The sequence below is a fragment of the Periplaneta americana genome, chromosome 6, assembly GCF_040183065.1.
Source record: "Periplaneta americana isolate PAMFEO1 chromosome 6, P.americana_PAMFEO1_priV1, whole genome shotgun sequence".
NCBI lineage: Eukaryota > Metazoa > Arthropoda > Insecta > Blattodea > Blattidae > Periplaneta > Periplaneta americana.
The window spans coordinates 35,201,002-35,345,180 of NC_091122.1; the positions used below are offsets into that span (position 1 = coordinate 35,201,002).

Consider the following 144,179-nt stretch of genomic DNA (forward strand, 5'->3'; position numbering starts at 1 on the left):
CAGCCATATAAAGCAATCCATCTTCAAAACAGAGATCTATAATTGCGTCACAATTAGCAATGTGTGTTTCGAGTTGTTGCTAGGCTACTGACGCCTAATGCAACAAGAGACCATGTCCTAGCGATGTCTATGTTACACCAGGAAGTGAGGAAAGCTCTTCTGAAATCGTGTACAGATCCAGAAACAAAATTCAGGTAGCCCAAATTTTGTTTCTGGTTCTGTACATCGTCTGTAATAAAGTAAATTCTCTTTTCGCACAAAGATAATTTCTGAAGTAAATCTGTTATCTAGCATTAAAATAGATAAATTGTATGTACTATTAGACGTCGTGAATACAGATAGCCACTGTGGGCTTGAAACGAGACGATAATTACATAGACTATTTCGTTTGACGTCATTCCATTTTCGGCCAATGAAGTGTAATACAATTTTGAATTCCAACCAATCGTAGTCATACATCGCGATAATTTCTGCAGATCGACTTATCACTATCAATTTATCGCATGGTCTTTCTTTCGTTTAGTCAGTGTCGCCAACTGTTTCCACATAAATTGTACTAAATAAAGTGCGAAATACATCTCGAATTCCATGTCCATTGTATCTAAAGAAAATGACACTCCTTCATAACAATTGTTCATTTAATAAATGCATTAATCAGGTTATTTTACTATAAAATATTTAAATTTAATTATGATTTCAGCAGATAATGAAAACGTATTTCTGTTATAATAACAAGAGAAAAGCGCAGTACATGTAATTAACATTTTAAACCTGTATTTTGCTTTTCTCAATTGGCATTACTGAATAACATTCGATTTCTCTATTGTAGTAATCGTTATTCATCTATTTCGACTTCACAATATCTGAATAGGTTAAGTATTCATAAATATATGATTATTAACATTTTGTGAACTAATTTTAGGGATATAACTTATTATTTACATTTTTATTTTATTCACGAAATAGTCCTAATAAATGTCACTCGAGGTCTGAGATTTCACAAATCAATCCACTCGCTTCGTTCGTGGATTTATCGGCAAATCTCAGATCTCTTGTGACATTACCATAGATACATTGTACAGGGACATCATTTTATTTTTACTAACATTTTTAATATTAACCTGGCTATATCTTTGGAAGCCACCGGCGTGGCTCAGTCGGTTAAGGCGCTTGCCTGCCGGTCTGAAGTTGCACTCGGGAGCGGGTTCGATCCCCGTTTGGGCTGATTACCTGGACGGGTTTTTTTCCGAGGTTTTCCCCAACCGTAAGGTAAATGCCAGGTAATCTATGGCGAATCCTCGGCCTCATGTCGCCAAATATCATTTCACTATCACCAATCTCATCGACGCTAAATAACCTAGTAGTTGATACAGCGTCGTTAAATAACCAACTAAAAAAAATATATCTTTGGATTAAAGATCTAGAACCGGAAACACCGCTTGCTCCCCCTTCAAAGACTGGAGTTCGATGATACTGGCGTAAAATAAAAATCACTTTACTAGGTATAGGAGGGAAGAAAAGTAGTTCATTTATGCAGACTAGGAAATATCGCAATTTTGAGTTTGATCATTTTCATTAGGTTTTTGTTTAATCAAAATACTGTATTAACAATACAGTAAGTGTTTCTACTCACGAACTGAGCTATCCATTCGGACGTACTCATTATGCGGTGTATATTGTACTGTTACAGCACATTAGCGTACAATATAGAGAATGAAGTTAAATTGAAAAATAATTATAATATGGATATATAAACACATTTTTTAAAATGGTGGCCGTTCATTTCGATACAGGCTTCAGTTCTTTTGTGCACACTATCGCACTATAGACTATTGCACCTAATTCCAATTACCAGTTTCGTTATTCGTACGAGTAACTCATGTTGAAATAATTCTATACCTACTCTATAAAAGAGTATCTTACGTACTGTAAATTTAACCTTCACTTCTGCCCGATCCGAAAAGATAAAATTACTCAGAATTGCTATCTACTGTCCGTCCAAGTGGTTTTGTTGTAGGGTCGTAGAAAGGGCGGGGGGAAATCACGTGACAGTTAATTACTTAACGAGGCTCTTTTATTTAAGTTATTTTAAACATTTGTATAATATTACGTAGACGTCCAATTCCTAACAGAAATTAATGTTTTCAGAAAAGAGGTAAGACAGCCCAGCTACTAGACTTTACAGAGGGGCGAACAGAAGCAGGTGGGGGAAACCGGGATGCGACGTAGGCAAATGGACGACAGTACCTGTGCGAAAATATTATTCAATATTGAAAGCTCTTTCGTCACTGGAAAACGCGAACATATTTCTGGAACGTACTATACTCACTAAGTCAGTACTGCATACGCGGTCTTGGTTTTGTGTGTAGAACTGTTGGAAGTTTACTAGTAGAGGGGTGAAGTACATTCAAAAACTCAGGTACAATAAAAATTGAAGTAAAAATAAAATGATGTCCCTGTATGTATAATACAATGTAAAGGCATACCTTTGACGAATGACTAGTGTTATCATCATGCCGGAGACAATAGCGTCCAAGTGGAATACAGGCACTGTAGTAATCTCGTCTCCCTTCCGTCCATTTTTCAACATTAATGACACCTAAATAACAACACACTCCCGGCGCATGGAAGTAGCATCATGTATTCTAAGTTAATGTAGCTGAAAACAGATTAAGAAAGGAATAGGAACTATTTAACTATTTTTTCATGAAGAATTTTCTAATTATTGTTGCAAAAATGACTATTCTATCATTCCGTAAAATTGCAGTTCCTCCATCAGTTTTCCGAAATATCCCAGTCTTATTATTCTCTTCCAACTGGCTTGAAATTAGAGTACAGTTCCGTGTAGTACACAGCTATGGTTGCCAGGTTTTCAGAATGTAAATAAAGGGCAACATTTAACTCGACAAAATATGAGGCACGTACAAGAGAGAGAGAGAGAGAGAGAGAGAAATCTATGAGCTCCATTTCAGAGCATAATACAGGTTGTAAGGGGTATAAGTGCCGTCCTTTTCACAGTCATCGGGGACGGCCTACAGAATCAAAAAAATGTCCGTACAACATAGGGTCAAAACTTGATAGTTTTCCCAGAAAAAAATATTTCTTCTCTTATTTTATTTGCGTTATACTGCTTATATCGTTAGTAAAATTACGAAAACAATTACATCAGTAGGTATATCTAGCAAAGAGTTGATATTAGTTTAAATAAATATTTGTGTGTTTTATTACGTTTTCGTGAAATTAAATAAAACTGCATGCTTAAATTTGTGAATATTCTGACGTGAGAGACGTGGCAACATTCAGCAGGCAATACTCTGCAGAGACATAAGTACAGTACGAGTCAGCTGAGTTCAAGTTCCTTGTTCATAGATCTACTGCCGAGCGGATGGCAGTTCAGTACAGGGTATTCGATAAACAACTTACAATGTCATTCAATGTTATTAATTTATGGAGAAAGTCGTCGTAGTTCAAGTGAGGCAAGAAGAATGTACCGTCAACGTTTTCCTATTAAAAAAAAAAGTTACTTAATCGGCGAACTTTTATAGTAGTTTTTCAACGATTATTAGAAGCTAGGAGTCTCTTACCCCGTTTCGATGATCACACAACCAGAAATTTGTTTAAAAATGATACTTTTTACGGAAGCGGGAGAGATTGAAATGTTGCATTAGAAAAAAAGTTCGTGTGATTTTGTGCAGAAAACCGTTATTGTTTATTCTTTAGACGTACAATTAAAAATGGAGCAATATTGTTACATAAAATGTAAATTTACCATAATGTTCTATTAATGAGATTTAAAGTTTGTATTTTCTGCTCGTTTTATGTAAACAACAGTATTGTCATGGTCGCTCCTGCATTAGAACAGAGCATCTGTTTTGTACCGGTATGTCTGCAACTATTAAAGAAAGAAAGCGATAAAACGATAGAAATAAGAAAAGAGGAAAGAACATTATCATAATATTCTTATTATGAAACAATTTTTTCATACTAATCTTTCCATTTTTAAAATATCTATAGGATGTAATAAGCAGTCTTAGGAAGTTCGTACCAAAACATTGTTTTCAGGTTCAGTGCAGCAGGCATATAGAACTATTGCACTACCATACTACAGTCTGTTCATACAAACAACTCACATTATGTCTGCAATTCTGAGTGGATGACTTCAGTCACATTTACAATATGCACAGTAGAGAAGCAGTTTAATTACGTGCTAACGTTCGCAGTGGAGTTGTGCAGTTTAATGAGCGATTTTTAACATAATAGTTGAATCATAAATCACAAGAAATTGAATTTTTAAAAAAAAAAATCATAGTAATAAATGGAGAAACATATTATTAGAAGTTATGTAATTTGGAAATATAATATTTCTACTACTACTTAATTAACTTATTATTCCCAGAACATGAATTTTACCAGCAATCGAAAAATATTGGGAATAAATTTGAATAAGGAACAAAAAAAAGTTTCCTTCCCAGGCAGGATTCGAACCACGAAAGTCTTAGTTGCCAGTCTATCGTGCTCTGGAGTGAACAAGGCTCTGAAATAAGCTACAAGGGTCGGTCCGGTTTTTTATTGCCACTGCTGCACATTATTAAGTTTTGTAACAAGTCTAGAGACGTATCACTATGTACTTGATTAGTTACTTTTATACGTATACGTAAATTTCTTTACACTGAAAATTACGAAGATTCTAATTGAGAATTAATGTATTTCTATATTACTTGCTTATAATGTTTCTTGTTAATTTTAAAATGTTTTATTTAACGACGTTCGTAACTGCCGACGTCATATCAGCGTCGCCGGTGTGCCGGAATTTTGTCCAGCAGGAGTTCTTTTACATGCCAGTAAATCTACTGACATTAGCCTGTCGCATTTAAGCACACTGGGCGGGATTGAACCCGCAACCTCGGGCACAGAAGGCCAGAACTCTACCGACGTGTTTCTTGTTCTATGTAGGTGTGGTTGGCAGAACACATCACAAATGCCAATCACACCTACAGCGACATAAACACGGGCATGGAAATTCTACATATTCAACCGAAAAGCCAGAAACTAAACACACTAGAATAATACGAAATATACAGACACACAAAAAAACATCCAAATGAAATTTTCAACATACAACTCAATTTCAGGACATACACTCTTTGACTCCACATTACACTACACAAACACAACCCCACACAAAACGCAAACAAAAGGCGCGAAGACCAGCACCATCAGTTCTGAAGACGGCCAATACCAGGCTGAAACTAGTCAACCAGGTACTGTACCTAATATTTAAAACACGAAAGCGATATAATGCATATTTCGAAGTGATATAGTGTTAAAAGTTCTGTAATCAAGATGTATATTGTGTTTTTGCAACTATCGTAGATAACAAAAGACATAATTTTATAGGGTTATTTTGTAAAGTTTCTTACAAATATTTTAACTGAACTATTGGAGTCCAATTGGCACGGTTTAATACTGTCAGCCAAACTTATGGAGGAGGAGAAAGAGGAAGAACTTTGTTCTTTTGTTCTGTCTTGCATAACATCTACATAATATATTCCTAACATTATGACATTTTTCAAAGTGTTAAACCCCGTTTAAGTAATGTATATATAGTGAACAGTATATCTGTTAACCCCGTACGAAAGATGAACTAAACAAAGAACAAGCTACCTAAAGAAAAAAGTGAACAATTTATTGTGCATACAGATTCACGACGTACAGCTGTACGCACTGTATACGTTCCTGCCTTCTAACACGTCAGGAAACAAAAGTTTTATAACCGCTTTCTAACTTACTTGAGTTCTCGAGCAATTATTTTGGAATAAAAGATCACGTGGACAAAACAATTACCATTACATGTTGGTAAGTGGCCTGTAAAACAATGCCCAACTTTTGTCTATACAGAGCTCTATGAGACTGCTAGGGTACATTGTTTAATGTTCGAGAGATAGATATTTTTCAGTTCCTAGAATGGTTGCGAAAAATCTGATTTCTGTAAGTTTGTTAAAACTTGCTAAAATGGAAGAAAATGGTGCTAGTAGCGTTACAAATTCGATGTTAATGGTGTAAACTGCAAACAGTTTAGGAGTGTACAGTACTGAGGTTGGAGGAGAACGGTATACTCCTGCCCTTAACCAAAAATTCGACGTTTTCTCTAACTGGAATACAAGATATGCGAAATGACTTTCCTCGTAAGAAGGAAGAGGTACACAGTAGTATCGGTGGTGGTGGTAGTGGTGGTGGTGATGGTGGTGGTGGTGGTGGTGGTGATGGTACACTGTTACGTAGATACGGTATAGAAGAAAGCCAATGACTTTGATGTAACACTCGGAGCAAGTCCCTGCAATCGGCAAGCATTATGTTTAGGTAGAGCCAAGACCAACATTTTCGTAAATTGCCAAGAGAATACAAGCAGAGCAAGGGGAATACAAAGAGAATAAGGGGAATGCAAAGCGAATAAGGGGAATACACGGATATCAAGGAGAATACACGGAGATTAAGAGGAATACAAGAAGAGCAAGGGGAATGCATGGAGAACAAGGGGAATGCAGGGAGAACAAGGGGAATGCAGGGAGAACAAGGGGAATGCAGGGAGAAGAAGGGGAATACAAAGCGAATAAGGAGAATACACGGAGATCAAGAAGAATATAAGGAGAACAAGGGACATACAAGGAGAACAAGGGAAATACAAAGAGAATAAGGGGAATACACGGAGATGAAGAAGAATATAAGGAGAACAAGGGACATACAAGGAGAACAAGGGACATACAAGGAGAACAAGGGAAATACAAAGAGAATAAGGGGAATACACGGAGATCAAGAAGAATATAAGGAGAACAAGGGACATACAAGGAGAACAAGGGAAATACAAAGAGAATAAGGGGAATACACGGAGAGCAAGAAGAATATAAGGAGAACAAGGGGCATACAAGGAGAACAAGGGAAATACAAAGAGAATAAGGGGAATACACGGAGAGCAAGAAGAATATAAGGAGAACAAGGGACATACAAGGAGAACAGTGGGAATACAAAGAGAATAAGGGGAATACACGGAGATCAAGAAGAATATAAGGAGAACAAGGGACATACAAGGAGAACAAGGGAAATACAAAGAGAATAAGGGGAATACACGGAGAGCAAGAAGAATATAAGGAGAACAAGGGACATACAAGGAGAACAAGGGAAATACAAAGAGAATAAGGGGAATACACGGAGAGCAAGAAGAATATAAGGAGAACAAGGGGCATACAAGGAGAACAAGGGAAATACAAAGAGAATAAGGGGAATACACGGAGAGCAAGAAGAATATAAGGAGAACAAGGGACATACAAGGAGAACAGTGGGAATACAAAGAGAATAAGGGGAATACACGGAGATCAAGAAGAATATAAGGAGAACAAGGGACATACAAGGAGAACAAGGGAAATACAAAGAGAATAAGGGGAATACACGGAGAGCAAGAAGAATATAAGGAGAACAAGGGACATACAAGGAGAACAAGGGAAATACAAAGAGAATAAGGGGAATACACGGAGAGCAAGAAGAATATAAGGAGAACAAGGGACATACAAGGAGAGCAGTGGAAATACAAAGAGAACAAGGGGAATACAAAAAGAATAAGGGAAATATACGGATATCAAGGAGAATACACGGAGAACAAGGGGAATACGAGAACAAGGGGCATACCAGGAGAAGAAGGGAAATACAAAGAGAATAAGGGGAATACAAGGAGAACAAGAGAAATACAAAAATAATGAGAAAACACGGATATCAAGGACAATACACGGAGATCAAGAGGAATGCAAGGAGAACAAGGGGAATAAGGGGAATATACGGATATCAAGGAAATACACGGAGATGAAGAGGAATACAAGCAGAACAAGGGTAATACAAAGAGAACTAGGGGAACACAAGGCGAACAAGGGGAATACAAGGAGAGCACATAGTCCTGCTTAAAGATGAGAAAGTTGTGTACCTGTCGATTTTCAAAATTTCCAAGGAACGTAACTGCATTAGCAGCGATATAGGCACAATGGGGACTTGTGGCTGAAGCGCGTATGGTTAATTTAACTCTTATATAGACCTGTCCTATCAATCTGCTCAAGAAGAAAATAAAACGATTGAATTGGAAGGAACTGTGTATGCAAAATATCATAAATTTTATTCCAATCACTACGACGCGCACAACCGTGATTGCCTTCAAGTTTTTTGTTTGTCAGGTTTTGAGGTGTCACTTGTTGATGTCATGAACCAACCCCTCGCGTGAGATCGTCTGCTGGATCGTAGCCAGTGCGGCACTGACACGTGTGTTACGACGTGAGGAATGATTTGCACGCCAGGCGGCGCCGGGGATCATATTATCACTGTGGTGCATACTTGGCGCCTAAACATATGCTTCGGCTCACTGCAACAGTGCGCTAAGGCACCTGCTGAATTCCTTCAGGTAACCGCCATACATTATGGCCCAATATTACAGTTATGAGGACCGGCCAATTGTAGGTTACTACAGAAACGTAGGACAAGCTAAGAAATGAATGACCCCACCCATCTTTTGACATGACAGCGGTGAACTGACGCTCCGTTTTAAAATGAGACAATGTAGGATCCCCGGTGGTCTAATGCAGTGATGTCAAGCTTAAATGACGCCAAAAACGTAAAACTAATCTGGAATTAGCCTACAGAATGTTCATTAAGTATGGAATATTACGTATAACTTCTTAATTGTTAATTTTACAAAAAACAGAAGCTGTTGGAGATAAACCATACAATATGATACCAGTGTTCGAAGAAAGTTATTCAGGTATACAGGGTGTGTATGCTCGACCATGCCGAAATGTAGTAATTATACACCTGGTAGCAGCCATTTAATGGACCTTATTAAAGTACACAAAATTATCAAGAGTTATATATTTATTAAAGAAATTAGTGACTTGTGTTTCTTAAAATTATTTAAGATGTGCCTACTTTTCGTTCTTTCAGTCGATAATTAGGTATGCCTTAATTTTCTGGGGAAATGGTAGCAAAATTGGGAGCGTCTTGATTTTGCAAAAGAAAGCCATTAGAATTCTATGTCAATCAAACTATCTTGAACAATGTCGACCTCTTTTCAAACAATCACAGATATTAACTGTCATAAATTTATATATATACGACCTAGTTCTTTACACTCGACAAAATATAGACAATTACTCATTAATAGCCAATATACATGGTCATGAAATTAGAAATAGTGAACAAATTAATATTCCATACTCTAGATTACATAAAACTAGTACAAACTTTTATGTCATGGGGATGAAATTATATAATAAGCTTCCCAGTCAATATTATAAGTTACCGACCAATAGTTTCAAAGCTAGATTTTATAATTGCCTTTTAATTAATCCTTTCTACTCTGTAGATGAGTTTCTTAACATAAATTCACACGAAATTGTTTTTTAATAAATAAAGTTATTTAGATTAGTTACAATCATTTTTCTGTTGCTGAGTTTTTCAACACAAATGTGTATGAAATTGTATTTTAATAAATAAGTTTAATTGCAATTTAGTTAGTTTTTTTCAATTTAAAAGTTTAAAATAATTTCATGTTTTCATTGTATTACTTAAATTTTACTGTTTCTATTATTAGTGTTTTTTTAAATGTATTTATATGTTTTTTTCAATGTATTCTGACGAAGCCTAAAACTGTATGTCCCAAGGCCAAATGAATTGAATTGAATTGAATTTAATTTAATTTAATTTAATTAAAGTTCAGGTGTTCCACCAATCAGAAAACACCATTGTAGCAATATGAAAGCGCAAGTATCGATTATTCTCGGATATGCAATCGAAAGACAACTAGCGAAACGTCACGGAGGCTGGAAATCCAATACTGTCGCAGAAGGTTATGTTCTGTTACTATAATAATTAGCGTTAATTGTAAATAATATTCAAATAAATTCAATTTGTCATCTCGTTTTTCAATGTCTCAATCAATTTCAAGGTTATATCAAGATTAATGTTTATTTTACTCTCTAGATTATATCAAGGTCAATGACATTTGTTCCTCGGAAAAAATCAATACTTTCGCGTCTGCGCACATCTCACAATTTACGAGATATTGCACAAGGTAAATTCCGCTCCCCAGTCAGATAAGAATAACATGAATACTTATGAATAATTTCAAGTTAGAAATATGGTCGAGCATAAAAAGTCGTATGAAACTTGCCTATAATGGTAATTAAGACGCTCGTATGAAAATTATGAAACTCGCTTGCGCTCGTTTCATAAATGTTAATGTCATGTTTTATTTAACGACGCTCGCAACTACAGAGGTTATATCAGCGTCGCCGGATGTGCCGGAATTTTGTCCCTCAGGAGTTCTTTTACATGCCAGTAAATCTACTGACATGAACCTGTCGCATTTAAGCACACTTAAATACCATCGACCTGGCCCGGGATCGAACCCGCAACCTTGGGCATAGAAGGCCAGCGCTATACCAACTCGCCAACCAGGTCGACTCGTTTCATAAACATACTCGCGTCTTAATTACTACCATTATAGCCTCGTTGCATAATGTACTATTATGGCATCCTATTGCAAGATTTACATATTCCGAATCTCCATTAAATTTTACATAATATGAATACGTAGAAATTTTACTCATTCACTCGTTTCATGTCTTTTGGCTATTTGTTAAACTTGTGTCATAAACTCAAAACTTGAGACAAATAAGTGTAGCTGCAAGCTATTACTCCATTCAATTCCATCAGGGTTATAACATGACTTCTTTTTCATCGCAGAATGGTAGCATACAGAAATTGATACGAGTAATTGTCTTGAAAGTTCATTAGGCTGATTAATATGTTATACAGGGACATCATTTTATTTTTACTTCAATTTTTATTGTACCTGAGTTTTTTAATGTACGTCACTCCCATCCCTTCTACTAATGAAGTTCAACCGTCCTCCACACAGATCCAAGACCGCATATACAGTCATAGTAGCCTTACGGTCATAGTATGTTCGCGTTTTCCAGTGACGAAAGAGCTTTCAATATTGAATCATTTTCGCACAGGCACTGTCGTCCATTTGCCTACGTCACATTCCGGTTTCCCTCACCTGCTTCTATTCGCCTCTCTGTAAAGTCTAGCTCTTTCTGAGAACATTAATTTCTGTTAGGAACTGGGCGTCTATGTAATATTATACCCATACAATTGTTTAAAATAACTTAAATAAAAGGGCCTCGTTAAGTAATTAACTGTCACGTGATTTCCTCCCTTTCTACGATCCTGCGACATAACCAGTTGGACGGACAGTAGATAGCATGTCTGAGTAATTTTATCTTTTCGGATCGGGCAGAAGTGAAGATTGAATTTACAGTACGTAAGGTCTCTTTTATAGAGTAGGTACAGAATTATTTCATCATAAATTACTGATAAGAAGTAGGAATCTAGTAATTGGAATTATGTACAACAGTCTATAGTGCATTAATATACATATTAGAACTGAAGCCTGTATCAAAATGAACGGCCATCATTTTCAAAAATGTGTTTATATATCCATATTATGATTATTTTTCAATTTAACTTCATTTTCTATAGTGTACGCTAATATGCTGTAGACAGTATAATATACACTGCATAATGAATACATCCGCATGTACAGCTCAGTTCGTGAGTAAAAACACTCATTGTTAATACTGTACTGTATTTTGATTAAACAAAAACCTAATGAAAATTATCAAATTCAAAAGCGTGATATTTCCTAGTGTACGTAAATGGATGAACTACTTTTCTTCCCTCCTATACTTAGTAAAGTGATTTGTTTGTATATTACGCCAGTATCATCGAACTCCATTCGTGAAAGGGGATAGCAAACGGTGTTTCCGGTTCTAAATCGTCGATCCAAAGGTATAACCAGGTTAATATTAGAAATGTTAGTAAAAATAAAATGATGTCCCTGTATAAGTCATTAACTCTCTTGCTCTCCCGTATAGGAGATATGATGTAGCAAAAGGTACGAGGGGGATCCAGGAAATAACGACCGTTCGCGCATACCCGCCGCGCACCTGACTCCCCTTCCTTGTTTGAAGGTCAACTGGCTTCCTTAACATGTCTTCTCATAATGTTGTGAGTACTGGTTGCAACAAGTCGCCATTGTGCATTTTGTGTTACTTCAAAATGAACGACGTGATTGATAATCCCGCCGACTGTGAGGTGAGGAGTGTGATTCGATTTTTGAATGCCCGACATTTGAAACCTGCAGAAATTTACCGGCAATTGAAAGAAGTGTATGGTGATACTGTAATGAATGAAAGAAATGTGAGAAAATGGTGCGAAATGTTCAACAATGGGCGAACAAATGTCCACGATGAAACTCGACCCGGACGCCCATCACTCATCACAGAAGACCTGAAGACTAAAGTGAACGACAGAATCTTGCAAGACAGGCGCACATCACTCGACGAATTGCATATTGCCTTTCTTGACATTTCTCGTTCTTTGCTTGGTGAAATTGTGTCGCAACATCTTGGCTACCACAAAATCTGTGCCCGCCCGCACACTGCTGCTTCAACTCGAGAATTGCTGGATCAATTCGGTTGGGAAATCTTTGATCATCCGCCCTATAGTCCAGACCTTGCTCCTAGCGATTTTCACCTTTTCACTAAGCTGAAAGACTTTCTGGGTGGTACGCGTTTTGGAAGTGATGAAGAGTTGAAGACAGTGAACACCTGGCTTAATGAACTGGCGGCAGAGGAGTATAACACGGGAATTCTAAAGCTAGTGAACAGATACGACAAATGTTTAAATGTAGGTGGTGATTATGTAGAGAAGTAAAGGAAGCTTCAGTTATGTAACAGACTTTGTTTTTTCAAATAAATATATATTTTTTAATTATTACAACAAAACGGTCGTTATTTCCTGGATCCCCCTCGTATAACGGCTTTAATATAAGCACCATGTTTTTATGTCATTGCCATTATATCACCTACACACAACCCCCCAACTATTTCGAGCAGCATACATGCAGTTGGTTAGCAGGTCCGTATGACCTAGCCGGGAGGATTGTCAGACAACACAACCGACCATACCCCCTCTTCACCACTTAGGGGACCCTTTTGTATGCCATGGCAACTCAGCATGCAGAAATGGTCATTTCCTCCATTTTTGATGGAACAGTTATATCACAGTCTAGTATATACAGTCGCGAAGCTCAATACGTAGTAAATATGCAGACATTAGGTAGTTGCTCACCACTAGGATTGCTAATATCGCCTCATTACAGGCAATGCAAAAATAGTACCGTCACAGTCTATTGTTTCTAGCACCCTCAAAACTCAAGCAACCGCTGTGAGTCGGTCCCCAGAGCCTCGTTTGTTAAAAACAGGTTGCACCACGGGAAGGTGAGGATGGGATTTGAGTAGGAGAGGTTATGGAATGCACTTCACTACTCCTTGCAACCCATAATAGTTAGTCATTATTCCGAATATTCTTCTCTTCTTCTAATAAAATTGAAATTGCACATAAAACTTCAGTAGACAGATATATCATTTTTTTACAAGTCGGTATACTGCCGCAATGTTTCTAAATGCGTAAGAAAGCCACTGGAATTAGGCCTACTATACAAGAGAATAATCAAAATTTGTCTAAAAAGTCTGTTACTTATCTTTCTAAATTTTATTTGGAATTTAACGTTTTCAAAATGAAACAGAGATATAAATGGGCTATTCCATCTCAAATCGACCGAAATATGGAGAAAATTGACCTTGCAATTTTTAAATACAATGAAACTTTTTCTGTCCGTTGACAACTGTGATACAATGCTTTGTGCAAATTTTGAGGCATCAGAACTTCATAGTGTTTAAATTAAAAATATTTAAATTTATCATATTTTCATAATTTTAGCAACTTTAAACTCTAGATTTTTCTTCATTAAGACGCCTTTGCCAAGGAAAAAATTATTTTAAAAATATATAGTTAGATTCCGCATTGAAAGTACAAATAAACATATTTTTTTACGGATGGCACGTTGATAAGAAAGTATTGAAAATATCAAATAAAGAAAATAAATAGTACAGCTGACTGTGAGGCGGGAGCTAGCCGAGACAAGCAAGGCCAGGAGACATAAAAACGTGATGTTTCGTCTAGTAGCGCACAGCTGGCTAGCTTTATCACAAGTTTTCATAAACACAGGAGTAAAATGACACCCAACGCTCACTCATCTTCAGCTCTCGGCCAGTGCGTACGGTACTGCGCCGTTCAAGTCCAGGCGTGTGAAAATAATTTATTTAATACCCTCGAAACTTATTGCCGAGCCACTAAGCAAACAATGCCAAATCCCTCTTAATAATGCAAGGTTTTTTTCTCAATATTTTTTACAATTTTTACAAATGGGCAAAAAGCCTAAAAGTAAGTAAAATCAGACTATCTGTCTCTCTCTGTATACAATAAAAATAAGGATTACTTCTTAACATAACCTACCAAATGTCAGCTTCAAAATGAGCTCCCGTTCAATGTTCTACAGTAAATGGTTCCAGAGTTCTGAGCGCTGAAAGAGGCTTGTTTTTATAAAATACGCTAAATTTGTCGCTCAATAGTACGAAAACGTTTGACTTTCGATAGTATATTTTTTAAAATGCACTGTCCTCAGCACCTTGTACAAATAGGGAAAAAATTAGAGTATTAAAAAAATGCGAGGTTTTTTACTGATCGATTTCATATGGCATAGCCCAAATGTAGTCTTCAATAAATTTCTTTCACAAGAACAAAAAAAAAAATTCAACACATATTGCCATAATTATAATAAGAGAAGGAACATATTATTTCATTTCACAGAGTCTAAAACTTTAATAGCTGCTGGTATGAAACATGGCTTCAACTATTGTTTAAAATTATGTAGCAACTTTATTTCTCAGTACCCTGATTTAAAAAATACAAGTACGGTGACATTTAAACTTAAAATTAAAGAAATTAAGAAAAATTAACATAGGGTAGATAATTAATTGCTAAATATTAATTTTATTTACTTTTCAATATTAGTTCAAACCTCTTTCAATTTGCAGTTACTTATTTTATGATATATTGCTTGTAATCTATACTATTTTCTTTTTATTACTTAAATTTCGATGGTGTTCGGTTAAAGAAGGTTGTCATTTTTTTTTTGTGCAAATGGAATTTTGTTCCCTAGGTGAACACACAAGTTAAATTCTATAAGTGGATGTGCAAAAATCAAAATAATGTCATCATATGGTGTGTTTTATTTGTGTAGAAAATTATTTGCAATAAAGGTTCGAAATTTAATTTTAATTTTTCTCAAAATCCATCTTTATGACTTAGCCTATATCCCTTTACCTAAACACCATCGATTTACTGTTTTCTTCTTCTTCCCGTCTATCTAGAATGCAATATTGAATCCTCAAAAATGAACGTTCTTCATACTGAGTTAAATTCATTTAAAGTAATTTTGTGTTTTAATATTTACTATGTTCAGTATTGTTTAATATATTTAATAGTGTTTGCATTACACTATATTGTTTTAATTCATTTCATACTGTTCTGCCCAAGGGCAGGTCTTTCACTGCAAACCCAGCATTCTCCAGTCTTTCCTATTTTCTGCCTTCCTCTTTGTCGCTTCATATGACCCATATATCTCAATTTTTAGTAGGTTATTTTACGACGCTTTATCAACATCTTAGGTTATTTAGCGTCTGAATGAGATGAAGGTGATAATGCCCGTGAAATGAGTGTGGGGTCCAGCACCGAAAGTTACCCAGCATTTGCTCATATTGGGTTGAGAGAAAACCCCGGAAAAAACTTCAACCAGGTAACTTGCCCCGACCGGGAATCGAACCCGGGCCACCTGGTTTCGCGGCCAGATGCGCTAGCCGTTACTCCACAGGTGTGGACATATTATAAATCTTAATGTCGTCTTTCATCTGATATCTTGTTTCGCCCCGAACTCTTCTTCCGTTCACCATTCCTTCCAGTGCATCCTTCAGAAGGCGGTTTCTTCTCAACCAGTGATCCAGCCAATTCCTTTTCCTCTTTCTGATCAGTTTCAACATAGTTCTTTCTTCATCCACCCTTTCCAACACTTCTTCGTTTCTTATTCTGTCTGTACATTTCACAAGCTCCATCCTTCTCCATATCCACATTTCAAATGCTTCTCTTCACTTCGTTATAATGTCCACGTTTCTGTCCCATACAATGCCACACTCCACACAAAGTACTTCACTAGTCTCTTCCTTAGTTCTTTCTCCAGAGGTCTGCAGAAGATGCTCCTGTTTCTATCGAAAGCTTCCTTTGCCATTGCTAATTTCCTTTTAACCTATTGGCAGCAGCTCATGTTACTGCTCATAGTACACCCCAAGTATTTGAAGCTGTCCACTTGCTCTACTGCCTCATTTAGAATTCGGAAGTTTACTGTCTTTACTTTTCTTCCTTCGTCTTATTTGAATTTATCTTCGTCCATACTGCTCACAGCTGTCATTTAGCTGCAGTAGCATGTCCCTTAGTATAATCTTCTCTTCTGCTAATAAATCATCAACAAAACTTAAACACTTTATTCTCCTTCCTCCTACTATCACTCCTCCCATGGTTTGAAAGCAGTTCTTCACTAAATCCCCCAAGTAGATATTGAACAGAGTAGGTGAAAAAGGGCATCCTTGTCGTACTCTTCCTATTTCACTCCCTTCAATTGCTTTTATATCATTTCAATATTTCTTGTTAAATACTGTACAAATTAAATAAATAAAGTAAGAAAAACTAATCCCAGGAAAAAAAAAATAGTCTTCAATATGCAGTCCATGATGTAGACGATAATCACTTTATTTCCGGTGTTTAGAAAAGATCTATTTTTCATATGAAGAACTGTTTAGGAGACTACTATTTTTGTTAATAATAATAATAATAATAATAATAATAATAATAATAATCCGTGGCGCTACAGCCCGTGAAGAGCCTCACGCCCACATGCCGAAGCAGAGGTGGACGATCATCCAACCAGAATGGAGGTATCGTGTGGTTAGCACGATGATCCTCCCAGCCGTTATAGCTGGCTTTCGCAACCGGATTTCGCTACGTATCGTAGCTCCCCAAGTGCATCACGATGCTGGGTGGGCACCAGTCCCATACACTGGTCGAAATTTCGTGAGAAAATTTCTTCCCCCATGAGGACTCGAACCAGCGCGCATTCCGTAACGCGAGTCCTAGGCAGGATGCCTTAGACCACGACGCCACGGCATTATTTTTGTTATTATAATAAATAATAACCATTTTTGCAAATTTGTGTTGAAATGAATTTATGAAAAGAAATACATATTGCAGATTCTGCATAATTCATTTGACAAAATGTTACGTAAAACAGCTCTTTTCATATTACTATTTAAAATGTAATAAAAAAAGTCCTATGCAATTTACAAAGCACCAATTTGTTATTATCAGGAAAGTAATTGCATGATTTAAGTGAGTTTCCTATTTACCTTAACAGGATATGTATACCAAATTTATTTTTGTAAAACAGCCGTGGCGAGAATGCGACTCGCGAGTACATTGTGGCTCGCAGTGAGAGCTATGCATTTCTCTTGCTTCTAACCTTCCCCAATCCCCACCCTCTCACTCACTGCAGTCAAACTCCGTTCCATTTGTATTTGTCTCTGTCCTGCGAGTGGCTTATGTCTCTCTCGAAACCATGTACCTCTACAAAAACGAAAGTTTCAAATAGGATGGGAGGACGCATTTTTTTTGCTGCCAATATGATAAGAATATTAAATGTATGATTTGTTCACGAGTATTACGAGGAAAACGGTTGTATAACACAAAACGGCATTATACTGCATGTTACTCATGAAACATTAAAAGTTAGGTGTTAATAATAATAATAATAATAATATCATCATATCTGTACGTCGAACCTTTTTCAGCAGATGTACGAATAATGCGGTTAGCTCTTCAATTTGAACTCACTGATTTACTATGCGATGTCAAATGAAAGCTAGATGTAAGGACTTGACAAATGTTGAACTTTCAAATCTTTGCCAAAAAATAAATATCCGAAGCTTCGTTCTTTCGCTTGCTCTGTTGAAGCCATGTTCGCTACAACTTACGTTTGTGAAAAATTATTTTCAACAATGAAATTAGTAAAAACCAAATTTAGATCACGACTGACAGACAAATACCTTCGTGATCAACTACGACTGGCAGTAAGTGACATAATTCCTGATCTTGAAACTTTGTCGCAGAGACATTCTGAAGACAGTTAATTTTAGGTTGTGATATTATTCGTTTATTGTTCATTCCTTTCTTCGTTACACGTACTAAACATTAGTTTCTAACCTTGTACTGTATAAAATTATATTTAAGCGCTTGACGTAAGGAAAATGAAAATCCGTTAATAACTCAGACAGTTGCTTCACAGTTTCTAGCCTTGTAGGTACTGTATAAAATTATATTTAAGCGCTTGACGTAAGGAAAATGAAAATCTGTTAATAAGTCAGACAGTTGCTTCACTTCCCCTTCGGGTGTCCGCCTCCCTCCATAGGTGCTATGCCCGTTGCAGGTTACACAGTGACTCGGCGCACAACTACATTTTCGCCACGGCTGGTGTAAAACATAGAAAACTGACACCATGCAATCACCCGTACCAAATTCCCAATTCAGCAACTCTATGGAATTCCCCCCTCCTGCAACAAACCGTAAAAAACCCCATGCAGTTAGTTTCGTGGGAAAATGAAACAGTGTAGTAGTTTCCAGTTGACGCCGACGCCAGAATCTTCAGGTATGACGTAATTACGAAAACTTCGTCTGTGACACTTTACACAAACTGTAGCTAAAGAATGAAATAGTAAATCTCCTAGTACATATTTTTATGGCCGGTTTTTCCCCTTTTCTTTAAAAAATTTCCAGGAGATGGGACGAGCGGCTTCATGTTTATTGATACGGTACGAAGCTTCGACAGTAATTTCCAAGCATATGGAAGCGTTTGAGTGTCACAAGTGCTTCCCAGAAGTTTTAGGTGTGATAGTCTGTTCAGTGTTATTTTATCTGGAGCCACACACACTTGGGTGTATGTACATCCGTTTGCATCAGGATATATGAAATTTCACTTCCATTAACACTTTTTTCCGTTTCGCTGTTGATTCAGTTATGACCCCTTTACCTCAGAAATGACGTCTCCAGCTTCGTCAAATATATACCACGCAGAGTCACACACACACATATATCCAAGGTGTTCAGTGTCGGCTTGTCACTATTTCTATACTGTGTACTAGCAGTATATTAAGCAATCGGACAGTTTCAAAAGAACCAATAAGATTCAAACAAAAGTAGAAGGAAAGCTTATCGAACGGGTATCGTAATTTAATTATTTGGGAGTTCACGTAAGTAGCAATAATTTATATAAAGACTTATTTTGTCTCATTTTCTGACCTGCACTACCTGAAAAGTTGTTTGTCTGTCTGTCTGTCTGTCTGTCTGTCTGTCTGTCTATCTATCTATCTATCTATCTATTTATTTATTTATTTATTTATTTGAGTAGTTTAATATCAAAGACGGACATCTGTCGTCTCCATAGTTTTGATCTAGAGGCAATTTTTTTGTTTCACAGTGTTCTTTGTAATATTTAACACAATTCATTTTATAAATTGTAGTGTTAGAGTTTGCATATGGTTTCACTATAACTGGAAAGAGCATGAAAAATTGTATAAAAATCCACAGCTATCTAAATTTCGATCTGAGGTCAGATGTCCGCCTTTGATATTAAGCTACTCATGTATTTATTTATTTATTTATTTATTTATTTATTTATTTATTTATTTATTTATTTAATCTGGTAGAGATAAGGCCATCAGGCCTTCTCTTCCTCTCTACCAGGAGATTACAACTACAATATTAAGACTGCATTTACAATTATAATTACAGTTAATATTAAATTTACAAATACAATAAAAATCAAAGTACTAAAAGGTTAACTGATTAATAAAGGCTAGATAGTTTATTGTTGTAGTTAAGAAGAAAGATTTTTTTTTATTAACTAAGTACCAGGCGCGTCCATAAAGTAACTTTCCCGCTCGTCCCACAGCTATAGTCCCGTCGCTCCAATTTCCGGCAGCCAATCACGTTGCAGGTCGGCTACATTTAAACGTGTGCATCTTGTGATTCGCTGATGAAGACATTCTGCATTTCCTAAGGCTCGATAAATACTTAATATAATCGCCCGCCATTTTGGCTCTTTCGTTGGCGTTCGCAGAAAGCACACAAGGACGTTATTAGCCGTTCAATTATTTGCTGAATTACAGTGGGTTTGATTTATTATCATAGGAGCTACGACATAATGTTTAACGGTGTGGCAAATAGATCCCTCTTCTGGTAGCTCGGCAACGAAAGAACAAAAATGGCGAACGATACTACCTACCTAGACTTTATAGAGCCTTGACTTCCTAAGACGTAAACAAAGAGGAGGAGTCACGCCGGGAGTAACAGCGTCTCGACTATAGCAAACCATATGTTGCGCGAAGCGACTGCGTGTACGTGATAGAGTAATGTCCTGGCATGGCGCATGCGCTAGCGGAACTTCCCGAGTGCTCTCAGTTGCTTCGTTGCATTTGGTTGAAGATGGACGTTCCTATTCTGTGAAGTGCGGTCAGTGATAAATTTTTGAATGCACAGGGCATAGCGTCGATTGAAATTGATCGTCAGCTATGCCGGTATGGAAAAGGCATTAAATGAAGGCTACAAGTGAAAATTGTTCGATGCATTGCAAAAAATGTAACAGAGAGAAGGAAATTTAAAATATAGTAGGCCTGTGTACCAGAATATTGAAATCAAATCTTGAGTCACAAGCGTAGCTCAGGTGGTAGTGTGTTTGTCTGCTGATCCAGAGCTGCAAGTGGGCCGATTATCTGGTTGGGTATTTTCCGAGGTTTTTCCAAACTGTTAGGCGAATATCAAATACGTCATGACGAATCTTCGGCCTTGCCCTGCTACCATCAATTTCATCAACGCTTAATAATGTAGTAGTCGTTAAATAAATATCTAAAAATAACAATCTTTAAAAAAATGCAAATACATGAACTTCCTAATCTTACTCAAAATCTCCATATCTACTGCTTCAAATCTATGTGTTAGGCGCAAACAGATTCTTATCAACAGTAATATCACTAGAGGTTTTGATTTATCTAGAGAAAATCAAAACTCGAGTGGGATTTAATTGACTATTACACGATTAGAAGAAATTAAGTACATACTCTAATTCAATAAAATATTAACTGACTTACTAAAATCCTATTTCACTAATGTCAGCTTCACCAAAACGTTTGAACGGAGTCGCCATTTTCATTTGACTATCTATGCGGTAAACAAATGACGATAGCAAAGCATGTTTTATAGTACCGTAAAGAATTTGCAGTTTGAAATGTTGGCAAACAAAGAAACAAATGGTAGGGAGGTGATAAAAACAGAAGACAGTATATAAAGATTAGAAGAAATAAAGTACTCTAATACAATAATATAGATATTAATTATTATTGACCTACTAAAATTTTATTTCACTAATGTTAGCTTCACAAAAACGTTTGAACGGAGCCGCCATTTTCATTTGACTATCTATGCGGTAAACAAATGACGATTGCAAAGCATGTTTTATAGTACCGGTACCGTAAAGAATCTGCAGTTTGAAATGTTGGCAAACAAAGAAACAAATGGTAGGGAGGTGATAAAAACAGAAGACAGTATATAAAGATTAGAAGAAATATAGTACTCTAATACAACAATATAGATATTAATTGACCTAGTAAAATTCTATTTCACTAATGTTAGCTTCACCAAAACGTTTAAACGGAGCCGCCATTTTCAGTCGACTATCTATGCGGGAAACACATAACGATCGCAAAGCATGTTTTATAGTACCGTAAAGAATTTGCAGTTTGAAATGTTGGCAAACAAACAGCATATTCCGAATCTCACCGGACCGGTGGACAACAATGACGTCACGCTGCAGCGAAATAGAAACAAAACTGCTGGAAGGATCGATGGCTGTCATGGCGACTGTATAAGTTGTTGTCTGTGCTACGCTAGCAAGATTTTGCGAAATTTCCGTACTGCCATCTCGTTCAAAGAGAGCATAAACAATTTATTTCTTGAACCAGTAGTAATAACTAGTCCGTTGACATGTTCGCTCATAAGCCATTAACATATTGTTTTTACGTTGTGCTCATTACAAACAATACAGCAGAACACACCGCCATGACACAACAGTGCACGATGTCATTCGTCTGCTAATTCCCGCCCTATACAAGAACCAATCAGATTCACTGATGGCGGCTGATGGAGACTGCCACCACCTCTGCGAGCTGATGGCACCGGTGCGACACTGGTGGAGCATCAGTGACGGCATCGGTGAAATTCGGAACACCGTGATGCCATCAGATTGCTCAGCGCTGAGATTCGGAATACGCTCAAAGAAACAAATGCTAGGGAAGTGATAAAAACAGTGATAAAGATAAACAAATGCTAGGGAAGTGATAAAATTGTAGCGATAAGCAGCAATAATTGGTTGAAACACGTCCTTGCGTATCCTTTTATTGGTCAAAAGTAGTATGATGTAGTAAAAGTATAACAGTCACCATAAATCCTACAGAAACTGCCGGAGCTAGAACATAAGACTTCTGGTGAGACGCCATTATCGAATTTTCGATAGCAGCAGCTTCAGTGTGATATAAGTACCTAGCCCAGAGTATTCTGACAGAATACAAACGCAAATGAGAAACAGACATTGCCATAGTCAGACAGTAACAAAGGAAGGCTGGTTACTTCCCAATAACTGTTCATTGCATTTAGCCTACACGCGTGCGAGCTAGCTCCAGCCAGGCATATTTACATTAATTAAATTCCATGTAGGATGGAAATTTCATAAGGGGCATAGGAAATGTCTGTCATAAAGAAATAGAACTTCTTGGAACTAGTTCATCCTTCAACACCTAAAACTGTCGTTAACTCAGTGCAAAAACGACAAATGTTCAAAAGCAGTCTCCAACAAATTGAAAATGAGGGCATATCGCACCAAAAATATGCAGTGTCCAACAATTTTAGAGGCGGCGTTTATTAGACTGGATTCTAAAAAATTATATTTTATTAATGTATAAATACAGGGACATCATTTTATTTTTACTAACATTTTTAATATTAACCTGGCTGTACCTTTAGAGAACCGGAAACACAGTTTGCTACCCCCTTCCACGACTGGAGTTCGATGATACTGGCGTAAAACACAAACAAATCACTTTACTAGGTATAGAAGGGAAGAAAAGTAGTTCATCCATTTACGTAAACTAGGAAAATCGCAATTTTGAGTTCGATAATTTTCATTAGGTTTTGTTTATTCAAAGTACAGTACTGTACTAAGAATAAGTGTTTTTACTCACGAACTAAGTTATCCATGCGAAAGAATTCATTATCCAGTGTATATTATACTGTTTACAGCACATTAGCGTACAAAATAGAGAATGAAGTTAAATTGAAAAATAATCATAATATGGATATTTAAACACATTTTTTAAAATGGTGGCCGTTCATTTCGATACAGGCTTCAGTTCTTTTTTGCATATTATCGCACTGCAGACTATTATACGTAATTCCAATTACCAGTTTCGTCCTTCGTACGAGTAAAGGCTGGTTCACAATAAACCGGGAACGAGAACCAGAATGAAAACGAGAAGCAGAGAACGTGAATATGAAAATTTTTGATTCACAATAAACCGAGAACGTAGACGACTATGCATATCGATATGTAAAGTCGATATTACGCATTCTGATGTTATTTGTGTATAATTGACCAATGGCGTTCTCTCATGAGTACAAGGCAGCCTACATAAACACAGGTTAACCAACTTCGAAATTTCAACTGAAACATTTCATTAGGTATGGTGCTATAAATATGCCCATGCATCTTTATTATCACAACCTATTTTAAGTCTACCATAACGTAAAATAATTAGAGAAGAAACATTTGTAATAGAACAAAAATGAACATAACAGTAGTTATTGAATTAAAGCGTGAATATGTAGTGTGTAATACAACCAATACAGTAATAAAATATGATTCGCTTCGCTTCAAAGATGCAGCTATTGAAAGCCACGTATTCTCCTTCATTTTCTCATCTTTATACGAGGCGCGCCGCTTATCGTAAATGTGAGGATTTCAATATTAGAATCTCATCAAATAAAACTTGCTCCATGATGCACAGCACAGAACAAAATAATGCATAGGTTATGTCACGGTCTTCTTGCTACAAAATATACGATGACAAAATAGCTTTTAGATGGCAATAGAATGAATCTAGTGGGCTGTGATCGGCCAAAGTTGAAACTTGACCAACTCTCCGTTCCCGATCTCGGGCTCCGGCAAGGTTTTCGTTAATTGTGAATGCTCACATTTAAATGTATACATTTGAACAATTTTACCGTTTTCGTTCCGATTCTCGTTTCCGTTTTATTGTGAACCAGCCTTAAGTCATGTTGAAATAATTCTGTACCTACTCTATAAAAGAGTACCTTACGTACTGTAAATTTAATCTTCACTTCTGCCCGATCCGAAAAGATAAAATTACTCAGAAATGCTATCTACTGTCCGTTCAAGTGGTTTTGTCGCAGGGTCGTAAAAAGGGAGGGGGATCATGTTACAGTTAATTACTTAACGAGGCCGTTTTAAGTTATTTTAAAAAGTTGTATAATATTACGTAGACGTCCAATTCCTAACAGAAATTAATGTTTTCAGAAAAGAGCTAAGACAGCCCAGCTACTAGACTTTACAGAGGGGCGAACAGAGGCAGGTGGGGCAAACCGGGATGCGACGTAGGCAAATGGACGACAGTACCTGTGCGAAAATATGATTCAATGTTGAAAGCTCTTTCGTCACTGGAAAACGCGAACATATTTCTGGAACGTACTATACTCAATAACTCAGTACTGCATACGTGGCCTTGGTTCTGTGTGGAGGGCGGTTGGAAGTTTACTAGTAGAGGGGGTGGGAGTGAAGTAGGCTACATTCAAAAACTCAGGTACAATAAAAATTGAAGTAAAAATAAAATGATGTCCCTGTATTTGTACGTACTGTACAATTGCTAGTTAACTTACGTTGCAATGTTACATAATGAATGTCATATTTGTGTATATAGGCCTATATGTAGGTTGTAATGGAAAATTAGGTTTACTTATTAATTCGGTTTTTGCAATTATTACATGCCCTGCCCATCTCAAACGCCTGGATTTAATGTTTCTAATTATGTATTCTTCACCTAACAGAATTAGGAACACTAAAGCCAGACGTTTACGGAGCCAGTGTTGCTTTCAATAACGAAGAAAAATAATGCCAAGAAATGTAACGAGTTCAGGACTATCAGCCTGATATCATACTCGGCGAAGATTCTTCTGCGAATACTGAATCGACGTTTATATTCTAAGATGGAAGAACAGTTGGAAGAAAAGCAGTTTGGCTTCAGGAAGGGAAAATGTACGAGAGATGCAATTGGACTGCTACGAACAATCGATGAAAGATACCTAGAAAAAATTAAGAAGTGTATATATAATATTTGTGGAATTAAAAAAGGCGTTTGACAGAGTGGATTGGAATGAACTGATGGTGACCCTAAAGAAAATTGGTGTGGATTGGAAAGAGAGGAGGCTGTTCAGTAACCTTATATGAAACAACGAGTCAAAGTCAGGATATGATAAAAAAAATGTCAGAAGGAAGTGAAATAGGGAGAGGAGTACGTCAAGGATGCCCTTTATCACCTACCCTGTTCAACATCTACGTAGAGGATTTAGTGAAGAACTGTTTTCAGAACATGGGAGGAATGATAGTAGGAGGGAGAATAAACTGCACAAGATTTGCTGATGATATGGCGTTGTTAGCAAAAGAGATGATACTAAAGGATATGCTACTGGAGCTGAGTGACAGTTGTGAGCAGTATGGGATGAAGATAAATGCCAACAAGACAAAGACCATAGTCATAGGAAGAAAAGTAAAGAAGGTAAACTTGCGAATTCTAATGAGGCAGTAGAGCAAGTGGACAGCTTCAAATACTTGAGGTGTACTATTAGCAGTAATGTGAGCTGCTGCCAAGAAGTCAAAAGGAGAATAGCAATGGCAAATGAAGCATTTAATAGAAACAGGAGCATCTTCTGCGGACCTCTGTAGAAAGAATTAAGGAAGAGACTAGCGAAGTTCTTTGTGTGGAGTGTGGCATTGTATGAGGCAGAAACATTGACATTACGACGAAGTGAAGAGAAACGACTAGAAGGATTTGAAATGTGGATATGGAGAACAATGGAGCGTGTGAAGTGGACAGACAGAATAAGAAACGAAGCTGTGTTGGAAAGAGTGGATGAAGAAAGAATGATGTTGAAACTTATCAGAAAGATGAAAAGGAATTTGCTGGATCACTAGCTGAGAAGAAACTGCCTTCTGAAGGACGCACTGGAAGGAATGGTGAACGGGAGAAGAGTTCAGGGCAGAAGAAGATATCAGATGATAGACATTAAGATATACGAATCATATGAGACAATGAGGAAGGCAGAAAATAGAAAAGACTATAGAATGCTGGGTTTGCAGTGAAAGACCTGCCCTTGGGCAGAACACTATGAATGAATGAATGAATGAATGAATGAAATCCAGACGTTTGAAATGGTCAGGGCATGTAGTATGATGAGTGAATCCAGAAATGCGTATAGAGTATTAGCTGGGAGGCCGGAGGAAAAAGACCTTTGGGGAGGCCGAGACGTAGCTGGAAGGACAATATTAAAATGGATTTGAGGGAGGTGGGATATGATTATAGAGACTGGATTAATCTTGCTCAGGATAGAGACCGATGACGGACTTACGTGAAAAATGAACCTCTGGGTACCTTAAAAGCCATAAGTAAGTAGTTTATTTCATTGGGTTATTTTACGACGCTGTATCAACATCTAGGTTATTTAGCGTCTGAATGAAATGAAGGTGATAATGCCGGTGAAATGAGTCCGGGGTCCAGCACCGAAAGTTACCCGGCATTTGCTCGTATTGGGTTGAGGGAAAACCCCGGAAAAAACCTCAACCAGGTAACTTGCCCCGACCGGGATTCGAACCCGGGCCACCTGGTTTCGGGCCAGACGCGCTGACCGTTATTCCACATGTATGGACAAGTAAGTAGTAGTAGCAGTAGTAGTAGTAATAATAATAATAATAATAATAATAATAATAATAATAATAATATGCAAAAATCCGTTTGTACTGCCAGGTGCCGCTCTCTGTGGAAATAATTCCAACAAAGTTTTCCGTTTTCGTTTGCCTTATGAGTTTAACTTCATTACTTGAATTGCTTTATACTATATTCAAAACACTTCCACGTGTCTCTATCACATGCCTGCTCAAGTTCGTTAGGCATCACCCAACACTAAGATGGATTTGGCCGAGAATGGGCGCTCTTAGCATTTCCCCTTTGCCAATACTACAGACGCAAGCTCGGGGTGGAATTTCCAAGTGTTCACTCACGACGGATATGAATGGAATGCCAATTCAAATGTTGATTGGGTTAAACTTCGGTATCCCCCCAGATTACTTACGGGAGAGAAAACGTACTTAAATAATTTTCACATTCCTCTGCCTCATATTACTTAAACAATCCCTTCAACTAACTCACTAAACTTGCCGCATACCTCGGCTTAATGTCACTTAGTTATCCTCTCTTTTACCCATTTAATCCATAAAGAAACTTATAAAACAGACGTCAGTCCCGTGTGTGGTATAGGACGATATCGAAGTTTGGCCGTTGTTAATAGTAGTAATTAGTATTAGTACTTACTACTGGTTATCTGGCGATCGTAATATAATTAACAGTAAAAGTTCACAATCAAGAGTCGTAAGACTTACTAACCTGTATGACTGAGGTTATGTTCATTACATCTAAAGCGGCTTTGATGTTCTTCAGCTGTTTCAATTTCTCGGAACAAGTAGATAAATCCGACGGTACGATTACGCTCGCCAAGTCAAACAAAACAGAATCGAAATGTTGCTAGTAAAATTCGTGACTATATTCTTTAAGAATTCACTGCTTAATCAAGTGTGGGGGCTGGGGACTGAGCGGTTCGGTTCGGAGCAGGTACTGTGACGTCATTACTCGGTAGTACCACAGTCTATCTGTAGTATATACAGTCACGAAGCTCAATACGTAGTAAATATGCATCCATAGATAGTTGCTAACCACTAGCATCGCTAAACTCGCCTCATTACAGACAATGCGAAATAGTACGGCGCAGTCTACTGTTCCTAGCAACTTCACAACTCAAGTTTCGTGACTGTACCACAGTCTAGTATATACAGTAGTCACGAAGCTTGAGTTTGAGGGTGCTAGAAACAATAGATTGTGCCGGTACTATTTCGCTTGTCTGTAATGAGGCGATAGTAGTAATCCTAGTGGGCAGCAACTATCTATGGATGCATATTTACTACTCGTACGTATTGAGTTTCGTGACTGTATACACTAGACTGTGGTAGTATCGAATGCAAATTTGTGGCGGCAGATTTAAAATTTGGATAGATTGAGTCTATTTTAGAGTGTACTTTGAAAGTGAAACCAAGCATGTTTTAAAAGCGTTGTTGTAAAGTGCTTTCGCTTTGCCAATTATTGACGAGCAAGAATGCTTCTCTTCATTGCAAAATGGCGGTTGCAAATTTTATTTGCGAGATTACAACTATTTGCGGAGTTATTTTATATGAAAGACCTATTTAACCTTCAGTGTTGTTATAGGCCTATATGAGACAAAATAAAATTGATAAAATAATTTATAATACTAACGGCTAATAAATTAGCATGTGAGGTAAACGTTAAATGTTGCAGCTAAGTAGAAAAAAAGAAAATAGAAAGAAACGGGCTCCATGAACCACTGCAATAGCACTTAAAAATAACACACAGAATTATTTACTATTATGGAAAGTGGATAAAATAATAAAAAAACCGTGGAACCTTGAACTGAAGAACATAATGTTTATTTATTTTATAAAATGACTAGCCTTCCATTGAACCAACCATGTTCTCTTTGGTGAAGAGTAATATTATTGATAAATTAAAGTAATTAGATAACATAATTCGTAGAAATAAATACAAATAAAATGACTGATGAGGTAACACAAATCCAGTAAACACAAATAGAAAAAAAATAATGCAGTTCCTTTTTTTAACATATTTTAATATTAACCAAACACACTAATATTATAGTAGTAATAATAATACTTACTTATGGCTCTTAAGGAACTCGGAGGTTCATTGCCGTCCTCACATAAGCCCGCCACTGGTCCCTATCCTGAGCAAGATTAATCCAGTCTCTATCATCATATCACACCTCCCTCAAATACATTTTAATATTATCCTCCCATCTATGTCTCGGTATCCCCAGAAGTCTTATTTTCTCTGGCCTCCCAACTAACATACTATATGCATTTCTGGATTCGCCCATACATGCTACATGCTCTGCCATCTCAAACGTCTAGATTTAATGTTCCTAATTGTCAGGTGAAAAATAAAATGCATGCAGTTATGCAACTTTCTCCATTCTCCTGTAACTTCATCCCTCTTAGCACCAAATATTTTCCTAAGCATCTTATTCTCAAACACCCTTAACCTCTGCTTCTCTCTCAAATTAAGAATACAAGTTTCACAACCATATATAATTGTTTTATAAATTCTAACTTTCAGCTTTTTTGAGAGCAGACTGGATGATAAAAGCTTCTCAACCGAATAATAACAGGCATTTCCCATATTTATTCTGTGTTTAATTTCCTCCCAAGTGTCATTTATATTTGTTACTGTTGCTCCAAGCTATTTTAAATTTTCCACCTCTTCAAAGGATAAATTTCCAACTTTTATATTTCCATTTCGTAAAATATTATGGTCACGAGACATAATCATATACTTTGTCTTTTCGGGATTTACTTTCAAATCTATCTCTTTACTTGCTTCAAGTAAAATACCCGTGTTTTCCCTAATAGTTTGTGAATTTTCTCCTAACAGTCACGTCATCCGCATAAACAAAGACTGATGTAAACCGTTCAATTCCAAACCTTCTCCATTATCCTGGACTTTAATAATAGTAATAATATTATTATTATTATTATATATAGTAATTTGTACAGACTATCAGTGTTCAATAGGCCCACTTGACAGGTCATATAATAAGATGAATTCCTCTTCAATACTATAGTCCCGATGCTGTTATTTCCGGCGTGACTCCGCCTCTTTGCTTACGTCTTAGAAAGTGAAGGCTCTATAAAGTCTAGGTAGGTAGTACTGTTCGCCATTTTTGTTCTTACGTTGCCGAGCTACCACACGAGGAATCTATTTGCCACACGGTTAAACATTATCATGTCGTAGCTCCTATGATAATAAATCAAACACAATGTAATTCAGCAAATAACGTCTTCGTGTGCTTTCTGCGAACGCCAACGAAAGAGCTAAAATGGCGGGCGGTTATATTAAATATTTATCGAGCCTTAAGAAATGAATCAGCGAATCACAAGACGCACACATTTAAATGTAGCCGACCTGCAACGCGATTGGCTGCCGGAAATTAGAGCGACGGGACTATAGGGCTTCAGCTCACCTTGGGAATAAGGAAATAATTTGTCCTGCAGCAAAAAATATTTAAATACAATAGTACCTACGTTGTTGTCTGCTAGAGCTAAGTGAAACACGTGAACTCTGTTTGAACTGGCCGGTAATGGCTACGGTTAACCAAATAACTTTGGTGCTCCACTGCAAAGGACATAAACTGCTATAACTGAGTTGCTCAACAGTTCTACTCGCTCCATCCCCAGCTCTAATTAAGTGTAAGATTCACGGAGTATAACGGCGGATTTTTAATGCAGTAAAAGAAAATGGGTAATCTGAAAAGGTATGATGTCATATCACTTAAATAACCCCTTCAACTAACCTTATATATTTATCCATGCTTTTATGTACAAACAGGCATAATATGAAATGCCATCACAGGTCGGATACATACCAAAACTTGATACTACATTATATTGGAATTCATTATGCAAGTTGACTCAATATTCCACCTGTTTATGTTCATTTCCGTGAAGGCTACATATAAAATGAAACATTTTGAGTCCGCTCTAGTATCTCTCTTTCAAATTTAAGGATTGAAGCAGAAATTCCTCTGGCAGCAATTTTCAATCCACTCCTTTGTACAGTAAGTTAGTTTATATCAGAAAACACAATATTACATTTGCTTTTCAACCATTTCAAAATGCACTTAAGGATGGCCAGGTGTTGAAATGCCTTTGAAAGACAAAAGAGTGAAAAAAGGAAGATATTTTACTAAAATTGGGCAATGGGGAAATTCCACAATGTCCTCAAGTAATGGCACTGCTACTACTACTACTACTAATCAGCTGGAAAAAAAAAAAACTTTTTTTTTTCTTTTAGGAATACGGCACCAGCACTAATTAAAATCAATTCTAGTACGAGATAAACTTGGTGTTCAGGTAGAAGAGGTTGTCTTTTTTTTTTTTTTGGTGCAAACAAAATAATACTAGTATTTGATGTTTTGTGTAGAAAATTATTTGCAATAAGAGTCAAGAGTTCATTTTTCATTTAACTCAAAACTCATTTTTACGACTTATCTCCCTTTATCCAAACACCATGGAAATTATAAGTTACATATAAATAGATGAAGTGGCACTTCACCTACTTCATCTGAATGGCCACCCTGTGGCAGGTCCTGAATTAAAAATTTGTATCCTGAGAAGATTTTCATCTGTCTTCTTTTATCTTGCAGGACCAAGGTTTTCATATTTTCATGTGACTCATATTGGGCGAACACATGAGGGGCCCAGACATAAGGCAACATGGGGGTATCACAATGATAAAGGATAAACACGTCACTGAGTTCAAAGATTTGTAAGGTCAAAGACATTCTTCAAAATGTCACTAAACATTTATTGTGAAAATAATGTTAGTCATAAGTGGGTTAAAATTCCCAGAATGATACTAACAAAAAATGTAAATTGAAAAATGAGTCTATTCAGTCAATACTTAACATAAACACAATAAAACATGTTATAATAACATTTACAATAATGATAGCCCGCTCCTTAACGAACAATACCCAAATTCAAATAACCCGCTGTTTAAAATCACACGCAAGTAACGGTCATTCATCCACTAGTCGTGCAACGTATACAGTTTTCGTCATACGCTACCACTTAATGTAAAGATCAGTCGTGTCACCGTCCTCATGGATTTCAAGACGTTCTTCCATTCTTTGTAAGTATTGTTTTAGAAGATTTAAATAATACTTATATGCTTCTAAATATTCTTTCATTCTATCCTTACAATTTACAGGATTTTTCCTGCTCTCCATAACGGCCACACGACCGACCTGTTCGTAGCATCTTCAAATCCATCTTGAAAACTGTATCTGCAATGACAGAAGAGTTTTGCTGTTTCCTTGGTTCACACACGCCTCATTCAACACAGTGATTCTACACACATCGTGGAGGCTTTTTGCTATATTGTATTCTCTGTTTTTAAGTGATATTACAGTTGTAACTTTGGTTTTTAACGTCATATACCAAGTGTTCACTTTTTATAACATGTTCCATTCGACCTACACGACCTGAAGATGCCAATCAAAATTGGCGAAAACGTTTGTTTTTTAAATCTGTGTAAATATTATAACATGTTTTATTGTGTTTATGTTAAGTATTGACTGAATAGAACTCATTTTTCAATTAACATTGAACTTAATGGAACCAATATGCCTTTGAAATTAAAAAATGTAAAGCTTCCAAATTTATTAAAAACAACAGAAGTTATGCTTAGTTATCATCAGTCACATTATTTAGACCTATTGGCATGTTCTGATATAAACTTAAAGCAAATGTATCAATTTCAGAATCATTAATGCAATTAAAATGTCCAGCAATCTATCTGCGGTTAGATCTGTGCCTGGTAGAAGTTTCAACACAACCCGTTGTTGCCATCCCGGCTGCAACGAGACTGAAACTCTTGGTCACGTGTTGGGATTCTGTCGAAAAACAGAGCTGCTGCGCAACAATCGACACCATAAGGCCAGGACCGGTATTGCTGATGTCCTCAAGTGTCGTGGATGGGAAGAATACGAGGAGATCCACTGCGTTTCATCCTTAGTTTTTTGTTATAAAATCGAAAAAAATAAATAAAAAAGGACGTCTATTACGCGGGTAAATACGGTATTAATAGTAAATAATAAAATACGTACATATGCTCATGCAAGAATCCTTCAAATTTATGGGAATACTTACTCCAGAATGGAAGTCACAATTGCAGTGCTTGTATGCATGTTTGGACCAACGCAGTTGAGAAACCTCTTCCAATTCTGCTTTTGCATATCAGAGAGGGGAGTTCATTAAAAGGCATATAATTAATGTTGTTGTTGTTATCTAATGCCGGGCTTTGGCAACGAAGCCATTAGTGTTCTTGCTCTCCAATATTTCTCTGTGGTGGATCCATCAGGTAGAACTTCACAGATATAATTAATGTTAAATGACTGATTTCTTTACAACAGTGCAAATTTAAAAAAAATTTATTACAAGTATTTTTCAAATCAAGTTCACAGTACCCAAAAAGATTTGCATATCATTTTTCTCTACCAAAACCAATGTTGAAAATAAAATGAAACCAACAGACTATTACAACAGAGGAGAACAGTGGATAATAAAAGGAATAACACTGCCAATTCCAGCATTATTTCAACATTTTACTTGAAATTACTCTGAAATGGGCAATTGGTCTTCTTTTGAACATAAAATAATATTCCATATTCACAAAACCAAACATTTTGCCACAAGGTTCTAAAATAAATGACACTGTGTTCATATCATGTAATAAGAAATTATAATTTAAACTTTCTCCAAACAGGATCTACAGATGAGGTTAATTAAGTAACCTGTTGAGGAAACTCAAAATACTTGAACCAGCCCTATTACTATTTCTTGCTCCAGTTAATGAAAGTATTGATATGTTTCTGTAAAGTCTCCAGTTCCCTTTTAGTGTCATCATCAAGGCAAGGTACTTCATATGGACGTAAACCTGGTTCTGGTAAAATTGATAAGACCTGAAAACAAACACACAGCTATCATTTTTATGAATAGCAATGGACTGAGTAAGAGAAGAAGATTCAGTGATATTATGTTATTTTACTTCATCCCCCAGCTCTATGAGCATTTGTGAAATACTCAACTGAACACAAATTAATAATATAATTGACATTATGCATAATTATGAAGCATTAATGTGTGTGTATCCAATGCCCACCCATTTCACTTGCGTCATTGGGGTTCCGCATACTGCGGATAGATGGCAGAACTGTGACCTATTTTCTAGTTGTACACCACTTCAGCAGATCACGCTGTATATGTTGTGTATCTGTGAAGAGTTATGTCGTGTACTAGGGTGAGTGTATGTGTAAGTGTAGTGTCGGGAATGAGTGATGATGATGAAGATGAGGGAGGGAGAAGGGGAAACCCGGTGCCAAGTAGCCTACTCCTGTCAAATAGCACCAAGGGGGCCGCCAGGCTTAATGTCCCCATCCAACAGACGAATCACTATCAACAGTGACATATGCCTTCTCTTCATATGCACTGTGGAGAGATTTGGGATTTAACCCAGGCATATTGGTGCACAATCTAGTGATTAGAAGTTGTGCAACACCATCTCTCCTAGTCCCGAGGTAGAAATTATATATTTAAATTTCTGACCCTGCCGGGAATCGAACCCAGGCCGGCTAGTCTGGAGGCAGACACGTTACCACAGAGCTAACTCGGCGGACATGAAGCATTAATCTATCTATCTATCTATCTTCGTAGCTTATCCAGCTATTTGCTGACAACATGTGTTCCACTATGAATTTCCTCTTCTTACAAATGATGGGTAAAAAGCACAATGCTGGTTGTATATTTCAGCAGCCACATTCCAAAGATGAGGTGTATTCAATATGTATTGGAGAGAATTGTCCAAGGTTACAGGGATTGCAGATTTTAAATTAGTTCTATGGATGTTTGTGACAGGGCAGTTTAAGAGCTTCAATGAAGCATTAATAAACAATATAAAATGTCACTTAAACGAAGTTACCTACTAATTATTGATTATATTATATCATATCCATAGATTAATAAAAACAGCCCACTTCTTCCCCCATTTATAGGAGGATAAGTCCAAAAGCTAGCATCACATCAGAGGCTTATTGTACATTATAGCTAGGGTTACCATATATCAGCATTTATGCGGACAAATCTGCTTTTTTATCATGAAAAAGATCCTCTGCATACATTTTTGGAAATCCTCTAATTTGTCCGCATTTTCTCATATTTAAGTATTATTTATTCATTTTTGTTTCGTTTGGTCTCATGTTGCTGTGAGAAATGTACTGCTGTGTGTGTGATTGTTAAACATGTAATGCTGTTCATCCAGATACATCCTTCATGTAAATAACAATGGACTTATTAAGTAATTTATTTCTGTGAAAGGACTTGCTTTTAGTGAAATTTAATTTAAAACATTTTACATCAAATGTATGTTTTGACTATATGGTAATGGATGGGTGGAGCGCAAAAAAATTCTCTCTGGCACCGGGACCTGAACCCAGGTTTTCAGCTCTACATGCTGACACTTTATCCACTAAGCCACACCGGATTCCAGTTCCGATGTTGGATTGAATCCTCTCAGTTTATGTTCCATCTCTTAGTTTCTCTTTAGTGCCCAACCCTCATGCACTGTGTCACAGATGTATGACAGTGGCACAATGTTCAACACATTATGTGCAGAGGTGCACTCATTACAAGTGACTAAGTGGCCGAGATCCGACAGAATGAGCGGTCTTAAATCATTAAGTGATTATTTACGTACGGTATATCATATTATGTACCGAAGTATGTATGATATTGCCATGCAGGAATTGCTGATACACGTCGTATTTTTACGCTGTTTTACGTGATTTAAATGAGTATTTATATCGCACTGCTATTGTAGTATGTTTTTTTTTACAGTAGTGAGTGAGTGTTGATGGCGAAGAAGGAAAGAAAAATTTTCTCAATCGAAGAGAAGATTAATATACCTAAGAAAGTCGACACTTTTTTGGGACCATGTGTTGCTTTGGCAAAGGAGTTGGGGATATCGGTCTTGACGATCAGTACAGACCGATTATTTAGTTCTGACAGCTTGGCGACGCGAAAAAGGAGAAGTAATAAGAGTAGTGGGGACAGTTCCGGATTAGAGATAAGGGTGAGCGGTCGGTAAAGGAATGCAGTACAGCTTAAATGTATTAGAAACATACCGCTCTACTACATGCATGACTTCCGATCACTCTGAAGGCAAGTGAGTGATTAACCCAGACACCCTTGGCGTAACTAAATGGACTCGCCTGACCCAGGTGCACATTGCCGGTGACTGTCAGCACTATATAATCGTACTGTAGCATTAAGTCTCGAGAAACAATTGAAAGAAGTATAACTGAGTGTGGACCCAATTCGAAGAAGAGGAAATATGTTAGATATTCAAAATATGATGAAATGGAGTAGATTTTGAAAAACTGGTTCCAGACAGCAAAGGCATCGAACATACCAATTGAATCGGTTGTTGCAGAAAGGGGATGTCATAAAATCTTACTTATGAGATAATCAATAAAAACTGTTTTCTTCTTCCAATACTGGAGTAATCATTATAAATATTTTTTCTTACTTTGTTTATGAATAGTGAAGTAAAATACATCATGTTAGACATCCGACATCTTAAACACTTTTGTTTAAAATTGTTTAATCGAACCATGACTTATCCCCTTTCTGCAAGGAATTGTTAAATATAAAAGGAAAAAATATATAATTTACAATTTTGGGCTAATGTAATATTTGAAAACAAACTAAATGTTAATAATTACAATGATAACGATATTTTTGTGTGTAATTACTACATTACTGTCACCATTTACATAATTATTTTTTACATTTTAATCATTCCTACTACAGAAATGTACCAATATGTGATTTCATGTCACAGTTTTAAATCAAAACCCTACTTTTAAACTAATACTTAAAAACTGCATATAGGAGAACACAATGAAAATGCACTAAAGTACTACACAAAATCATTTGTTTCAATTGTTATAGAGTGTACTGTTACACATTGGAAGCCACGTCCTTTGTAGATTCCTTGTCACAAGGTGGCAGTTCAGGATCTATTCGTAAAAGAAAGTGTGTTCCAATGGAATGTATTGCCTCACTTTCGATACGTCTCCAAATTTTTTTTTTTTTCGTATTAATGGGAATTTTCCCATTGTATGCTTTTGCGTAGGCATTACTATGCATCCAGAACTAGTTTTTTCATACAGAATCTGTGTTTCCTCATTTCACTACCAATGAACAAACTGGCAGTCACACATCCAGGGTCATCTTTAGAGTAAACAAATTCACTGAATTGTGCTGAAGAAAACATATTCTTATCTTTCCCTTTCTTCCTCAGTGTGTCTAATGAGCAGGTGGTTTCTTGTAATACTCTGGCCACCAGTATTTAAAATTCAAAATATCATCAGTAGTAACTGATTCTACAGAAAATCTGTTGTCTGTTTGCCTGGTAGATCAAGGTATTGTATCATCAGTAGTAACTGATTCTACAGAAAATCTGTTGTCCGTGTTTGCCTGGTAGATCAAGGTATTGTATCATCAGTAGTAACTGATTCTACAGAAAATCTGTTGTCCGTGTTTGCCTGGTAGATCAAGGTATTGTATCATCAGTAGTAACTGATTCTACAGAAAATCTGTTGCCCATGTTTGCCTGGTAGATCAAGGTATTGTATCATCAGTAGTAACTGATTCTACAGAAAATCTGTTGTCCGTGTTTGCCTGGTAGATCAAGGTATTGTATCATCAGTAGTAACTGATTCTACAGAAAATCTGTTGCCCGTGTTTGCCTGGTAGATCAAGGTATTGTATCATCAGTAGTAACTGATTCTACAGAAAATCTGTTGTCCGTGTTTGCCTGGTAGATCAAGGTATTGTATCATCAGTAGTAACTGATTCTACAGAAAATCTGTTGTCCGTGTTTGCCTGGTAGATCAAGGTATTGCATCATCAGTAGTAACTGATTCTACAGAAAATCTGTTGTCTGTGTTTGCCTGGTAGATCAAGGTATTGTATCATCAGTAGTAACTGATTCTACAGAAAATCTGTTGTCCGTGTTTGCCTGGTAGATCAAGGTATTGTATCATCAGTAGTAACTGATTCTGCAGAAAATCTGTTGTCCGTGTTTGCCTGGTAGATCAAGGTATTGTATCATCAGTAGTAACTGATTCTGCAGAAAATCTGTTGTCCGTGTTTGCCTGGTAGATCAAGGTATTGTATCATCAGTAGTAACTGATTCTACAGGAAATCTGTTGTCCGTGTTTGCCTGGTAGATCAAGGTATTGTATCATCAGTAGTAACTGATTCTACAGAAAATCTGTTGTCCGTGTTTGCCTGGTAGATCAAGGTATTGTATTGGTCTGGCACATATACCCTGTCTGTCTTCCTTAGTTTGCGCTTCACTACACCAAAGTTGCGGTCACAGGGAAGAAATGAATGGCCTCGTTGTGGAAAATAATGAATGATTTTGTTAAATCTCCCCATTTGGGTCAGTGCAAGCAACAATCGAATTAAGGTATGATTTTTATTTTGCCCTCCACAGTTATCAGAGAAAAGATACAATTCCTTGACTGAAGAAAGGACATTATTTTCAATGTAGTTCAGAAGGAACATACTTCATTTGAAGATTTGTGGACTATACCTTCATGATAGGAATAGAAGTGCGCCGTATGGTCTTTGAAATTGTGAATGTTGAAAACTGATGACCCAAAGTTGCGTCTAAACAAACAATGAGTAGTTTCTTACCCACATTGTTCTCCTGTTGTACAGGCTGCTACAGACTTCCCAATGGAATTGACGTTCCAATGCCTTCAGTTTATTTTTATTTACATTTCTGCAGTAGTTAATTTCATTGCGTTTACGTTTACTACTAATAACAGTTTTCTTCCCCTGGGTCACCCAATACTTCTAGCTTATCTGTCATTTTCCTTATCAGCTGATGGGCGCACAACTTATTAGATCTGCGGCACTCAGTTGCGTCACGTCGTCAGTCAGTGTAGAAAGAAGGTAAGTCGCTGACTTGTCCCCTTCTGCAATGACTGCGCTGCTTATGATACTCTGCTTTGCGTTGAGAATGAGCAAATTTGTCCCCTTTCTGTATGGAAATGTGTGTTTAGGTCTGGAGAAAGCAATGGCACTCTTAACTCATTTTCGCGTTTTTCATTACTTATCCCTTTCTGCAATGACCGATTCAATTAGTGGTGTTGTTTTGCGTAAGAAAGCTTTAAAAGTGGCAGACATGCTAGGCATTGAGAACTTTGTTGCTTCTAATAGCTGGATAGATTGCTTAAGAAATGGTGCAATGTTGTGGCAATATGTGGGGAATCCAACAGTATGGATGAAGATAATTCTCAGTGGAAGGGCACCAAAATTCGCAAGGTAATGAGTGGGTACGACCTGAAAGACATTTTCAATAACGACGAAACAGGTCTGTTTTTCCAGCAGAACTCTGTCAGTGAAAAGTGAACCATGCCATGGAGGCAAGTATAGCAAAGTTCGTCTAACAGTGATATTTGGGGGTAAATGCTGATGGAAGTGAGAAGGTACATCCATATGTAATTGGGAAAGCAAAGAAGCCACGCTACTTTATAAATGTTAAAACCCTACCAACTGCGTATAAGAACAATGGTAAGGCATGGATGACCTCTGAATTATTTTCTAAGCAATTACAGAATAGGAAGATTCTGCTTATTATTGAGCAGTGCCCTGCCCATCTCAAACCTTGCACCTAAGGAATATTCAGTTGGAATTTTTGCCAGCCAACTGTACAAGCAAATTACAGCCTTTGGATTTAGGCATCATTCATGCTATCAAGGCAAATTACAGGAAGAGTCTAGTGCAAAGGGCTTTATCCTACATGGAGTGTGGCAAGGATACAAAAGACATTAAGTTCTCAGTGTTAGATGCCTCCATTTTCTAGCAAAGGCATGGAGGGACGTGAAGGAGTCTTGCATTATCAACTGCTTACAAAAACCTGACATCTTTTCAAGAATGACTGAAGAAGAAGTGGTTCTGGAAGAAGAGGAAGCAGGCCTACTTGAAAATGCAGACTGGAGAATTCTTCAGACAGATGCAACATTTTCAGATTTCGTATCTGTAGATGATGAGAATTTACAGTCTGTACTAAAGAAACGAAATGACCTGGAAATGTACAAAAACTTGCCCAGACATGTTCAAACATTTTTAACAAGAGCCAGAACAGGTCACATTGTCACACAATTGTACCTACACCAATTTCACATTTCTGATAATCCTACTCGTCTGTAGTGTAATAAGCATGATGAAGATCTGGAACACATTCTTCTATACTGTCCATCCATAAACCACAAAAGAAGTAAATTAAAATCATCAGTACCAGTTGCAGAAGACACAACCCTGCAGTATATATTGACTACACCCCAACTCTGGCTACTAGCAACAGGCATCTATAATGAACACCGATCAAACCACCCCTCATTTCTCGCGAAAAACAACAACTGAATAGACTATAGTGGACTTTATGTTGTCAGCAAACAGCTGGATACATTAAGAAGATTGATTGATTGATCTGTAGATGATGATGTCTTGACTACAGAAGAATAGTCACTGAAAGAAATAGTTGACCATTTTCAAACTGACAGTGTAGATGGTGGTGGTGGTGGTGGTGATGCTGACGATGATGATAATTTGTGATGTTATTCCCACAAGTGCAGCTTAAGGCACACTGCGGAAATATCTTTCTGCTGCCGATGGTGATGACACTATTTTTGAGCATCAGTATAAACTCGAAACTCCGCCATTGCTGGTCCCAAGCCTGGATGAGAAAGCAGGAGGGGAAGGAGTAACACCTTGTAAAACAAAAACTTTGTTCAGCTGGCTCTGGCTGATAGTACCGTGTAAGAGCTCCTTGCCAGGATTACGGCGAAGACCTCAACGGCAGAATCGGCAGGGAAGTAGACCTTTAGCATGGCGAAACTGGGCGGAAGAGGCAACCCTCCTGATGGGGCTAGTACACAGGGAGTAATGATCATATGCTCTGAGATGGCAACCCCATCATGATCTTACCCTACAAGAGGTTTAGGGGACATTATCTTACTCAAAGTCTCCAATCAAACATTAGCCGGACTGATACCCAGGAAGACCCACAAAAAGATGGTGGGACCAGTTTTGATTTGATTGGAGTGGAACGGATCTTATGGTCCACACCGTAATGCAGATGATGATGAGTATAAACTCGAAAAACAAATACTCATATTGTAAAACATAGATAAAAAACAAACCAAAATTTATCAGACTTCACAGGAAAAAACTAGTGGAAAAATGTAAATTCATTCTGAGGGTGAGTTTGTATCAAATAAATAAATTATTGTAGTTTTGTAATACCACTAAACCGTTTCTCTTAAATTACACAATCTTTGCTAGTCCCTTGAAAAGCGTAAAAGAGGGGTTCTACTAGTGCCAGCCTGAATTCGTTCTTTTTTTTTTTTTTTTTTGTGCTTTCCAGTATTGTATGTACACCCAAAACAAGTACAGAATATGCATGTCACAAAAGAGGAGAACTAATTTTAAAATACATACCCTGCCATCGGGAAGAGGCACATTTACATTTGCCCTTTGTTCAGCCAGCATAGAAGTCACTATCAACGGACTTCCAGATAAAGAAACAGCAAGTTCCCCTTGGCGAGGATGCCTCAATATAGACAGAGGTGCATTAGGTGCCACTTTTGGTGTTATAAGGCTTAGTGTAGAATTCGTAACGGAAGTAGCAGGAGCCTGTAAACAAAATAGCATATTATTAGAGATGTGAAATTATAGCATTAATTTTTTGTATTTATAGCAAAAGTATATACTTTTAATACTGTTTCAGAGCATTAATTATTTGAAGATATAGTGTTTAAATTAGCTAAACCCCATTTTGCTATTGTATGTATTTGAGAGTGATAAATGAAAAGATATATAGGCTTAATAGATAACAGACATATCTGATCAATGTTACAATAGTTAAATATCTATAGTTTCAATTAGCCTATGTTGCCAAAAAAACAAAAACAAACAAAAACTATGTTTTTAATGTGGGATACAGTTTTAATATGTTTTTCTAAGGTATCTTTCTTTCTCTACTGAAGTCCAGGATTATGCCACACATAAAATGTTGTTGTTGTTTTCTAATGCCAGACGTTTGACAATAAAGTCATTTGACCTCTTGCACTCCAATGTTTTTCGAAGATATTATCATGGTCAGCCGCTGAAGCACAGATTTTAAGGTGTTCCGAATCCATTTCTTGGTTTGAGTAGCACAATGGGCAGTTAGGGGACTGATATATTCAAATTCTATGCAGGTGTTTGGCCAAACAACCATGGTCTTCTGCCAATCTAAATGCAGCTACACACGATTTTCGTGGTAAATCGGGAATTAACTGTGGATTATGATGCAGAGAGTTCCATTTTTTTCCCTTGAGATTGTGTTATCAAATTTTGTTTGTCGAAGTCTAAGTATGTAGATTTAATAAATCTTTTCACAGAGTAATACATAGATTTAGTAACAGATTTCTCCATCAACAACGCTGTATCAACTGCTAGGTTATTTAGCGTAGATGAGATTGGTGATAACGAGATGGTATTTGGCGAACTGAGGCTGAGGATTCGCCATAGATTATTTGGCATTCACCTCACGGTTGGAGAAAACCTCGGAAAAAAAAAAAAAAACCAAACCAGGTAATCAGCCCAAGCGGAGATCGAACCCGCGCCCGAGCACAACTTCAGACCGGCAGGCAAATGCCTTAACTGATTGAGCCATGCCAGTGGCTATTAAATAGATAGTTTTATAATATTTAATATATAAATAATTATTAATCTCTTTTCATGCCTCAAAAGTCAGGATCAAACACATAATCCAGTCCTTTTCTAAACAGGAATTCGTAAGAAAAGTGAAGGCAAACCTTGGAACATTCTGCTACACAGTAATAACAACCCACATTTACCACGAAAAAAGGCTGTTGCTATATTTCGCTTAATAACCGGACATGATTGTCTCGCCCCTCATCTACATCGAATTAATATCTACCAGCATCCACAGTGCACCCTCAGACCTCTATCATGGATAAATAACATTTGCTACAATGCACAGCAATAAAGAAAATAGATGCTGATTTCCAAATACTATTGGGATGCTCACAGGAGAATGGAAGATCCTTAGTATTGGTCAACAACATACTTTTATTTAATATAAATCATGTCATCAACCAATCCTGACTTCACACCCCAAAAAACTGCACTATAATTTGTCATGACAAAGTCTTCAGTATTTTTGTGATCAGAAGTTGGTCACCCTATGTCTCAGTATCAGAATTATACTCTCTGGTCCACGTGCTCTGTTAAGAGATGGAAGCAAAACTCAGTATTATTGAGCATGAGCAATTCACAGTATGCCAGATCACAAAAAATTCCTGTGTCCTGAAAAATGAAAAAGTTTGAAAAAATGTATTCAATAAAACTATAAAAAAAATATTACATGTTAATCATAATAAAATTGCAATATTTTTATACTCTACAAATATTAGTATTTTTAGGCTTTCACAGAGAAAGTAATCAGAATTAATCCCCATTTCAGTTTGGTTGATAGGTTTTCTCCTCCACTCATACTCTTTACCATCTATATTTCGAAAATCTATACTAAGCGTTTGTATTTCATTTTATTGTTTATGTCAACTGGCACATTAAAAAGCTACTGACAGCAGAAGATAAATGTTTTCTCCACCGCTAGTTGCTACTCTAAGCATACACAACGGAACAATCTGCACTGTGTCACTCCCCCCTGACTTCATAATACAAACTAGCATCCCTTCATTTAATTAATTATTAGTTGAACATTTTGTAAAAACGACACTAAAATATACTGAAACATGTAATTGTCAGACATTTGTGTCACTGTATTTTATATCCACTGATGTACTTTATTTAATATTTCATTTTCTTGTGTGTACAACTTTCGGGGGGGGGGGGGGTGCAGGTATAAGAGGTAACAGCTACCGGTCTGTTACTGACGGACTCTGGGCAAGTAGAAGGGGAAAGAAATGCCTTCGCATCCTCTCAACTTGTATGAAATGTCATTTAGATTTTTGGTTATTCCACCATGTCCCTCAACTTTAAAATTTCCAATGTTTTGGAACTACATACAGGTCCCATCATCAGGGCAGATAGATACAGTAGAGGAGGCAAGACCTGTCCTGTGACCTTATCATGTGCCATGGCTGTATCACCAATGGATGTAGAGGGGGCAGACAGATTTTAGTCTGAGATGAACTTCCATGTATATATAATATTAACCATTATGAAACAAACTCTCTATCTGACAGCTTATTCTATATCTTCTCGCACACCTCATATGCCAGGTCTCGCCTTCCCATCTATAAGACGAGAGGAATCACCTACTCTATTGCACTCGTCAAATCTGGCTCAGTTGTCTGAGACAGCAGCAGCAGCAGCAGCAGCAGTAATATTGTTCAATTTTCTTGTTACTAACTTACTTTTCTATTGTTAAAATTTCCGACACTATTAAGGTACGATCACACGTCGCTACTTTTGCAGCGCTGCAGTACAAAAAACTGCGCAACTCTTGTACTGCGACGTGTGAACAACGGTGCAACCCAAAAAGTAGCGGCTGCCGAACCTGCTGCCCGCTACTTTTCCATGCTGCGCGCAACTTAAAAGTAGTGACGTGTGAACAGGGTTCTCACGGTTGCAGCCGCAGCATTTTTTATATTGGTTTTGTTGAAACTTTTGCTGCGGTTGCAACCAGTGTTACCACCCAAATGTGCCAATGATACTTTTATTGCTTGGATATATTTTAATGTTAAATGTGATGAAAATAAATTATTTGTAACAGTTATTAAATACACAACCCAGTCTGAGCATAATTGGTGATGATATAATTCACTTTTTAAATTTTCTGTAGCGTAGTTTCAAACAGGAGGGTTGCCAACATTGATTACGTGAATATGCTGTTGGTTATCATTTAAGTATATAGGCGTTTTTAAAAGCTTTATAGTAAAAATAATGTCAATTTCTGAATACTGGATACGACAGAAAAGCAAATAATAGATAAGGAAGCTTTTGCATGAGTTTCTTAATAATGCGAACATAACCACAAAATGTATATTGAGAAGTCAACACGGAGATGGAAACCTGCAGCATGACTGCGGCTGCAAAAGTAGCGCCTTGCGTGTGAACAGACTCGCAACCTCCAGTTGCAACTTTTGCAGCACTCGGGCTGCGCAGCACGAAAAGTAGCATGCAGCGCGCTACTTTTGGCTTACGTGTGAACACGACACGCAACTTTTGCAGCTGCAGTATAAAAGTAGCGCTGCAGAAGTAGCGACGTGTGACCATATCTTTAGATGCACATACAAATACTACTAATATAACATTTTCTCTTACCTTGAACTTTCCAACAACACCCTTAGTTTTAGCTGTGCTTAATGAATTGCTACATGCCAGTGGACTGGTTTCTGTAAATAGGAAATTGTGACCCAATCAAAAGAATAAACTTATGAAGTTCAAGATTACAGTACACTTCTTTAAGTATTACAGGGAGAGTCAACATTATGTTACCACTCAATGGTATAATTATTTATTACATTTATTCACCAAACGTGTATTACATCGAACTTTTGTCATTAATTAGCTATTGTTTATCTCTTCAATTTGACTCACCAGGTTTTTATTGTTTTATAGGTTACACAATGGCTGACCAATTAACATTGGAGCAAAGAAGAGTTGTTACAACTTTGATGGAAGTGTATTGTACATCGACTGTAGTCCGTTGACTGTTTCGGCAGAAATTTGGATGTGATCCACCAAGTTGTTTAACAGTTTGCCACATTTACCGAAATGTTTGTGGATACTGGATCAGTAGCGAACTATCAAGGAACTGCAGGACGCCCAAGATCAAGATGATGTGAAATGAACATTGCTGTTGTGCAACAAGCCCTATTGCAGTCTTTCGAAGTCAAGCAAACGGTGCAGTTTTGAAACAGGGATTCCTCAGAAAACAGTGTTGCGTATCTTGAAACAGGAATTTGGAATGCGACCATACCACATCCAAGTCGCCCAAGCTTTGACAATGGTGCAAAAACATGTTAGAGTGGAATGCTGTCAGATTTTATCTGAAATAAAGAATATCCAGGAAGACATTTCGAATTTATTGACAATCAGCGATGCCACTTTTCTTCACAAAAGTGGACTTGTCAACCGATGTTACACAATTTTCTGGGGCACTAAAAAGGTTCGAGTCATTCGGAAGCATGAACATGACTCTCCAAAGGTGAATGTTTGGTGCCCTGCGACCGCTGCTGGAGTAATTGGGCCCTACTTTCTTGATATCCCAACAGAGACTTCAAATGTGTACCTAACGATGTTGCAGCAGTACACCACTGAACTACCACTACAAATCCGACATGCAGGGTGTTTCCAACAAGATGGTGCACCACCACATTATGTCCTTACTGTCCGTGCCTATCTCGACCACACATTTCCTGGTCGATGGACTGGTCGTGCTGGACCACTGTGCTGGCCTCCACAATCCCCAGACTTGACACCCTGTGATTTCTGGTTATGGGGTATGGTAAAGGAGAGTATGTATGGCAGGGGAGTTAACAACATCGATGAACTAAAGGACCGGATATGGGATGTGATATCCATTCCCTGTGAAATGTGTCTACGGGCTTTAAATCTGTTAATCGTTGGCTTTTATGTGTTGAACATGATGGCGAACAGGTTGAGACCATCATGTAAATTATTTATCAAATTTTATGAATAGCAAATTCCTACCATTTGAGTGGTAACATAATATTGACTCTCTCTGTATTTCTGTGATTCCAAGACAAAAGGTGGTATATCAATTTTTGGCGAAAATGAGATTTTGCAATATGCTGTGCATCCTGATGGTAACTTTATTGTGGCAAAAGATAACATGCAGAATTTCATTATTTTTCTCTCTAATCTGTTGTTATGAAACATGATTACTATGACTTTTACACTTGTTCAAATTTTAAATACTCGCTCCTGAAAAACTGCAAGAAACGACATATCACAGTTTGCCTTGAAGCCAGATTTAATACAGTATCAATATTCACGATTATTCATTAATTCTACTCAAGGGCAGGTATTTCACTGCAAACCCAGCATTCTCCAATCTTTTATATTTTCCGCCTTCATCTTAGTCTCCATTCATGATTTTTAAGGCAGCCAATTTGCCAACTAATTACTATATTGATCCGAATCTAGTATAACTTCGAATATAATACGACTCTACATTTTCAGAAGTTTTATAAGAAAATATTCAGTATCTCAGTATAATACAATCTAAATTTTGAAAATGCTATATAATGAAAATTCGAATTTAAAGGTAATTTGAAGGTTTCAGTTCCAGTCTTTAGCATCATCATAAACCATGGAAAGAGGTGGTAGCAGTATTTAGACTGAAAACAGACCATGATTGTTTAGCAGCCCACCTTTATAAAATAAACATCTTCACAGCAGAAGAACGCACACTGTGTAGACAGCCTGGATAAAAAATGAGCATCAACCACCTTCTCACTTGCAAGAAACTCAGCACGTAAAACAGGCAGCTGATTTAGCTAAACTGCACTGGGATGCTAGATTCCGAATGAACTATAGTTCGCTTTCAACAGGAAGGCTGAAGAAAAAGAAGATTATTGTATCCAATTCTCCACCTTCCTTATGAATAAGTAGGGCCAAAAATCTTTTGGCTCGTAGTAATCAATTTTATTTTTGGCTTGTTCTTAAGGGTCCACGATTCACAACCATATATCACAATGTTACGACTCTCATATCATGTTACATTGCGAGCCTGTATTCCTAGTAATGCTTCACTTGTATCTTTGTATCTAGGTACGTAAAGTTGCTGGCCACCTCAATGCTACAATCTCTAATTTTATTACAACATTCTGTTCACCATATCTTCATTTTAGTTACTGAATTAACATTTTTGTTTTTTCGTTCATTTTAAATTCAACCTTCTTTCCTTCTTTACTCAAATCTTCAAGAACTTCTTTCACACTCTTCAACGATCTACCATACGAGGCATAAATCCCAGTATGAAGCTAAAATACCACTTTTCAGCAAACAAAAAATTACAATGAAAAGTAAGTAAAAAAATAAATAAATAAGTACAAAATAAAGTAACAATTTCATTCTAGTATTTGGGATAGACATGTCTGGATTTGTGAATACGGGGACACTTAGCACCTTCAAGTACACAGGTGGTTCCTGGGAAACTTCACAGCAAAATACCAATATTACAAAAAAATATTTAAATGTTAGTGTAATTTCTTCCATGAAAATTATATAATAATAATAATAATAATAATAATAATAATAATAATAATAATAATAATAATAATAATAATAATCTTTAACAACTTTAGCAACAACTAATACACATGCATTTCTTATGCTCCAGACAAACTGATTTCTTAAATGTACAGCAAACGGACTTAGCTTTTTCCTCTTTTGATTGTGGACAAAAGATGCACTGTCCCTGTTTTATTTCTGTTAAGTTGTTCTGTTTTTCTGAAGAGATGTTTTCGGTGCTCAAAGTTTTTTTCAGTCCAATACTCAATTCCATTGACAGTAGTACTTGTCTGGTATTAATTCTCTCGATCTCTGAACCACTTGACTCTCTAGAGCTTTGAACTACTTAACTATTAGGTCGTCTCAGATGTGACGTCGATTTGGTGTGTTGCAAGATTTTAATGATTTTCTTTAGTTGGTTGATGCAATTTACAGGGCACTATGGTTATTAATGCTTATTGTGAGCATATGACAGTCGTCAATTGTTAATACAAGGAATATAAAATGGAAGTGATAAATTTCGAGATTACGTCCTTCTAAAGCACTACTGGAAAAAAGAATATAAAGCTGGTGCTGCAGCTCAAAGAATATGTGAAGTTGAGGATGAAGGTGTCGTTAGTGAGCGTGTAGTGCAAGAATGGTTGCTGCATTTCAATAATGGAGAAGGAAACCTTAAATGATTTACAACGTCCTGGAAACTCAAGTATGGAATACTGAAAATACATGCATAGTTTCGGAAGACAATCCACAAAAAAGTACTCCTAGGTAGTCAGAAAAACATGGTGCTTCCAAAGATACAATATATAACCGCATTAAGATGTTTAGAAAATCATAGAGAAGTTGTAGACCTGTATCTCATGAATTGTCATCTAAATAGACTCAACACAGAGTGGATATGTTGTCAGCTCATTAATAATTCTTTGCAGCCTGCCAAAGTCGTATTTAAGCAAACTCAGTTTCGACTCAAAGTAATGTTATGTGACCAATGGAATTCTGAAGGTGTGATTCACTGGGAGTTTGTTCCAAACAGATGTGCAGTCGATGCAGATATTTATTCTCAACAGCTAGAACAAGTTCATGAAGTTTTGAGAGAAAGGTATGTGCATTACTAAATCGAAACAAAATTCTCTTGTATCAGGACAATATGACAACTCATACCACCCGAACAAACAGGAAAAAATGCAGGAGTTGAAAGGAATCTAATTGCTACCACACCTGGCATATATCCCTGATCCTGCACTTTAACTCCAAAACTTGGAAGCCATTGCAATGGGCATGACTGAATTCTTTGCAACAAAAATCAAGAACTGGTAGTATCATGGGATAACAAATTTTGCTGAAAAGTGGCTCAAGACCATAGAAACGTAATGGCCCTTACTTTTAAGATTAGATTAAGTTGTCACAATACACCAACTAAAATTTTGCTTCAAACCCACATCACTTATGAGCAGAGTGTGGATGTTGATGACCTAAAAATCTATTTAAAATTATCAATAAAATGCCCTTAAAATAATGGAAAAATGAGATAAAATGAAAAGAAAATTACATTTAAATATTATTCACCGTACTCGAACCACAAATTCTTAAAAATTAGTCTCCTTATTTCAGTGACTGCCCTGCAAATCTCGGAGAGAGGAGGCAACTTCCTGGAATTTCACTAAGATAAAGGAAAAAAGAGCATGCAACAAAATTAAAGTTTCAAGGGAAAACTATAGAATTTTAATGAGGGTTTATAATGTGTTTCAATCAGGGGTGGTCCATGTCAGTGCCTTCATTTTCCGTCTTCTCCTTCCGCTGTTCACTTTTGTTACCAGACCTTCCAGACAGGGAGTGTAAATGACAAAACAAATTGTGGACGCAGCATGCATTCTTGCAATTTTTGTGTTAAAAATACTGTCTACTGTAGTACATCCCTTCCGAACCATACTGGGGACACAATGTCCTATTGTCCATGAAACTATGAAAGTTTGCTCCCTTCCAAACATAAGTTCTAAACTATAAAACTCAAACTTCACTGTTATTCACTTATTCAGTAATTAATTATTAGTAGGGCCTACTACGCATCTGTTTACTTAGAAAAAGATTTGACAGGCCTATATGTAAAAAAAGGAAATCAAATGCATTCAAGATGATCTAAAAGTCATTCAAGATATTAAAAATGGCCAAAAAAAAGTCGGAAAAATGTAAAAATGACCCATTAGTTCTAAAAAGTCAAAAAATGCAATATAAGAAATTAATTTTTACGTTGATATTAACATAGAAAGGATTTCTATATCAATAGGTATCTACCTAATGTGAAAAATAAGAAGATGACTTTTCATCAACATCCATCCCCTACTTATGACAATTTACAGTATCTGTATATTACCTCAATAATCATTTCCCTTGATTTTGGATTACAACATATGTCTGTAAAGGACAACACAGCTTTCACTGGACGGAATTCGAGTATATTACGTACTAAAATAATAATAATGTAAATATAATAATAATGATAATAATAATAATAATAATAATAATAATAATAATAATAATTGAAATTAACTATTAAATCAACTAAAGTTATTGAAAATTTGAGTAGAAATAATTAAGGAGCGGATTTCTATGTAATTAAATATTATTTTTGCGTGTGATAAAACACAATTAACAAAGTTAAAAATTCCGAACATGATGTTTCAAGTTTAAAACCCGAATTTTATTTCACATAAAAACACATATTTTCACAAAAAAATTATGTAAATACATATTTTCAGGAAATCTATTATAAACACATAAATCTTGAAGTTTTTTTACTTAAATCATTTTTTTACAAGAACTTTTAAACATTTTAAAACTAAATCACTAATGTCACTCAGAAGCACGTTATCTTTTTAAGAATTCTTGGTTGCTTCGAGTTTCTAAGTGCTGTGTGGTGTATCCGTGATCCATTTTTGTAATAGTATTGCCGCAAGTTCTGAGAACTGCTAGGCAGCATATCAGTGTTATTATTAGAGAATAAATTAACGTGGACAAGGAGGAGAGATCTTGCAACACATAATTAGGAATGTTTACTGTTGCTGAAGATGATTTCACTCCACGCTTTGTTTGTGAAACACAACAGATAAGAGCTCGGGTATGAACATTATTTAATTTAAACAAATCTTTCGCCTCTTGCTCATTTCTATCACGTAAGGCAATATATCTTGTTGTGATTCCCTGTTATCGGGCTTCGTCAATCGATATCCTTCAAGATATACTGAAAGATGGTTATTTAAAAAACGATTTGGCTTTCCTATTAGCAAATTTAAGCTTTTTGTGTGACACCATAAAAAAAAAAAACTCGAAGCATCCAAAAACCAGTTGTCTGAAACAGGGAGGTGCGTGCCGTGGAAATTAAACTAGACTCGCTACCAGGTTCAGAAGCACAATTACTAAGGGACAAATTCCAGAATGTGTTTGGGAAAAACAGTGGATATAAAAAAATGTGTAAAGTTGCTCAAGTATTGGAGGGTGTGCCTGTAGGTGAAATTGACAGTGTATGTGTTTGCGACATTCCTCTCTTTAAATATGCACGTCTGAAGTCCTGTGATGCGGAAAGATCGTTTTCACAATATAAGTCGTTGTTCAGAGATAATCGGCATGCATTTGTGATGGAGAATTTGGAGATGACCTTTGTTGTTCACTGCAATTCTCGGCCAACTACTAGCACTCAAGTGTGGTTGGCGAGTACCTAGTAACATTTTTTTTTCCAAGCTAAGTAAGGTATTTCTGTCATATTTAAAACAAATATTTTTTTGTTTTTAGCAAATATTTTTTTGTTTTTAGCAAATATTTTCGTACTTTTTAGCACATAAAAAAATAAATATATTTAAATTTTTTAGCACATAAAAATCTGCTCCCTAGCAATATACTGTGTCATAAATGAGATTTAAATTTACATTCGAATAGTTGAAGATGTGCGCACACGCACGCACACATGCATCCACGCACGCGCGCACACAGATATATATATATATATATATATATATATATATATATATATATATATATATATATATATTACCTTTGGGATGTATAACTGGAACAGAACTGGAACGCTTCCTGAGATGTGAATGGAACTTCACCCTTGCAGCATTACTTGAATCACTTTTTGTTTCTGCAGTCTTCTGGTTGGTTCGTGCCTTCGAAATAAAATAAATATTGTGAAGATTTTTCTCGTGCACCATATATGATTCAACCATAATGACTGTAACATTGAACAGTTCGAAGAAAATATATTTTACTTTTACTTCTGTTTCGTCCACATGCACCTAACTTCGTCCATTAGCTGTTCATGAAACTGCCACAGGTCAGCGTATGGTAGCTCAAGAATATCAGTTCATTTCAAAAGACTAGGCGTGATGCTGGTTATTCATAAGTCAATGTATTCAGGTATATAGCCTATATGGCTTATGAACCATTGAATGAAAACTTAATGGAAGTTTTGGATTTAAATTAAACAGTTGTGGAAATGTGACAGACAGAAAAAAATAGTGTTTTGTAAGAAATTCAGAAAATTGTTCAGTTACAATGGAAGCACAAGTAATCTCCAATATCATCTTAAACATGATCATCTCTTTCAAGGTGGATCTACATCTACTAACATTGTTACTTCCAGTTCATCTTCTCAATAAACACTGGAGCACCTAATAGCAAAGCCTGTATCATGTGTTACAGAAACTGAAATAACGAATAAACTTTTGAAACAGTGACGTGTTTAGCTGGAGCAAACAGATGTGATTGTAAATAAATAAAAACTGGAAACTTTTGTTTTTTTTAACTTTTTGTGTAGGTATATATCATCATTGTCAATAATTGCTTCTTAATAATTATTTACAATATAGTACATCAATAAAATTAAAAATATCAATTTGTAAAAATGTATTATTGTGATGTACCACAGTACATATCATATTTCCGTGCAGGAATTCTGCATTATCATATGATGAAAGATGAGGGGAGCAGAGAAAAATTCCCTCCAACACTGGGACTCGAACCCGGGTTTTCAGCTCTACATCCTGACGCTTTATCCACTAAGCCACACTGGATTTCAGTTCCAATGCCTGAATGAATCCTCTCACTTTAACTTTCACCTCTTAGTTTCCCTTTTGTGGCCAACCCTCACGCACTATATCACAGATGTGTGACAATGGCACAATGTCAAACACACTACTCTCTTTCCAGCTAAAGATTGAAGTAAATGTAAATAAATGCACGTGGCTTAATAGTTCCTGATTGGCTATTGGACGCACAACGCCTCCAAACTCATGCTTGTCATCTTCTTCCTCATATTAAAATAGTTCCTTCTAAAATAATAAAATGTATAATATACATGGAATACGAGTGAATTAAACATGCTTATAAGAACACTTTCTCACGATTTAAACAACATGTTTATATTATTAGTTTCAGACATTGCATGTTAAATCATTGTAACGTGTATTATGGCAACGCGCATGTGTAATAGGCATTAAATCCCTCCCAAAGTGACTTGCAGCTTCACAGAGCACATCAGCACGGCTGGTATAACACAGTGCGAGATTCGGTGTTGTCAACCTCAAATAAATTTCTGTAGAATTAAAGAAATTCTCCGCTCTTCAAAGAATAACATTTAATCACGAATCTACAGAAAATTAAAATCCACTATTCCCATTTTGTAAATATTAACCCTCTGTGAGCATTTTACGGGTTAGTTCAATGAATGTGTTGAAATGTCTGCAATATATCAGATGGTGGCTGCCCTGCGTGCTCACTTGCTGAAAATAATGCGCCCTAGTGGCTGCTTTGGTAGCTAGCTTGCGATTGCAGAGTAATACATTTCGATTTTGTTTACGTCTACTTCAATCTTTAGTTGGAAATAGTTTATGTAAAGAGGTGCACTCATTACGAGTGACTAAGTGGCCGGGGTCCGATGGAATGAGCGCCGTCTTAAATCACTAAGTGCCGGAGAGAATTTTTCTCCACTCCACCATCATACGGTAATGCAGAATTCCTACACGGAAATATCCTACGTACTTCGGTACATCACAATAATACGATATGTGTAAATAATCACTCAGTGATTTAAGACGGCACTCATTCCGTCGGATCCCGGCCACTTAGTCACTCATAATGAGTGCACCTCTGCACATTGTGTGTTGCACATTGTACCACTGTCACACATCTGTGACACAGTGCATGAGGGTTCGCCACTGAAGGGAAACTAAGAGGTGGAACTTAAACTGAGAGGATTCAATCCGGCATCAAAACTGGAATCTGGTGTGGCTTAGTGGATAAAGCATCAGCACATAGAGCTGAAAACCTGGGTTCGAGTCCCGGTGCTGGAGAGAATTTTTCTCTGCTCCACCCATCCTTCATCATATTGTAAAAATGTATTCTTTTTTATAGCATGTATGGAATTATTATAAAATATTAGTTGTTTCTGTTCGAACTTACAAATACTATTTAAAATCGATTGAAATTAAATTAACTGGTTGATTAATCGACTAAAGACACCCAGTTAACCGAACAAAATGTTTAGTTGAATGACAGCTTTAGATACTAATTCTTTTACATCAACTTTCTATGTAACAGAACTTGCAGTTTTGTAGGCAAAAATATTTATTGCCATATTTCGCTATTGATTACAACATTGTCTCAATTTGAAGCAACATTTTACACCTTGTGTCACACTAACTCTCAGGGACACATTTACCCCACATGACATGATATACAAAATTACAAGAAAAATTGTCAAACATTTAAAAAACATACAAATGACAAAACCAATCTACGCATAAGTATATACTCACCCGAAGTTCTTTCAAAGTCATATTTCCAGTTGTTCTAGATATTGTTCCTTTCGCAATAGCATACTGCTTTTCCAGACTTTGTAGCTTCTTCTGAAGTAACTCATCCCATATGGCCAGTTTATTCTTAACTAAAATTGAACAATAATATGTGTAAAACACAATCAAAGTTGCAACATTCATGTATGTTTACCTTAATGATAGTAATGATGAATTTCCATACAATCAGTGTCAATAAGTCACAATATCATTATGACTGAATATCCAGTATAGTAGAGAACTCTACTTGAGAAAGTACAGATCTTTTATTTCATCTCTGCCTCTATGTAACATCACAGTTTGCGATGAATGGAAAAGAGATAGCAAAAGATTCCAATGCTTTTTAATATGCTGTTGCCCATGACTAATATAAGTCACTAGGAATTTAAGTCACTCACCAGCAGAGGTATAATGAAACATCTGTATATTAAGGTTACAGTTACTTACAGTTCTGTTATAAATACTTAATTAACAATTATGTACTATAAATTAGTTAGGATGAAAATTTGCAATAAATGTGTTGAATAAAATTTAGAAACTGCTTGTGTTTACGAAGAAACTAGTGTAAGCCTAATGACTTCAGAAATTTCCTGCTATAGTCAGGGGTCAGCTTACTTCATATCCTAAGGGTGAAACCTAGCTATTTTTCCCCCATTTCTACATATGCTAGTGGATTGTGTGATTTTCTAGTTTGCAAGATTGAATTTTCTTCTGCCAACTTCAACTTCGTTTCGAATTTCGATACTGACAAATACTACAAATGGTAGTGATTTTGTAACTGTTATGTTGGCAGCTGAGACAAAAGTTGTCGGTACCGGAGTTCCATGGAATTAAAATTGTACTAGATTTCTCAGCCGGTTACTGGAAGCTAGTGAAATCTGAACATAGTAATAATTAATTAATATCAGTACAGTGAAACCTCTCATTTACGGACATCGAAGGGACGTAACAATCTGTCCGCATCTCGGAGGAGTCCTTTATTGGGAGGGAGGCTTCCCAATCTAACAGTAAATTTATAATATGCATTATGTATCCCTTCATGCTTTAAATGAAATGTATTACTGTAGTTTAATTCTAAATGCAGTGTACTACAGTAAATTCTTTGCAACTTTGATCTACAGTAGATAAGACCGAAAAAGGAAAATAGAGCACTATGCCATGTAATTTTATTTTAAGTCTACAGTTATGCAGTACTGTAATTTACAGTTTTCAACTCAGCCTTTACGTTCAGGTGCCATGTCTCTCGAAACAGAATTGATTGCAGTGAAGAGAATAATCTTACTAATCCTATCATGTGTCGAATAATGTTTCACGCTTGCGGAAACCTTTGACCCATCAGATAGGTTAAATTTAATGACTTTGTTTATCCACCTGCTTACAGCTAACAAGGGGTAGCCGGCTGGGCTAGTGGTACCCTACGAGACCCTTATTGTCTTCTTTCATGTTAAGGAATTTCTGAACTAAATTTTCCATTTTTCTAACACATTAGGTCTTGAAATCCAAGTTCTGTCCGCAGTCAGGAGGTAAAGCAAGCTTTAGGACTGTGAAATAGCTGTCCCTGTCCGTGTCTGAGAGTGTCCGTAAACGAGAGTTAAATTTATCATTATTTCTATATTATTTCAGTTGGGACATAAAAATCGGTCCGTATATGAGGAGTGTCCGTATCTTGGGGGTGTCCGTAAGGAGAGGTTTCACTGTATTAATATTAACACATAGTGTTGCGTTGTGGTTACAATTGAGGACAGTTTTTGCAAAACTTGCTAACTGCAAAACTGAGATTTTGATGGACTCGTTAACATAAGGCAGACCTCTACATGATGTTCAAAGCGTCTTAGTAAAATTGGGTTATTTCCCTTCATTGTAGTGTGTCAAAGTGTGATCTTTTTTCAAAACTTGCTTTCTCCTATAAGTGAGAGATATAGCAAAACTTGCTTACTATAGTGGTTTGTCTCTCCTGTAAAATTTAGTTTTTTCAATTAAGCAAGTTTTGCAAAAATGGTCCTCAATTCAAGACTACAGTCAGGTAGGCCTAAGTGTAAATAAATGTAACACACTTGGGTGTGACAATGAAGGTGGGTGATCGAAAGAATACCTTTCACATTTTACTGAATTTCTTTGGCGTTTAGATTTTTATTACAATAATATCAGCATCAGCGTAAAGCGTGCTATGAGAGTGGGGATAACTTCCCCTACTGAAGTTCTGTTTTTTAAGATTTAACCGAAAGAAGATAATGAACAAGGAATTATGCTCACGGAGACAGCAACTTCATTATAACTATTTGCGCATCTCTCCCCCCCTTGCATCACCTGGCATGCTTCCCCTATTCACCAATAGCGCCAACTCCATATTCTTATTCCCTCCCCAGTTTTTTTTTTTTTTTAAAACTTTGAACACGTATTTATATTACAGCCATAACGGAACAAGAAATATGGGCGCTAGAAAAAAGGCGAGTGGGGATAAAAAGAGAAACCAAGAGTCAGGAAGTGATGGGGAAGAAAGTAGTAAAAAGATTAAGGGTGCGAGTGTAAGTGGAAATCTAGGATGTGAAAGTAAAAGCGTGAGGGGGAAAAATAAAAGAGGAATAGAAGAAGAAGAAAGAAATAGAAAGAAAGACAGAGATAGAAATAAAGCAGAGACGAACAGTGAAAAAAGGTCAGAACCTGCGACAGCTGAGGATATAGCAATGGTATTAGATATGATTAAAAAATGTGGGGATGTGATCAAAAAGTGCTAGTAAAGGGAAATTGTAAATGATAGAGAAGTATAGGGGAGAGAGAAAGTGTATAAGCTGATGTGGAGAGATAAATATAAGTATTTATAGGAAGTGAGAGTAGTGTGAAAGGATTAGGTGTAAGTGGAATAGTGAGAAAGTGAAAGTGAGCGCAAATAGGAATGAGTGAAAATAGTGAAAAAGGATTAAGAGAAATGAACAAGTGACAGCATAAAATTAGTACTAACATTTGAACGTTGGAACAGTAAATGAATATAAGAGAAAGATATGAGAAAAGGTTAAAGAACAAAGAGGGCAAATAATTCAATATGATAATTTATAGAGAAAAAGTGAAATTGAAATTTTAGTGAATAGTAGTTAGAGGAAAAAGGGGGTTTGAAAGGCGTATATAATTTTAGATATATTACGATTAATGATCAAATAGAGAATAGCAAATGAAATGTAGGAGAAATACTGAAGGGGAGATTGACCAAGTATAAAAAAGGTACATAGTGTAATTGGGAGTATTTGTGTAGACACGTACTGCAAATAATGTGTTACTGTAATATGTTAATGGTGGCACCGGATACAGAAATGTGAGGTACACCATACATGGAAAGAAGTGCTGACCAAATATATCATATCATATCATATATTACAGCCATTCCAGACAAACTGGGAATTCCAATGGTTTTTTTTTTCAGAAATATTTCTTTATTATTCGTGTAAGACACAGATAAGGCTCTAAATTTAAATATTCTAATGTTTTATTTTCAAAAGGAAAATATTTTACAAGTTTATGGGCATTGAATCTAAGTGATTTTGGCTAGGTAATAGGTACTTTTTGTTTCCCTAAAGTTTGCAGCACTTACTCATAAAGAGATCAGCTGTTAATGTATGTTCTTCAAGAAACTATGGTTAAAGAAATATTTTTTGAGGGCTTGCACTGTCAATTCCAGAGCTCCAGGATCGAAGAACATTTTACTCTCTACCATATTCTTTCTGTCATTTATTTTAAGAAGTTTGGGTTAATAAAAATTAGCAGTCTTACAGTTCAAGTGAATATTTTGACTTAGAAATGTCACAGTTGTTTTGAAACTGGAAAAATGAAGGACATTAACTCATCTGTAACATAATTACTTACTTACTGGCTTTTAAGGAACCCGGAGGTTCATTGCCGCCCTCACATAAGCCCGCCATTGGTCCCTATCCTAAGCAAGATTAATCCATTCTCTATCATCATATCCCACCTCCCTCAAATCCATTTTAATATTATCTTCCCATCTACGTCTCGGCCTCCCCAAAGGTCTTTTTCCCTCCAGCCTCCCAACTAACACTCTATATGCATTTCTGGATTCGCCCATACGTGCTACATGCCCTGCCCATCTCAAACGTCTGGATTTAATGTTCCTAATTATGTCAGGTGAAGAATACAATGCGTGCAGTTCTGTGTTGTGTAACTTTCTCCATTCTCCTGTAACTTCATCCCTCCTAGCCCCAAATAGTTTCCTAAGCACCTTATTCTCAAACACCCTTAACTTATGTTCCTCTCTCAAAGTGAGGGTCCAAGTTTCACAACCATAAAGAACAACCGGTAATATAACTGTTTTATAAATTCTAACTTTCAGATTTTTTGACAGCAGACTGGATGATAAAAGCTTTTCAACCGAATAATAACAGGCATTTCCCATATTTATTCTGTGTTTAATTTCCTCCCGAGTATCGTTTATATTTGTTACTGTTGCTCCAAGATATTTGAACTTCTCCACCTCTTCAAAAGATAAATTTCCAATTTTTATATTTTCATTTCGTACAATATTCTCGTCACGAGACATAATCATATACTTCGTCTTTTCGGGATTTACTTCCAAACCTATTTCTTTACTTGCTTCCAGTAAAATTCCCGTATTTTTCCTAATCGTTTGTGGATTTTCTCTTAACATATTCACATCATCTGCATACACAAGCAGCTGATGTAACCCGTTCAATTCCAAACCCTCTCTGTTATCCTGGACTTTCCTAATGGCATACTCTAGACTAGAGCAAAGTTAAAAAGTAAAGGTGATAGTGCATCTCCTTGCTTTAGCCCACAGTGAATTGGAAAAGCATCTGACAGAAACTGACCTATACGAACTCTGCTGTACGTTTCACTGAGACACATTTTAATTAATCGAACTAGTTTCTTGGGAATACCGAATTCAATAAGAATATCATATAAAACTTCTCTCTTAACCGAGAACTCATCTGTAACATCCGTGACAAAATGTGTGTAACATCTGTGACATGTAAGAAACAGCTATAAAGTATTTACCAATTAGGTTTTTGTGAACTAAGTGGATGCCATGAGATTTGCATAGCTTTCACATGGACACTATGAGAATGGATCTCTTTTTGCTTGAGACAGAGAGCTGTGTTTTACACTCTTTGTTAATAAGGTGTGAAGCGAGTTCACAAATCTTGTAACAGTGATGAAACCTTTTCTTTATTTTCTTCAATAATAATAAACTTTATTCAAATAACTTTTCTTCTGTAAAATGATACTGATCCTCTAAATTGATTCTAATAATAAAAGTTTACAAAAGTCATTTCATTTTCAATATACAGAGTTTTAAAACAGTAAAAATGTAACATCAGTGACAATTGGAATGACTGATTAGGAGATTGTCACGATGGCCATGACTAGACCGAGATAGTCATGTGACTCCAATTTGTGCCGTAGCCTGTCTTTCTCGTTAGCCACGATTATGATGTAATGAAGTCAGAGTAATGACATATTTGTCACATTCACACAAGGATTGTACGAAATTAACGACAAGACTTACGTTCTACATCAAAATCTTCTACCCATGTAGGCCTATTAACATTTTCATTTTCTGAAGTAATGGAATCCTCTGACTTAACACTGGCAGTAGTTCTTCCCCTACGACTTCGCTTTTTAGCTGGCATGTCTACACCTTAAACAAAAATGAAATAATTCATTATTAATAACACAGCATGTGTTTAAAACTGGTTCTTTCAATATTCAACTATAAGACAAATATTCACTGTATTACTATCCTAGTTATATATAAGAACAGAACATTGCCTCCTAAATATTCACAAATTCTGATTTATTCTGTTCCATACCGTACAAGCGAAGTCTTAAGTGTCATGCCCTGGATTAGCGAAATGGAATGAGTAGGCTACTGGTTCGAGTTCTCATGAAGAAACAATTTCCTCATGAAATGTCGACAAATGTATAGGATTGGTGTGCGCTTAGCATCATGATGAATTTTGGAATGGATAGCAAAATGAGATTTCAGCTAGAGGGAAGTGATCATCGTGTTGAACACACGTTATCTCCGTACTAGTGGGATGATCGTTCACCTCTGCTGACGTTTAGGCATGTGGACGTGAGACCAGCAGTGTCGATCTTGTGCCTCCATGGACTGTCGCACCACGGATTTAATTTTATTTATTTATTCACGTTATTTTAAGGATAATTTAATGTATTAAGGAATTTAATCTTAAAAGCACAGATAATTCAAAATAACGGAAGGGAAATTCATTAAAGGGGATGAAGTCCTGAAATTTATTTTGTGAACAGATTGACCACATTGAGCTAACAATAAATGAATACATAATTACCACTTTCGAAAGTCAAGATATCGGGACACATAAGGTTTATATTTTGGAGGAATACAAGGATACTTAATATGAATCTTGTCAGCAGACTTACAAAATAATTTTGAGCTTCGTAATTTTATCTGCAATTTTGTTGTTCTTGCTGATGCTATTATCTTTCGAAGGCATACCGGTAATTCGCATCGCTAATTGCTCTGAATTATTATTTCCCATGCAAAAAAATTATGGTTTATTTAATGACGCTCGCAATGCAGAGGTTATATCAGCGTCGCCAGTGTGCAGGATTTTTGTCCCGTAGGAGTTCTTTTACATGCCAGTAAATCTACTGACATAAGCCTGTCGCATTTAAACACACTTAAATACCATCGACCTGGGCCGGGATTGAACCCGCAACTTTGAGCATAAAAGGCCAGCGCTATACCAACTACGCTACCCAGGTCGACTTTCCCATGTATTGAGGTGATTTTGTGTATATACTTATTAAAACTCCCAGAAATTACACACATAAAACGTAAACGTTACAATCATATTAAAAGCATTTCTACCTTTCTTTTTTTTTCGGAGTGATTTTCCATGCAATAAGGTAATTTTGTATGTATCAGAATATCTCCCAGAATTTACACTTCTAAAACAAAAGATCAGGCTTACCCCAAAAACTACAGACTAGGCCTACTACCTCAAAATTGTGTACAGTAACGTACAGCACATATATGAACATATAGCCTTCACTTTATCATGTTAATTGTAAGTAGGCCTAGTATAAATAATACAAAACAATATATCAACATACGAAAATGAATGTCTCAATATAAAATAATGGCCTCAATGACAATAGCAGCCTGATTCTTCTCCACATTCGAAATCCTGATGTTTCAAAATGCTAATATTTCAAATTGACCGATTCTGAGTAGTCCTCGCAGGTGTTTATATCACAAATTAAAATAATTTAAGAACTTTATAACACATTAAACATACACAAACTAACTCCTATAATTCAAGCTGTTTGAATCAAACTCAAAGTAACGTACAAAATACAAAACATTCGAACAACGAAAATCGCTGGCAAGCAGTCAATTCATGCAACATAAAAGAAATACATTATTACATATATTAACCGTTTATTACTTCATTTATGAACTATTCTTGTAGTATATTGTACAATCCAAACAAATGTAAGGCCAATTTTATTACAAAAACAAGCTAAAACAAATTATTTCTTGTACTTAACTACTTGGTAATGTGTCATTGTTGGTATACCTGTTCCATTCACAATTCGCCCTTCGATGAAATGCTGCTGATTGGATAGTCTTCCGCATGTGCATGTGTTTGTAAATATACACCGAATGAGGTTAAGTTAATGATGTTGGTAAGTTTTCATGCAAATAATATAGTTAATATATTTTTACTGGAGGAAGAGGGAAAGGAAGGTAACCCTTTTTTTTAATTTATCAGAATATAGGTGTCTTTGGTCGCTAAAAATATGTGAGGTATCTTTTAATGTAATGTAATCTTGACGACAAAGAACTCGGTACCCTCAGAATGACATCAAGAGTATTAATAACTACTGAGGATAAACTCCAGAACATGGATTGCACTCTTTCCCTCTTACTTCAAAATTCCAGCCTTGTGCACACAAAATAAATTATTGGCACTGAAAAGTGCCTTTTCGTAAATATAATGATGCTACTGATACTTGCTTTGCGATTTGCGACCTCTGCTTGCAATGTGGTGTTAAAGTGCTATAGAGAACGAGGTACTGTACCGTGCCAATTCTTTGATCAGAAGTTCAGATTTCAAATCCGGCCGAGGGCGAAAAATCCTTAGCATGGTTTTCTCTGGGAGACCCCTCTCTCTGATGTAGAGCTCCAGGCAAAATTTGCTTGCATTTCTCGCACACACTGACCACTGAGTGCTTGGAATAAGTATTTTCCCAATAAACTGTAAATAAGTTATTGTTTAAAATTACTTCAATATCGAATGCTTATAGTAGAGATGTGTCGGAAAACCATGTTGCCTTTGATCTAGACACTCATCATGCTATATGAGCTCTTCAGAATGCCCGGAAGTCTGAGAAATGCAGTTTTTGTTTTACCTGGTTATTTTACGACGCTGTATCAACTACTGGGTTACTTAACGTCGTTGGAATTGGTGATAGAGATGGTATTTGGCGAGATGAGACGAGGATTTGCCATAGATTACCTGATATTCGCCTTACCATAATCAGTTCAAGCTGCCATCGAACCTGCCACTTGAGCTGTGCTGATGGCTAACAGACTGTTGGTATCAATCCAATGCAATACTTAGGTCTATTTGATTCTCAAAATTGTGGTTGAACACCCCATAGGCACTCGTATTTGCTAAAAATCTTCAGTAAAGCTAATCATACTTGCCGCCATTTTCAGCTTAAAAGGTACACCATCACCAAATAAAAAAATTTTCAGTTTATTCGCGGTCTCCTAGAACAATCACCTGCTTGCTACATGCTACAGTTGAACGAAATACTCATTGGCAATGGGTAACTTTCAATTGCTGCATGCGTTTTCATGTTTAGTGGAAAAAAGGCATGCACAATATGTAGAATTGTCAACAAATGAATTGACATTTTTCTGTTTTATAAAATGAAATATGTCATAAAAATATTGACAAATTGTAAAATTTTGCCTGTCGTGGTAAAACTTCTATGAAACAAGAATCTGACCAATTGTCACGATTTTCCTGACAGTCAGAATGTCTTATGAAACAGAAATTTGACAATTTGTAGAGTTGTCATTTGTTATTTGTCAAAATGACATATTTACAAATTGTCAAGGTTTTATGAGTCCCATTCAGATCCGTGTCATCCCTTGAACCTTCTTCCCCCCCCCCTCCCCACTTTATTATGCTTTCCGGCTCTAAAAGTCTTACAGTTTATGTTTAAACAATCCCTTGAACTTATTATTAAATTACCCACATCATCATCTATTAAGATGATAGCTTTCCTCGATTCTTTGGATATAATCACAGCACTTCTTCCATTTGTCTTAGTATATCCAGAAAAGAGTTTTTCACACACTGTTTGTTTTGCACTTTAACTTGCGTTGGTTTGCAACTTCCTCTTTTATTTCACCCTATTTGGACTTCATCCCGATTTGAGGGGAAGCGTGACTCCTTAGACCACACAGCTACAGCATGAGACATAAATTTTTAAAGTTGTATGATTTAATAATAATTGAAGAGCTACAGATACAGTGGAAACAAAACAATGACAGAAATGTCCTATTGCTAACGACATCAACTGACACACTGGATATAGCCAGACTCTCTTAAGCTGCTTGTACACGATAAAATTTTTCTTCCAGTTCAGTACCTTACAAGAAAACTTGTCAAAGATTGATCTGTATTGAAAAATATTTGTCAAAGACTGTTTTATATTGCTATATTAAGACAGTTGATTCCCGACTTACCACGCAAATCGTCTGTAGCTGCATTTAGATTGGCAACAGGCCATGATTGTTTGGCCAAACACCTACATAGAATTGGAATATATCAGTCCCCTAACTGTTCATTGTGCAACTCAAATCAAGAAATGGACTTAGAACAGCTCAAAATCTGTGCGTCAGTGGCTAACCATGACAATATCTTTGAAAAATATTGGAGTGCAAGAGGTCAAATGACTTTATTGTCAAATGCCTGGCATTAGAAAACAACAACATATTGCTAAAGATTTTACAAGATTTTAAAATATGTGCTTCAAGTTTATTGTAACTTAAGTCGGCCTACCTACCAAATATTACAATATTAATATGTCAATCTTTTGTAGAAAAACTATGCTAAACAAAACAATATTTGTATTACTTGACTGTACAGTACCTAAAAAGAAGTATATTACGAATGCAAATTGTTTTAAAACAAAATATTTACGACTAGTATTTGCCTAGGTTAGAATCATTTAAAAAAATACGTGTTTTGGTACTTAACTCGAGATATCTGCCTTGCAATTTCCTCATACGCATTATTTTCTCCACTTTATTTAGTACACACGGCATATAGGCATGAGTTTAATTCATATAATTCAATTCAATTATTATTTTGCAAACAACTTCTCTCAGCCAGAACTCTAATGTTTTTTGTGTTTTTGGCACTATTTTCAAATTTTATTAGTCAATTCCTTCAAAGAATTGACAAGTCTGTGATTGATTAGAACATGTTATTCACTTCCAAGACAACCAAAGACTTGTAAAGCATTGTGTAACATTTGTAAAGTACTAAAAAGTCTTAAGAAGCATTGAATTTGACGAAAATTTGATCGTTTACAAGCAAATTTAGATTAATAAATAAATGTATTATATTATGTTGCTTTATAAAATGGAGAGTTTAAGCTATATTTAAAAATATTGATATTGATATTACAGGAACAACATGTCAGAGTCTGACACCTCAAGTGAAGAAAATTCTGATCTGTTGAAAGAAGCTGCAGATGCACAATTCTTGAACGACTCTTTGTTCACCTCACAAAGAAACCAGGGCAGTGATATAGGTAACAGCTTTGGTAATTTAACTATCTTTATGACTTTTCCCTTCACTTTTACTTATATAAATTATATAATTTTCAGAGCACAATGAAATTAAGGAAGAGAAGAAACCTTCACTCAGACCACAGCTGGATAAAGAAAGACAGTATAATGATCTCCATGTGACACCAGAATTCCAAAGTTTTATTGCCAAGCATCTTACAAAAATAATAGATAGGTAAAAGTCTTTTTTCTTAAGTAAAATATTTTCCTAATTTACCTCTTAAGAAGGGTATATATTGTTAAAATGCATGTTATTATAATATTGAAGTAATTCATAGTGATTTTTAGTAGTATCTTTCACTTTTGTTTAAAACTAGTTTAGAGATACGCAGTATGGCTGCATGTTGTACATAAATTAATGTTCTAGAACCTGGATGTTTGGCAAAATGCTTTTTTACTGGGTGGAAGTAAATCATTATTTGCATAGATATAAATGTGATTTGGAGTAAATCAAAGTGATAGGGCCAATTTTTATTTTGTCTTTTTAAGGTGTTTCTTACTAATAAATGCCTTTTTTTTTTGTCACTTTAAAGCAATATTTCTTATTTGCAATTTTCTAATTAATTATAATGTAATTAATGTGTATGAAATTTAAATATTTGAAACAATGACTAACTGTACCAACAATAGTAAATAAAAGTAATTTATTTCGGTGCTTAATCTGCTAATAATCGTGCTTTAATACTATTGGTGTAATATGAATAATCGACAATCCACAGTTTTAAATATATTGTCATGTCCTGTAAATGACATCCTGCAGATATCCCCGGCCGGAGATCCGAATGGGGGACTATTTTACCTCCGGAAAACTTATCTTAACTTACACAAATCCAAATTGCCCTCTATGCAACAAAGAAGAAGAAATGACTGAAGATCATCTCATAACCTGTGAAGTTCTACCTGATGGATCCACCACAAAGAAATATTGGAGAGCAAGAACGCTAATGGCTTCGTTGCCAAAGCCCGGCATTAGATAACAACAACAACATATATTGTCATGTCTCATGTCTTCACGATACCAACAATCAACTTCATAATTTTAAATATTAAGCTCGTTCTCATAGAAGTTGTCACGTAGTATTTTCAATTATTGTTTGCTTTCATAATATTTTCAAATCTTACTGTTTCAATTTTGTGCTACATGTATTTATTATTGTAGGAGAAAGAAATTTGAGCGAGGAACAGTCAGTTATTGTTGGGGGACAGAAGGTATAAGATCGGTTAGCTAGAAAGCCTAAATTCAGTAAACCATTGCAAAGTAAATTTCATGATTACGTTAGTGAATTTGGTGCCCATGTGTTTTCAAGCAATGGAACAGTTTTGTTATGTAAGGTTTGTGAAAAGACAGTTAATCACGAAAAAAAAGTATTTTATAAGCCAACATGTGTCACCTACAAAGTAAATATGTGACTTAAGTTGATATAATTTAAATTTATTGCTAAAATATATAATGCCCTTTTTCAAAGATTATTATTATTATTATTTTATTTTTTTGCCTGCTTATTTTAACTGTAATAAATGCCTAAACATCCGGGCTTAGTTATAACATTAATACAACCTGAGCTATAGCAGAGAAAACTAGCATGTGGCATTTGTGCTATCAATTCAGTTCTCAATTTTTGAGGCTTGTGGCTGAACATAATTGTTGTGGGGTGAATTTTCTCTGATTATTTTGTATAGTTAAAAATTAAATCATTAACTCTATTACTTACTCAAGAATGTTTCATAATTACATTTATGCTTGACCATGCCGAAATGTAGTAATTATACACCTGGTAGCAGTCCTTTAATGCATGTCATTAAAGTACACCTATTCATTAAAGTTCAGGTTTTCGATTATTCTTGGATATGCAATTGAAAGACGAGGGAAATGTCACGGAGGCTGGAAATCCAATACTGTCGCAGAAGGTTATGTTCTGTTACTATAATAATTAGCGTTAATTGTAAATAATATTAAAATAAATTCAATTTGTCATCTCGTTTTTCAATTCTAAATCAATTTCCAGGTTATATCAAAATTAGTTCATGTTATTCTCTACATTACCTCAAGGTCAATGACATTATTGTTCCTCGGAAAAAAATCAATACTTTCGCGTCTGCGCACATTCACAATTCACGAGCATGCACAAGGTCACTTCTGATCTTCAATCAGATACAAATAAAATGAATACATCTGAATAATTTCAAGTTAGAAATATGGTCGAGCATAAAAAGTAGTATGAAACTTGCCTATAATGGTAATTAAGACGCTCGTTTCATAAACAAACATACTTGCGTCTTAATTACTGTCATTATAGGCTCGTTGCATAATGTACTATTTTAGTCAAATATACAAATGTATTTAAGTTGGAAAGTCAATTTCAATTGCCTACATACCTGCTAATTATACTGTTACAGGCAACTGGTGGAATATAACACTGATTTGTCTTCTCTGCAAAATGGAAACTTCAGTCAATCTGATGGAGGAGTTAGGTTGTTCGGATGTTCTTCCAGTTATCTGTGTGCTGAAACGAATCCTTCCTATAAGAGGAAAAAGCGAAAAGTGCAGAAGGAAGATGAAAATGAAGAACTGGAAAAATGCAAAGAAGTTTCAGTGTCTCCTGATTGGATTCTTTCAAAAGAAGAGACTATTGCCTGGGTGAAATCCCACAGAGGAGAAGTTTTGACTGTTAATGAAAGTGGAGACGTAATCAGCCATGTGAGAGCAAAGAAAAAGATTAAATGCAATAGCTATGGAGTACGTGATGATTCTTTCCACATAAATATAAACTCGTCTACAGAAAACCTGAGAAGTATAAAAGACAAATCGAAGAGGAAAGAGAAGAGGAGAAAGCTGAAAGACAAAAAAAGACACGAAAAAATGATGAATGGAAATGTAAAAGGATAAAATATGAATAAATATACAATGGGAACTGTTTCTTTAATTGATCTAAAAATAAACTTATTAAATTCTGCATGCTCCATTCCCAATAAAATTGCAACCTACCTTACATTTCTTATTGTACAGTAGAGGCAAAAAAAAAAAAAACTGGACCGACCCTTGTAGCTGATTTCAAAGCCTTGTTCACTCCAGAGCACAATAGACTGGTAACTAAGACTTTCATGGATGTTCTGGGAATAATAAGTTAATTAAGTAGTTAAATGTCACTGCAATCGAAAAGTATTGGGAATAAATTTGAATAAGGAACAAAAAAAAGTTTCCTTCCCAGGCAGGATTCGAACCACGAAAGTCTTAGTTACCATGCTCTGGAATCAGCCACAAGGGTTGGTCTCGTAATATTTCGAGAAATCGATTTGACAAGATGGCTGTAAATGTAACAACACCTAACCTATATAATCCTGTTCAACGTACTTTTTACTCTGTAAAACTTAATTTTTGGTCCTAACAAGGTCATGATGAATAATAAAGTATTGTAAAATATGCAAGAATAATTATTCAGTTATCGAATATGCATTATGGTATCGATTCTTATTGAAGTTGCAATATAATATGGATATACAGTAGGTATAACCTAATCCAGGTACTGAATCTGTTATTCTATAATATAGAACACAATTTGTAGGCAAATTTAATCGATTTTCGGTTTAACGAAATTTCACTCTTAACGAAAATAATTACAGTACCCCCTCAAGTTCGTTATACTGGCATTTTACTATAATAATAATTACTTGAAACAAATCTTCAGGCGAGAATATCCAAATACCTGTTTTTATTTCACTTAACATACCAAGTTTTACATATATTTAATATTTTACTGTCAGTATTTGGCATTACGTTTGCATATCTGAATTCACTTTGCGATAGTGGTACGCAGCACTCGAGTATAAGTCAGACCTGAAACTGTCAATTTATATAAGAAAACTATATTCTACTTTATACATTAAATTTACATACACGGCTTTTTCTTCTCAATCAACGAATTCACCTTCCAGACTGTCTTTATGCTAAATCACTGCACACACATTCAAAAGCAATAATAATCACATCCACAAGGTTTTTAAGAATTCCTAATTGTAGTATATCATATTCTCGTACAATGTAAGTGTTTATACTACAGAAATCACTTTCAACACAAAGATACGAAGCCAGGACAAAATTGCACCACACAATATGGCTTCTACTGCTTCCATCTTCCACACACACATACACTCACACTATAGCATACACATATACACTGCACAAAAGGGAACTGTAAACTGCTCACAAGCCTATACATTGGTGCAGCAACTGAAAAAAATGTGCTATATCACCAAAACTTCAAAGTTTAAACATTCTCCAGAATGTTTCACTGAACACTGTAAGTACAGTCTGTCATAACGGCTTCGGTGTTCCAGTTTGTACTATTGATGTCTCTAGAAGCCTGTTATTTGGTACACCAGGATGACACGTCTGTCAAAAATAATTCCCTGCAACTTGAGATACCCTGAATTGAAAAACTTACAAATGAACACAATGTTGCTATCGTGGATACTGGAAGGTACCGAAACCTAGCCCTACTCCGCGATGTGTGTGAGTGGCAACACGGGCTACCTCATACTGCATTTCCATGGAGTTGAAGAGTTCTTCCTGTTTCTTGAGAATCTCACTGCCCTCTGGATTTGCAGCTGGTCCACTGCTCGTGGCACTACTTGAGCCTGTTATGACAAAGTACATAAAAATTATGTGCATACAGAGTATTGAAATTTCTAGATTTATAAACTTGTACTTGCTATTTGGGAAAAGGAAATTGTACCAGAACAATGGAAGGAGTCCATAATTGTACCTATTTTTAAGAAGGGGGACAAGACTAACTGTTGTAACTTTCAAGGAATATCACTTTTGCTGACGTTGTACAAAATTTTGTCCAATATTCTTTTGAGAAAATTAACTCCACATGCAGATGAAATTATTGGGGATCATCAGTGAGGTTTTAAGTGTAATAGATCAACTATTGATCAGATTTTTTGTATTCGACAGATATTGGTGCATCGACGAGCCCTGCATTCTCTTTTTCTCTTATTTCAAATTCTGCGCACCGCTACACCAATCTATTTCGCTTCTCGTTTTCAAAATTTATCCGCATATCATCAGCTAAATACAAGATCTCATCAGAACAATTTACTCATTACACCTTACCACAAGACATCTTTATATTCATCTTATACAGTTTCAGTTGCTAGAAATTGGAACTCGCTACCAAGTGATGTAAGGGGTTGTTGGACAATAACTTCATTTAGGTCAAAATTACATAAATTCTTACTTAACAAATTAATTGCTGATTAATATTTATTACATATTATAATGAAATTAACATCTGTCCATTCCTATTATCATTAATTTCTCTAAATAGATTTACAAAACCTCTAATGGCAATTACATTAATATTCTTATTATAGAAATATATTTTAGATTTATATATATATATATATATATATATATTTTTTTTTTTTTTTCCTCCCTGTAACATAGTTCTAGTAAGCTTATATTAAATTAATTTTCATCATTTTATTAGCTATCTCAAACCTCAAATTAATTATAATTGATTGAGTTAAATTAGCTCATAAATTAAGTTACTACTTTACCTTATGGGTTTATCTAAATTTAAATAAATATTTAGTCTACTAGTCATTAGCTTAACTGAAGAATATTGCTGGAGAACCTTTTAAGTGTAGTGTAAATATTCATAATTTAAATATGTATTGTAATGATTAAGGCTGGTTGAGTGGAAGAGAAGGCCTTATGGCCTTAACTCTGCCAGCGAAAATAAAACATTATTATTATTATTATTATTATTATTGGAGAAAAAATGGGAGTATAAAGGTACAGTACATCAGTTATTCATAGATTTCAAAAAGGCATATGACTCGGTTACAAGAGAAGTTTTATATAATATTACATGCCCTGCCCATCTCAAACATCTGGATTTAATGTTGGTTGTGCCAGAGAATCAGTCTATTCCGAGGCTTATTTTGAGGTTTCATAACAAGCTGATTTTTACGGTGATGGGTTGTTAGCCCTTCGCCCAACCCCCAAGCTGGAGGACCATCCCTCATCGGCTGTCCGCAACTGCTTATTCAATATATTCACAGCTACCCTCCATATCTGGGAGGCCGTCTCCTTGATCTGCAACCTGAGGACGTGCCATGCCATGGAGATAGGGACCCACAATACATGGAGTTCTAGGAAAATGGACAATAAAAGTAATGCAGTATTTTCGCAGTTTTTTACATTTTGTACATTCACATTTCCCCATCACATACCTCCAGTGTCCTTAATGCCCATAAGCCGCTTGAACTTCGCAGTCATTTTGCCATCCTGGTCCTGGGCAAATGTTGTTCCTTCCCATTTATTGTTAGAGACTTGTGTTGCTTTTACTTCCTCACTTTTACCATCCTGTGCTTGAGACTGCAAAAGAAAATAATAAATCACAAACTGTACTGTTATAGTTGAAAAGTTGTACACGACAAAATGACACACAAAAAAAATCAATTATAAACATTAACTGCACCCACAAAAGAATATGTAAATTGAACAAGCAGGTCATTTGTAAATCATTACTGCATACTTTTACATAATAGGACCCGACACAAACGAACAATTGGCCAAAAACTGATCCAGTTAAATATTGGAAAGTTTGTTCACATTTTCGTAACTCCCAATCTCCCTTGGGTAGTAAGAATAAAGCTTAAGTACTTTCTCAAGTTTTATACTATTGAGTATGAGCACTTCCTGTGATTATATACTCGTAACCACTAGAACATACTCATATTCGTAAGAATAAAGACATTCTACCTAGCATTCTACAACCTTCTTGATCGTTTAAAAGTTAGTATGCACTCATGTTACCTATCCTCTTTGACCACATTGCACCGTGATGCTCAGTTTTTTTTATAGACTTTCACATGCTATCCGCATGCCTAGATCATATATACCCAGATAGGTCGGCCTTATAGGCTTTGAGGTTAACAACTTTTGTCAGTTTACTATGCTGCCCTCTAGCTGTTACATAAGGAGTCACGTCATAATTCCCATTTGAATTGCATTAGCGACTGTACTGCCATCTCGTGTTCGTTTACGGCAGACAGGTGGCGATCCTGGCAGTTGTTCTCTTCAAAGTGCTGCCAATTTTAACATAGCGATGAGTTATCTGTTACATATATGATCTAGGCCGCATGCTGTAGTGGTTTGTGTTTTGCTTTTTATAAATAAATAAGTAAACAAATAAATTAATTAAATAATAAAATAAATAAGTAAATGAATAAATAAATAAACATGAAAAAGAGAGTGAATCAGATAAGTGACGTTAATAAACAGGAAACAAGAAAAATAGTATTAGGAAATCGTCATTACGGGATCTTGGATAGCGATTACAATCCATTTCCAGAATTCCAGTTATGCTAATTCTATTTTTTATTATAGAGAGTTATATATATAATTTAAAGTAATTGCATTTTGCAATTCAAATTTTACAAAATAAACTGTAGACTAATTGTTAAATATTTAACAATACAATCTAACCTTATAATTTGATAGCCATTCATATTTTTTAGGTTATGTTTTTTTATGAAGAACAAATACGTGTTTAACCAATTTCACATTCACTTTTGTGAAGCGTTAAAGGCTTCTGGAATTCACGTCTTTTTCTATATTTTTCCATGAGGTACTACATCATTCATAAATTCTGCCATCTTTTTTTTATTTAACTTTAAACTGAACACAAATCAACAAATATTCAGAATTGAGCCTGCTACAAACCATACTCAGAATAATATGAGAACGAACTTATAAATATGAGAATATACTAGCTTTTATTCTTATCAAGCTTGAGTATATAATCTGTACAAGATGGACACTTGAGTATATTCTACTATGCTTCCATGTTATGAGTATGTAATCAAAAATGACTAGGTACTCAAATGTTTTTATTCTTACTAACAAGAGTATATACTAAAAAAAGTCCAGTATATACTATATACTCATGTTTATTCTTACCACGGATTGTGTCTTTAATCCACTAACCTGACAGCTGTCATATCTTCTTTCATAATTAGGTGCTTACAATTCAATAACATCTAACCACTTACACAGACATAATCAAGCAATCAATGAATATTCTCATAAAAGGAGAACATGTTACTGAATCAGATCCAACTCCACATCTAATAAACTAGCCTATTTATTATTCATTGTAAACTGCAGCTTACCTTATTTCCCCACAGAAGCTTTCGTTTTTGCATTTGTTCAGCGTAACGTGCAGGGTTCATAGCTGCTGGGTTGTAATACTTAGGTAGCTCAATGCCAGTGTTGGTTTTTACTTGCTGTACCTGTTGTTCAATTGACTTCTGCAGCAACTGTTGTGGTGTCACTGCTGGTGGAGCTTCTGGGGGTCGTAATTCAATACCCAACCTCTCCAGGACTGACAGCAAACACAGAATGTCATTATTAGCAGTAAAATGATCTTCGTATATTTATATTTAAACATGTATGACTGCACACACAAAGTAGAAGCACAGCTACAAACATTTTACTTCATTACTATGACAGTCATAAATCTCCTCTGTGTAGGAATGCTTGCCATATATTATTAAAATTATTCAAGAAATACATACTCCTTTCTCATTAGGAACAATCAAATTTATATCACTCTTTAAAAATCCACCACCTTTGACTGGGTTTGAACCAGTGAACCTCTGATCCAAAGACAGGCAGGTTAATCAACTGACCACCATGGAAGGCATCAACATTACTTAATTAAACAAAATTACGAATTCTGCATTATATGGGAAATGTGCCAACCATTCTTATTTTCTCAGCCACAAAACATGTAGTTCACGTGATTGTAGTGACACATGTTATTATGGGACGAGCATGCATACAAGACTCTACTGCTACTTTTTTTTTGTATTTAAAGCTCAAAAAAACATTTTCAGAAGCCACTGTTAAGACTCTCTCATATGAGAAAGTGTCAGAAATTAAAATAAATCACAAGAGCTGTATCACTTCAGTGTAAATGCTATTCTTTAGGCTTACTATTGATAGCAAGTGACGACCAAATTTTCATGGCACCTCATGTTCCTAATATTGTCCTGGGAAAATGAAATATTATATACTATTAAAGGCCCCATACACGCAAAAACTTACCTGAAAGTAAGTTTGCATAAACCTAAATTGACAGGCAAGTCTCCTTGTGTATGGGCGAAAAGTATCAAGACTTTTGGCCTTGAGGTAAGTCTCCAGACTTCTATGACTGCTTGAAATTTTCTGACTGTAGTGTTCTTCAAATTACGCAGCAGAAAAAGTAAACATAAAAACTACTGTGAACATCTGGTCGAGATTTCATTATTACGTTTTGTAGTTCTCAGTAGCAAAATGGTGGCAAGCTATGAAAGTACTGATTTAAGGAACAATACTTACGCATATCTCTTAGAATCTTTAGAAATGTATAAATCTTTTCCATGCTTAAGAAAAATCAAACAAGTTACAACTAAAGACAAACTATTTAAAAATGGTGCTAAGGAATCGCAAACAAATGAATGCAGAATCATGGAGGAATTGTATTTCTCAAGTGATCGCGATTCTCCATGGGAAATAATTGACTTCAGCGACCTCTTAACGTCTTCTTGGTGAACTATAAGACTAGGAGATATGTCTGAGTATGTATGGGCAATCATCCAATTCAGACATACCTCCCGGAGGTAAGCCTGTACGTACTTACCTCCAGGTAAGTCTTTACATGTATGGGGTCCGTTAGATATGTGATATAGGTTTGAAAATTTCAGTTTATACATTAAACAGTGGTTCTGTTCATTTTCACAAATATTCTATATTTTCACTGTGCTTCTTACATTCTTCATGGGGAAATATTATGACTTTTGTTGTTTAGTCAACTGTCTGAAGACAGGTCTGAATCTTATAAGTGACAACAATAAGGCATCACTTATGAGGCAACAAAGCCAGAAGATATACTTATGAATTAATACTTCCATTTGTTTGAAATATAAATTATTTAAGAAAAGGAGACACAAGACTTTTCCATTGCAGCTAAAATATCTTTGAAGCATGTTTAAATTTACTGCAAACACGTCATCAGTTAGTGAAGTAGAAAAGGGAGGGGCCGTAACAGAAACTTAATGGAACAATAGTTCTCCACACAAAAATCTACTACCATGTACTGTCTTTGTCCATCATAAATTCCACATGGACCCTCTGGGATTCAAACCCAGATTACCAACGTGGAAAGCTGAGGCTCTAGCCTTTAAGCTAACAGTGTGCCCTTATCTGAAAAATTCTCACTTAATACTTATACATACTTGTTAACTTGCTTGGTTTTTTCTCATAGCTGCCACGCCTACTGCTGCCACTACTGCTACTGCTGGATTTACCTCGATCACGTTCACGGCTACGGGATCTCTGTCGCTCTCTGTTAGGTGATGGCCTCCTATCTCTGTAACAGTGCATTAATTATGTATTCACCAGTAATTTAGTAACAGATTCAAATATATACTGTTTATTAATAAAAATATATAACTAGAAAAACATCTTCACTAAAAGATGAAACTTCAGAGCTTAAAGAAACAAAAACTCCACATAAAAATGAGAATAGTATTTAAGTAAAAGCCCAATATGAGATGCTGTCAGGGGGCATAATTCACAGCAATTTAATGCTTATTCACAATGTACTAAAAGGTGACCTGTGGAGCAACAGAATCGCAGAATGGGGGGAAAAAATACAACATAATGCATCACTATAGTTCATTTTAATCCATCAAACATACAAATAAAGAACAACAGTTGTACATCTTTATTCCTACGAAACATAAAATACAATAGATAATGTAGGTACATTTATAAAACACTGAAGACTAATCTATCTTTCAACACAGTGCTACAGAAAACAAAAATTTGGGCCAATTCTTGAAAAAAAAAAAATGGCGTGAATAATTTAGAAATAAAACAAGCTGAAAGATTGTAATACTTGATGTTGATGATGATAATTTAGCAAAAGCAAAGAGAAGAAACAGCAAATTACGTTTGTAGTATTATCACAGTCCAGTATAGGCTATACAGCCACGAAGCTTGAGTTTATGAGGGTACTAGGAACAATAGACTGTGCAGGTACTATTTTGCATTGTCTGTAATGAGGCGATAGTAGCGATCCTAGTGGTTAGCAACTATTTATGGATGCATATTTACTATGTATTGAGCTTCGTAACTATATAAACTAGACTGTGGTATTATAATAAAGTTAGAGATGACACCTTTAAAACATAATAAAGGAATTATCCAAAATTTCTTCTTTAGTTCTCAACATACCGTTCTTCAATTTTTCATATATTCATATAAATCCAATTCCTATACATCATAAAAGCATAGATGGAACTTCAAAACAATTTTCTTTTTCTTCACACACAGGAATTATTGTCATACTGTTCTATTAAAAATATAAAACTGGAAAACTAAAAGGCAGTGGAAAAACTGGGAGCATCTTATGATGTCTACAAATAATCTTAATGGATTCAAACTTAAATTGGTTTATGAAAATGATGACGAACATAGATGAAAGCTAAGTCTTACAGGAAATGTAAAAAAAAAAAAAAAAATGTATATACAGTAACAGATTTATGTTTTTATTCAACAAAATATGTTTACTTCTCCCCAAATCTGCATGAAGTTATGGGCTTTTTACTTTAATTTTATGTAATCAAATCACGTACAGTGTAAGCCTTTTCCCTTATCTTTTTTCTATGGTGGATACTTTAATTTTTTCATTCACCCATATGAAGCCAGTTGTGTAGACCAATTTACTTAGAGTCATTGCCAGTGTCTGAGCCATAGGAAACTGGTCTATGCTATACCCAACATATTTCATCTAAAAAAAAATTGCATTTCTTTCCTCCGTATATAATACCTTATGCCTATACATGTAATTCTTTTTAAGCAAAGAATATGAAAACTATTGTAAGCTAGTAAGCAGAAAAGACATATTTATGATTTTACTGTATTCAATTCTCAGCTGACCTTCATCTGCAACCAAAAGGGAGAAAACAAATTCCAGACTCTTATTAACATATCAACAATGACTACAAGTTAAGGTTCTTATTTCTTCATACCTGTCCCTCTCACGACTACGTGATCGTTTATAGCGTTTCTCTTCACGATGTCGAGATGAAGTGTGTTTTTCTGCAGGACTGTGTGAACGCTTTCTGCTTCCTCTATCACGACTTCTTGACCTCCGCCTATAATCAGAAACAAATGTCACACTTTACAAATACTGCATTAATCATATGACATGATGCAACTTTTACAAATTAAATGATATAGCAAAGTACAGAGTGGACCGCTCGAATGTACCTAATTTCAATTGTAAACAGTTGAAGATAGAAACCTACAGTAACGTTTATATGAAAGAAAAACTCAACAAGTTTCGTTATGCACATCACCATATCTCTACGTGAGCTCCAGCTGTCACTGTGACGATATCGAGGTGAACGATTTCTTTCCAAGCACGTTGGAGCATGTCTTCTGGAATGCTCTCTATAGCCTCTATGATGCGCTCCTGAAAATCACGAAGGTTTCTGACTGGGGTGGCATACACTTTATGTTTGACGTAGCCCCAGAGAAAGAAATCAAGCGGTGTTAAATTAAGATCAGCACTGAGACAGTCTAGCATTGTATTGGCGAATTCCACTCGTTTGGGTTTGTCATCCAGCTCCAGACGTTGCATTAACTGCGTTTGTGGACAATTCGTTGCAATGTTGATTTTGGTACTTGAAGTTCCCGCGAAGCTCTTCTTAATGACTTCCTCGGGCTTCGCTCATACGCGGCTTGAACATTTGCAACCATTTCGTCGGATGTTCTACGACCACCACCATGCTTATTCAACACTGATCCTGTAGCTAAAAATGTATCGTGCCACTTCGTAATGCTTTTAGCAGTTGGAGCATCATGGTTAAACACTCGTCGATACTCCCTTTAACTCTAACAATTGATTTAAACTCCGCATACCACAACACAGTTTGCGCTTTCCATCTGCGGTGTCTCCATTTTGACAATCGATACAATCTACGAAAAGAAACCGTGTCTGAGTACCATCTACCGACAGGATTCGAAACTTGAGTTTTTCTTTCATACAAATGTTACCGTAAGATTCTATCTTCAACCGTTCACCAGTCACATACAATTGAAATTAGGTACATTCGAGCAGTCCACCCTGTATGTATTCAGTAATTCAATGACCTAGTTCGTATATCTTGATATGTATATTTAATTTGTAACTAAAATTAATCATGTTTATAATATGAAAGATGACAGTTAATCTGGGTTATTTTGAAGTTTAAAAATTTTTTAACCAATTTTCATAATTGAAGCATCGGCTGCAACAACGTTGTAAGTTACAAAATTTTCATTCGGCATGTTTCCGTGTGTATGTCATGTTACCTTGCTATACTCCTTGGCTTGCAACTGTCCATCAATGCAATACGTGAAATTTGTCCACCCAAAAGTTTGCTACCCTGGAACTACGTTGTAAGTGTACACATATTTTCAGCTCCTGTAAATTTTACCAAATGTGTGTGTGTGTGTGTGTATCTAATTCTCTGGATTTAACAATGAAGTCATCATCCTTCTTGCTTCCCAATATTTTGATGGAAGGTCCACAAATGTCCTAAGAGTTTCACAATTAGCCAGGTGCTCCATCTCCATGTCCTCTTCTCTGGTGCACAGTAAGCATTTAGGTGAATTCAGTACTCCAATACGATGGAGGTGTTTACTGAGGCAATCATGATCAGTAATCAATCTAAACATGGCCACGGCAGATTTTCGAGGTAGATCAGGAATTAGTTTTGGATCTTTGAATGATTCTTTCTATTTTGAATTTTGATGTTTTGCCTGTTCGCTGTAACTTATTCTTTTTATGACTCGCTTTATTGATTCATATGGGAACTTGAAATTTGTTTTTAAGTTGATATGAGTTCCTTTCTTTGCTAACATATCGGCTTTCTCGTTACCGTTCACTCCGCAGTGGGCCGGGATCCATTGGAAGATCACTTTTTTATTTAGAATTTGAATTTGTTTTACCATGCAATGAATTTCTTTTACTTTTTCCATTTTAGGGGATGTAGTTGAGCTGATGGACTGGATTGCAGCTTTGGAGTCAGACAGGATGACTATGTTTTTGCACTGGTTTAGCCAAACAAATACATTTTGAAGTGATGTATAAATGGCTTTAACTTCGCCATCAAAATTTGTTGTGTACTTGCCAACATTTTTATAAAGAGAAAAGTATTGGCAAGTAGCTCCTGCTCCAGCTCCTTCATTTTGATCCATGAGAGATCCATCAGTGTAAATGTACAACCAGTCCTTTTGTGGATATTTTCTATTAATTGTTTGTAGGGCAATGGCTTTTGCTATTTCTGGATTTATATCTTTTTTGTTGAAGACTTCATCAAGATCAAGGCAGCAATCTACTTTGAAGTTGTTAAGTGGATTATATTATTTTACCAAATGTAACATAACGTTGTTCCAGCCGACGCTTCAATTATCATTGTAATCTGGCATAGAGTAAATATAAATTAAATGTCCCGGAATACAATATTCACAGTGAAATTAGTATAGACTATAAATGCTTTCCTAAGAGAAATTGGAGTAGAGAAATATTTATACTCTTCGTTGAAAATTCAGTTCAACTTCCAAACGTCCTAAGGCAATTGACAGGCAACTTGCGAAGGACAGCAGAGAGTGCCTCAATGTTCCAAGGATTACTGTCCCTTGTTAGAAACCCATTTGTTACATATGAGTAAACCAGTGAAGCAAGGCCTAATATAATTTAGCGTTTGTATCACCTTTGAATGTCGATTTTCGTACACAGATAATAATATACGTCATATAGCTATTTCATGTAAATTTGTACAAAATTAATAACATATTTATTTAAATGATATAATGTATAAATGAAGTCAAATGCGTTACTTTTGAGGTTATTAAAAATATCTTGTATGTGCAATCCAAAAAACGAAGATTAAAATTCGCACAAAGTTCATTCATATAGAATAGATATATACTTAAGCACCTGATGTCTGATTGCAGCATCTATGAGAATATTTCTGACGTTTCTTTTCTCTCTCTCTCTTGCATGGAGGAGGAGCCCGAAGGCTTGCACTGCAGCCTGAGGCTTACTGTGCTTACCACTCCTACTCTGTGAACGACTAGGTAGTCAAACGGCGCACTCTTGTACAAGTGCAGCACGCCACACCATTAAATCAACCCAGGCTATTGTATGGATGATGATTATGATGATGATATGTGAATTAATGATGGCAAAGTGAATCCGAGGTCCAACGCTGAAAATTACCCAGCAATTCTGCTTCAATAGGTTAAGGGAAAACCGGGAAAAAAAACCACAATCAGGTAGCTTGTCCCAACCAGGATTTGAACCTGGGCCCGTTCGTCTGACGTGGCTTAAATCTGCATTCACAATATTTTGTATTTAAATTACGGAATATATGTCCAGCTATCTCTCTACATATGATGAAACAGTACATACAAAAAAAAAAAAAAACAAAAACATATATTTCTAAAACGTGACAACTAACAAATCATAATACAGTGGACACTGGTTAATTCGACATTCGATAATTCGAATTATTGGGAAATTCGAATAAAAGTACAATCCCCTTGAAACTCCTATTTAAAATAACGTAAAAAATTTATGTTTAATTTGACGTTTTGAAGCCACCATTTAGATAATTCGAAGGAACAATTTAATTTTTTCATTATGAAAAAAGTATTCTGAATTTTATAAAAGTCGAAATATGGTTCGTGTACATCTCAGTTAAAATTTCCAAGAATCCATCTTCTAGTTTCCGCATTCCTAGTTGCTTATTGTTAAATTTCCATTAGACTGTGACTACTGGCAAACGAACTTTACCTTATTGTCCAGCGCTTTGTGTCTTCAGGTAGACGCCCACCCCTCCCTCATCGCCCAAGAACTGGAAATAACGAAGTACAGTACCCTCCCTTACTTTCACAGTACGTGCAGTACAAAATTCAGTGAACTTAAAACCTTCAGTTGATAGGAATGTTTCAGTGACTCGTTTTACGTACAATGTCAAAACGCAGAGTGTACACCAGTTTAACACTGGCAAAAAAAGTTGAAGTGCTCAGGGAAGTAGAAAAGGGAATAAAAAAGAAGAACGTTATTGCCAAGGAATATTGAATATTGCTGAACACTTTATCCACCTACATAAAGAATAAAGAAAAAATATTGGAAAGTTGGAGGTGGAAATAGGAAACGCATAAGAGGAGGTGAATTTCCTGAAGTTGATGAGTGTGTGCTCAAATGGTTCAAACAATCGCATGATCGCAACATACCATTGAGTGGCCCATTAGTGAGTACCAAGACAGAAGAATTCGCAGAAAAATTGGGCATTAAAAACTTTAAAGCAAGTTGGGGTTGGTTCAGCGGATTTCAAGAAAGAAATGGCATTTCGTTTAAAAACGTGTACGGTAAGAGTGCTTCAGTTAATACGGAAACAGCTAATGAGTGGAATTACGAACAAAAAGACATCTTTAACGTGGATGAAACTGGACTTTTTATTTTCTACTGATTGTTTGTCTTGTACTCAAGTGCTTTAAACACTGTGTCACGCTACTAGGACTACACTTTTTATGGATAAAATATGGAAATTAAAAGGGTGAGTTGCATTGCATGTTAATTATAGTATTTGTATGAAATAAATTTATTTCAGGGCACACTATTTTGCAAAATAAAGTGTTTTTTTGTTAATTCGAAGTTTCGATAATTCGAAGTTTTTTAAATTCCCCTTTGAGTTCGAATTAAAAATGTCCACTGTATACAAAATTAGTCCTCAACCAATACTTTATGCCATTCAAAGTGGAACTCAAATATACTGTTAAATTAATGGGTTTTGATGGCAGTTCGGTATAATTTTGAGATATAAAAGAAACGTGACTTACCTCTCCCTGTCTCGCTCCCTGCTATGAGACTTGCTTCTCCTCTCGTCTCTCCTAACCCGATCACGGTCCCTACTTTTAGCACGTGGGGTATGTTCCTTTTCTCTGTACACAAAAAGGTCAGAGGTTGTATAAATGAACTATGCAGAAATATCCTACTACTACTACAACTAACAGGTCTACAGTTACAAAAGCAAATTCATATAGTACTGTTTGCAAGAAACTAGCACAAAAGATGTTCATATCTAAAACCACAGTTCCCTCAGCCATTTTAGTATATTAGAAATTTCATTACCAGTTTTTCAGAAGCATACTGAAGGACATAAATCTTTAGACACACTAAGGCCCAATTGTATAAAACTCCCTGACTAAAGATCAACTTTGATCGAAGATCGGAAAGTGAACCGAGTTCAGACACTTCTTCTATTGTATAAAACTTTTCTGCGAACAAATTACCTTGGTTCAAATGCAATCTAAGTTCACGTGAAAAGAATTTGGCAACATCGTATAAACAGGTGAAGTATGTGATGCGCGGACCATGTTGTACAGGTTTGTTCAATGTTGCCAATCTAGCGACTTTAACTCTTTTTCAACGACAATTTCTTTTAACTTTTATATTACTTAAATAGGGATTTAGTGACCTTTTTAGCACCCGACAATGACAAAATTTAATCTTTCTTTATTGATAATGAGAAATACAGCGACTTTCCAACTACTTTTTGGCGACTTTCCGTACACTGTGTTGGAGACACTGGTTTGTTTTGTACATTGTAAATAATGGCGGACAATAAGAAGGTTGACTGTTCTCCAAATTGTTAACATGTTATGGTGTTTAATACTGCTAAACATAATAAAGCTTTATAAAACGACAATTGAAAATTTATGAATGTACATATCATATCCATTAATAATTAATGGTTGTTATAAACATAATATATATATAGGTTATGGTATTTGATACTCCTGAACACGATAAAGCCTTATAAAATATAATAATGTTTGTGTATTAAGGCAAGAAATCTACCATATCTATAAAAAAGGTAAAGGTATCCCCGTAACATACCATGAAGGCACTTGGGGGGCATGGAGGTAGAGCCCCATGCTTTCCATGACCTCGGCACTAGAATGAGGTGGTGTGGTCGGCACCACGCTCTGACCGCCTTTTACCCCCGGGAAAGACCCGGTACTCAATTTTATAGAAGGCTGAGTGAACCTCGGGGCCGTTCTGAAAGTTTGGCAACGAGAAAAAATCCTGTCACCACCTGGGATCGAACCCCGGACCTTTCAGTCCGTAGCCAGAACTACCATATCTATTAATATTAATAATAATGGTTATTCTTTTTGCACAATCTGCCACTCGTATATTTCAAACAGAAAAGAAATAACTGATCATCTAACTTAATCGGAGAAATTTCTTCAGTCAAAGTTGACTTTAGTTTAAGACAAATTAATCTCAGATTAGACTTTATACAACACAAAATTCCAAGTTCAGCTAGAACGAGGATCAATTTAACCTCTGATCTAAGATTAAATGGTTTATACTATCGGCCCTAAAACAACAACACACAATATTGGAGTTGTTCTGTTCGTCACTAGATATTTATGCTTATGTATTAATTCGCGTTATTTACCCCCAAGATTTTAGGACATATCTTTCATAATTTTATTTCTCTTACGTAATTTTCCCCTCTTGCATTACAAAAATTGGACACACTTTTACCTTTCGAGAGCGTATTTTGTGAAGATTCTAATTGTCGTACAAATACGTGCAAAACTCAAGATCATTAACCATCCTTTCCACGGCGAATAGCAGTGATCAGATATTCCCAACTACCTGCATCTCGCATCAGAGATAAAGAAACAAGTAGTACTGCTCAGTCTCTGAGAGCAGTCAAAAGTCAAGTTGTATAAGTGCGCAACGGAGAGAAAAAAAGTAACAGTTGTACAGTAAATTTTCAATATCAAATTATCAACTTTGAGGAAAAAAAGCAGAGTAAAGCATGCAGGAAGAGAGTTCGATGTAGAACCAAAATGAATTCGATACTGGAGGGCTCTTGGCTTGGCTTTTTGAGACCTAGTAATGGATCCTTGTACTTAGACTTGCTTTGACCTATTGTGCATCTTTTATATGTGATGTCGAAGTCCAACAGGTGGTATTCGTGAATCCCATGCTGAGAGATGGGACATCCTGTCTCAGCCCTGACACAGCACAGTCCCATCCTCAGACGAGCAGTCTGGAAAGTCCCAGGGCCAGGAGTCCCAAGCCCTTCCTATATCAACTTCTGAAAGCCATATTACACCCCAGACTTCAACCCAATCTATTTTTATCTACTTCAGATGATAGATGAAATGAGGGGAATATGGAGAGTGTTAGTGCAATGATAGAGGGAAGCAGAAGTACTCCAAGCAAAACCCTCTGCAATGACTGCTTTGTCCACCACAAACACAAACTCTCATCATGACCTGGCCAGAGATCGAACCTGGGCCACCTGGATGGAAGAACGCGAATGCTTGAACCACAGATGCAGCAATATTGCAAGTTGAAAAAGAAATGAAAGTGAAGTTCACGTGTAAATAATTTCACAGCCCAAAATGTGGTAAATATCCTCATATTGGATTGTTTGGTGTTATTTACTTCCGATATTTTGTAATCATTACGTAATTTATACCCCTCGATTTTTCTATTCAGAATTTTAAGAAAAAGGGGGAGGGGGAAATTACGAGAGTCAACACAATACAATATGTCAAGCCATTCATAGTTTTCTGCCTAAGGGCAAGTCTTTCACTGCAACCCCAGCATTCCCAAATCTTTCCTATTTTCTGCCTTCCTCTTAGTATCCGCATATGATAACAATTAATAAAAAAATTAATATAATGAAACTGATACATTTCTTTAACATGTTTCATAACAGTGCCGTACCTTTGTCACATTATTTCTTTCTTCCTTTTTTACTATGCTTAACCTCTCCTTTTATCCAACTTACACACCACTGTGGGTAGGAGAGGGAGTTTCATTTGATCCATGGACAAAAGATAAATTTCTTCCACCATCCGTGCTAGGAATCAAATCTTTGACTGCTTGGTTAGGAAGCACATGCGCTATCCACATAGACACAAAAGCAGACCTTTGTCGTGCTACAAATAACATTATTGTTTACAGTTTATCTTTTCGAATTATTATTCAAAAGACAAACGTAAATGAAATAACCTAATATGCACACAAATAAGATGAACTTCCGCTTTCTGGATTGTACACAAAAAGCCATTATCTGTTTCAAAAATAAGTATCTGACTTCAATTGTACATTGTATGATTTAAGTAGATAACTATGCAATTAATTTTGAACACGTTTATATTCAATAGCTGTATGTTATAATCACGTCCAAGATTATATTTGTATTTATGAAAATCATTAAGAGTGATGTGAATGTGTGTTTACATACCGGTAGTGATTTCCTCATACATAACAAATATGTTTATAACAAGTCTTGCTGATTCTATAACAATGAGGCATTCTTCACTATTAACAGCAATTACATGGCTTGGCCCAGTGAGAATGAAGAGCATATGGAGCTTTATACTGCATGTTTCATTTTATCTCTCTCTTCATCTTGTGCAAGAAACAAAATAAATAAAAAAAATGTACCGGTATAGACTTATTTCAGGTAAACTGTCGTTTTGTCTTTGATGTAAATAAAAAAAAATTAATTTCTTTTACAAAAATTATATTTCATGTGTATCATTTCCAGTTAAATTGATCTGACTACTAACAAAATTCGTCCAACAGTTCAGGATAAATTGCCGTATACAGACTGGATTCCTAAAACTACTTCCTCTGATGCTGAAAATGTGTAAAAACGCAAAAATCTGAAAATATTTTTCTCTCTCCTCACATTTTGCCATTTAACCATTCCAGTGAAAAGATTTATTAAATCAACATACTTAGACTTCAACAAACAAAATTTGATAACACAATCTCAAGAGGAAAAAAATGGAACTCTCTGCATCACAATCCACAGTTAATTCCCAATTTACCACGAAAATCGTCTGTAGCTGCATTTAGATTGGCAACAGGCCATGTCTGTTTGGCCAAGCACCTGCATAGAATTGGAATATATCAGTCCCCTAACTGCCCATTATGCAATTCAGATCAAGAAGTGGATTCGGAACACCTCAAAATCTATGCTTCAGTGGCTGACCATGACAATAACTTTGAAAAATATTGGAGTGCAAGAGGTCAAATGACTTTATTGTCAAATCCCTGGCATTAGAAAATAACAACAATATTTTGTACGAAAAAAAAAATCGGCATCCTATTTCGATTTAGACAAACTCTTAGCATGAAATCAAATTAAATGCTATTTAAACGATTTTTAACACAAGCTTTTCGTTTAGGTAATTTTATTTTTATTGCCACAGTGGATCAGTGCTAAACTGGTGGGCTTATAAACCAGGATCTTAGAGTTAAATCCCTCTCTACCTTGAAATTTTAACTTGTGTTGCACAAGCCTGTGGTCCAGGGAACATATGGGTTTTCTCTGGGCACTCCAGTTCCCCTATGACATTCCAACAATTCTCAATCATCATTAATTACGAGCGTAATGTAAATCCATTGCCTTTTGTGCACTCTGGATAGTCTCTGAGAAACTATGTAGTATACACTTCCCAGCACTGACGACATCTATGATCCCACTCACAGAGTCAGGGCAAATAATAGCAAGTTAAGGATCCTGCCATTGGACAAAAAAATCCTGGGATCTTAACTACAATTGAAGATATTTTAGGTTGATTATTTAACGACGCTGTATCAACCACTAGATTATTTAGCGTCAATGAGATTGGTGATAGCAAAATGGTATTTGGCAAGATGAGGCCGAGGATTCGCCATAGATTACCTGGTATTCACCTTACGGTTGGGGAAAACCTCGGAAAAAACCCAACCAGATAGTCAGCCCAAGTGGGGATCGAACCCGCGCCCGAGTGCAACTTCAGACCACCTGGCAAGTGCCTTAACCAACTGAGCCACACCAGTGGCTCAACTGTAGATATCAATGGATTGTAATGCAGAATTTACTGCAACTGGAAATATCAATGAATTGTAATGCAGAATTTACTTCCCTACCGCAGTAAGCTGCAACATACAAATTCGTGTTTATATAATGACCTACGAACTTAAATCCGAGCTTATTAACACAGTAACTGTTTATGAAGCATTTATACGGAGAAAATATGTGAAGTTACATTGTAGAAAGTACCCTACAGAAGTTAGAATCTAGAACAAATAGGGATCATCTCTTCCAATGTGAAACAATTCCAAAGATACTAACAATGCCTGCTCGAACGCATCCATACATCCAATGGCTGCTTATACTGCCTGCTCATTCAATGGTCAAACATGTAACATGAATAGAAAAAAATTGCAGCTTATAAACGTTATAAGTCAAATTAAATTTATGACAAACAAAGCCAAATAAAACATAACCACTTATTGTGTAGCTGATAAAGAAAAATGTACACTTACTTGTAGTCACGGCGATTATGCTCTCTACTATTACGATGTTCATGACGATCCTTCTTCTCTTTTTCAGTTCTTCCTTTCGAGTATTTGTCCTTGTGCCTATCTTCTATCCTGTGTCTACTGTCTTCTTCCCTCTTCTTGCTCACTTCTGCGGTACTCAGCCCATTTCCTGACTTTCCATCCTTTGAAAGACTTCCACCTCTCTTATCCCGCTCGCCATCACTGCTGGCGATTGAATTGTCTGATGACCGGGATGACCGTGAAGATGAGGATTTCGTTGATGACTTATCATCATCGTCATTATCCTCGTTGCTACTTCCGCTGTGGTTGTTGTTCGACTCCTGATAAGAAGAGAGATGATGCATTAATCAAACCTCAGACCAACGGTCACTCAACTTTCTATCATGCCAATAGCCGTCAAAGCCATCGTTTCCATCTTACTGATTAAAGTGCTTCATAAGCCATTAGATAATGAAATTACAAATTAAAGACTTTAAAGTAAGTTCATGAATGTAACGAATTACACATTAAAATTCTCCAAATATAAGAATTTCGTTTAATTGTACAATTTAAAGTTTGAAAAGAGGAAGCACTACAATTATTATTAGCTATTATGCCAAATAAATCAATGACAGAATACTGTATTTCTGATATAACAAAATTCTAGGAACTATATTAATATTTGTGAGAAAAAAAAATTAAATTGAAACTTAATATACGTAATGTAAATATGGTAGCCACAGGAATAATTAATATAATTCCACAGATAAACCTACAGGGCATGCATGTAAACTCTGGGAATAAAACTAGTTTTACTTATAAATACACAGAAGAATGAGAGAAAATTATTTGCATAATACTTAAAATGGACAACCATGGCCTTAACAGATGGTCATTTCTAAGAAACAGGATCCGAAATCCATGTTTTTATTAAGCTCTAAAATTATTATTAATGGTTTAGGCTTTTACTACCTCCTCCATTTCAATATTCATTTGACCATAATCAAAATTATGCACTGGCCTAACTAGATTTACCTAGCGCAGTAACTGGCCCAAATTGCTCTTGCACTCAGTGTGCTATTCCTACAGACTAAGATGTTTAAACACTTACTTGGTACGATTTTCTCAGTATACCTGGCCTGCTGGTACTCACCCCATCACATCGTGTGATTGTTGAGTGTTGATTTGAAGATCAGAGCGTTGCAACTTTACACATCTCGCCTTGCGATGGCATTGGCACCACTGTCCATGCACATGGTAGTATATTTAACAGAGCGTGTTAATATTTTTAGATCTTTAATAACATTTCCGATGGCATATTTCATTTTACAAGATATCTGGTTGAAGCACTTTAAAGTTTTTATCTTTCGCCTTATAAAGCTTTGTGTTACTACAGGTTGTTGAGCATGGAACACTTATAAACTAGTATGTTTCTACATTTGTCTTACAAACATCTTAAATTAACATTCAAATAATTCTCTTGCAATAAAAACTAAACTAACGAACTGGGGACAAATATTACTTATAACAAACAAACAGGGAAGATTTATAATGTGTCTAAAAATCTTTTACCCTTCCCACCCAAAACACGTGAAATAAAAATTGTCTCCTACCTCACTCATATCCATCTGCACATTGTCGTAGTTCACATCTTCTTCACACTGCCGAATTCTGTCCATACCTCTCTCATTATCGTCCTTCTGCAGTTTAAAGATAACGAAGTTAGTTATGTCAGATCATATGTAATAAATGTGTAAATTTACTCTTCCGACTATAAATTATGCAACACAAAATACGGCATCCATTATCCGTTGCTTATTTGGCCCGACCAAGGCCTTATCGATGCGTAGGCGACAAGACAGTGATCCTGCTTCTATTCTTAGAAGAACACTGCCCTAATCCAAAAATTAACCTCCCCATCAAATTTAGGAACTAAGACACATACGTACTTTGCAAATTTTACAAATCTTACCTTAATATCTTGATAATTTTCTCCACTTTCGTCGTCGCTTCCATATCCTACCAACGATTCCATGATGGCGTCCTTCTCATTAGCATTGCAACCAACTGCTAACACAGAAAAAAATCGATAAAAATTATATCCAGCTTGTTGACTTTATCATTTATTTCCTTTACACATAATAATTATTTCATATAAATAACATGTAACTCTTACCAAAATATGTTCATGGCACTGAACAATCGCAATTTAAAATATTATCGTGTTCCTCAATTGGTCACATTGTTTATTGTTATAAACTTCACTTGCACTCTGGTGTGTTTCGTGGCGAACTTGTCATATAAATCGATGTCAATATCAAGGATTATATAGTATCAGTAGATAATATATTACCATAAAAAAAATATATTTTTATAACACCTGTAGCGTTGCGTGGTACTACAAATCCGTCGCACCTGAATTCAGGGTGCGAATTAACGGCTTGCGGGGGTGAAATCATATTAACATCCCTGCCAGGGATAACTTCATCACAGGAATGTCAACAGCAATAATAATAATAATAATAATAATAATAATAATAATAATAATAATAATAATAATAATAATGTGTATGGTATTCTCTATCTAGAATTCTATCCCCCGCCCATCAGAAATCTTAATTCGCTCCCTGCCTGGGCTCGATTTTAAGGATGTGGAAATTTCATCCTCTCGCATAGAAATTGAGTGTATGTTCCATAACTTAAGTTTATCCTGTCGTCTTACCTCTTCAGTCCCGAAACCAATTTAAAATTAGTTTAAATATGACTGGTTACAATCATAGGCAGAGGCAGAACAGCTTCCTTGGGGGGGGGGGGGGGGGGCATAGGAAGACCACTGAATACCCATATAACGGGGTTATGGGGGACATCATTTCTTACTTCCTCCTCCTCCTCCTCCCCCGTTACAGCTTAACAGTGAGACAGTATATCGGAATATAACCATTTAATAAATGTATTTTCTGAAGCATGTTTCTTACAGAAGTATATCCATATCCTCGATGTTTTGGACCGAGTTGTATGCGGCTTGAACTGTATGTCTATTACAATAACTTAAAACAATCTCACCCTTTTTGTCTCTCATACAGAAACTCATATATACATCAATAAAACTTCATAAGAAAATATGAAGCTTACCTCCCTGAAGATATATGAAATGTAAACCTTATTTTATTTAATCTCGTCTTTAAGTTTACACATTACTGGGATCATTTTTCTTTTTTCTGCATTGTTGTGCAGTATGTTATTCACATTTCTCCAAGTGGCGGCCTGAACACCTACAGACACATGAGTACAGGCTGTTACAAAAAAAACATTACAGTGCTTCCATTCCTCAAATGGGGTATAGAAATTCTTATACATTCAGAAATTTAAAATAATAATATTACACTCCAGACACATGCTCTGAAGACATTAATTCGTCAATTTATGCACAGAAACTTAATCATAAACAAAAGCAAAAACGATATTTTGAATTCAATATTTTCTAACAATAGAAAAAGAAAGTTGAAGCAAGTTTCGGGGGGGGGGGGGTCCATAACTTCGCCTATGGTTACAATTAGTCTTATTATAATTTCTTAAAAAGTGATTATGTTCCTATTGTGTTTCTCCTATAGCATGAAGTATGACCAAATAGGTCTTATTATTAGTGTCTGAAGTATAGTATGTTTATCAAAGTTTGGAGCCTGTTTCTTTATCATTGCCAATATGGACCAAGTCACCAACGTACCTCAGTTGGGTAAGGCGCTTGCCTGCCGGTCTGAAGTTGCACTCGGGCACAGGTTCGATTCCCACTTGGACTGATTACCTGGTTGGGTTTTTTCCGAGGTTTTCCCCAACCGTAAGGTGAATGCCAGGTAATCTATGGCGAATCCTCGGCCTCATCTCGCCAAATACCATCTCACTATCAACAATCTCGATGCAAAATAACCTAGTAGTTGATATAGCGTCGTTAAATAACCAACTAAAAAAAAATATGGACCAATAATAGACATCCACAGACAATGGGGTTCCTTGGAAACTTGTGTTCTTCCTCTAAACTCACTTTCATTCCAGTTTTCATCATGTTTTCATTCCATAAGCTTTTGGAATATAATTTTTATTTTCTCACATTGTGATGCTGCAAGAGATCAATTCTAAGATTCTTATGAAAATATCTACACATTTCATTATTGCTGATGCCCAGTAAGTGTTATATCTATCTGCTCTTTCGTCCTATGTTACCTGCATACAATCCTTTTTCCCCATACTAATTATTGGATTTTCCACAGATTAAATATCTGCTTAAATTAATGCAAAAAATGCATGCAGTACTCCAAAAACACGAGTTTATACGAAATCATCATGCCAAATTGCACAAAATGACAATTTGTTCAAAATCCTCTTTAAGAAAGGGCTCAAGATCATAACAGGCTGCATGGCCTAACACTTGCATGGCTGATGATGGCATAATAAATAATTTAAAATACTACGAAAGTTTATAACTTTAAAAATTCTTAATGTTAAAATATATATACTAAAACAAGGTAATATACCTTACACACCCCAGCATTAGTAAGACTGCTGATGCCGAATTGTATTACTTCGAAATGGCCGTATTTAAGGTGTATTACCTTTTTTAACATATTTTAACAATATTAAGTTTTAAAGTTTTCAATATTGAAAGGGTTACAAAGTGAATTAGAACCACGAAAAAAGTAAACAATTCTAAATGAAACTCCATAAGCAGCTTTGTTCAGAGGAAGAACTGCAATTTTCCTCGAAGATTCTATCATAGTGCTATAGCAGGGATTCATACTTACATAATTGATTACACCCAACACAACTCCTAAGTAACCATTGTGAGCATGCGCAGTACAGAAAAAGCGTTCCAACACAATCCGAACCAGTCCTGAACCGGAAACATGTACTGCAGTCAGGCGTTCCAACAAGCTTTTGACGCGGGTTCCGAACGGTCAGAAATAGTCCGCGGATTGAGGCATGTACGGAAGAGTACGCAAGACCCGCATGCACATAAGCTCTCCAACGTCTCCTGGATACTGAAGAAAGACATGCTCGACTGTTCACATCAATGAGGTTAAAGATGAAAAGTGACAGTGCAGACGAATAATAAAACTAGAGATTTAATTTAAATTTCCGCCAAAAAGAAAGAGAATGGAAATCATTTGGGTATTTAAATAGTTCATTACAATTTCAACATGCAGCTTTGATTAAAAGTATAATAAATAACGTGCATACATTAATAATTAAAAAAAAAAAGAACTATTTTTAGATGAGAGTCCCCCAGTACACGACATTGAATTAGCAGAATTCTTGCCTTCCATATTTTTTGTCATCTTTTTATAGAAAATGATCGAAGTTCTATTTTCTGCAATTAGAATTAGCTGCAAAACGATAATAATTAAGCATCCCGTTCTTGGCAAAGATGATCATAGTTATAGCATCTCTGGATTTAGTACATAACGATCCGCGACAGCGTTCCAACAGCGTCCAGTCCAGTTTCAATCCCATAGCAGATGCTCAACTAGTGCATGCGCATAAGATGGTACAGGAACCGTACATGAACTGATCCATGAACCGCTTGTTGGAACGAACCTATAATAGGACCAAAAACATATATTTCAATGCTGTGACTGTATTGCTACATTTCCAGTGAACAGTGTCACAAAACCTCTGCTTCAAATAATTACAATATCTGAACAACAAACTTTCTTTTACTGAAATGGTAGTATTAAATAGCAATTCAGAATATAAGATTTCTAGAAAATCTTAGCTGCTTACAGTCAAAGCTTCAATCCAGACAACAAATTCCACAATTTGGGACATCTGGCCGAAATCTACAGCTGACCACTAGGATCCAGAATACAAAGCAGAGGTTAAATGAAAAATACAATATGATTGCGGAGAGAATACGGAACAATGATAAATTTAAAAATGAAGTACAATTTGATTTCGGAGAAACATGAGATGAAAATACATTGAAGAGTAATGAAATGAAGTGAAAAAAAAAAATTGCATAGTATTATACAAGTGATTGTCTAAAATGGATAATGAATCTCTCAATACCATTAGACAAATTTTGTTAATGTCCTCATCAGAAAATTTAAGAGAAAGGAGAATGGTTTTGGTTAACTTAAATTAAGTTCCCCTAGCGCCAAAAAGAAGTCCTTTCACATCCCATGTGTTAATATTCATTTTGTATCTCTCACTGAAGTGAGGAATACATGGGTTGTAAATAGACTTCTTTTCATCGTTAACGTTATTAGCTTGTTGATCATCCTTCTCAAAACGGACAGTGGGGCCAAGAATGAGGCTTCTTTGATTCGGGCGATCGATGGCTATAATGTCTGCTCTTCTCATTGACCCATTCTCAGCCAAGCAGTGCACTTCTTCGTAAACCTCCCACTTTGCCTTCCGAAGAGTGGTTGCGATGGAGCTTCTCACTTTATGGTGGCAATTGTTCCTCAGTAGTTCTCCTTTAGGGCAATAACCCAAAACATGCCCAAGGGTTTCTACTTCGCTGCATCCTGGATGACGACAGTTTTGATCTTGAAAGGAACAACCTGGCACCGATCGTACTGCTGCAATGTTTGTGGACATCTTTATGGCATTGTTCTTACCTTGTTCTTTCCATGTGATCTTCATTTGGTAATAACTAGTGTGATTATTATATATATATATATATATATATATATGAAAAGGTCAGTTATTTTGGACTATTTGTTCCTATGGAATAAATCATGCCCTAAAATTGTGATAACTCTTTCGTAATTTGTTTAGTTACATCATGGTGTGTGACAAAATGTTTCACTGTTTCTATTAATAGTAAAAGTGTCAATAAAGGACACAAGATTGTTGGAGGCAAGCATGGGCAGCTCCAAAGTGGGAGACATCTTAACAGTGAACATGTGCTATATTTTCGCGTTCTTATATTTTCATAGCAAACCTAATTTCGAGAAAAATTTATTTTGAACTTATGACATTTCGTGTTTCTTGGGGTTTAAAATACGATTGTGTAAGTGTAAGAAACGTATAAACGAAAAAACGTGTAACCGAAATAAATTAACATGGAAAGTATAGGAATTTTGCCGGGACTTCTAAAAAAAAAAATACGCTAAACTGGAGAATTCCCACGGTGTCTTTGAACCGTGCCGTTACATTTAGCACCAAATTTAAGTAAATACACAATCTCACCAACATAAGAACACGACATTGGTGTGTGGCGTCATGGGAGGGAGAAATTTGTTTCTTTTCTCTCTCTGCCTCCTTCGTTCTGAACATTACTGAGAGATAGCACCACTGTTAGCTACAAGATATATTTGCGCAAATATATTGAAGTAGATTACGTGACTTAGATGAGAGTCTCGAGACAAACAGTTTTGCTATATTTCTTTTTTTATTTAATGTTAAGCACAGGAACGCCATTTCGTAATTTTATTTAAGAAACAAGCCAAACAAATTATCTTTGCATCAAAAACGGATGCTCCCTGGACAAAATTATCGTATTTTATAATTGTTTGAATGCAACAGAAGGCAGAAGTCTTGCACTTGACTAATGCAGTGAATTATTTAAGAATATAGTCGCGAATTTTACTACCACCATTTCGATTGTGTTTTGTTTGGCACGGCTCGGTACAGCCCAGTGACTAGTGGCCAGCGAGTAACATCGACTATCGACACTGCTCTGCCGTGGGTATTATCCAGTTGTTCCAAAAAATATATAAGCATGAAAAACGTGTGAGAAACATATAAAATATATTTTACTGGATAAAGAACAAAAAAAATGTACGACATTCCACTTTGTTTCACTTATGACAATGACAGTCCGCATTTCTTATTTTTCTGCTAAGTTCACACTCTCATAGAATAATTCTTAAACCAATTTCTGCTTCAAAATTCTACTAAACATATTTATTTCAAAGATTGAGACCCAACTAACACATGAATCAAATCTCACCCATTCTTCAAGAGAACAAGACACCCAGCGACTACATTACTACACCTCTTCAGTCAAGATCGTGCCTAACAGTTACCATTTACCATGTGGAGAGCTCAGCAGTGTCTGTGGAAATCTGGGAAAACAACAAATTGTGGTGATAACTAATGAAGTTGAGGAAACAGCTGTCATTTCTTTCCCATTCCCTCAGTTAAGTTGGAGGAGAAGTTAAGAACACTTATTTGTTGACATCACAAAACTGTCAGACACATTGCCTTAATATCTGAATAGCTTTTCAATCACACAATTTATTGGATAGCTCTGCTCTCTTTACTATCAATTTCCCACAAAATGGCCGTTAGAATGGCTTTCATATGGCTATATTGTTTCTTTCACAACAAGATACATTTTAAATTATGTACTGATAATTCTGTTGTTATTATTAATATTATTATTATGGCTGTATTGTTTCTTTCACAACAAGACACATTTTAAATTACGTACTAGTAATTCTGTTGTTGTTATTGTTATTATTACTATTATTTGAAAACAATAATAATTGGTGAATTAAATTGGAGTGTTTAAATATTTCACTTACCATCAGCTGTAAGCAACTAATACAAATTAAATTAAAGAGTAATAATAAATTTATATTTAAGTATGGGACATATTATGATACTAAAAAATGGTATGATTGTGAGAAACATTCTAAAAAAATAAAATGAAAGCCGTTGCAAGGAAAGTAGGTGAAATAAAAGGAAGCATTTGCAGTTGAATGTGGAGAAAGAATAACTCGTATCTTGTGTAATTTTAATATTACAATCTGATTACCCAGATTCAGGCACCCTGTTATAGTATAGTATATACAGTCGCGAAGCTCAATACGTAGTAAATATGCAAACATTAGATAGTTGCTCACCACTAGGATCGCTAATATCGCCTCATTACAGGCAATGCAAAATAGTAGTCACAGTCTATTGTTTCTACCACCCTCAAAACTCAAGCTTCGTGACTGTATATAGTAGACTGTGATATTACGATGTAAGGTTGGAAAATGCTTTTTACAAAAATCAAAGAGAAGTTTAAAAAACGAGCAGAGCGAGTTTTTCAATTTCCGAGATTTTGTAATGCACTTCACAAACGTGAAATGTACATTTTTTGCACGATCATGTTTTTAAAATTGCAAATAAAATATATTTTGCATTGAAAATTTAGAGCAATATTATTCAAGACTCTTTACAAAACTGCACTGCAATGGTAACTAAATAACGAAAAGTGCACTGTAATGGATCTATTTCAGTACAGTTTTAGGTTATGAAGAGGTCAAATGACTTTACTGTCAAACGCCTGGCATTAGAAAACAACAACAACAAGGTTATGAAGAATGGTTTCCATAGCAACAAGTTTCTGAGTAAGAATTCTAATTTTCAAGACCTAACAACAATAGCTGTAAATATAACAAAAAACACGATCGTGCAAAAACATATTTTATAGCTGGCATATGTGATTATTGAAGTTTGTAATTCAATAATTTGCATTTTTAATAAGAAAACAACACTGACAATACTGTTGTGATTTATTACCATATTTGTTGTTTAAAAACAAACACGTATCTCAGTGTGAATGTAATTTTATTACAGGTCACTTGTTTCCTTACGTAACAAGCATGCAAGCCTTACATAGTCTGTGTCATGAATTAAGCAAATATGTAATGTATTAGGAAATGGGTCAAAAGTATCGAAATGTAAGCTTGACATATCTACTCTTGAAATGCACGGTGGAAAATGCAAGAGCACTTTTACTACCTAGTTTCATGTTATATAGGTATATAAAATTTCAACTAGGTCCTTAATTCAAAGTGCCAAATGCAACCACAAATGTTAGACTTCACTTTGATTGTAACCAATTTTTTTTAATGAAATAATATAAATCGTTCAAGTAAGTTAGAAAAAAATTAATTGAAAACATCCTCCAGAATTGCAATTTAACTTCTTAAATAAAAAAAAAAACTTTTTTTTTTTTTTTCATTCAAATACAAAATATTAAGTGTTTAGTTTCAGTTTGCTGGCAAATGTCCAGTATAATAAGTTAGTCAGATCAATAATTAACTACGAACAGATACAATGAACTGTGTATCCACAATATACAATGATGAACTTTTCGGTATTAGCTGTGATGATGTAAAAATTATAAAAAAAACAAATTATGGGAACCTGTATTAAAATACTGCTAGTTGAGTCTTCTTGTATTTCATTAAAGCAATTTATTTCATCCAGTAGCAGTAATGATGACAATGAGGTGTATTGGGAATGCCGATGTCCATGGTCTTCTAATCACATCTTCAACCTTTCAGAGATGACATTCCAGCTCTCATTATTTCATCCACCAGTAGCAAATTACTTGCTATCACAGAACTGCCAACACACAAATACAAAAACATGAAAGATAAATATGACCACGTGTTCAACAGATAAGAATGACATAACCTTCAAACTACCTAATTACTAGAGATACTATTTTACGTTAAACAAAAACTGCATGATTCCAGCACAAAAAATTATTCAATTTGGCATAAAATTATGGTGAATAGTAATTTATTTATGTGCTATTTCCAGTTAAACAATAGTACAAACTGTGACAGTCAACCACGTGTTCAACAGATAAGAATGACATAACCTTCAAACTACCTAATTACTAAAGATACTATTTTACGTTAAACGAAAACTGCACAATTTCAGCATAAAAAATTATTAATTTTGACATAAAATTATGGTGAATAGTAATTTATTTGCGTGTAATTTCTAGTTAAACAAAAGTAGAAACTGATAGTCACGTGTTCAACAGATAAGAATGACATAACCTTCAAACTACCCAATTACTAGAGATACTATTTTACGTTAAAAACTGCATGATTTCAGCACAAAAAATTATTATTATTTGGGTTTTCTTTAGAGTTAAACAATAGCAGAAACTATGACAGTCAAAGAGAATGACAATGTATCTGTGTGTGGTGCAGAATTGCAGTGATTTCGTTGCACAATTTTGACACAATGCCCAAAGAGAAATCAAAATTTGGTCGAGGTTCAACTCTTCAAAGCTAATCTCGAAACTTGTAAAGTGAAGCTTGGTGCTCTCAAGTCCAGCTGGATGTTGCACATACAATATTAATCAATATCGCATATGCTTAGCTGAAAATTGATAGTTGCAAGAACATAATGAATAGCAGTACTTTAATGTATGTCATTAAGATACAGTTACAACACATGTAATGAGCGTATTACAGTATGGTCGAGTAAAACAAATGAAGGGTTCAGAACCATAGTGGGCCAAGTGCCATTTACTAAAACCGTAGAAAACAATGGTTAAAATGAAGTTATTACCATAATTCAATGGAAACATATAGCAAGTAATATAAAGTATACACATTCAAACTAAATGATATGTCAATCTTCATTAAACTGTGGTATTCACTTAACTTTAACCCTTGCTTTCTCCGTTTTTCATAAATGATGCTTGGCCCACTATGGCTCTGAACCCTTCGGACATAATTGGTACCTGTAACTTGCTAACAACGACAATTGTAGAATTTCGACAATAATCCAAATTAATGATGTTAAACTGTTAATGACAGTTTATGTAAAGAACAAGAAGAAGAAGATATTTCACAGAAAATAGATATTCAAACATTGCAATCATTTCTAATATTAGTTTTTCATCTATGAAAATCAAACTAAAATACATTCATGGTTTGTAATAAGATTCTAGGCATATTCCTTACTTTTCATTTGAACTTCTGTGGAAATTCACACATAACAGGAAAGATTTACAATCAGACTGGCAATCTTTAAAAAAGAGTGGGAAGGGAGGGTGGAATTTACAACTTGTGACAATGCTTTAAGGAAGGCTCTTTTTCAATCTACAATAGTTGTGCAGTAATCTTGCTGGAAGGGTAAAAATGTATCTTTGGAAAGCGTTTGTCTACTTGATATGAGCCACATTATTTCATTTACCAGTTTATTCTATACAATACAAAATTCGCAAAGAAAATCGTATTGAAATTTCTTGAAGAAGAAAATCGTATTGAAATTTCTTGAAGTGGATCACCATTGTATTGTTTTTTTTTAACATCATATGTGCATCACTACAGATAAACTGAGTTGCTAGATATGAAATATGAGATAAATTCAAACCATTAGTTTAGGAAAGACTGCTGTATGTAGATACAAAAGAAAATTCTTGGTATCAAGGAATGTGAAAACGTGCATTTCCGCAAAAATTTGGAAATCACTATGCCGCATTACTTTGACTAATGAGAAAGTTAAAAATAAAAATAAAAAAAATAATAAAAAAATGTGTAAGGTAAAACATATTACAGGAAGCTTTTTCACTCACCAAGAATTAATAATCTGTTTTTTTACAATATAATTGTCATAAATTCCTGCATCGGCAGGTTTCAAGGCCTCTCCAGAATTGACATCCAAACCAACTGGCTCTCCTAAGAGTCTGGCGTCTTCTTGCAGTTTCACAATTGTATCTTGAGCATCAAATCCGCTGTTTACAGCTGAAAAAAAAAAAAAAGAAGCAAATATTTACATTACATTTTCATTTCACTTTTAAAATAAATTTAAGCAGAATAATAATTAAAAGCCCACATTTCAATATGTCAGGCAAAAAGATATGACATGTGATAAAAAAGGAGGTACAAGGGATACTAGGGAGGAAGAGGAGAGAATAACTACTACTACTACTACTACTACTAATCACTGATGCCAAAAAACTTTCGAATGAAGATGATGTGCCACATTTACTCGAATATAATATGCACTCCAAATTTTTTATCTTAAAATCCAAAAAGTTACTGGTGGACATACTCAGGTCGTTCAAAAATGATTGACACTAAATATTTTTCCTTCACAGTAATCATTTACTGAAACAAAATCAATACAGATTGTGTTATAGATATTCCCCGGCAATGTCTATGCACCTTTGTCATCGTTCTGGCAGTTTCTGTATTTGTGCAGCAAACCAAATTGAACTTGTGAGTTCAAAAAGTCCCAACTCCAGGAGACTAAACTTTTCAAGAGGGAGGAAAAATGTAAATGCTCGACATCCGTTTATAGAAATATGAAATTTATTTATACAATAAAGCAGTAGGCTCTGAACACATCTATAATAGTATACTGTACTGTTCACCTGCCACTGTGCTAAAAAAATTACAAATATGGAGTGAAGTTGGGACGTTCTTCAAATATACGAAACACAAACAATGCAAATTCACAAAGAAACTTACTTGTTAATGTTTATTTCAAACCATTTTTTATATTTTCATCCCAAGTCCTCGTTTGCTGACATATCTGTGTTATCTGATAAAATAAACTATGTGAAAACACAGTATCTTTAGATCTCTCACTTTCTTGGACTTAGCAAGCATTTGTCCAGAATATCATTGAACTTAAATGAATTCTGATATAACACTATTCTTGAGCATGTATGTTAGAGCAATAAAAGACATGACTATAATAACCGATACTTCAGACTTGTGCAGCTGTTGAAACTGGAATGTTTTGAATTCAATCACCTTAAAATTCAGATTATTCTTTTTTGTAGAGTTTTAAAGAAATCTCTGTAACTGATCTTTAAAATTTAGTATCATGTCTCCAGACAACATCACATTTTGTTTCAACAAACTGCATCCAACCCTCATACATCTCCATCTGTGACTCTTCTTGGTGCCTTGTAACCCATAATAATGAATCTATGAATCTAGGGCGCATTGAGAAGTTCTTGAAATATACACAAATTTACGAACGATTTTAAGGCACTTTTCGGCTTGGAGTTGGGACTTTTCTAAATATTGTTCTTGTTTTCTAATGCCAGGCATTTGACAATAAAGTCATTTGACCTCTTGCACTCCAATATTTTTCATGGTCAGCCACTGAAGCACAGATTTTGAGGTGTTCCGAATCCATTTCTTGGTTTGAGTTGCACAATGGACAATTAGGGGACTGATATATTCCAATTCTATGCAGGTGTTTGGCCAGACAGTCATGGCCTGTTGCTAATCTAAATGCAGCTACAGATGATTTTCGTGGTAAATCGGGAATTAACTGTGGATTATGATGCAGAGAGTTCCATTTTTTCCCTTGAGATTGTGTTATCAAATTTGTTTGTTGAAGTCTAAGTATGTAGATTTAATAAATCTTTTCACAGAGTAATACATAGATTTAGTAACAGGTCTGTAAATAGCAGTGCTGCCCTTCTTTGCTAAAGCATCCGCATTCTCGTTTCCCAGGATTCTACAATGGGATGGTTAAATGTAAAAACATGCATTCCAAGAGTATATGCCATAAGTCAATTTCACGAAAAAGTGGAGTTCGGACGTTTTTCAACTCACAAGTTCCATTCTTTGGGGTATCCTAGCGCCATTGCTGGACAACTGCCTGGAGGGAACTTCTTACCCCACAAGATCTCTTTCATTGCATCAAGTAGAGAGTAGCCACTAGCAGCAATATTTGGCAAGTATGGAAGATGAAGCAGCTAAAGCCAGGGTGGCACTGGTCTGGCAAATGAAATGGGCCTTGCATTGTCGTGTTGGAGAAGAACGCCACGCCCCCATTTCCCATGACTGCTAATCTCATGTCAATGTGTGAAGCAGCCAATCCTTCCCTCCAAAGAAACTACACTGTCCATGTCTTAGAGTTGTCCACGAATGCACCCGCACACTGGCACAAATGACACAGCACTGTTCTATCTGTGCGATGTAACAATATCATCTTGTGGCAATATGCAGTTCTATAATCTATCTTCAAGCACACACCAACGCGTATTTTAAACTGCTACTTTTCCAGAGTTATGGAGAGAATGTCAATCATTTTCGAACGACCTAAATAATACGCAACTGTGCTAAGAACTATTCAAGATAAAATTATATTATCAACACGGATTATAAAGGCAACTTTACCTCTAGCTGCTACGTACATCACATTCATCCTCACTTGCAGTATCAGACACACAACAGCAACAATAACACTACTCACCAAGAGTCTTCGGAATGACAAGCAAGGCCTCAGCATAAGCCTGCACCCCAAGCCTCATTTTACCCTTCACTTCATCCTTGTAACGTAACAGTTCTTGATTTGCTGCTATTTCAAAGGCACCAGCACCAGGAATTAGACAACCTATAAAACAAAGCATTTTACCTCTTAATCGCCAGCAAGATGGATACTAATTTGTTCAAAATAGATCTTAATTAACATGAGTTTGTGATTGGTTCTTTCACTAGCCATGATTCCTACTCTAGCAATATAAGGAATATTTATTACATCAATGGTAAAATTACAGTGATTATGATAACCAGCAAAACTTTGGTATTGGGTTATTTCATACGCCACCAATCTATGACATAGTAACCTTTCATATCTGGTCACCCACTGCAGTCTCCTGAGTTCATTTCTAGTTTATGAAGTGCACAATGAGCTATTTGTGCCTAAATGCTTCAGTAGATGTCTACACCCTTACTGAGGAAGGAGAATCTTTCATAAATAGTCATGTTATTGCCCTTAGCCAAGATGTTGTGAATTTGCAATTTTCAGGTTTAGTCGCAATTTTATATAAGCACTTCATAGCATTTTGATTTAAGGCAACATGCCTGGACCCATATTATGGAATGAGCACTGGTTCCAGTATTCATGAAGAAAGATATTTTCTCGTGAAATTTCAGCCAGTGCATGTGACAGGTGCTCACCCAGCATTGTGAGGAATTGGAAATGGAATGGAATTTTCGGGAGGGGTGCACTATGGCCCAGCACTGCGACCTGTTATGATCTATTGTGCTAATCCTCAAGCTAGGTGCATTCCCAAACCCAAACTGGCTGACTATGCTGAAGTTAGCTGTGTACCCAGGTTTCAAGCAGGCAATCCCTCTTGTTCCTAGGCCAGCCTCCTCTGTGCATCACCAGCACAGCTATTAGGGAATGCTATGGGATGATGATGAAATGGAGAAATGGTGACGGAATGATGTAGATGTCTAATATGGGGAAAAATGGGAGAACCCCGAGATAAACCCCAATTTCGATCCTATCTGCCACAAGTGTCATTATGGATTTTTCAATGAATATGGTAGAAGATTAAGTATCGCCTGGACATAGTCCAGTGCTTAAATACAGCTTTACAAAAAGGTATTGATGTTTCTTTATATAACTGTGTAAACAAAGGTAATAAATATAATTGTTTCAGAAATATGATTTTTGCTTTTTCATCAGTTCTCTGCCAGACATAGCATATTTTTAAACGGACACATGTTGAATGGAGAATAATAGCATATTATATATAATGCACTGATGCTGCACTTCCTTAGAAATAACAAAAGCCAGAAACTTACCATCATCTATAGCATTCTTGATGGCCCGTAATCCATCACGAACTGCATCCTTAATCTGAGTGAGTGTGTGTTTGTTAGGTCCTTTGATTAAGATGGTCACACTCTGTGGGAACTTGCACTCCTCCACAAACGTAAATTTGTTCTCACCCTGTGAAAAAGTCATTAAAATTGTTATAATCATTGTACACCACTGATTTGTTCAGCTGGTTACTAATGCCTTCTGATATGGTCTCTACAACTTGACAATGTTAATCTGACAGTGTCGAATTTTTTCTAAGGAGAGAAAACATGGAAGATGGAATTCATATCCCCTAATGACAGAATGAAAAAGATGACTGGCAGAGATAAATTCTGACATGGGCAAGACATGGTTAGTAAAGTTGGCTCGAAACCTCTAATTCAGGAACTAGATTCTTTTATTTATAGTATTTCTACAATATGTGACCCATGGTTAAGTTTTCTTTTATTACGAACAATGTTATAGAATTTTAACACATCTTAGAATTCATTCATGTTAAGGATTTTTATTATCTTGAAGAATCTAATAACATCAGCACAATTTGAACCCATTATCCTTGATTTCACAGCAAAATATGATAACTTCGTATTCTATTTTTCTTGCTTTAATGCTTTCATTTGTAATTTGATGTAAAGTATATAAAAAATGCTTTCACAAACTAAAAACCTCAAATTCTATTTTACTCAAACAGTGGTTCTAATAGCAACAGGTTCTAAGCTATTAAGTCAATATATCACTGTACTGATAGTAATATATCACTGTACTGATAGTAAATTTCAATCAGTGATCATATTTGAGTGCTACAATGGAAGTTTATTATATATACATAATATTTTGGTAGTTAAAGCTTTAAATGAGCATAACATAATATGAAGATAGTTCGTCCTATAGTTACCTTTGGTTCAGAGACATGGACATTTACAAAGAAAGAACTCCTTAAGAAGTTTTGAATGAAAGATTCTGCATAGAATCTTTGGCCCAGTCAATGATCATAAAGGATGGAGGATACGCTCCAACAATGAACTTCTTAACCTGACAGGAGGTCAAGATGTTGTAAAATTTATGAAAGCTCAAAGACTGAGATGTCTGAAACACGCACTCCTATTAGAATGTTAAAGGGGAGATTATATAACAGGAGGAGAAGGGATATCCAAAGATCTTGAAATTATGGGAGTGAGAGGATGGATTAATTTGAAGGACAAAGTAAGATGGAAGGCGGCTATTAAGGAGGCCAAAACCCACCTCAGGTTGTAGCACTAACTGATGATGATGACATAATATGTTGTTGTTTTCTAATGCCAGGCGTTTGACAATAAAGTCATTTGACCTCTTGCACTCCAATATTTTTCAAAGATATCATGACCAGCCACTGAAGCACAGATTTTGAGGTGTTCCGAATCCATTTCTTGGTTTGAGTTGCACAATGGGCAGTTAGGGGACTGATATATTCCAATTCTATGCAGGTGTTTGGCCAAGCAATCATGGCCTGTTGCCAATCTCAATGCAGCTACAGACGATTTTCGTGGTAAATCGGGAATTAACTGTGGATTTTAATGCAGAGAGTTCCATTTTTTCCCTTGGGATTGAGTTATCAAATTTTGTTTGTTGAAGTCTAAGTATGTAGATTTAATAAATCTCTTCACAGAGTAATACGTAGATTTAGTAACAGGTCTGTACGTATAATATGAAAATTTCCAGTGAAGCTTTCATTCAAATGAAAATCCTCTGAATATTATTTATAAGTTGCATAGCCTATATAGTAATATTGTGAAAAGTGTCAACCACTTACCAATACATGTTCGTACACAAGGCCAGCATAGCCAAGGTTCTCCTCTGTGATGTCATCTACACTATTCATGGCAGTACCTCCACAAGCCAAAGCCAGACGTTCCATATTACGTCTCTTAGCTCGACGGAGGGCAATAATGCCTTCCTTTGCCATCATGTCCAGTGACATGGGGTCAATACCCTAAGAAAAACAATAATATGTTAATATTTCTGATGCTGTTGCAAATGGTGTACTTAACATGTAGAATTATTTTACTGTTTGTTAGCTTACACAAAAGCTCTTTTATAACCACCCACAACTCAGAGAATACACGATAAATTTAACTCTCTCTCAGGCTTAAACTTACCTTCTGGTTTATAACTACAAATCTCTTGTCTGTATTGTCGCACAGCTTCTTTTTCAGCTCTATCACCTTCTGAACTCGCTTCTCAATGAATTCTCGTTCAGCTGCCACAAGTTTTTCTCTCTCTTCTGCAGATTTGTAGAAGAATCCAGAGTTCACCTCACTGCACACAAACATTTTAATATTTGAAAAACTGTCGAAATGTCCGTATGTATTAACTGCACACTCTTTCAGATCTTTTCCCTTACTAAAATAGCTAGTATCTTAGCACATATTGAAAAGTATATGTTTCACTCTATTAACATTTATAATATCGTATGGCTTTGATTGTTATTAATTGAGGACGTCACTTGAATAAGGGCGTATAGAGCAAAATGTAGTTCTGATATAAACTAATTTCAATGTTTGTCAGCTGTTAGGTTTATCTCAGTTGTATCGAAAAAGTTTTTCACTGTCAAATTATACTTTTTCGACACAACTACGATTCAACCTGACAGTTGACAAACACTGAAATCAGTTTATATCAGAACTACATTTTGCTCTATACACCTTTATTCGGGTGACGTCCTCAATTCATTCCACAAACCTGTGGTGGTTATTGAAATGACAAAGTATTGTGATAAATACGATGTTTAAGAGAAGGATGATTTATGACTTCTGTAACAAATATTACCAGTAGATAATGGTGTAGATCAGTGTTCCGCAACCGGTGTGATGCGAACTTTTACCTATTATTGTAAGAAATTAATCAAATTAATTAAAACTAAATTCCTCTCTCTGCTGACACAATTAACTGCCCAGCTAGTGACATGGCCAGTGACATCCAAGACATTATGAAGGATAAAATAAAGAGCAGTCAGAAGTTCTCACTTCAGATCAACGAGTCCACCGATATTAGCGGTCATGCACAACTTGTCTTACATTCGGTACATTGATGGGGATGTAATTGCAATTTTTTTTTATGCAAACTGCCCGAGTGAGCAACTGGTGAAGAAATGTTTCGTACAACTAATGAATATGTGGTCCGTAATGAATTAACATGGGAGGATTGTATTGTTGTTTTAAGAGATGGAGCCGCTTCTATGACAGACTGAATGAAAGAATTAATGGCTGAAGTACGTGAAGTAGGCCTATATCCTTACATATGGGCGACCATTGTCTCATTCACCGTGAAGCCATTGTTTTGCCATCTCCTCTGAAAATTGTGATGGACGAAGTAGTAAAAGTCGTGAACTTCATCAAATCGCGGTCCCTAAATATGCGGCTTTTTCTGTTTTGTGTCAGGAAATGCGATCAGAGCACACTATACTCCTCCTACATAAGAACATTGAAATTAGAACTTCTCGAAGTACCTTTGGAAACATTTTGGTTGTCAATAAGGAGTTAATACCTGGCTATCTCTGAGATGACAGTTAATATATTATTGCCATTTTCAACTACATAATACATGTGTGAACTGGGCTTCTCGACATTAACTGAAATTAAAACATTAAAGAGGAAGAGACTCAAATCCATCTATGAAGAAATTAGGCTTGAACTGTCAACGATTCTACCGTGGATCAGCCACCTGTGTGCAGCTAAGCAGGTTCAAGTATCACATTGAAAGTATGAGTTGAGTTATTTACTTTAATATTAGTAGTAGAAATGTGTATTTTCTACAGTGAATTAAAGTTCATAAATTGTTAATAAATACAAGAGTCCATTTTTGTTTAACAATAATAACAATAATAATAATAATAATAATAATAATAATAATAATAATAATAATAATAAAAAATTTGATTACATTACGTAATTATATTAGGAGAGTCACATCATATATTTTTGAGGGGATTAACGTTTTTGGTGTGCAGTGTTGAGTCTAGGCATGTCTAGGGTGTGCCATGAGTAGAAAAAGATTGTGGAACACTGGTGTAGATTAATGATTGTGCCCATCTTGAGAATATGGCTGACAATTTTCAGCATTGATGACAAATTTTTATAAGCTTCACATGAACATTAAATTGACTTTCCCAGTGCTTGATATTAATTCTTCTCAGGTTCTCAGCTGGGCGAGTGGGATTATTGATTCCAAGCTTGACTAGCTCTGCCATCTTCTTCAGGCACTTCAGTCCCTGAAGAAGATGGCGGAGCTAGTCATCGAAAGCTTGGAATCAACAATCCCACTCGCCCAGCTGAGAACCTGAGAAGAATTAATCATTACATTTTTGCTTCAACCTAGTGTAAACACTTAAGTAGACTCAAGAAATTAAGAAAACAGTTCATGGTGATCAGTGCTTGAGTGATACTCAGTGGCTGACTTGGTGCTCTGGATGGTGAAATCATGCATTGTAATCGTCATTTGATAGTTTGAAAAATAGCCGAAGACTCCAACATATCATTAGGATCTTGCAATGGCATCGTCACGACAAAATTAGAAATGCACTAGATAACTGCGAAGTTAGTCCCACGATTTTTGACACAGATCAAAGAGACAATCAAGTTGCCATTCACCCATCAGAAACATTTTGATCACTATAACAAAGCTGAAAATTACATGAAAGAAATTATAACAGGCAATAAAAGATGAGTTTTTGGATATGATGCCGAAATGAAAATGCACTCTTCACAATTAGCTGGAAAAATTCTCTGGGACCAAAAAAGTGTGGCAGGTCAGGTAGAATCTCAAAGTAATTTCAAGAGCTTTTTTTTTTTTTGACATCCAGTGTGTTGTGTATTATGAATTCTTACGTGAGGAACAAATTGTGAACTATTAGTATTATCTCGATGTGTTGAAACGTCTGAGAAATATAATTCAGGATAAAAACAACTCCTGGTTCCTTTATTTTCTTATTTTCCAAAATGAAATTCACACTGACGAAATGAATGGGAATTCGCAGACAAAATTATGTGTAATCTCCCACTCCCACCCAAGAAAAAAGCCTACCACAATTGCTTCCAAAAGTGACAACGGCATTGGGACTAATGCATAAAACAGGGGAGAAGTACTTCAAATGCGATCAGGCTCACTTAGTTCCAGGTTATGTGCGAAAAAAAATATAAAAATATTTTAAAATAGTTCCGGAACTATTTGAACAGATTTTGAATAAAATTACTAGGAACAGTCCTGTTATAATTTTAACTACTAAACATATATACAGTATATATTATATAAAATACCCATTTAATCCCGAATACCATCTGCCTCTGAATAAGACCCAAATCCTAAATTTCTAACAACAAAATTGAGACCACGATATGAAAGACCTGAATAAGACCCACACCCGATTTTCAGAAGCAATATTTTTTCAAGAGTGGTATTTGGAATTATATGGTAGTCCACTGTTCTGAAGTAGTAGTCAGTGTGTCTGACTGCGAAACTAGCAGGCCTGGGATCAAATCCTGGTTGGGACAAGTTGCCAGGTTGAGGATTTTTCAGGAGTTTTCTTCCAACCATTAAGAGCAAATGTTGGGTAACTTCCGGCACCAGACCCTGGGTTCATTCTGCTATCATTATCACCATCTTCACCAGCCTGGCTACTTCTTTTATACTCATATATCATCCTGTCACCCAGGGCTAACAGAAAAAAAAAAATATATATATATATATATATATAATATCTGTGAAGACTTGGAAGACGGGGAGAGAGGGGAAATAGAAGTATGGGCATCAACTGATCAAATCCCTCTCCTCTCCTTACTGGTTATACTCCTGCATGAGAGGAAAAAAATCTCACTCCTCTCCACTCATGTTACCATAGAGTTAGCAGTTATAAACTTAAAAAATGTAACCATCAACTGTACAATATATTAAGAGCATTGCACAAGGCTGTTTCTCTCCATGCAAACAAACCTATGATTTAAAAATATACATACATAGTAATAAACGACATATTACAACATAACATAGACAGGTCATGACAGTCTAGCAGCACACCTCTGAAAAATAAAGATTTTCACAACAATGAATGCCGACCACCTTCTTACCTGCAGGAAACTTGACGCTAAACAGCAGCAGACAGCTGACTTGGCTAATGTTTAGGTGAGGGGTTTGAACTTTTTCCATTGCTGGTTGTCACAATCAAAAAATTAAGACAACATTTCGAAGGGTGGTTCTCCCTTCGTCTTCAGGTGGAAGGAAGGAGGGAAAGGAAAAACCTACTGTCGGGATCGTTACGTACAGCTATTCTGTATGACTGATCGATTGATTCCTGGCTTCGGTGGAGATTCTAATTAAGAAAAATCCGAAGTCATTAGCAGTATGTTGGCACTAAACCAAACAGAATAAAAAGATGGGCGTGAAGTGGCTAAAAAATTGATGAAAGACACACAAAAGGAGGGGGTGGGGAACTAAAAAAATTAACAAGTGTTATGATATCTCGATAGAAAATAAAAGAAGGTAAGAAAAGGAAAAAAAGGAAAAAACTAGTAACAAGGACATGATAAAAACTACTACTGCCACCTAGCGGTAGCAGACATTACTACTAACTACTAAGCTGCAACACTAGGTTGCGTTGTCTAATAGTGGAGATGACCCCAGATGGTCTATGTGGTGTTGAATGAGGGGTTGGAAAAAGTCCAAACCCCTCACCTAAACATTAATGATCCACCATTGCTTTCCAACCCCTCATTCAGATCAACATTGGCTAAATTGTACTGGACAGTAAGATTCCAAATGAACTAAATGATTTCAGTTGGAAGACCATTGGTGGAAGAAGAAGAAGAAGAAGAAGAAGAAGAAGAAGAAGAAGAAGAAGAAGAAGAAGAAGAAGAAGAAGAAGAACAACAACAACAACAACAACAACAAGACGACATAATATTTCTCATATGTTATTAATTTCTCAGACTCACCTCTTCTCATACTCCATACTAACGTTGCATGTGAGAATGTAGGCATTCTCAACCCGTTTAGGCATATCTGGATGTCGAGATCCATGATCTAACACAAGACCACGGACCAGAGTAGTTTCTGTTGAGGTCTTATGCTGCATCTCCATGATCTCTATCATATGTAAATCGATTGGCTTGTCTCCCTGACGCACAGCCAACACTGCATCCACACATACCTGGAACAAAATGTATAAATCATAAAAATATTACAAATAAATTTAAGCGCGAAACTATCTCAATGTTAGTTATTAGGAAATGTATTAAACTTGTAATAAGAAAGCAACAGAAACAAAGAATCTGTAACTTCACAAAACTTCCAATTAAAATTTCTTACGTCTCCACTCTGAATTTTCAGCATGTTTTAATGAAATACAGTAAAAGCCCAATATAGCACAGTCCGATTTACTGTGAATTCGTATTTAAGGACTATTTTTCCTTTATGATGTTTTGATAACATAATTATTATACATAATATATTCTCTGAACTTGCAGAGTGCTCTTTTAATTAATTAGTAACTCCTTTAAATCTACTTCAACATGGGGAAATGTTCATACAGGGGTCCCACAAGGATCTATATTAGGGCCTCTTCTTTTTCTAATTTTTATAAATGACCTTGGCCCCATAATAAAAGGAATAGGTTATCCTATACTATTTTCAGATGACATAAGTATCATAATTACAGACAAGAACTTTGCCACATTCAAATATAAAACAGAAATAATTCTCCTTAAAATTTATGCCTGGTTTACAACCAATAAACTAGCATTAAACATTAATAAAACTAACATAATTCAATTTAAAGCCACTTCAAATTTAATCTCTGAAACATTGGACACAACTATCAACAACATACCTCTACTACAAACATCAACAACCAAATTTCTTGGTTTGCATATTAATAATACAATAAATTGGAAAAATCATATCAAAGAAATAACCCCCAAACTTAGCTCAGCATGCTTCGCAATTAGGTCGTTACAACAATTTCTAAACAGCAGTATCTTAAAGACAATATATTTTGCCTATTTTCATTCCATTATGTCCTACAGAATAATATTTTATTTTGGGGAAATTCTGTAGATTGTAAAAATATATTCTTATTACAAAAAAGAGTCATTTGAATAGTAGTTGGTGCAAAGGCTAGAGAATCATGTAGATTATTTTTTAAAAAATTCGAGATTCTAACCTTAACAAATCAATACATATACTCTACAATAAATTTCCTCTTGTGTAATAAAGAAAATTTTCCAACTAACTCAGCCATACATAGTATAAATACCCGCAGAAGGAATGATTTGCATATGCCATCATCAAATTTATCATGCTCTCAAAGGGGAGTACGTTACATGGTGATAAAAATGTTCAATAGTCTTCCTGAAGACATTAAGAATCATAGCCAAAACCCTGCATTATTTAAGGCAAAACTAAAAAATTACTTAATATCTCACACTTTCTATTCTGTAGATGAATTCTTGACATTTCACAGTACTGTGTAAATATTATAATACTATTAAATGGTAAACATATTACATTGTATAAAATATTGTTATTAAGGTATTAATTCTGTACATATTTCATATTTGCATTTTATATGTATTGCATTTTATTCTTAAACGTAAGACTTGGACATGTTCTTTATTCTATGCTTTAAAGCAAATGTAAGAATATTATGGAACGAATAAATCTATCTATCTAGGTAACTCTTTGGCAATGATCATTACAGAACATTGTAACAATCAATAACACGAATTACAAAGAGTTGAATATTAAAGTCATGCTTTAAAAATGCCAGACATTTTGCCAATTTTTAAAATGCCTGAAGGATAGGAGGACAAGATCAAAAAGGAGGAAATGTCCTCTAAAGGGCGGACACCTGGTCATCCTGTCTTCACACTTTTCTCTTAATATTTTTACATGATATATATTTACATAATGTTTTGAAGGGAAATATTTAAAATTACAAGAGATAATCATAACATACATTTCAAATGTTACTTTGATATGTTGACAAGAATAATATAATTAGTTGGATTTTCAAGAAACGTCTACAAACTGTGGGGCTCTTTCAAAGAGAACTCATTTGTAGAATGTGCAAGCAGCACCCAGAAACTGCAAAGCACATACTGCTTGAATGTGGTGCCTTAGATAGGAGACTTCAATTTTTTGAAACCCTGTCCCAAGCAGTATAAGTAAACCTATCACAGAAGTGAAGATTCTGGAACTTATCATGAATAAGGAACTAGAACTCATATGATTGGTCAAGGGATAGCACAAAAAGTCCAAGAGACTGACGTGCAAGAGTCAAAGAATTCTCAAACTTCACCTTTTCTTAGTACTACTAGTCAGGTTTACTATCAATACAGCCTAGCATTAGTTGAAACTGCGACACAATTTCACTACCTAATTCTCACAATGCATGAAATCAGTAAAATGTTTTTAAATAATGTTGGAAACAATTCCTTCACAATATGACTTAATAATGTACAGTATACCATTTCGGTGCATTACTTCAGGATATATAAAGTCAATTTATAGCACTGTACCTGTCACTGGATAAAAGAAATAAAAAAACTACACCATTATCTAATGCTATGAAAGTCATAAATCTTCTATTCTCTTAAACATCACATTTATCATGATACTTACGTCCGTGAGAACATCCGCAAGTTGCTGATGAACTTTAGTACGCAGTGAAGTTCGTGCCACATTTAACAGATTTTCACGTGTTGGTTCAATCTTGATCTTAAGTTTCTCCAGAATTTCAAGAGTCTTGGCTCGTGCCTTGTCAAACCCTTCTGTGACAATACGTGGATGAAGACCCTGCAATGAAATTCAGAATATTTAAGAAAAGGGGCACAAAATTATATGAAGCTTCTGAGCTTCTGCTTCTGTGTGTATGTATTCTATACAAGAATAACTTAAAGCTTCATGAGGAAGGATGATACGTAAAAAAAGCACACCTATTATTTATAATCTTCCTTGAATAGAAATGTATTGTACATTTATGCACAGGATGAGTGATGTCGGACACTGAAATGAAAGTACTGGTACCGTATATTATCGCATAATTTCCTCTCATTTTCCTGAAGTTTTTGACCGAAAAACACTGGTGTTTTGGTGTTTTTCGTCCAAAAATTATGAGAGTATATTTTCCGAAGGGATGTATAAAGTAGCTGAATGTGTTCATAAACGTATAATTTGTTAATTCAATTTCATTATGGATGCTGGCTCTAAGTCTCGGATTCTTTCATCTGGTCGGAAAAATGAGGGTTAATGAAGACATGCATAAACAAATAAATATACACAATAAAACGACTACATTAAATTACGAGTAACTTATATATATAAAATAAAAATATGGTATATAGGCCTACATAAGTTCCTTTAAAACAGTTGAATAAACACTGTTAAATCACACACAATGATTTTTCATGTCTTTTCCTCCACCCTATTCTATACTCTGTTGTCATCACTTTCATCAGTACCATCACTATTTTCATACACATTTGATACAGATAACACATTATCACAGTCTAGTATATACAGTCACGAAGCTCAATACATAGTAAATATGCATCCATAGTTGCTAACCACTAGGATCACTACTATCGCCTCTTACAGACAATGCGAAATAGTATTGGCACAGTCTATTGTTCCTAGTACCCTCACAACTCAAGCTTCGTGACTGTATATACTAGAGTGTGACATTATCTCGTTCATTTTCATTATTCCACAACATGTTATCCTCGGACCTATCAACAGCACAGGACATTCTTAATAATTTTCTCAGTGATCAAACCTCCATGCTTGGATTTTCGCTTACACACTGTCAGTATAGATGGTTTGTAATGGTACTTGTAGTGGAGTTAAAAAGAAAACCAAAAGAGATAGCACAACTTAGATGGAGCAGGTACAGGTCTATTGTTAGGAGGTCACTGACCCTGGAAATCACGGTCGAAAATTTATGGAATGTCAAACAAATGGTAAAGAAAACTTTCCACCACAAACTGGTTGAAAGTAATTCCAACGTCTTTTCTGGGGAAAGAAATATGCGATGTTTAATTTCAATATTGTTAATAAAAAAATTTTTGGAAGGGGGAAATTACGTAAGGGGAGTGGGTTTATGCGATAAAATACGATATGCAGATATTTTTGTAGTTGTATATAAAATTTAATGATTAAATGATAAATGTCATGTTCCTTAGTTATTAAGTTACAAAGTAGCCTATCTACTTAAAGACGAACTATACTTACTTACTTACTGGGTTTTAAGGAACCCAGAGGTTCATTGCCATCCTCACATAAGCCAGCCATTGGTCCCTATCCTGAGCAAGATTAATCCAGTCTCTACCATCATATCCCACCTCCCTCAAATCCATTTTAATATTATCTTCCCACCTACGTCTGGCCTCCCCAAAGGTCTTTTTCCCTCCGGCCTCCCAACTAACACTCTATATGCATTTCTGGATTCGCCCATATGTGCTACATGCCTTGCCCATCTCAAACGTCTGGATTTAATGTTCCTAATTACGTCAGGTGAAGAATACAATGCATGCAGTTCTGTGTTGTGTAACTTTCTCCATTCTCCTGTAACTTCATCCCTCTTAACCCAAATATTTTCCTAAGAACCTTATTCTCAAACATCCTTAATCTCTTTTCCTCTCTCAAAGTGAGAGTCCAAGTTTTACAACCATACAGAACAACCGGTAATATAACTGTTTTATAAATTCTAACTTTCAGATTTTTTGACAGAAGACTAGACGATAAAAGCTTCTCAACCGAATAATAACACGCATTTCCCATATTTATTCTGCGTTTAATTTCCTCCCGAGTGTCATTTATATTTGTTACTGTTGCTCGAAGATATTTGAATTTTTCCACCTCTTCGAAAGATAAATCTCCAATTTTTATAGTTCCATTTCGCACAATATTCTGGTCACGAGACATAATCATATACTTAGTCTTTTCGGGATTTACTTCCAACCCTATCACTTTACTTGCTTCAACTAGAATTTCCGCGTTTTCCCTAATCGTTTGTGGATTTTCTCCTAGCATATTCACGTCATCCGCATAGACAAAAAGCTGATGTAACCCATTCAACTCCAATCTCTATCTATTATCCTGAACTTTCCTAATTGCATATTCTAGAGCGAAGTTAAAAAGTAAAGGTGATAGTGCATCTCCCTGCTTTAGTCCGCAGTGAATTGGAAATATAGCTCACATAATAATAATAATAATAATAATAATAATAATAATAATAATAATAATACATTATTTTATTCGCCATTAAATATGTAACAATATAACAAGTAAATGTCAAATATGGTCTAACATAATATTAAATTCTTAAAAACTAGTCAACAGTATAAAAAGCATTCTCTTTTAAAACATTCAAGTGATGTAGGAAATTATATATATATTATTATATATTATATTATTGTTTTATATATAATTTATATTATATATTATTATATTATATATAATATTATAAAATTATGTATACCTGTATAGGCTATCTATAGAAAATTCCATAAACACACAACTATGTTGTTGTGTATGATAATACAGAATCGAATACCGGATCTACCAAAGAATCTTCCACTTACTTCTGATATGTAGAGATCAGCCTGCTTTAGAAGTTCCCCAATGACAAGAACAGTGGAGGTAGTGCCATCTCCAGTCATGTCATCCTGAGCAGTTGATGCACGTGCAATGAGAGATGCTGTGGGATGCTGAATTTGCTGTCAACGCAAGACAAAATTATTGTACGAGTATCATGTTATATGACAATACCAGCATGTCACAAAGACTATTAGGTCTGTACTTCGTTCAGATTAGAAAAAAATTCAATCCTTTATGTAGATTTGTACTGTCTAAAGGAATTATACTTGTGAAGACTTCATATTTACCATTTCATGAAGCAAAACATTTCCATCCTTCGTAATTTTGATCTCACCTGCACCAGACACCAACCTGTGTGAACACAATTAGCCATGAGTTTCAAGGCTATAGATCAATATTATCGACCTACAGTGAGTGAGATATAAGGTTGTGATTAACACTGCGTGGTCAAACTCACATGTGTTGAGGCTCGGTGTCATCTTGCCCAATTCACGAGATCATGACCCTCTTCCGTCACCCCTCGGTCAAGAATCTTAGACCACTTGCATTAATTACTCACCGGTTTGGCGAACATTATCATAATTTGTTTTCTCCTATATTTACCGGTTACTGTTACTTCTTTCCAAATAGGCTAACCAAGGAAAACGTATAATAGGTCATACTGAATCATATTAATGAAAATATATAAAAATGTGTGAAACTAACATATTACTCGGGGTGGTGTAATGCATGTTTTTTCCTGTTTTTTTACAAGTATAGATACAAGAAAGTTAACGCCCTCAAACAATGATTCTTCATTCAGTTTCTGAAACGCCATAGAATTGACTATATATGGTCATACGGGTTTCACTTGTTCTTACTTGTAGGCCTACCGCAGAATTTTCGACACACCAAAATTACTGAATCAGTTATCCACCACGTGTGATGCAAAAATAAAACATTATACATTTTTTTATTTATAACAATATTAACAAATTAAGACCACATGGTCGAAGACTACTTACATCTTCATTGTACCCTTAGGACCTAAATTGGTTCTCATTACATCTTGAATTCCTTTTGCTGCGGATATATTTATTGCTAAAGCTTGAGCAGCTCTAGCAAATTCAGCTTTTGGATTTAGTAACGTAATTGCTGACATTTTTCAATTCTTTCTCACAAACTTTCCTGAGCTATAGTCACCAAAATTCGACAAAAGTCACAGTATCATTGATTGTCAAGCGGTTAGATCTCGCTACATCTGACCAACATAATGTCTCATATATCTATTGACTTCCATCTGTGAACAATAGATCAAACTACATGAACCGGCTGCAGTCGATAAAACTGGTAACGCGCTCTTTTTAAATTGGTACACAATGTTCACGCGCGCTATTTTCGAAAATCTTTACTTTTTTTGTCTACCTTTTTCTCCTTTTCACAATATGATCCAAATGAGGAAGGGGGATTAAATTCACTATGTAATCCTAGTCTAGGGCCCACACAACACTGTGACGCTAAAGGGAGAGTAGTGGGGAGAATAATAATAATAATAATAATAATAATAATAATAATAATAATAATAATAATAATAATAATAATAATAATAATAATAATAGCAGGGCATAAAACCCAGGCTAGTCTAGAAGCCCAAATCTTACAAATCTATCCCTCATCAGAAATAATAATAATAATAATAATAATAATAATAATAATAATAATAATAATAATAATAATAATACATTGTATACTGTACTTCATGACCATGATACATTTCCAGAATTTGGTGGTGACATAGGTTCCAGTACCTACTTGAGACGTTATAGATTCCCTCAGTGAATTATAAAAATAACTGAATTAAATTTACAGAATAAATGTAGAGGTTACTCATATGATTTTTGGGCACTTTGCATTCCAATTAATTTGATATGGATTCATTCTAAAGTATGGTACCGTACAAACCAATATTAACTGACAGGAGGTTTAAGTTTTTGTCAGAAAATAAAAATACAGTAGAACCCCGTTAATACGCTTGTCTAGGGACTGTAGCCTTAAAGCACTGTAAGTGGACAGTGCTATAGACGGTATGGAAAGGGGAAAACAATTTAGAAACCATTTCATAAGAAACCTATTACATTGTGCATTAATTACAGTGCAAAAATGCAAATAAGAGCTCATTTCGCATGAAAAAATATTTTGTTTGTTGTGTGTTTGTAGGCCTACTGCTATTATGAATGATAACATTTATTATATGGTTCGAGTAATTGCTGATAACTTCACTTGATACGTCACTAGGTGCAACACTAAAGTAATTTTTCACTTATAGACAAAGATTTCCGCTTTGCCATTTTTCACTATCAAACTTACTTCACACTCCATAGAATTCAAAGAATGACTAAATTTTACAGGAAGGGCAGGAATTTATTGACAGGGGGATTTTTTAATGTTAAAATCCTTCCATACAAAGGAAAGTACTGATACAATACAAAGACTGTGCAAATTAAAAATAATTAAAACACATGTTTTTTTATTGATGGCACAAGGGTAGGTAAATAAATAAGTACATAAAAAAGATATGTCCTCTGGACAGAAAATAAATAATTCAATAAAGCAATAACAACATATGTACTTACGCGGTATTCTGAAGTCGTCCCAACATCTTACAGTTCGATATACATAGGGAGCTTGCCTTGGCGCTGATAGTTTCAGACTATGTTTGATTAACAGTTCTCCTTATATGGTGTAACATTTTACGTAAAATTTATGGTTCAACTGAAGCTTGAACCACGACAATTTTCTATTTGCCAGACCTTTCAGGTGCATAGATCTACTTCAGATTTTTAAAATGCTATTATGCTTTAGAATTACTTTTTAGGAATGCTTTTATCATCTAGTCTGCTGTCAAAAAATCTGAAAGTTAGAATTTATAAAACAGTTATATTACCGGTTGTTCTGTATGGTTGTGAAACTTGGACTCTCACTCTGAGAGAGGAACATAGGTTAAGGGTGTTTGAGAATAAGATGCTTAGGAAGATATTTGGGGCTAAGCGGGATGAAGTTACAGGAGAATGGAGAAAGTTACACAACGCAGAACTGCACGCATTGTATTCTTCACCTGACATAATTAGGAACATTAAATCCAGACGTTTGAGATGGGCAGAGCATGTAGCACGTATGGGTGAATCAAGATATGCATATAGAGTGTTAGTTGGGAGACCGGAGCGAAAAAGACCATTGGGGAGGCCGAGACGTAGATGGGAGGATAATATTAAAATGGATTTGAGGGAGGTGGGATATGATGATAGAGACTGGATTAATCTTGCACAGGATAGGGACCGATGGCGGGCTTATGTGAGGGCGGCAATGAACCTTCGGGTTCCTTAAAAGCCATTTGTAAGTAAGTATTATAATATTGAAGCAAATGCATTTTGTAGTATCACAGTACCTTTTCTCAAATGTCATTGTCAAATCTGAGATCTATTTATGAGTTCCACCAATTAAATTAATTTTATAGCTTTCCTTTCTCCCTTCCAAATTACTTTGATTCCAATAGTTAATTTCGATCAATATGGAAGTTGGATAGTATAACATGATCGTGTGGAAAGAAATAAAGAAATTGTCAACTAAATAAAGTTTAATAACATGTCACATACATATTTTGTTGAATACTTTTATCCAGTTAACATCAGTCAACAACATCAATTGAAGTGGCTCCCTGTGTCAATACAGATATAGGAAGAAATTGTGATGCATGTCAGCAATAAAGATAATAACAACACATTATAACCGTTTTAAATGTACTAGTCATAAACATCAATCTGGCTGGTAAATGAATTCAGTTTCAACTGTGACAGTGAAACCTGTCCAAGCTTCATATTCTTGGTTAGGATCATCTTCCTAGTTATCACAAAAAAATTTCAGCCATCAAACTAAAAACTGACAAAATAAAATCACGTATTTTAATTCTTTTACACTGACCAGTTAAAAGAACCCTTTTGATACGTTGCTGAGTAACTTACACAGCTTTTGGTCTATGATCACAAAATAAACTCACTTTATTTTACGTTAAGTTACCGTAAACTTTATGTAGTACATACATCATGAAGCTTAGCTAGGACAAGTTTATACAAATTCGGAATGCTACATTTTTTAACAGTCTTTCACCATAAAAATGACAGTATAAAAATAAAAAAAACATGAACTGCTTACAGTTGGTAAAATATAAACTTATACTAAAAGATTTTAAATAAATATCGCGCAGTAAGTCACACAAAGTTATTTACTAAATGATTACTGATATTATTAGTTTACATATGAAGAAGTGACAATGATTTAGTCCTAAGTCACATGACAAAATTTTACAGGGGAGTATATTAAAAATTTTGGGTGGTATTCATATACATTTCACAGCGCGCGCTACGAGCGTACTAAGCTAGCCCCGGTTATCCACTGGTTACTAGTACAGAATTCAAATCATATCCTATCGCTAACACTGGTTTATGAATACGAAAAACGCTGATAATCCACCAAAAGCCCGTGCTAAAAATGTCTATGAATACGGCCCTTAGAGTCCAATGGTATTAGGTATGGTATCATAATTTCTTCGGTGTATACTTACGTCATTTCTTGAGTAATTTTTATAATATTTTACTAGTAGCTTCCCCAAATATAAGAAATGAACTCTCACTAAAAAGCATTTTTGTTAAAAGTGTGGCTTTGGACTATCTCATTATCACCCCTTCATATATTCAATTACGGAATAACATGAATTTCCAAAAGTCACTGAAAATTAAAAATATTATGACAATATAGTTAGTACAACGATGTAGAATGGTGCAGAATAAATTAAAATTTATATAATACGAACAGCGTTCATTCAATCAGACTGTTAAGTTCACAATACAGATATGTTATGTTCTTAATTGTGACAAATAAGAAATGTTATCATGGAACATTATTCTTTTTCCATTTTAAACTGAAATAGAACTTGCTCCATTACATAATCCAGCTATCAATATGATGAAGTTTGGAAGTAAGCTGGGCGTTAAAAATATAAGTGTACAGTTTTTTTTTTTAATGTCTTACATTATTTTAATATAATATGTAAGAGAACTGAATAAATATTTTTTCCCGAAAAGAGGGCAATATTTTTATGCTCGACCATGCCGAAATGTAGTAATTATACACCTGGTAGTAGCCCTTTAATGCACCTCATTAAAGTACACCTATTCATTATAGTTCAGTTGTTCAGCCAATCAGAAATCACCATTGTAGCATTATAAAAGCACAAGTATCGATTACTCTCGGATATGCAATCAAAAGACAACTAGCGAAACGTCACGGAGGCTGGAAATCCAATACTGTCGCAGAAGGTTAGGTTCTGTTACTATAATAATTAGCGTTAATTGTAAATAATATTCAAATAAATTCAATTTGTCATCTCGTTTTTCAATTCTAATTCAATTTCCAGGTTATATCAAGATTAATGTTCATGTTATTCTCTAGATTATATCAAGGTTAATGACATTCGTTCCTCGGAAAAAATCAATACTTTCGCGCCTGCACACATCTCACAATTTAGAAGGTCAATTCCGCTCCTCACTTAGATAACCATAACATGAATACTTATGAATAATTTCAAGTTAGAAATATGGTCGAGCATAAAAAGTCGTATGAAACTTGCCTATAATGATAAGACCCTCGTATGAAAATTATGAAACTCGCTTGCGCTCGTTTCATAAACAAACATACTCGCGTCTTAATTACTACCATCTTGTTGCATAATGTACTATTACTGTTCTTCATTTAGTCCACAGTTTAGATATTTCAAACAGACTTTTAAATATGATAGAAAATCAGCAATAATCACATTTCAAATTTAGGGAGGTCATGATTGCTTGGCAGGATACCTACACAGAGTAAGATGTACACGAGATTTAAGATATAAACTGCAACAAATCTGAACAAACTCACAAAACTCCTAACTTTTTGAAAGGTGGAGAGAAAAAACGTTACAACATGAAATTTATGGATTATATTGAGTAGCAAAGGGAAAAATTATGTACTGGAAATACGGTAATTCTAAATTGCTTACTGGCAAGGACACACTTGCTAGCATAAGTTGTATTATTACCTATTCTAGAAATGCCGACAGAATTTCTATTTATAGTGTCATTTCATCTACAGAATAGACCATAATTCTTACATTTCATGTCCAATATAACACAAACGATTTATGAAGTTTTACCGGTAAATTTAGTGGGGAGAATGATGTAACCTGTACGTTACACTATGATGCAGAGCTCTAAATAAATTACCTCAGTACAACCTGTATCCAGAATATCTTGCCCTAAATATATAAAATGACATGATAATTAAACTATAAAATAACAATAAAAAATACATTGTGTCCAATAGTAACAAGTGGGTAAACTTAAAGATATTGATATTCGTACACGGTTATTAGAGTTATAAGAACAATAGGAAAATTAATATGTGTGACAAGACACGTGGATTTATCTCACCACTTAGAGCATAAATTTAGTCAGATTCATCATTAAATTCTCCATAATGCAATTGGAAATTTTAGTTGTCAATTATAAATAACTTTTCTTTTACCGGTAACATAAGAGATCGTATTCCAAAAGCCATATTTTGTATCTTGGAAATATGGAGAGGTAAAATAAAATTGATATGAAGATCAAATATGTACCAATGAGAAATAAAAATTGAATTATACTTTATGTCGAATGCATAAAGCAATGAATTTCTACGTAAAATCTATAGTTTCAAATTACGGAAAGTTCGAGTGGTAATGGTGGGAGGAGGGAAGGGGTATTTGGAACAATTTTCCGCGGGGTACTTTCCTTTCTCTTGCCAGTATTCCTTTAATCATCATTTTAGCAACTCAGTCCACCATCCAAGGAACACCCTAAGCCAGGCATTTCCAACTGCTGGCTCTGTGACGACACTTCTGCTCTCGAGCTCCTTGAGAGGGGAATCATAGGTAAACGAGCAAAGTAGGAGGAGAGGCAATGAAAAGGATGGAGCTGCTTAAATAACGGAGACACAACATTACCCTCCCTCATGTGCTCTACCAGCTCTTTTCCGAGACGGAAAACGTGCTCTGATGTCACAGGTTGGCCAGTTGGAAATGACTGCCCTAAGCAATGACAGAGATCAAAAAGGTGAGTTTCACCATGTTATTTTTGGGGATCTCTGTAGTTCATCCACGAACAAGAGACCGTGAATATTTTTATACAGCGAATTTCAATACATAAATTTACGTACTACATTGACTGGAGAATGTTCCATGACACCACATCTTACTAAGTTATTCACAGCATCATTTTCATTCGGGATATAAATGAAGATAACATTAAGTACAATACATATCAATTCATTGAGCACATTGCAAACTCTCAGTTCACATTCATGACTAGAAAAATGATATGCAATTAGCATAGAACATTAAATTAGCTTCAGTACCAGTCTTGCGCTAGCTGTTGTCTAGTACGGATCGCTAGTGTGTTTTGTATTTGGAGGTTCGATACTACAATCTTATAGTTCAGCGAGATCCTTTTCATTTTGCTTATAGTATATACTTTAGTACACATATAATTGGTTTAATTTAAACAGTTTTTTTTTTCTTTTGTGCAACGAAATCAGTGCAACCATGTCTCACATACAACGAAAAAACACAATCAAGATCACATTCCCAGCAGAAGCAGCGAAACCTACAGCATTGGAGCTACGCAACTGGATTGACGCAGAGTTAAACATCATTCCAGACCAGGTAGAAATGATAAAGCTTAATACCTTAGAACAGCATTTCTCAAACCTTTTTGAAGTGGGGACCACTTTTTAAAGTTAGAACAGTTCCACAGACCACCTTACTCTTGTTCCCTTCGAAAGCAAATTTATCATTTTCGTAGCATATTTTGATGCCAGTATACTTATATTTTAAAATTGAATTAAAGTTCGGTACTTTGGTCCTGTGTTATGAATTCGGGTGGTCCCTGGCTGGGTTACAGGCGCGGCGCCAGATGTGCAGGGAAAAGATGTCGAGAAACACCACGTATATAGTGATTTAAATCCCTCTTTTGCTGCTGAGAGTAGAATGGGAAGTCGATAGATGGGTAGGGTAATAAATTTCATAAAATGCAGTACTGGGAGAAAAAGTGAAATTCGATTGCCATATGTCATTTCCAAACTCTGAGATTTTAAGCTATAGTGTGATATGCAATTCGTTTGAATTTTATTTTTTCTTCTGTTTTTTTGGAAGGACCACAAGGGCAGACCTCGAGGACCACAGGTGGTCCGCAGACCATAGTTTGAGAAACGCTGCCTTAGAAGGATCAGTTTATCTCAAATTAACCTCTATAACACAGTATGAACAACTTATGAATACATACGAAGGTGAAGTTAACTTCAAATACGATAACAAGAGTATAATAAAGGTTAGTTTTCAGCGTGCTGACATTAATGCAATTACAGTGCGAATACTTAATGTACCTCCGGAAGTTGAAAATAACTTAATAAGTCGAACATATAGTCAGTATGGGACAGTTAAAACGATACGTGCTGAAATGTGAAGTACGCAGTACAAATTTCCAGTAAACAACGGAGTTCGCGCTGTGCATATTGAGATGCGAAAACATATTCCAAGCAAACTAATAATTGGTGGTTATACTGCAGTGATACATTACCCAGGTCAACCGCAACTGTGCTACGTATGTGGGGAAAGTTCACATCTTCGTTCCGAACGCCCAAGAAGAAAGTTTAGTTTTCCAGTAACTGTAGCAGGTCGGCAACCCTTGCTTAGTGAAGTGGGGGAGGGGGGAATGTCAACAAACTTATGTAACATCTTTTTTACAATTCATATTGGGAAATGTTCAACTAAGCCTCGTGTTAATGACATATATCAAAATATGATTAATTATTTATTCCGTCAATATGGCTTAAGCATTGAATTACATATGAAAGAAAATATTGATGTATTACATCTTCTTTTATCTTGATACAAACGTTTTCGCCCCTAATGGGGCATCTTCAGATACAAGATATAAGCATCATCTAAAATCAATTACAATACAAGCTTTACATTTGAAAATGACTAGAGTAAAATGTGACATAGTGACAATATTATCCATATCAACATTAAGTGTCCTGTCAAAATATTAAAAACAAATTTAATTTAAAACAATGTGAATTAGTATAGCTATACAAAGTAGATCTCCGTGTATGGTATCTCAAATATATTGTGATGTTGCCAATAAGGTCAATAAAGATACTAAAAATATACAAAACTAAAACCTAATATTTACGATATACAATCGCTTAACCCAACATCTAGCATATGCAGATGATGTGGCTATAATTGCGAGAACAAAGGCAGCACTATCAGGGTCACTACAAGAATTTGGGGAAGAAGTGAGAAAACTCGGTTTGGAAATAAATGAAAGAAAAACCAAGTATATGAAAACATCCAGAAGAGAGGTACAGAAGCAGGACAATGTGGTTTTTCATCACCACAATTTTGAAAATTGTACAAGTTTTAAATATTTAGGTACAATGATTACAAACAATAATGATATATCCTCAGAAATAAAGACAAGAATAATGGCCGGTAATAGGTGCTTGTTTGGGCTTGGAAAACTATTTAAACTCGGTTCATTATCCAGATCTGCAAAGAAAATAATTTATAAAACTATTCTAAGACCAGTGGTTACATATGCCAGCGAAGCTTGGGTTTTAACAATAAATAATGAAAATATGCTAGCAGTTTGGGAAAGAAAAGTCCTGAGAAAGATATATGGCCCTCATTTTGAAAATGGTCAGTTTAGAAGTAGAACAAATAAAGAACTAATGGAACTGTATGGAGAACCGAGTATAGTTTCCTTCATTAAGAAAGGCAGACTTAGATGGTTGGGACATCTTGAACGTATGCCAGAAGGCCGATTACCTAAACGGGCATTATATGGACACCCAGGAGGATTAAGGAAGAGAGGAAGACCAAGGCTGAGGTGGCTTCAGGATGTGGAGGATGATCTGCGGAGAGTTGGATGCAAGATATGGAGACAACGGGCTCAAGATAGAGATGAATGGTTTCTACTGATTAAGGAAGCCCAGGCCCTTCATGAGCTGTAGTGCTAATAATGAAAACCTAATATTATTAAATGTGGAGTCATAAAAGCGTGTATTACTAATTTCGTAGAGCGAGTGGAATTCTCGTTAAATGTTCAATGCTCTCGTATAACATCATGCACGGGTTGTTGAACAGAAGACTGATTACGGGCAAAAAACACATCTCTTCTGTTCAACAACCCGTTCATGATGATCAGACTTGCATGATGTTATACGAGAGCATTGAACATTTAACGAGAATTCCACTCGCTCTACAAAATTAGTAATACACGCTTTTATGACTCCACATCTAATAACATTAGGTTTTAGTTTTGTATATTTTTAGTATTTTTATTGACCTTATTGGTAACATCGCAATATATATGAGATACTATACAAGGGGATCTACTTTGTATAGCTATGCAAATTCACATTGTTTTAAATTAAATTTGTTTTTAATATTTTGACAGGACACTTAATGTTGATATGGATAATATTGTCACTATGTCACATTTTACTATAGTCATTTTCAAATGTAAAGCTTGTATTGTAATTGATTTTAGATGATACTTATATCTTGTACCTGAAGATGCCTCATTAGGGGCGAAAACGTTAGTATCAAGATAAAATAGGATGTAACACATCAATATTTTCTTTCATATGTAATTCAATGCTTAAGCCATATTGACGGAATAATCATATTTTGATATATGTCATTATGTAACATCGCTGATCAGCCAACGAGTTTGATAGAAGACCCTGTACAACATGTAAATGTTAAGGAACAAATGACAGACAGACAGACAGACAGACAGGTGGAAATGCAAACTGACAATTCAACTGCAGGTCCGAGTAACAGTGACTCTCACGACACTAGCCCGGTTCGACTAGCAGACGAACACACTACGCCCAGTGTTCCTCTGCAAGGAACATCAAACATGAATACAACCACAGAATACTATACAGAGCCTGCTTTGCACATTCATACAGAAATAAATGATGATAATAAAAAAGACAACAGAACGATAACAATGAACAAATGATGGAAGATGACTCTAAAGCTACAGACAGTGATACAGAAATGAAGAAAAACTTGTCTGAAAACAACATATCAATTCCACAACGATAGCTACAACAAATGATAATGGAGCAACCAAGAGATGATTCTGATGGCAAAAAGGAACTGCCCCCTAACAGGGATCCTAGAATGAATGGGCTATTCCATCTCAAATCGACCGAAATATAGAGAAAATTGACCTTGCAATTTTTAAATACAATGAAACTTTTTCTGCCCGTTGACAACTGTGATACAATGCTTTGTGCAAAGTTTGAGGCATCAGAACTTCATAGTGTTTAAATTAAAAATATTTAAATTTATCGTATTTTCATAAAATTAGCAACTTTAAACTGTTATGGCTCCGAAACCCTTTCACCCAATGATCAAAATCATGGTTTATTTTGATGCTGAGAAATTAAAGTTTATATTGATATGTAAACAGTTTTTCTTACTTTTTATGGAAATGGAGAAATTTAGATTTTTCTTCATTAAGACGCCTTTGACCATGAAAAAATATTTTTTTAAATATATGGTTAGATTTCGCATTGAAAGTACAAATAAACACATATTTTTTACTGGTGGTACGTTGATAAGAGAGTATTGAAAATATCAAATAAAGAAAATAAATAGTACGCGCGTGAACTAACCAGCTGACTGTATGTGATGTGTCGTCTAGCAGTCATGGCTGGGCTAGCTTTATCACAAGTTTTCATAAATATAGGAGTAAAATGACGCCCAATGCTCGCTTATCTTCAGCTCTCGGCCAGTGCATGGAGTACTGCACCGTTCAAGTCTAGGCTTGTGAATATAATTTATTTCATACCCTCGAAACTTATTGCCGAGCCACTAAGCAAACAATGCCGAATCCCTCTTAATAATGCAAGGTTTTTTCTCAATATTTTTTTACAATTTTAAAAATGGGCAAAAAGCCTAAAAGTAAGTAAAATCGGATTATCTGTCTCTCTGTATACAATAAAAATAAGTATTACTTCTTATCATAACCTACTAAATGTCAGCTTCAAAATGAGCTCCCGTTCAATGTTCTGCAATAAGTGGTTCCAGAGTTCTGAGCGCTGAAAGAGGCTTGTTTTTATAAAATATGCTAAATTTGTCGCTCAATAGTACGAAAACCGTTTGACTTCCGATAGTATATTTTTGAAAATGCAATCTCCTCGGCACCTTGTATAAATAGGGAAAAAATTAGAGTATTAAAAAAATGCGAGGTTTTTTACTGATCGATTTCATATGGAATAGCCCGAATAGTAAACGAGAGATTGACCTTCATGAACAAGATACACATCACGATACCTCAGAACCAAAACAGAAAATAATGAAAAAAACATACTACACGAGCAGTACAATATCTTGTTTCTGGTAAATTTCCAACAAAAACGGGGAGCATACTGTTGCACATACAGATTCAGCATCAATATCTCATACGCAACCATAATGTGTGTAACATTTTTTCCATATTCATATGTCGATCTTACTCATTCTTGTTCCATGGCAATTAGTATATATTATAACAAAGCTACCTACTTATATACAATCATCCATGCAGACGTGTCTTCCGCAATACAACAAAATATTTTGTGTGCAGTGCAGACGTTGTTTCAGTGTATTGGAAGAGTGGTGTAACTTGCGAAACGAATACATGGAGAATGTCATAGATGTTAATAATGAAGACGAAGAAAGGCTGAGAGACGTAATACACCAGCAGGAAATAAGATACCAAGAACAGCTCCAGGACGTCAGAGAAGGACAAGAGGCAATAAAAGAGATGATGCACCAACAGGAAGTAAGACACTAAGAACAGATGGAAGATCTGAAAGTACAACTGCAGGCACAGAAAGAAGCAAGGCATCAGCAGCATGTAAGATATGAGGAGCAGATTCAGAACCTCACTGAAGAAGTAGAGGCTCAGGAACACATGACTCTGCTACAGGATATAGAATACGAGGAGCACCTCTCAAATATGAGACAGCAACTAGTCTCAGTGCAAGAGGCGATACACCAGCAGGAAGTAAAATACCAAGGACAATTGGAAACTCTAACTAAAGAATTACAGGAAGAGAAGAAGATGAGGCGCCAACAGAAAGTTGAATACGAGGAGCACCTCTCAAATATGAGACAGCAACTAGTCTCAGTGCAAGAGGCGATAAGTAAAATACCAAGGACAATTGGAAATTCTAACTAAGGAATTAGAGGAGGAGAAGAAGATGAGGCGCCAAGAGAAAGTTGAATACGAGGAGCACCTCTCAAATATGAGACAGCAACTAGTCTCAGTGCAAGAGGCGATACACCAGCAGGAAGTAAAATACCAAGGACAATTGGAAACTCTAACTAAAGAATTATAGGAAGAGAAGAAGATGAGGCACCAACAGAAAGTTGAATACGAGGAGCATCTCTCAAATATGAGACAGCAACTAGTCTCAGTGCAAGAGGCGATACACCAGCAGGAAGTAGAATACAGGGAGAATGTCATAGATGTTAATAATGAAGACGAAGAAAGGCTGAGAGACGTAATACACCAGCAGGAAATAAGATACCAAGAACAGCTCCAGGACGTCAGAGAAGGACAAGAGGCAGTAAAAGAGATGATACGCCAATAGGAAGTAAGACACCAAGAACAGATGGAAGATCTGAAAGTACAATTGCAGGCAGAGGAAGAAGCAAGGCGTCAGCAGCATGTAAGATACGAGGAGCAGATTCGGAACCTCACTGAAGAAGTAGAGGCTCAGGAACACATGACTCTGCTACAGGATATAGAATACGAGGAGCACCTCTCAAATATGAGACAGCAACTAGTCTCAGTGCAAGAGGCGATACACCAGTAGGAAGTAAAATAACAAGGAGAATTGGAAACTCTAACTAAAGAATTAGACGAAGAGAAGAAGAGGAGGCCAACAGAAAGTTGAATACGAGGAGCACCTCTCAAATATGAGACAGCAACTAGTCTCAGTGCAAGAGGCGATACACCAGCAGGAAGTAAAATACCAAGGAGAATTGGAAATTCTAACTAAAGAATTAGAGGAAGAGAAGAAGATGAGGCGCCAACAGAAAGTTGAATACGAGGAGCACCTCTCAAATATGAGACAGCAAATAGTCTCAGTGCAAGAGGCGATAAGTAAAATACCAAGGACAATTCGAAACTCTAACTAAGGAATTAGAGGAGGAGAAGAAGATGAGGTGCCAACAGAAAGTTGAATACGAGGAGCACCTCTCAAATATGAGACAGCAACTAGTCTCAGTGCAAGAGGCGATACACCAGCAGGAAGTAAAATACCAAGGTCAATTGGAAACTCTAACTAAAGAATTAGAGGAAGAGAAGATGAGGCGCCAAGAGAAAGTTGAATACGAGGAGCACCTCTCAAATATGAGACAGCAACTAGTCTCAGTGCAAGAGGCGATACACCAGCAGGAAGTAAAATACCGAGGACAATTGGAAACTCTAACTAAAGAATTAGAGGAAGAGAAGAAGATGAGGCACCAAGAGAAAGTTGAATACGAGGAGCACCTCTCAAATATGAGACAGCAACTAGTCTCAGTGCAATAGGCGATACACCAGCAGGAAGTAAAATACCGAGGACAATTGGAAACTCTAACTAAAAACTTACAGAAAGAGAAGAAGATGAGGCGCCAACAGAAAGTTGAATACGAGGAGCACCTCTCAAATATGAGACAGCAACTAGTCTCAGTGCAAGAGGCGATACACCAGTAGGAAGTAAAATACCAAGGACAATTGGAAACTCTAACTAAAGAATTACAGGAAGAGAAGAAGATGAGGTGCCAACAGAAAGTTGAATACGAGGAGCATCTCTCAAATATGAGACAGCAACTAGTCTCAGTGCAAGAGGCGATACACCAGCAGGAAGTAAAATACCGAGGACAATTGGAAACTCTAACTAAAGAATTACAGAAAGAGAAGAAGATGAGACGCCAACAGAAAGTTGAATACGAGGAGCACCTCTCAAATATGAGACAGCAACTAGTCTCAGTGCAAGAGGCGATACACCAGCAGGAAGTAAAATACCAAGGACAATTGGAAACTCTAACTAAAGAATTACAGGAAGAGAAGAAGATGAGGCGCCAACAGAAAGTTGAATACGAGGAGCATCTCTCAAATATGAGACAGCAACTAGTCTCAGTGCAAGAGGCGATACACCAGCAGGAAGTAAAATACCAAGGACAATTGGAAACTCTAACTAAAGAATTAGAGGAAGAGAAGAAGATGAGGCGCCAACAGAAAGTTGAATACGAGGAGCACCTCTCAAATATGAGACAGCAACTAGTCTCAGTGCAAGAGGCGATACACCAGCAGGAAGTAGAATATAGGGAGAATGTCATAGATGTTAATAATGAAGACGAAGAAAGGCTGAGAGACGTAATACACCAGCAGGAAATAAGATACCAAGAACAGCTCCAGGACGTCAGAGGACAAGAGGCAATAAAAGAGATGATACGCCAACAGGAAGTAAGACACCAAGAACAGATGGAAGATCTGAAAGTACAATTGCAGGCAGAGGAAGAAGCAAGGCGTCAGCAGCATGTAAGATACGAGGAGCAGATTCGGAACCTCACTGAAGAAGTAGAGGCTCAGGAACACATGACTCTGGCACAGGATATAGAATACGAGGAGCACCTCTCAAATACAAACAGCAACTAGTCTCAGTGCAAGAGTCGATACACCAGCAGGAAGTAAAATACCAAGGAGAATTGGAAACTCTAACTAAAGAATTAGACGAAGAGAAGAAGACTTGGAGCCAGCAGAATATACTCTTCGTCTAGGACCTGAACTCTCTTAAAGCATGCATCTTTCATCGCAGTGTGTGAAGATGAAGATGGTGTGTCAACTTGCGGTTTTGGCAGTCTCCTGTTTTGCCATTTTCCAGATGACTTGGAATGTGTACTACACATATTTTCATTTGTTCCCTTGTCCAGGAAATTAAGATATTTTTAAAGTTTTAGCAATGACGTCCTTAAGATTTTGCAGGAGTGGCAAATATTTTGTTTTATAAATCTTTTTTTTTTTTTTTTTAATGTTTTATTTACCGACGCTCGCAACTGCAGAGGTTATATCAGCGTCGCCGGATGTGCCAGAATTTTGTCCCGCAGGAGTTATAAATCTTAACTACAGGCCTATATGAAATTCTTTGTTATCAGATTAGACAAATGTCCCATTTTGAACAGAAATGTGAAAAGTCCGGCTTGTTCTTTTAATATATTTCGTGAACAATATCACTTTAGTTATAAATAAATACATAGTAAGATAGATTTATCTCATGAGAATGATATAATATAATCTTCAATGTACTGTACATATATATATATATATATATATATATATATATATATATGTAGGGTTAAAAAAAAAGTACAGTTCAGTATGAAATAATAATAATAATAATAATAATAATAATAATAATAATAATAATAATAATAATAATAATAATAATACTCAAGAATGTAGTTTCTTTTAAAAGTAATAACACATTTAAAAATTTCCCTGACGGAAAAAATAGTACGAAAAACAACTTTTAATTCCTATGTGCTAAATTTTTTTGCATTGTGTTGTAGATAAAGTAACATCCAACATTTTAGAGCTATGCTTTAGGTCCATCACCAAGGAAGAGGGGGTAAGTGAAACTTAACATTTTTCTTGCTTTTCCCTCATGTTGGAGTTGATGCATAGCTCCAAACCTTTGGATGTTTCTACAAGACATTGTGCAAAAAAATTTCGCATTGAGTTTTTAATCACACTATTTTTTGTTTCTAATTTAAATGTTCCTCATTTGAGCATGGGTGTCAATTTTGTACATATTACGATATTAACTTAAGTTTATATTCTAAATATTAACAATAAGTAGTCTATGACAAAAAAATCTAATGGAAATTGAACAAATAATATAATGAACGACATGTAATTCAATAGGGATCAGAATACACGAAAAATATTTTCATCCGTAGATATTAAAAACAACATTTGCTTGTTAGCCACCGGTATTTCCCAATTTTATATTACATTAATCTAACAGAATAATGATATATGTATAACATTTAGAAAAAACTCAATTCAAAATTCAATATACAATGAAAGAAGTGAAATATGGAAGAACAAACAATACACACAAGTACTGACGACGTCAACATTATAAAATGTTAATAATTTATAAAATGTTTTATTCAAATTAGGGATTTCTATAGTTTTAAAAAAATACTGAGTTCAAGTAATTATAATGGTTGCAACATTTTTACTAAGATGCTATTAGCTGTTTCTTTCTCAGCTTTTGGATGACTAGTGTTATGGAAGATTGGAGAAAAAATTGAAAAAATCAGGATGGCAAGAGCACCTTGAGTCCATTTTCATTCTCTGTAATTCAAATAAAGGGGAAATAATGTGATGTTCAAGTCTTTGAACTTTTGAAGTTAAAATGGACACTATAACATGGAGACAAGGAGTTGATTCTAACGTTTATTTACTTTTACTTTACTTTCATGAAAGAATTTGCGACATCTACTAGAAAAGAAAGTTTGTGAAATATAGTGACATACTGTGTTGAAGAAAGTGAACAACTGATATTATTAACTTGCCAATCTCTTCAGTATAGTAACCAGTGAGGGAAGTGAGACAGTATGCAATGGTAGGGAATACCGCCACTGGTTTCTATGACCAGAAGACATACCGTTAGTGAAAAATGGCATATAGTCATGAAAAAATGTGATCTGTAAAAAATTTGTTTATACATTTCTTCACAACAAAGAGTAGGCTACTATCTGTTTGCTCGTAAATCTAAACCACAAACTCCAGGAACTGTATTCAACGTGTATTTAGACACGTTTATTTGATAAATCAATCCCTGGAATGCTTACGAGTGGCTGTGGTCTGTAGCTTGTAGTGGCCATAGTGACTCTCATTTTTGTTGTTGTTTCACTTTTTATTAATAATTAAGTAAGGCACTTTGAAGCTTTAACATTATTTTAAATGATAAGTCTCAAAAGACATTGTAAAATAATCTAGTAAATAACTGAAGTAACTTGAAATTATTTCATTAAGAAATTTAACGAGTTGCTTAAGCTTCAAAGATTCGAGTTACTGATTGTAACAAAACAATTTATTGTAGACATCATGTATGTGTATGTTATACCGGTAACGAAAGGGGGTATGCCTTTTTTAAATCGAGGTATGCCAGGGGAAAATCTTGGGGTAGCATACTGCCTCTGGTTTTTTTGCCACTTCCCTCACTGGTAGTAACTAACGACTTTTTAAACGATTTTGCAGAATGTACATGGCTACAACGTTAATAAATGATTTTGTTACACAAATTACAAATAGTAAGACTCAAAATATTTTCATTCGTGAAATTTCGTAATTCAGAGTGAATTTCTCTTATAGACACACATGTAGCTTACTGAATGTAGAAAGATAGTCACAGTAGTTAAAAGCAACTCAAAATTTGTAACTCCAGAACTGATGCTTGAGATTCATATAGTGAACAAATAGGAATGCAATACATTTGCTATATTAAAAAAATAGTTAACCCAATCTGTCCACAAGTTAATATTTTACCCTAAGTTGCACACAATATGTCTAAATAATGGCTGAGTGTGGATCCTATTTTTGTTACCTCTACTAAAAAAAAGAACACACCCTGCAACATAGAACATTAGGTGTAATATTGTACTGTGTATTTCTCCAGAAATCAATCACCTACAGTTTCCAATGTCTAATTTACATGATTATATTAAATCTATTCACACCACACTACGATTTTAAAATTACGCAATCATAAAGATTCTTTTTCTGTCAATCATTCTTTTCAGGAACATCAATGCTCTACGTTTGTTATACATAAGTACCAGTATCTCGTACCACACGATTTGCTACCTCTCTTTAAAAATACTAATTACAACATTGCAGCTATAATAATAATAACAAAATGTATTTCGCCAGCACTTCTCAACAATGAACACACAGAAATGTAATCGTTGGAAATAAGTACATATAAATGTATGCATTGTACAACATAATGTAAACAATTACATGATTATCATCATAACATGGAATAAAAGGCACAATTATCGTTTTCGTGTCACTGGTTGATATTTTATAATATTAACAGGATATCAGAAAGGAAGGTTTCGTAATTAATTAATTTAATATTAATTTTTTTCCCTTCACAAGGCATGTTATTGTCACAAAGATTCACAGAAAGCACAGATTGGTGTAATTAATTTATATACGAATAAATTTGTACAAGAACAAAGGCAAGTTAAAATATTTGTGGACAGTGGCGTTCACCATGTTTCACTGAGAAATACAAAAATCCTTAATACGAGTTTAATTCGAAACTATTCGTAATTTTTACAGTTCGTAACACACTGAAATTTATGAAAAATTAGGTACCAAATTCTGTTGTAAATAATGTCATAACTATTACTTAAAATGGAACATACAGTAAAGCCTCGTTAAGCCAGACCCTGCTTAGAAAGGCGATCTGAACAAACAAAATTCAATACAGTAAATTCTAAAACAAATTACATATTCCAACAAGACAAGGCTTAAGTTTCCGCATGTGCTGTAGTTTGTATTTCTAGGGCAGAAAAAATACTGAAAAATTAATATTACGTGAATTCAGATCGATGAGTTTGAATTTTTCTGTTGTAGTGAATGACATAGTGTCCTCTACATTGGTCAACAGTAGTGTCAAACTCGAGAGTCAAGAAATTAAAATCAAAGACAGTAAAGTTGTGAAGCACTGAATAGAGGTGGTGAGAGATTCGTCACAGTATAAAAGGTTGACTGGCTTAATAATGATGATGATTCAGGCTATCACATAATGAATGTAGATAGTATAAACGAGACTGGAGCCTCTGATGATATATCTGAAGATGAGGGTATTAATACCCGAAGTCCACACCTGCGGAGTAATGGTTAGCAAGTCTGGCCGCGAAATCAGGTGGTCCGGGTTCTAATCCCGGTCAGAGCAAGTTACCTGGTTGAGGTTTTTTCCGAGGTTTTCCCTCAACCCAATATGAGCAAATGCTGGGTAATTATTGGTGCTGGACCCCGGACTCATTTCACCGGCATTATCACCTCCGTATCATTCAGACGCTAAATAACGTGAGATGTTGATACAGAGTCGTAAAATAACCCACTAAAAAAATGAATATTCGAATCCCAAAAATTCAGTTGAGGTTAAACAACACTTGAATTATGTGATCGATTTTATTCAACAAAATAATAAAAAGATTTCTGCATATTATAGGCCTACCTACTACTACACGAAGCATCTGTGTGAATGTCTAGCAAAGTGACAAGCCACATAATAAAGTGAATAGTTTTCTTTAATCAAAGAAACAGAATGATTTACAACACGTGATACCAATAACACAGATATTGTACTTTATTATGTTATTGTATTGTATTGTATTTTTGTTCACGAAATTGCCTGCATTTTATTTTTTTAATTAGGATAATACTCAGCCTCAATGTGTCTGGATTAACGGAATTTTACTCTATTTGCAATAATAAATAAGGAAACTTTTGCTTTCTGGTACCCTTAATAATATAAAAAAAAGTGATTCAACAATATTACAATTTTGTATATACTATTCAGTTCAAAAAGTTTCCGGAATATATTTTTTTCGTTGAAATGAATAATGTTATGTGGTATATTTCTGTTTTTTATCTTGGCATCATTCATGACGTCACTTCCGTAGAAGTTTCATGATCATAGACATTGTTGTTGTGTGGCAATTGGCTGTTGTTGTGTTATATTCGTTCATCGCATTTCAGAATGAAGACAGTAGGCTTATGAATATCAAAGATGACCAGCACTCCAATCGACCTTCAGACCTGCTTCTTTTTTTTTTTTCATTGCTGCTTCACCATAAGCTTTTTCAAGCATTCTTAATGTCGCTGAAGGAGATTTGTGCAACAAAAAAAAAGAATTTTGATATATTCGCATTGCTCTGTATCCCACATTCTGAAATGCAACGAACGAATATCACACAAACAACAACAGCCAGTTGCCACGCAACAACAACAACAACAAATACAACAACGACTATGATCATGAAATTTCTGCGGAAGTGACGTCATGAATAATGCCAACACTAGAAACAGAAATATACCACATAACATACATTTCGGTGAAAAAATATATATATATTTTGGAAGCTTTTTGAATAAAGTGTGTACATATGTTTGTGTGTGTGTGTGTGTGTGTGTATGTGTACTGATCTTAACAAGCAACACTGATTAATTACAAATTTACATCTGTTAGTTTAAACAAATTTACTGGGGTATGAGTACGTGTGTAAGGATGTGTGTGTGGTGCACGGTTTCTAACGGATATTAAACATGGTTGGAGGATCAGTATCTTTTATCATAAGTGTGCAAGGAAATTACTTAAGGATAGAGATACCAGCAAGATTTATAATCTGCACTGAGTGTAAGGAACAATAATAGTTTTGTTTCCATTAAGAATGTCAAAAAGAACATGAAACGCCAACTGTCAAACTGTCATATACACAAACATCAGTACTCTTGACATGTTAATAAATTATCATCACAACAATATGGACCGGCTGATTATGAAAAGTCACTATATATTCATGATGGACAATATTCAAGAAGGAATAAGTATGCAACAATAAATAAGGAAACATTTTCTCTCTGGTACCCTTAATATAAAAAAGGAGTTATTCAACAATATTACAATAATATATATACTGATCTTAACAAGCAACACTGATTTAACTTGAATACAATCCTCTTATCAAAAATTACTTTGGTGTTGAATTCCATCAAGATTCCAAACGAAGTATAAATACTAAGTTAAAAAACACATATTTAATAGTAATACTGTATTGCTGAGAGACAGTTCCAATATATATATATAAATAACATCACAACAACAATCTTCAGTGGAACACTAAAAACATACAAAGGGATTCTTTGAAGTTTTCCTTTAATCATGTAATTTCTTGTCATACCTCTGTTTATCATTGTGGATAACACTGCATTTAGGTAAAGAAATACTCTATGTGTATATGTATTAAAAAGATTTGTACAACAATAACAACGCAGTGTGATTGCTACTGATAGTAAGATTCTTCTTTCAATAGTGCATATGGAGGAAGATACTTCTATTACATTCATGTTACTGCTAAGTAATTTATTTGATGCAAGTCCACCATGATCCAAATTAAAAGAAATACTAGTGGCTTGTGCAGCAAATGCTGCAAACTAAGTTCATTAGACGTTCAAATAAACATTTTTCAGATTTATTTTCAATGAAGAATACCAGACATTCTGAAAGTTATTTGCTTCCATAATAATGAAAGATACTCTCTCTCGAGCCAATGCTGAAGAGAACCACGTATATAAATATCTACACCACACCGCCATTAAATATATGAAAAAGACCCAACTCCACTTAATTAATAACTATAAAAATATTTGATTTTTAATAATATTATTATCTTACGTAAGTTTTATAGCTTTCAGTAACATATACTATATAGCCGCCACTCAGTAAAATATAGAAATTAAAATCTAATTTAAGTTATTCCCTACATCTACTTATATAACCCCAAAACGTTTCACTTTCATATCATCAATATAGCATTAATATGTATAATTAATGAAAAAGTCACATCATGGCATTAACTACAATAATATTTCATTTCTAATAGTAATAATGTCATCAAACCGCCTCAAGTTTTGTAGTTTTTAATATCCAATACATAGATGTACCCAGAAAATTACACACCACAGAATCGAAACTGTAAATTATTTTTAGTAAGTTAAGTTTTTAATAACCAATTTAATTTGAGCTCTAAATATGTCAGCATTTTTGCAGATCATGGCCTTCGTGTAATATTGTTTACTGTAGTGTGTGTTTTGTTTTATTCTGAAATGCAACACGGCCAACTTGATGCTCGCTTCGCTTCCCCTGAATGCAATTAGCTAGTTCTCAAAACCGACGACAAATGGATTTTGGAAAATAGGAAAATTATGTAGGAAAATTGACATTTCACTGAAAACTACTATTTTTTCGAAAAACTTTGGGTTCCAAGCTTCAAAATGAGGAGCCATTTATTAAATTCCGTTCAGCCGTTTTCCTGTAATTTCCATTACCAGTTCAAATGATATATATATATATATAGATATATCATTAAGGCTACGAAAACCTTCCAAATCGAAGTTTATAGTACGTAAGTTACAGTAACCAATCCTATACTAAGCATTCTTTCAACTTAACAAAACCACTTTCAAAATAGTGGATAAAAAATACGAGAAGCGCCCATAAAGTAACTTTCCCACTCGTCCCACAGCTAGCAAACCATATGTTGCACGAAGCGACTGCGAGTACGTGATAGAGTAATGTCCTGGCATGGCGCATGCACTAGCGGAACTTCCCGAGTGCTCTCAGTAGCTTCGTTGCATTGGTTGAAGATGGACGTTCCTATTCCAGCTCCCGCCACGTGTGAAGTGTGATCAGTGATCAAGTTTTTGAATGCACAGGGCATAGCGCTGATTGAAATTTATAGTCAGCTGTGCCAGGCTATGGCCTAACATCATGAGCAAGCAGATGGTGCGTTGCTCCTCAAGGTCGTCTGTGCTCCCACTGCGCTCATCATGCACATTTTGGCGTCCTGCTGAAAACTGTCTACAGCAGCAATCTTTCAATCAAATTATTTTTTGTAGGCTACATATTATTTTATTTAAAACGTATTTCCTACAAAATGTCATAATTTTTGTTTTTTTTTTTTTTCATCCTGCATTTTATTTCTATATTACATTTTTCATATAAACATGCCATGAAGGCACAAGGGAGGCATGGAGGTAAAACTTCATGCTTTCTTGATCTTGGCACTAGAATGAGGTGATGTAATCGGCACCATGCCTTTGCACCCCCAGGAAAGACCTGGTACTCAGTTTGATAGAAGGCTGAACAAAACCTTGGAGCTATTCTATCATACCCGGGATTGAACCTCGGATCTTCAAGCCCGTAGCTAGTTGCTCTATCAACTGAGCTACCAGGTTGCCACAAGAGCTAGAGCAGCTGCAAAAAGTATAGCATCTAACAGAAGTTTCCATTGATTAAATTGAATCCGTGGTAAGAAATTAAGAAAATTTCTATTAACTTTTATTTAACCTTGTACCATGAAAACGAGCATCAAACAAACACTTAACATACTACCTTCAAAATGAATGTTAAACTTATAAAATACTTGTACAGTTGTATTTTGAAATACCGTGCCTAACTCTTTCAAGAAGTTGTGATCAAAACTTAAAGTGCTGATCATAAAATACGTGAAGAATTTATAACTTAATTAAGAATACAGTCATACACTTTTTTTTTTTTTTTAATTTTCAAACTCAAATGTAGAGATGTCTATCAGTATGGCATGTCTGTTTTTCCATTTCTCAATGTTTCGATTATGTAAATCTTATTCGAACAAATATATCTGCTCACAGCTAAAAACAACAGTTCTAGGTTACTACTAAAAGCAAGTTTCAATCACAACCTTCGAAATACAATATTATGAAAACGCCATTATAAAAAAAATAGGAAATCAAATGTGCCACTACAACTAATTGTTTACAGACACATTTACATTCACTTTTGTACTATTGCAAGCTTATATTTTTAAATGCTGCTACCGATACATTCAATTAATTATCTTCACATTAATACTGAAGTGTTTCTAATTATCTTGTGTATAAGTCAGAAAATTATAAAAATAACACATGTAAGTTGTTCATTAACTGAAAAAAGTAATGTCCAAGTATCAAACACTATCTTGACTTAATTATTTTAGTAAGTAATAACACAGAAGAGGATAATGTATATCTATAATCACAGTCACAAAAAGGTACCTGGAAATTCAACAACTCGAAACAACCTGCAAGGAAATTATACAACGAATTGAAATTGAGGAATTTGTAAACTTTACGACAGAAAGTTAATGAATCCATATTACACCTATTCCTAATGTTACCAGTGTGTAAGCTGCATTCATTTTTATTTTGAAAAACAAACGAGTTCTAAAATGATAAATTAATTGGACATATTCTACAATAGATACACTAAACTGCTGAATATCATACTTTTGCCACAAATTTTTACAATACAGTTTATCTTAAATATAAACTAAAATTATATAAATAAAATGAGTAAAAATAAATTACTAAAAGACAGCAAGCAATAGTTGAAAACAACATAAAATGAATGCACACTGATGAGATGTCACAATTAAAACACTTCAGCATAATCTTTCATCACAGGTTTTTGCATGATTATAGTTTTATGAAGCATTTCCCTAAAGAAATAAAACATGTATGTAAAAATGTAAACCTTTTTACTGATACAATCTCGTAAATTACCTGTATTTATCATCAGTAACAGAAAGTCAGAATTTCTAAATAATAATTAATTGATTAAATGGCGATCTTACTCGTGTTAATTGTGTAAGCATGTGCGGCTTACAGCTGTTTCGGTGCTTCTTCACACCATCCTCAGTGCCTACTAGATCTCGGCGTCATCTCCAACTTCGCTGCCTGTTGTGTGGGTGCGTTCGATTGTTGAAAAGTGTTGAAATGTGGTGAACACACACACTATTTGACACCACATTTCAACACTTTTCAACAATCGAACGCACCCACACAACAGGCAGCGAAGTTCGAGATGACGCCGAGATCTAGTAGGCTCTGAGGATGGTGTGAAGAAACACCGAAAAAGCTGTAAGCCGCACATGCTTACACAATTAACACGAGTAAGATCGCCATTTAAACAATTATTTATATTCAAGTGTTAAAAGTAGTGTACGAAAGATTCAACATGGATTATCTAAATAATAATTGTTCGATGAACATCACTAAACTTAAATATTCTTACAGACATCTGTATTGTTAATTTTTACATTACTCTGTACAGTTTTTACAACTTTCTTCTTGATAATTAGCTTGAGACACTTTCAAAGCAATTACACTGACAATTTTCAGTCCATATTTTCACACAGTCAGCTTCAAGACAGCTTTAACAACATGATATTCAGACTAGGCTGCTCTACGCATTTCAGAACTAAAAGTACAATAGCAATATATTTCAAAAGAACACTTGATGTTACCCTAGATCATATATGTAACATATAGGTCGGCCTTATAGGCTTTGACGTTAACAACTTTTGTCAGGTTTACTACGCTGCTATCTAGTTGTTACATAAGGAGTCACGTCATAATTCCCATTTGAATTGCATTAGCAACTGTAATGCCATCTCGTGTTCGTTTACGGCGGATGGGTGGCGATCCTGGCGGTTGTTCTCTTCAAAATGCTACCAA

The 144,179-nt window shown here is 35.5% G+C and overlaps 5 protein-coding genes across 9 annotated transcripts in view; 1 reads left to right on the top strand and 4 right to left on the bottom strand.

The window, feature by feature from the left end:
- Positions 1-33,557: 33,557 nt before the first annotated feature.
- LOC138701198 (borealin-like) lies at positions 33,558-63,022 on the bottom strand. Its single transcript, XM_069827836.1, has 7 exons — positions 62,949-63,022; positions 60,890-61,021; positions 55,321-55,448; positions 52,554-52,671; positions 45,575-45,645; positions 41,717-41,911; positions 33,558-34,104 (listed from the first exon to the last, which is right to left on the bottom strand). The coding sequence occupies exons 2-7, from the start codon at positions 61,011-61,013 to the stop codon at positions 33,976-33,978; spliced, it is 765 nt and encodes a 254-aa protein (XP_069683937.1). The 5' UTR covers positions 61,014-61,021; positions 62,949-63,022; the 3' UTR covers positions 33,558-33,975.
- On the top strand, positions 62,956-69,182 carry LOC138701197 (protein CUSTOS). Its single transcript, XM_069827835.1, has 4 exons — positions 62,956-63,057; positions 66,083-66,207; positions 66,284-66,419; positions 68,642-69,182. Exons 2-4 carry the CDS (start codon positions 66,090-66,092, stop codon positions 69,129-69,131), a joined length of 744 nt encoding a protein of 247 aa, XP_069683936.1. The 5' UTR covers positions 62,956-63,057; positions 66,083-66,089; the 3' UTR covers positions 69,132-69,182.
- A 743-nt stretch (positions 69,183-69,925) lies between these two features.
- Positions 69,926-90,783, bottom strand: LOC138701196 (arginine/serine-rich coiled-coil protein 2). Of its 4 annotated transcripts, none has more exons than XM_069827832.1 (9): positions 90,686-90,783; positions 90,327-90,413; positions 88,717-89,054; positions 83,199-83,300; positions 78,335-78,460; positions 76,535-76,668; positions 74,429-74,640; positions 72,485-72,629; positions 69,926-70,879 (listed from the first exon to the last, which is right to left on the bottom strand). In XM_069827832.1, the coding sequence occupies exons 1-9, from the start codon at positions 90,746-90,748 to the stop codon at positions 70,704-70,706; spliced, it is 1,383 nt and encodes a 460-aa protein (XP_069683933.1). In that variant the 5' UTR covers positions 90,749-90,783; the 3' UTR covers positions 69,926-70,703. The 4 variants fall into 4 exon arrangements, with proteins under 4 accessions (XP_069683933.1, XP_069683932.1, XP_069683934.1 ...); XM_069827831.1 differs by lacking the exon at positions 69,926-70,879 and adding an exon at positions 71,765-72,403 and having other exon boundaries at positions 90,686-90,780; XM_069827834.1 differs by lacking the exon at positions 69,926-70,879 and adding an exon at positions 71,774-72,403 and having other exon boundaries at positions 88,717-89,955; positions 90,686-90,722.
- Positions 90,784-98,201: 7,418 nt separating this feature from the next.
- On the bottom strand, positions 98,202-118,891 carry CCT6 (chaperonin containing TCP1 subunit 6). Of its 2 annotated transcripts, XM_069827838.1 has the most exons (11): positions 118,671-118,891; positions 117,954-118,017; positions 117,651-117,785; positions 114,691-114,864; positions 112,005-112,219; positions 107,178-107,337; positions 106,832-107,011; positions 105,024-105,171; positions 103,681-103,821; positions 101,036-101,204; positions 98,202-99,057 (listed from the first exon to the last, which is right to left on the bottom strand). In XM_069827838.1, exons 1-11 carry the CDS (start codon positions 118,805-118,807, stop codon positions 98,985-98,987), a joined length of 1,596 nt encoding a protein of 531 aa, XP_069683939.1. In that variant the 5' UTR covers positions 118,808-118,891; the 3' UTR covers positions 98,202-98,984. The 2 variants fall into 2 exon arrangements, with proteins under 2 accessions (XP_069683939.1, XP_069683940.1); XM_069827839.1 differs by lacking the exon at positions 101,036-101,204.
- Positions 118,892-138,687: 19,796 nt separating this feature from the next.
- The window catches only part of LOC138701200 (uncharacterized), a 13,594-nt gene continuing 8,102 nt past the window's right edge, over positions 138,688-144,179 (bottom strand). Inside the window, exon 4 of the mRNA XM_069827840.1 lies at positions 138,688-144,179. This exon is cut by the window's right edge and continues 515 nt beyond it. The gene's annotated coding sequence lies outside the window, so the exon portion shown is untranslated.

What these genes read in the sequence shown, in the direction of transcription:
- LOC138701197 (XM_069827835.1), top strand. Translation starts at nt 66,090, where the DNA reads ATGTCAGAGTCTGACACCTCAAGTGAAGAAAATTCTGATCTGTTGAAA. An exon ending in AAACCAGGGCAGTGATATAG is followed by an intron (nt 66,208 to 66,283) that starts GTAACAGCTTTG and finishes TATAATTTTCAG; the next exon opens with AGCACAATGAAATTAAGGAA. An exon ending in CTTACAAAAATAATAGATAG is followed by an intron (nt 66,420 to 68,641) that starts GTAAAAGTCTTT and finishes ATACTGTTACAG; the next exon opens with GCAACTGGTGGAATATAACA.
- CCT6 (XM_069827838.1), bottom strand. Translation starts at nt 118,807, where the DNA reads ATGTCAGCAATTACGTTACTAAATCCAAAAGCTGAATTTGCTAGAGCT. An exon ending in ATGTTTTGCTTCATGAAATG is followed by an intron (nt 117,786 to 117,953) that starts GTAAATATGAAG and finishes TTGCGTTGACAG; the next exon opens with CAAATTCAGCATCCCACAGC. An exon ending in AAACAGATTATTAATTCTTG is followed by an intron (nt 99,058 to 101,035) that starts GTGAGTGAAAAA and finishes GTGTGTTGGCAG; the next exon opens with TTCTGTGATAGCAAGTAATT.
- LOC138701198 (XM_069827836.1), bottom strand. Translation starts at nt 61,013, where the DNA reads ATGCCAGCTAAAAAGCGAAGTCGTAGGGGAAGAACTACTGCCAGTGTT. An exon ending in AGAAGATTTTGATGTAGAAC is followed by an intron (nt 55,449 to 60,889) that starts GTAAGTCTTGTC and finishes GTTCAATTTTAG; the next exon opens with TTAAGAATAAACTGGCCATA. An exon ending in TGACTTTGAAAGAACTTCGG is followed by an intron (nt 52,672 to 55,320) that starts GTGAGTATATAC and finishes TTTATTTCGAAG; the next exon opens with GCACGAACCAACCAGAAGAC.
- LOC138701196 (XM_069827831.1), bottom strand. Translation starts at nt 90,748, where the DNA reads ATGGAATCGTTGGTAGGATATGGAAGCGACGACGAAAGTGGAGAAAAT. An exon ending in CGTAGTCGTGAGAGGGACAG is followed by an intron (nt 76,669 to 78,334) that starts GTATGAAGAAAT and finishes GCACTGTTACAG; the next exon opens with AGATAGGAGGCCATCACCTA. An exon ending in AGCTTCTGTGGGGAAATAAG is followed by an intron (nt 72,630 to 74,428) that starts GTAAGCTGCAGT and finishes TTTCTTTTGCAG; the next exon opens with TCTCAAGCACAGGATGGTAA.